The sequence below is a fragment of the Diorhabda carinulata genome, chromosome X, assembly GCF_026250575.1.
Source record: "Diorhabda carinulata isolate Delta chromosome X, icDioCari1.1, whole genome shotgun sequence".
Lineage (NCBI taxonomy): Eukaryota > Metazoa > Arthropoda > Insecta > Coleoptera > Chrysomelidae > Diorhabda > Diorhabda carinulata.
The window spans coordinates 609,382-731,413 of NC_079472.1; the positions used below are offsets into that span (position 1 = coordinate 609,382).

Here is a 122,032-nt window from a genome sequence, read left to right on the forward strand (position 1 = left end):
TCCACTTAAAAATCGAAGTCACGTGGGGGACTTTTCAGCTTAAATCCGAATTTGTATGAAAATCGATGTTTTTTTGCTTAAAATTCGACGGTTTTTTAGTTTTTTTATTGTTTGGTGAATGGACTATAAAATATATTTTCCGTCAATGGTTTTTCCACTCAAAAATCGAAGACACGTGGGGGATTTTTCAACTTAAATCCAAATTTGTATGAAGATCGATGTTTTTTGCTTAAAATTTGACAGTTTTACAGTTTTTTATTGTTTGGTGAATGGACTATAAAAAATATTTTCGTGAAGGGTTTTTCCAGTAGAAAATCGAAGTCACGTGGGGGACTTTCCAGCTTAAATCCTAATTTCTATGAAAATCGATGTTTTTTGCTTAAAATTCGACGGTTTTATAGTTTTTTTATTGTTTGATGAATGGACTATAAAAGATATTTTCCGTGAAGGGTTTTTCCACTAAAAAATCGAAGACACGTTGGAGATTTTTCAGTTTAAATCCAAATTTGTATGAAAATCGATGTTTTTTGCTTAAAATTCGACGGTTTTATAGTTTTTTTATTGTTTGGTGAATGGACTATAAAAAATATTTTCGTGAAGGGTTTTTCCAGTAGAAAATCGAAGTCACGTGGGGGACTTTCCAGCTTAAATCCTAATTTCTATGAAAATCGATGTTTTTTGCTTAAAATTCGACGGTTTTATAGTTTTTTTATTGTTTGATGAATGGACTATAAAAGATATTTTCCGTGAAGGGTTTTTCCACTAAAAAATCGAAGACACGTTGGAGATTTTTCAGTTTAAATCCAAATTTGTATGAAAATCGATGTTTTTTGCTTAAAATTCGACGGTTTTATAGTTTTTTTATTGTTTGGTGAATGGACTATAAAAAATATTTTCGTGAAGGGTTTTTCCAGTAGAAAATCGAAGTCACGTGGGGGACTTTCCAGCTTAAATCCTAATTTCTATGAAAATCGATGTTTTTTGCTTAAAATTCGACGGTTTTATAGTTTTTTTATTGTTTGATGAATGGACTATAAAAGATATTTTCCGTGAAGGGTTTTTCCACTAAAAAATCGAAGACACGTTGGAGATTTTTCAGTTTAAATCCAAATTTGTATGAAAATCGATGTTTTTTGCTTAAAATTCGACGGTTTTATAGTTTTTTTATTGTTTGGTGAATGGACTATAAAAAATATTTTCGTGAAGGGTTTTTCCAGTAGAAAATCGAAGTCACGTGGGGGACTTTCCAGCTTAAATCCTAATTTCTATGAAAATCGATGTTTTTTGCTTAAAATTCGACGGTTTTATAGTTTTTTTATTGTTTGATGAATGGACTATAAAAGATATTTTCCGTGAAGGGTTTTTCCACTAAAAAATCGAAGACACGTTGGAGATTTTTCAGTTTAAATCCAAATTTGTATGAAAATCGATGTTTTTTGCTTAAAATTCGACGGTTTTATAGTTTTTTTATTGTTTGGTGAATGGACTATAAAAAATATTTTCGTGAAGGGTTTTTCCAGTAGAAAATCGAAGTCACGTGGGGGACTTTCCAGCTTAAATCCTAATTTCTATGAAAATCGATGTTTTTTGCTTAAAATTCGACGGTTTTTTAGTTTTTTATTGTTGAATTTCATTACAAATATTCTTTATATATAAACGAACACCCTGTATATAGTTTTGCTTATCGTTTAAAACGCGATTCTATTGTTCGTAAAAAATCAAATTAGTTTCGTTAAAGTGAAAGTGTTCAGGTATTTGGGTACGAAAATGAAATTAATATGAAAAAATTAACGACCGATAAACAATGTTTTGGAAAAGCGTAAAAAAATTTTATTTAAACAATACAATAATTTATAAACACGCTACGACGCACGCGGTAATACCCTGTATATAAAAAATGACACAAGACGATGATTTTAGTAGCAGTCGTTTTATCGTTATCGAAATGTCTAGTCGTCGCACGATTTTGATTTTTTCCAGTGTTTTTTTTCAATTTTGTTTTTTTGTATCTGGTTATACCGTAAATAACGATAATACGAATAAGTGAGTAAAATTACGTTACAACACCCTGTATATTTAAATTCTTACATCAATACTGGTTCTTGCAATATATAATTTCGATATATTATACAGGGTATTTACAAAAATATAATTTTAAAATCGAAGTTATTATAAAATTAACAAACACCCTGTATATTAACTATTAGGAAATAAAATTATACGTTTAATTTAATAAGAATCGTTCGATTTTCGATTTTTTTTACAACAAAAATCGTAATTTGTATACAGGGGAAGTTGAAACTTACTTAAATCAAATAATTTTTTGACATACTGTATTTAATTATTTTTTTTTAGTAATCAAATTAACGCTAGAGGTATTTTGACGTCGTTGGCGTCTAATTTTATGAGCAGGGGATTTATTTCCACGGGCGGCGGTACTTCTCAAATCGTTTCTTTAAATTTAACGAATTTGTTTGTGTTGGTACTACTGAAAGCGGTAATTTTTGCTGCCGGTACTCTGGGAGCTGGTCATTGGAAAGGGGAATACGCCAGGAGTGCCGTAGACGACGAAAAATTTCTAACTGACGACGAAATATTGATGTACCTGAGTTATTTGACAGGTGATTTGATTTGATTCCATTTTCGACAAGAAAGTATGAAAATTGTTCTTGTTTAGGTTCTACTGGGTGTTTGCAAAACGTAGCATGTCAACAGCCTCTCAAAGCCAAAAAGTATTCGGCTGCGGGGGATCTATTGTTGAAATTTTCGAAATTGTTTTCGTTGACAACTGACCTTGAGTACGATATGGTCCTGCAGGAGCTCGAACAGGCCTCGAATGTGGGACTAGCCGGAGGATCTTGTGATAAATTCGAATGCGCGACGGGAACATGAATAAAATACATTTAAATCTGTAGTATGAATAAAATTTTTTACGAATTTAATTTTTTTTTGGTAATTTCGTAACACCTGGTATAATATTTATGACCTATAATAAGCTATAATTAAATTATATATACTAATAACGTGGTTATATTTGATATTTAATATTTTAAAATAAAATATAAGAAAGTTTATGTTAACGCCGGTCCTGTATACCACAAACCATAGTCGTCTCTAGAGGATTTTATTTAGTCCGAGAAAAATTTTTTTCTAACAGAAATTTTTTGGTAAAATATTTTATAATTAAGTGTGTGGGATAGATCTGATAATACTTTTACAGAATCATCCCCTAATAGGGGTGAAAAATTTTTTTTTCTGAATTTTGTAAAATATGTGAAACTTGGGAAAAAAATCAAATCCAAAATTATAGATTTTTCAATTTTATATAAAAAGGGATATTTGAAGTTTTTCGCTATTACTGATAAGGGTGGCTGTATCTTAGGGGATGAAAACTTTTTAAAAAACTCGTCGAAAAATTGGAATTTCGAAGCTCCTCACTTTTCAAAATTGTTTTCGTTGACGACGGACCTTGAGTACGATAAGGTCCTGCAGGAGCTCGAACAGGCCTCGAATGTGGGACTTGCCGGAGGATCCTGTGATAAATTCGAATGCACGACAGGAACATGAATAAAATAAATGTCAATCTGTAGTATCAATAAAATTTTTTACGAAATTAATTTTTTTTTTTATAATTTCGTACCACCTGGTATAATATTTATGACTTATAATAAGCTATAATTAAATTATATATACTAATAACGTGGTTATATTTGATATTTAATATTTTAAAATAAAATATAAGAAAGTTTATGTTAACGCCGGTCCTGTATACCACAAACCATAGTCGTCTCTAGAGGATTTTATTTAGTCCGAGAAAAAATTTTTTCTGACAGAAATTTTTTGGTAAAATATTTTATAATTAAGTGTGTGGAATAGATTTGGTAATACTTTTACAGAATCATCCCCTAATAGGGGTGGAAAAAAATTTTTTTCTGAATTTTGTAAAAACGGTGAAACTTAGGGAAAAAATCGCATCCAAAATTATAGATTTTTCAATTTTATTTAAAAATTGATATTTGAAGTTTTTCGCTATTACTGATAAGGGTGGCTGTATCTTAGGGGATGAAAACTTTTTAAAAAACTCGTCGAAAAATTGGAATTTCGAAGCTCCTCACTTTTCAAAATTGTTTTCGTTGACGACGGACCTTGAGTACGATAAGGTCCTGCAGGAGCTCGAACAAGCCTCGAATGTGGGACTAGCCGGAGGAACTTGTGATAAATTCGAATGCACGACAGGAACATGAATAAAATAAATGTCAATCTGTAGTATCAATAAAATTTTTTACGAAATTAATTTTTTTTTTTGATAATTTCGTAGCACCTGGTATAATATTTATGACCTATAATATGCTATAATTAAATTATATATACTAATAACGTGGTTATATTTGATATTTAATATTTTAAAATAAAATGTAACAAAGTTTATGTTAACGCCGGTCCTTTATACCACATACCATAGTCGTCTCTAGAGGGTTTTATTTAGTCCGAGAAAAATTTTTTTCTAACAGAAATTTTTTGGTCAAATATTTTATAATTAAGTGTGTGGAATAGATTTGGTAATACTTTTACAGAATCATCCCTTAATAAGGGTGAAAAAAATTTTTTCTCTGAATTTTGTAAAAAAGGTGAAACTTGGGAAAAATATCACATCCAAAATTATAGTTTTTTCAATTTTATTTAAAAATTGATATTTGAAGTTTTTCGCTATTACTGATAAGGGTGGCTGTATCTTAGGGGATGAAAACTTTTTAAAAAACTCGTCGAAAAATTGGAATTTCGAAGCTCCTCACTTTTCAAAATTGTTTTCGTTGACGACGGACCTTGAGTACGATAAGGTCCTGCAGGAGCTCGAACAGGCCTCGAATGTGGGACTTGCCGGAGGATCTTGTGATAAATTCGAATGCACGACAGGAACATGAATAAAATAAATGTCAATCTGTAGTATCAATAAAATTTTTTACGAAATTAATTTTTTTTTTTTGATAATTTCGTAGCACCTGGTATAATATTTATGACCTATAATATGCTATAATTAAATTATATATATATATTAATAACGTGGTTATATTTGATATTTAATATTTTAAAATAAAATATAAGAAAGTTTATGTTAACGCCGGTCCTGTATACCACATACCATAGTCGTCTCTAGAGGGTTTTATTTAGTCCGAGAAAAATTTTTTTCTAACAGAAATTTTTTGGTAAAATATTTTATAATTAAGTGTGTGGAATAGATTTGGTAATACTTTTACAGAATCATCCCTTAATAAGGGTGAAAAAAATTTTTTCTCTGAATTTTGTAAAAAAGGTGAAACTTGGGAAAAATATCACATCCAAAATTATAGTTTTTTCAATTTTATTTAAAAATTGATATTTGAAGTTTTTCGCTATTACTGATAAGGGTGGCTGTATCTTAGGGGATGAAAACTTTTTTAAAAACTCGTCGAAAAATTGGAATTTCGAAGCTCCTCACTTTTCAAAATTGTTTTCGTTGACGACGGACCTTGAGTACGATATGGTCCTGCAGGAGCTCGAACAGGCCTCGAATGTGGGACTAGCCGGAGGATCTTGTGATAAATTCGAATGCGCGACGGGAACATGAATAAAATACATTTAAATCTGTAGTATGAATAAAATTTTTTACGAATTTAATTTTTTTTTGGTAATTTCGTAACACCTGGTATAATATTTATGACCTATAATAAGCTATAATTAAATTATATATACTAATAACGTGGTTATATTTGATATTTAATATTTTAAAATAAAATATAACAAAGTTTATGTTAACGCCGGTCCTGTATACCACAAACCATAGTCGTCTCTAGAGGGTTTTATTTAGTCCGAGAAAAATTTTTTTCTAACAGAAATTTTTTGGTAAAATATTTTATAATTAAGTGTTTGGAATAGATCTGATAATACTTTTACAGAATCATCACCTAATAGGGGTGGAAAAAAATTTTTTTCTGAATTTTGTAAAAACGGTGAAACTTAGGGAAAAAATCGCATCCAAAATTATAGATTTTTCAATTTTATTTAAAAATTGATATTTGAAGTTTTTCGCTATTACTGATAAGGGTGGCTGTATCTTAGGGGATGAAAACTTTTTAAAAAACTCGAAAAATTGGAATTTGGAAGTTCTTCACTTTTTTAAATCATAAATAAATGAAATAAAATACTAGAAATATTTTTTACATTGCGTAGAAGGGGTGAAAAACGATATTTTTAATTTTTCAAACTGTGTTGTATTGAAAAAAATTTCTTTGAGACTAAAATTGATAATCTCATAAACATATATTTACATTTTTTTTTGATATTCCAATTTCAACGCGTTGTTTTACCAACCCCTAAGCTCCACCCACCCTAACTCACTAAATATCAACGAAAAATATCAAAGGGCAATTTTTGTGTAGAATTAAAAAATCTATAGGTTGATTTAGCATTTTTTTTCATTGTTCCAAAATTTTAAAATTGAAAATACACTATTTATTATCGCTATTTCCACCCCTCTCTAGGGGATGATTAAAAAAACTCCTCGATAAATCTATTCCGACCATCTGAAAGTTATTTGTATAAAAAATCCAGGTACGTATTTGAAAATCCCCTTTTTTCAACCATTTCATACTGTAACTCATGAAAAATGTATGGAAATAAAACACTAAATTTTTTTTTATAAATTTATTAACAAAATAATATAAATATTTCATTTTTAACAAACGTTTACTTTATAATTAATAATAAATAAAATATTTGATTAAATAAAAAATTGTACGCCACTGTATGGATATTAACATATTAAGACAGTATCGGACTAGGTAATTAAATATAATTAGAATAAGTGAAAATTTATTACGAAATTGTTTTAAATAAATTTGGATATAAATTATAGTAGGTACTGTAAGTAGCTAAAAAAAATACAAAAAGGCATAACTAGAAATCATTTTTATTAAAAAAAAAGAACGTTTTTGAAACTTTTTAATGGCAACTACGTTATAATTTAATTTTATTATCGAAATACGTTAAAACTGATTCGAAATAATTATAGAAGTTGCCAGATTTACAAATTTCTCATATAAAACTATATATAAATCGTGTTTCACAAGAAACTACTTCGTAATCATCGATATTTTCTTCGTCAGAGAAATACCAAGATCGGAATTTATCGAATTAATACTAAAAATTATCAAATCGATCAGAGATATTCTGTAGATAATACCACGGGTAGTCTACAAGTATATTGCGAACATTTTCGGAATTTTACGGCCTCCATCACTTCCCGAAGATGTTCCGAAGCTTGCGCGGAAATATCCGGATGCAATCTATAAAAACATCATCAAATATAAGTAAATACAAAACGATATTCTATTAATTTTTAATGAATCGCCTTGTATATAAAAAAATTTTTATTATTTTACGAGAAACCATCCTGTAAATTTATTTTGTTTTATATTTTCACGGCCCCGAGCGATTTGTACAACATTCCGCCGTACTAATGACGAAGGTGAATGGCCGCGATGTCTACTCGGAGAAAGTGACGTCTCGTTTTAACAATTTCTATTTCGGAGAAAGTATTTTAAACGAACCAACGTTACGTACAACTATAAATAATTTATACTTACGTGGAAATTAGACGTTCCATCTTTTTTTCCATGAAAATCGCCTCGTCGGGATGTTGTTGTAACAAAACTTCGCAGAAAACTTTTTTAGAACAAGGAGTATCGGCCCAAATGTTCGGTGTTGATAATTCGGCGCGTTTTTTCAAATTATTCGTTAATTCTTGTAAATAATAATCGTTTTCTATGGCTCTTTTGATTATTTTATGATCTTCCGGTTCCTCGTCCATCGACCAAACGGAATTTCCTCTTTGTAAGTTGATTGGAGTGAAAAAACGACCCACAGCCGCCGCTCCTAAACCTAAAAATATTTATCACGTTGGTCAGCAGAGTTTACGTCATTCTGTTTAATTGCGTTCCGTGTCAATAAACGTAGTGGCGCCATCGTTCGTGAATGTACATCAACACAAATGTCAATTGAAAACGAATAAACAACGAAATAAAATTCAGATTTTTTTCATTTATTACAAAGATTATAAAAATTAATAAAAATCAATACGGAAAGATTAAAACGAGTGACATTTAGGAAATAATAACAAACAAATATTCAAACAAATTAATCATCATTAGTCTATGATGAATTTCGTCGAAGTTTACAGGTACGGCTTAAGGAACTCGAAATAAGTTTTTAGTATTGATAACTATTTTATTTTTGGTCGTACAAAAAAATTGTTACTATCAAAATTGTAGGAAATTTCATGTTCTAAAACATGGTGAAACTATATTTCGAAAAAAAAAATTTCGAGCGTTCATTTTTGTAGAAATGAAAAATATTTGAAAATTTATTGATTAAATTTAGAAATAATAATAAAAACGATTTGAGATTATATAAAACAATATATAGAATATTTTTTCTGGAAATAATGGTGTTTTCAAATTTTGGAAATTCAAAATGGCGGAAACGTAAACTGTATTTTTTTGAATCACTATGTATACTAATAATTTCGAGACGGGATTTTCTGTAATATACTGAGAAAAAGTTGTGATTTAATGAATAATATCAAAAAAAAATTATTCACATATTTTTTTAACGATTAAATAAAAATAAAAAATTATTTCAAAATTTATTGTTTAAAAGTCAATTTCAGTTTTCGTTTTTGGTCACAAAAGGATAGTCGTTCAAAAACGCGTGTTTTGAAAATATTTTAAGAAAAAAAATAACGCGCAGGGTTGGATTCAATAAGATTTATTCTTTTATAATTTGAAAAATAAGTTTTTTAATGAAAAATATCGATAAAACTATATTTTTTAATTCGATTTAATCGTTAAAAAATAACTTTTTGATCAAATTTCAATACCTAAACTGACAATCGCCGAAATATTCATAAAATAAACAGCATTTGAGATATATATAAATAAAAAATTAATTTACGCGGCCGCCATTTTGAATTTTCAAAACTTGTAAACGCCAAATCTTTCAAAAACATTTCCTCTATATGTCCTTAATAATATAAATTCAATATTATTATTTTTAATTCATTTTCCGCACCCATAAACTAATTTCCAATTTATTTTTTCGATTTTTTCAAAAAAAAAGGATTCAAATTTTTTTTTTGAAATCTAGTTTCACCATATTACAGAGCATAAAATTCCCTACAATTTCGATATTTACAAATTTTCTGTACGGGCAAAAATACATATAGTAAACAGCATTTAAGAAATATCTATATAAAAAATTAATTTACGCGGCCGCCATTTTGAATTTTCAAAACTTGTAAACGCCAAATCTTTCAAAAACATTTCCTCTATATGTCCTTAATAATATAAATTCAATATTATTATTTTTAATTCATTTTCCGCACCCATAAACTAATTTCCAATTTATTTTTTCGATTTTTTCAAAAAAAAAGGGATTCAAATTTTTTTTTTTTGAAATCTAGTTTCACCATATTACAGAGCATAAAATTCCCTACAATTTCGATATTAACAAATTTTCTGTACGGGCAAAAATTCATAAAATAAACAGCATTTGAGATATATATAAATAAAAAATTAATTTACGCGGCCGCCATTTTGAATTTTCAAAACTTGTAAACGCCAAATCTTTCAAAAACATTTCCTCTATAGTTCCTTAATAATATAAATTCAATATTATTATTTTTGATTCATTTTCCGCACCCATAAACTAATTTCTAATTTATTTTTTCGATTTTTTAAAAAAAAAAGGGATTCAAATTTTTTTTTTTTGAAATCTAGTTTCACCATATTACAAAGCATAAAATTCCCTACAATTTCGATATTTACAAATTTTCTGTACGGGCAAAAATACATATAGTAAACAGCATTTAAGAAATATCTATATAAAAAATTAATTTACGTGGCCGCCATTTTGAATTTTCAAAACTTGTAAACGCCAAATCTTTCAAAAACATTTCCTCTATATGTCCTTAATAATATAAATTCAATATTATTATTTTTGATTCATTTTCCGCACCCATAAACTAATTTCTAATTTATTTTTTCGATTTTTTAAAAAAAAAAGGGATTCAAATTTTTTTTTTTTGAAATCTAGTTTCACCATATTACAAAGCATAAAATTCCCTACAATTTCGATATTTACAAATTTTCTGTACGGGCAAAAATACATATAGTAAACAGCATTTAAGAAATATCTATATAAAAAATTAATTTACGTGGCCGCCATTTTGAATTTTCAAAACTTGTAAACGCCAAATCTTTCAAAAACATTTCCTCTATATGTCCTTAATAATATAAATTCAATATTATTATTTTTGATTCATTTTCCGCACCCATAAACTAATTTCTAATTTATTTTTTCGATTTTTTAAAAAAAAAAGGGATTCAAATTTTTTTTTTTTGAAATCTAGTTTCACCATATTACAAAGCATAAAATTCCCTACAATTTCGATATTTACAAATTTTCTGTACGGGCAAAAATACATATAGTAAACAGCATTTAAGAAATATCTATATAAAAAATTAATTTACGTGGCCGCCATTTTGAATTTTCAAAACTTGTAAACGCCAAATCTTTCAAAAACATTTCCTCTATATGTCCTTAATAATATAAATTCAATATTATTATTTTTGATTCATTTTCCGCACCCATAAACTAATTTCTAATTTATTTTTTCGATTTTTTAAAAAAAAAAGGGATTCAAATTTTTTTTTTTTGAAATCTAGTTTCACCATATTACAAAGCATAAAATTCCCTACAATTTCGATATTTACAAATTTTCTGTACGGGCAAAAATACATATAGTAAACAGCATTTAAGAAATATCTATATAAAAAATTAATTTACGTGGCCGCCATTTTGAATTTTCAAAACTTGTAAACGCCAAATCTTTCAAAAACATTTCCTCTATATGTCCTTAATAATATAAATTCAATATTATTATTTTTGATTCATTTTCCGCACCCATAAACTAATTTCTAATTTATTTTTTCGATTTTTTAAAAAAAAAAGGGATTCAAATTTTTTTTTTTTGAAATCTAGTTTCACCATATTACAAAGCATAAAATTCCCTACAATTTCGATATTTACAAATTTTCTGTACGGGCAAAAATACATATAGTAAACAGCATTTAAGAAATATCTATATAAAAAATTAATTTACGTGGCCGCCATTTTGAATTTTCAAAACTTGTAAACGCCAAATCTTTCAAAAACATTTCCTCTATATGTCCTTAATAATATAAATTCAATATTATTATTTTTGATTCATTTTCCGCACCCATAAACTAATTTCTAATTTATTTTTTCGATTTTTTAAAAAAAAAAGGGATTCAAATTTTTTTTTTTTGAAATCTAGTTTCACCATATTACAAAGCATAAAATTCCCTACAATTTCGATATTAACAAATTTTCTGTACGGGCAAAAATTCATAAAATAAACAGCATTTGAGATATATATAAATAAAAAATTAATTTACGCGGCCGCCATTTTGAATTTTCAAAACTTGTAAACGCCAAATCTTTCAAAAACATTTCCTCTATAGTTCCTTAATAATATAAATTCAATATTATTATTTTTGATTCATTTTCCGCACCCATAAACTAATTTCTAATTTATTTTTTCGATTTTTTAAAAAAAAAAGGGATTCAAATTTTTTTTTTTTGAAATCTAGTTTCACCATATTACAAAGCATAAAATTCCCTACAATTTCGATATTTACAAATTTTCTGTACGGGCAAAAATACATATAGTAAACAGCATTTAAGAAATATCTATATAAAAAATTAATTTACGTGGCCGCCATTTTGAATTTTCAAAACTTGTAAACGCCAAATCTTTCAAAAACATTTCCTCTATATGTCCTTAATAATATAAATTCAATATTATTATTTTTGATTCATTTTCCGCACCCATAAACTAATTTCTAATTTATTTTTTCGATTTTTTAAAAAAAAAAGGGATTCAAATTTTTTTTTTTTGAAATCTAGTTTCACCATATTACAAAGCATAAAATTCCCTACAATTTCGATATTTACAAATTTTCTGTACGGGCAAAAATACATATAGTAAACAGCATTTAAGAAATATCTATATAAAAAATTAATTTACGTGGCCGCCATTTTGAATTTTCAAAACTTGTAAACGCCAAATCTTTCAAAAACATTTCCTCTATATGTCCTTAATAATATAAATTCAATATTATTATTTTTGATTCATTTTCCGCACCCATAAACTAATTTCTAATTTATTTTTTCGATTTTTTAAAAAAAAAAGGGATTCAAATTTTTTTTTTTTGAAATCTAGTTTCACCATATTACAAAGCATAAAATTCCCTACAATTTCGATATTTACAAATTTTCTGTACGGGCAAAAATACATATAGTAAACAGCATTTAAGAAATATCTATATAAAAAATTAATTTACGTGGCCGCCATTTTGAATTTTCAAAACTTGTAAACGCCAAATCTTTCAAAAACATTTCCTCTATATGTCCTTAATAATATAAATTCAATATTATTATTTTTGATTCATTTTCCGCACCCATAAACTAATTTCTAATTTATTTTTTCGATTTTTTAAAAAAAAAAGGGATTCAAATTTTTTTTTTTTGAAATCTAGTTTCACCATATTACAAAGCATAAAATTCCCTACAATTTCGATATTAACAAATTTTCTGTACGGGCAAAAATTCATAAAATAAACAGCATTTGAGATATATATAAATAAAAAATTAATTTACGCGGCCGCCATTTTGAATTTTCAAAACTTGTAAACGCCAAATCTTTCAAAAACATTTCCTCTATAGTTCCTTAATAATATAAATTCAATATTATTATTTTTGATTCATTTTCCGCACCCATAAACTAATTTCTAATTTATTTTTTCGATTTTTTAAAAAAAAAAGGGATTCAAATTTTTTTTTTTTGAAATCTAGTTTCACCATATTACAAAGCATAAAATTCCCTACAATTTCGATATTTACAAATTTTCTGTACGGGCAAAAATACATATAGTAAACAGCATTTAAGAAATATCTATATAAAAAATTAATTTACGTGGCCGCCATTTTGAATTTTCAAAACTTGTAAACGCCAAATCTTTCAAAAACATTTCCTCTATATGTCCTTAATAATATAAATTCAATATTATTATTTTTGATTCATTTTCCGCACCCATAAACTAATTTCTAATTTATTTTTTCGATTTTTTAAAAAAAAAAGGGATTCAAATTTTTTTTTTTTGAAATCTAGTTTCACCATATTACAAAGCATAAAATTCCCTACAATTTCGATATTTACAAATTTTCTGTACGGGCAAAAATACATATAGTAAACAGCATTTAAGAAATATCTATATAAAAAATTAATTTACGTGGCCGCCATTTTGAATTTTCAAAACTTGTAAACGCCAAATCTTTCAAAAACATTTCCTCTATATGTCCTTAATAATATAAATTCAATATTATTATTTTTAATTCATTTTCCGCACCCATAAACTAATTTCCAATTTATTTTTTCGATTTTTTCAAAAAAAAGGGATTCAAATTTTTTTTTTTGAAATCTAGTTTCACCATATTACAGAGCATAAAATTCCCTACAATTTCGATATTTACAATTTTTCTGTACGAGCAAAAATTAAAAAGATACCAGACTATAAAATAAAATTATTTATAAATTAAAAAAAAATGACGTACGTCTCTGTATTATAAAATTTTAACAATTAATATAGAAACTTTATATCGAAAACAAATTATTTATTTAATTTTTGTTTATTTTTCCGTTTAAATGAACTCAAAAAAAATATATATCCGTGAGAAAATACTGAATAAATTAATACATCACCTAGAGCCGCTCCTCCAGCTACTAACCCCAACGCAGGTAGAATAACCGACGATCCTACAGGTGCCAAAACCCCAATTTTATCCTGCGCGTACCTATGCTGATTAGAAAATCCGAGATTATGAGATATTTTGTGCGTGGCTTCTACGAGGGGATCGAAAACCGGTTTCGTCAATTGTTGCATCTGATTAAACCCGTTTTGTACTTTATTTCTAATACTTTCGGTTATTTTAACCCAAAACGGTTGTTCGGTTTTCGTTTCGATATAATACGTGTTGTACGGATAATTCAAAACATCTTTCCTGTAAAAAAAATAACAAATTTCGTTACTAATTACTAAACCTAAAAATATTTATCACATTGATCAGCAGTGATTTCTTTGAAAAAGTTTTCGATTATATTTATGAATGATTATGCAATTAACTAACAGATTTTGATGTTTTATGGCAACGTTTTTTAGAAATATGTCATTCTGTTTAGTTGCGTCCTGTGTCAATAAATGTAGTGGCGCCATCGTTCGTGAATATACATCAACACAAATGTCAATTGAAGACGAATAAAAAACGAAAAAAAAATTCAGATATTTTTCATTCGTTACAAAGATTATATCAATGAAAAAAATCAATATGGAAAGATTAAAATAAGGACATTTAAGAAATAATAATAAACAAATATTCAAACAAATTTATCATCATTAGTCTATGATGAATTTCGTCGAAATTTACAGGAACGGATTAAGGAACTCGAATTGAGTTTCTTGTATTTTATTTTAGGTCGTAGAAAAAAATTGTTATTGTCGAAATTGTAGAGAATTTTATGCTTTAAAACATGGTGAAACTATATTTCGAAAAAAAAATTTGAAGCGTTCATTTTTGAAGAAATGAAAAATATTTGAAAATTTATTGATTAAATTTAGAAATAATAATAAAAACGATTTGAAATTATATAAAACAATATATAGAATTTTTTTCTGAAAAAAATGATGTTTTTAAATTTTGGAAATTCAAAATGGTGGCAACGTAAACTGTTTTTTTGAATCACTATGTATACTAATAATTTCGAGACGGGATTTTCTGCAATATACTGAGAAAAAGTTGTGATTTAATGAATAATGTCAACAAAATTTATGGACGTCATCTTCAGCGTTAGTTGGACGTCGTCTCCAGCGTTAATGGACGTCATATTCAGCGTAAATGGACTTATTCTCCAGAGTAAATGGACGTCATCTTCAGCGTTTGTTAGACGTCGTCTTCAGTATTAATGGACGTCATCTTCAGCGTTAATGGACGTCATCTTCAGTGTAAATGGACGTCATATTTAACGTTGGTTGGACATCATCTTCAGCGTAAATGGACTTATTATTCAGCGTTAATGGACGTCATTTTCAGCGTTGGTTGGACGTCGTCTTCAGTATTAATGGACGTCATCTTCAGCGTAAATGGACGTCATATTTAACGTTGGTTGGACGTCATCTTCAGCGTAAATGGACTTATTCTCCAGCGTAAATGGACGTCATCTTCAGCGTTTGTTAGACGTCGTCTTCAATATTAATTGACGTCATCTTCAGCGTTAATGGACGTCATCTTCAGCGTAAATGGACTTATTATCAAGCGTTAATGGACGTCATCTTCAGCGTTGGTTGGACGTCGTCTTCAGCGATAATGAACGTCATCTTCAGCGATAATGGACGTCATCTTCAACGTTTGTTGGACGTCTTCTTCAGCGTTAATGGACGTCATCTTCAGCGTTAGTTGGACGTCGTCTTCAGTATTAATGGACGTCATCTTCAGCGTAAATGGACGACATATTTAACATTGGTTGGATGTCATCTTCAGAGTAAATAGACTTATTCTTCAGCGTTAATGGACGTCATCTTCAGCGATAATGGACGTCATCTTCAACGTTTGTTGGGCGTCTTCTTCAACGTTAATGGACGTCATCTTCAGCGTTGGTTGGACGTCGTCTTCAGCGATAATGAACGTCATCTTCAGCGATAATGGACGTCATCTTCAACGTTTGTTGGACGTCTTCTTCAGCGTTAATGGACGTCATCTTCAGCGTTAGTTGGACGTCGTCTTCAGTATTAATGGACGTCATCTTCAGCGTAAATGGACGACATATTTAACATTGGTTGGATGTCATCTTCAGAGTAAATAGACTTATTCTTCAGCGTTAATGGACGTCATCTTCAGCGATAATGGACGTCATCTTCAACGTTTGTTGGGCGTCTTCTTCAACGTTAATGGACGTCATCTTCAGCGTTGGTTGGACGTCGTCTTCAGCGATAATGAACGTCATCTTCAGCGATAATGGACGTCATCTTCAACGTTTGTTGGACGTCTTCTTCAGCGTTAATGGACGTCATCTTCAGCGTTAGTTGGACGTCGTCTTCAGTATTAATGGACGTCATCTTCAGCGTAAATGGACGACATATTTAACATTGGTTGGATGTCATCTTCAGAGTAAATAGACTTATTCTTCAGCGTTAATGGACGTCATCTTCAGCGATAATGGACGTCATCTTCAACGTTTGTTGGGCGTCTTCTTCAACGTTAATGGACGTCATCTTCAGCGTTGGTTGGACGTCGTCTTCAGCGATAATGAACGTCATCTTCAGCGATAATGGACGTCATCTTCAACGTTTGTTGGACGTCTTCTTCAACGTTAATGGACGTCATCTTCAGCGTTGGTTGGACGTCGTCTTCAGTATTAATGGACGTCATCTTCAGCGTAAATGGACGACATATTTAACATTGGTTGGATGTCATCTTCAGAGTAAATAGACTTATTCTCCAGCGTTAATGGACGTCATCTTCAGCGATAATGGACGTCATCTTCAACGTTTGTTGGGCGTCTTCTTCAACGTTAATGGACGTCATCTTCAGCGTTGGTTGGACGTCGTCTTCAGCGATAATGAACGTCATCTTCAGCGATAATGGACGTCATCTTCAACGTTTGTTGGACGTCTTCTTCAACGTTAATGGACGTCATCTTCAGCGTTGGTTGGACGTCGTCTTCAGCGATAATGAACGTCATCTTCAGCGATAATGGACGTCATCTTCAACGTTTGTTGGACGTCTTCTTCAACGTTAATGGACGTCATCTTCAGCGTTAGTTGGACGTCTTCTTCAGTATTAATGGACGTCATCTTCAGCGTAAATGGACTTATTATCCAGCGTTAATGGACGTCATCTTCAGCGTTGGTTGGACGTCGTCTTCAGCGATAATGGACGTCATCTTCAGCGATAATGGATGTCATCTTCAGCGTTTGTTGGACGTCTTCTTCAACGTTAATGGACGTTCAGCGTTAATGGACGTCATCTTCAGCAATAATCTAAGTATACGATCAACCGAGTTGGTCCGAACAACGTTTTAATAAAAAAAAAACACCCAAAATCGATGTTATTTATACAAATTAATATTCAAAATCGATAAGATATTAAAGAAAAAAAAAAAATAAACAAAATTCCTAACCTATGATTGTGATATCCCAAACTACTCGGATTTTTATAATATTGCGAAAGTCTCGACTGCGTATTTCTTTCTTTGGAATGATCGTCGTATTCCTCGTCGGTGGTCGGTTTAGCGGGTTGCACGCCTAATTCGGGATGCGCGTATTGGAGTACCGGAGCCCTAACGCCATCATTGAAATTGACGGGACTCAATTTCGTCGGTCGAGGACCGTACAAACGAGAATTCGGATACGAAATATCCACCGCTGCAAATATCAAATCATAAAACTAAACATAAACATTAAAAAAAAAAAAAACGTTATTACCGGGATATTGCAACATCCTCCTCTGGAATTGTTTCGATCTGTACTGTCTAGAAGTATAATAATTCTTAAACGATTCCCTCGAATTAATTTCTCTAATATAATCGACCAAATCGTTATTCGGCGTCGTTAAACGTTCGCCGGAACTGAATTTAATGAAAGATTTATTTTTTTCTTTATCCAATTCGTCGACATCGTCGTTATCTTTAACAGTAAAAGGTCCGAACGAACCCCCCTCGTTATCGGTTCGTTTGAAATTGTCTTCTCTACTAAACGGACCGATCGATTTATCGATCGATTTATCGATTATGTTTCGATTTTTATTCGGGTAAATCAATTCGCCGATCGCGATCGCTTTCGGCGGTTTGTAACCCTCTTCGTACGGTATTAATTTGTTGTTTATAACTCGGGCGTTCCTCCAGGTTGTTTTATCGTTCGGATCGTCCGGAATTCGCACTCCTCGTATCACCGGAATACCGTCGTCGTCGTCGTCGTCGTCGTCGTCGTCGTCGTCGTCGATCGATCTGGATCGCTTCCGATTTTTATCCGGTTCGATGAAAACTTCTTCGGACCGAATCACGACCGGATTCGGCACGTTGGGAATTCTGTCGCTGACGAATACGTTCTTCGTATTCGATGCGTCTGGATTGTAATAATACGACGATATCGGTATCCAATTGGTTACTATCTGTTTCGGATCCCTGGTTTCGTCGGGAAACAATTTTTCTTGTTGATTTATTTTAGAATCTCTCCGTTTTATGATCAGTTGGGCTATACCCCCTTCTCTAGTGACTACGTTTAATGTTTCCGTTGATTTCGGATCTAAACTTCGAGATACTTTCAGTTCTGTACGCGTCATCGTCGATTTGGGCGTTTGTAAACCGTCTACGTTTATTATTATCAATGATACGAGGCATATCTGTAATAGAAAATACTCAATACGGTACTGATTCGAAATAAAACTAGTATTCAATAATAATATTATCGATATAAAAATATTTTCTCGAAAAAAGTTTGTCGTAACAAATTTTGTAGTACGGTCCTGACTATAGAACAACTTTTTCTTCTTTTACAGTCGAAGACTGATTCATTCGTCAATAACGTTCGAAGAATTTCAAATAAGAAATGTTTCACGCACACTTTCTCCTATAAATTATAAAAATGGTATCAATTTTTAATTAATTATACAAGTTACGCAACGTATTTCAAATTCCATAATTAAATATAAATAGATGAATTTATAACCTATAATTTAAACATTTCCAATCGCTATACATGATTTAATGGTTGCCTACATTCTAATATATATTTATACAAATTGTGCTATTTAAAATGTTTACACAATTTTCAATAGAAATTACAAAAATAGTATTAAAATTATGCGATAATTCATAAGACGTATAGCAAATTAAACAAAATGGATTCCTCAAAAGAAAAAACGTATAACTTAAAAGTATAGTATAAGTGGTATATGCAACACAACATACATTCTAATTCAAACGTAGTTAATAAATACGAGTACGTTCCCACGTTTTTAATAAAGACAATGGGTTTTAACTTTCATTAATTTTCATACAATACAACCTTTCTAATACTTATTATACGGGGGAATTTTCGTAATTATATTTGTATATCTAATATAGATCGTCCGCCGCTGTTTACTCAAGGTTCATACACACACACACACACACACATATACGCGTGCGCGGGTTCGTTCACACTATAAATCAGATACCGAATTATGTGTGTTAATGTCATAACCGCCTACGTAAAAATAAATTTATTCAAATATTTTTAAAAGAAAACAATTTTAATCTTTGGATTTATTTTTTATTTACTAAGTATCGATAGTTTTATTTGTTTGTTAATACACATACAAAATATTTTATTCATTCAATATATTTACGAGGGAAACTCGAAAAGTATTTTTTTTAGTTTGTTTATAATTTTTAATGTTTATTTGCATGGGAAATCTAGTGAGGAAAATGGTTATTGGTGAGTCCGATTTAGTTATAAAACTCAATATACAAGGTGTGTACGAAATATTGTAAAAGTAAATAAAAAAGAAATTGAATTAAATGAGAAATCGAATGGGAACAATGATTAATCATTAGAGAAAAGACACCTGATTAAAAAATATTTTTTAATCAAATTTTCTCCTAGCAAAATGATGATTTTTTCATAATAAATTTGAAATATTTCCGCAATAAACACTTACCCTCGTTAATATCATGATAAATAGAAGAAAAATTTCACGATTTTGTAGCCGAAACAAACAAAAAACTTTCGAAAATAAATTAGTTAAAACGAAACCGAGTCCGGCGCAATCAGAAGATGTTCGTATACAATCCGTCAAGTCAATCGCGCTCAGTCCACTGAATGAAAACCAAAACAGCTGTGATAACCGTGAATTTCACCTCCGGTTACAGGGACGGCTTTCATATATCTTCACAACTCCAAATATTTCTTGCAAAACTACTTTCACGTTGTTTTGTAAATTATACAACATAAAATAGAAACGGAATTTCAATTTTAACGTTTTTGCGTGTCAAAAACATCCGTTTTCTTAAATGTCAATTCTAATATACATATCGAAATAAGTTGACAGATTTAATTTTCGAAAAAACTTCAAATATGAAAACGATAAAATGTTTTATGTATAGATAAATTCAAAAGATTTAATTGACAGTCTCTAAAACCCGTTTGTCTATGAAACAGACAATTTCAATAGATAAATGACAGTTTTTTGTGAAAAAAACAGTCGCCAAAGCCAAATGAAAGTTTATTTCGTACAATACGATCTCGAAAGCCAAATGGAGGCGATTTTTTTGAGTAAAACAGTCTCTAAAACCCGTTTGTCTATGACACAGACAATTTCAATAGATAAATGACAGTTTTTTGTGAAAAAAACAGTCGCCAAAGCCAAATGAAAGTTTATTTCGTACAATACGATCTCGAAAGCCAAATGGAGGCGATTTTTTTGAGTAAAACAGTCTCTAAAACCCGTTTGTCTATGAAACAGACAATTTCAATAGATAAATGACAGTTTTTTGTGAAAAAAACAGTCGCCAAAGCCAAATGAAAGTTTATTTCGTACAATACGATCTCGAAAGCCAAATGGAGGCGATTTTTTTGAGTAAAACAGTCTCTAAAACCCGTTTGTCTATGAAAGAGACAGTTTCCATAGATAAATGAAAGTTTTTTTTAAAAAAAAACAGTCGCCAAAGCCAAATGAAAGTTTATTTCGTACAATACGATCTCGAAAGCCAAATGGAGGCGATTTTTTTGAGTAAAACAGTCTCTAAAACCCGTTTGTCTATGAAAGAGACAGTTTCCATAGATAAATGAAAGTTTTTTTTAAAAAAAAACAGTCGCCAAAGCCAAATGAAAGTTTATTTCGTACAATACGAACTCTAAAGCCAAATAGAGGCGATTTTTTTGAGTAAAACAGTCTCTAAAACCCGTTTGTCTATGAAAGAGACAGTTTCCATAGATAAATGAAAGTTTTTTGTGAAAAAAAACAGTCGCCAAAGCCAAATGAAAGTTTATTTCGTACAATACGAACTCTAAAGCCAAATAGAGGCGATTTTTTTGAGTAAAACAGTCTCTAAAACCCGTTTGTCTATGACACAGACAATTTCAATAGATAAATGACAGTTTTTAGTGAAAAAACAGTCGCCAAAGCCAAATGAGAGTTTATTTCGTACAATACGATCTCTAAAGCCAAATGGAGGCGATTTTTTTGAGTAAAACAGTCTCTAAAACCCGTTTGTCTATGAAAGAGACAGTTTCCATAGATAAATGAAAGTTTTTTGTGAAAAAAAACAGTCGCCAAAGCCAAATGAAAGTTTATTTCGTACAATACGAACTCTAAAGCCAAATAGAGGCGATTTTTTTGAGTAAAACAGTCTCTAAAACCCGTTTGTCTATGAAACAGACAATTTCAATAGATAAATGACAGTTTTTTGTGAAAAAAACAGTCGCCAAAGCCAAATGAAAGTTTATTTCGTACAATACGAACTCTAAAGCCAAATAGAGGCGATTTTTTTGAGTAAAACAGTCTCTAAAACCCGTTTGTCTATGAAAGAGACAGTTTCCATAGATAAATGAAAGTTTTTTGTGAAAAAAAACAGTCGCCAAAGCCAAATGAAAGTTTATTTCGTACAATACGAACTCTAAAGCCAAATAGAGGCGATTTTTTTGAGTAAAACAGTCTCTAAAACCCGTTTGTCTATGAAAGAGACAGTTTCCATAGATAAATGAAAGTTTTTTGTGAAAAAAAACAGTCGCCAAAGCCAAATGAAAGTTTATTTCGTACAATACGAACTCTAAAGCCAAATAGAGGCGATTTTTTTGAGTAAAACAGTCTCTAAAACCCGTTTGTCTATGAAACAGACAATTTCAATAGATAAATGACAGTTTTTTGTGAAAAAAACAGTCGCCAAAGCCAAATGAAAGTTTATTTCGTACAATACGAACTCTAAAGCCAAATAGAGGCGATTTTTTTGAGTAAAACAGTCTCTAAAACCCGTTTGTCTATGAAAGAGACAGTTTCCATAGATAAATGAAAGTTTTTTGTGAAAAAAAACAGTCGCCAAAGCCAAATGAAAGTTTATTTCGTACAATACGAACTCTAAAGCCAAATAGAGGCGATTTTTTTGAGTAAAACACTCTCTAAAACCCGTTTGTCTATGAAACAGACAATTTCAATAGATAAATGACAGTTTTTTGTGAAAAAAACAGTCGCCAAAGCCAAATGAAAGTTTATTTCGTACAATACGAACTCTAAAGCCAAATAGAGGCGATTTTTTTGAGTAAAACAGTCTCTAAAACCCGTTTGTCTATGAAAGAGACAGTTTCCATAGATAAATGAAAGTTTTTTGTGAAAAAAAACAGTCGCCAAAGCCAAATGAAAGTTTATTTCGTACAATACGAACTCTAAAGCCAAATAGAGGCGATTTTTTTGAGTAAAACAGTCTCTAAAACCCGTTTGTCTATGAAACAGACAATTTCAATAGATAAATGACAGTTTTTTGTGAAAAAAACAGTCGCCAAAGCCAAATGAAAGTTTATTTCGTACAATACGAACTCTAAAGCCAAATAGAGGCGATTTTTTTGAGTAAAACAGTCTCTAAAACCCGTTTGTCTATGAAAGAGACAGTTTCCATAGATAAATGAAAGTTTTTTGTGAAAAAAAACAGTCGCCAAAGCCAAATGAAAGTTTATTTCGTACAATACGAACTCTAAAGCCAAATAGAGGCGATTTTTTTGAGTAAAACAGTCTCTAAAACCCGTTTGTCTATGAAACAGACAATTTCAATAGATAAATGACAGTTTTTTGTGAAAAAAACAGTCGCCAAAGCCAAATGAAAGTTTATTTCGTACAATACGAACTCTAAAGCCAAATAGAGGCGATTTTTTTGAGTAAAACAGTCTCTAAAACCCGTTTGTCTATGAAAGAGACAGTTTCCATAGATAAATGAAAGTTTTTTGTGAAAAAAAACAGTCGCCAAAGCCAAATGAAAGTTTATTTCGTACAATACGAACTCTAAAGCCAAATAGAGGCGATTTTTTTGAGTAAAACAGTCTCTAAAACCCGTTTGTCTATGAAAGAGACAGTTTCCATAGATAAATGAAAGTTTTTTTTAAAAAAAAACAGTCGCCAAAGCCAAATGAAAGTTTATTTCGTACAATACGATCTCGAAAGCCAAATGGAGGCGATTTTTTTGAGTAAAACAGTCTCTAAAACCCGTTTGTCTATGAAAGAGACAGTTTCCATAGATAAATGAAAGTTTTTTGTGAAAAAAAACAGTCGCCAAAGCCAAATGAAAGTTTATTTCGTACAATACGAACTCTAAAGCCAAATGGAGGCGATTTTTTTGAGTAAAACACTCTCTAAAACCCGTTTGTCTATGAAAGAGACAGTTTCCATAGATAAATGACAGTTTTTTTGTAAAAAAATGCAGTTAAGGACATACAATGTTTTTTTTTTCTTGAACGAGATCATCTCTAAAGATAAATCAGAACCTTTACATAAACCAAACTACAAAATGCTTCGCCCTCTTCGAAAAAACTACAACGAATAACATGTAAACATACCACGATCAACTTACGAACCAAATCTATTCAAAATCTAAAATAAATCATAAATTCGCACGAACAATTCGATGATTTCGTATGAATTCCGATTTACGAAATTCCTCGCTAGAATCTGACGATGCGGTGAAATTTCGCGGAGCCGTCCCTGTCGGCTTCTTTCACTTTCCACCTGTTCGGTCCACACTTGGTCAACCCAACCTACATTCGCAATAATTTTAGAGATTCCGCGCCGGTATTACAGAAATCACTTTTCATTACACATTCCATTTTATCGTGAGAAAATAATTTACGAACATTCATTATCATCAAGACGTTTAGACTGCGTAGCGCCCGAAAAAAATTCCCTAAAGCGGATTCGTCTGCCGGTATATAACGAAATAAAGGAAATTTCGCAATTTCTAACAAGCAATCATCAATTTATTCGAAGCGTGCATTTTTTAGAGCATATAGAATTTTTCAACAACGGAAAAATTAAACTTTCTTTTACACGCTATCATAAACACAATACAATTAAACCTTTCTTATATATTAAAACGAAAATCTATTGTTCTTCATATTTATAAATACAACGAAATACGAAAAAAACTGTAATAAACATGTAATACATCATGTACTCACTTTATAGTTTGTTGTTTTTGAAATATCTACTTTTTATAATACAAACAGTGAATAGTGAACAAAACGAAACGACGTCAACCACAAACAACAATACGAATCAAAAAGTTACTGAAAGAAAAATCACGGTTACCAACCAAACATCGAACGAAGTTAGAAAGTTTGACGTTTTCAAACCGAGCGTTCAAATCAGCGGAAATTTGTACACAAATCAACAATCGAAAACAATCGATTTACCTCCAATCGATGACTGGTCGTCTTGGAACAAGAAATACGACGAAACGTCAATACAAACGCCATGGAGATACTCGAAAATCAAATTCCCCAACGAGGAAACTAATTACCAAACTTATCCTTCAATTAACCCGACGGTAAAACCGCAAAGTATGTGGAATAAATTTATGAGTTTTACCGGTTTGAATAATCCATCGTCGAAATCTTTCTACAACGATCATTTAGAACCTAACACGTATATTTACCATGGTAATAATTTGGAACACCATCCCCATTATATTCCGAAAGAACATTATCATCCAGTCGAACCTTATGGGGGTTCAATCAGCCCTTGGAAGAAAATTCTCAAAGTATTAGCTACGATCGTCCCTTTAGGGCTGCTTTTGGGCGCCTTAACACCTACTATTATAACAGTAACACCAACAAACGAAACGTAAGTTTCAATTACTTGTATTTCGTTATATTTATAAATGTTTTTTTTTATTGTTTAGAGAGAGTAGATTCAATAGAAAAAACGACGCGGTTGACACCATTATGGATAAAGTCGCGAACTCGTTGAATACCCTTCAAAAATTACAACAAGATGGCTGCGAACAAAAAGTTTTTTGCGAATTATTGGTCAACGCTATGCTTTCCAAAAACGCCGAAGAACACATCAAAAATTTATTAGATAACTTCGTAAAGAGGTTAGTACAACCATAGACAAATTTTATCCCACTCCCATTTTTTAGAATTCTTCTATTAGAACTAAAACTCCTTCAAACATCGTTGACCTGTTAGATTTCAATTTTTCTTTCACTTAATAAATAATTGTTGTTTTATCATTTTTTTTTTTTAGATCTGGTATTAACGAAACAAGTTTTATGAAAGTCCTAGAAGCGGTCAAAAATCAAAATTGTTCATCTATTATTTGCAGAATAGTTAAAGATCCAACGTAATATGATAAATACATCGATTTATTAAAATAACGTTTATAAAATATACTATTTTCATAATAAACAAGTATTTTTGAAAAACCTATATTTTTGTTTCACCCTGTACGTATTATTTAATAATTAAAAAAAAAGTTACAATACAAACCTATTAGGTAGGCAATCATTCATACATCCATCAATTGAAACTCGTTATTCATAAATATCCTAATACTACAGAAGTTTCCACGCCCCCTCTTTCAATTTTCAATTAAAAGTAATAAACTATCGATATTTATCGATAGTTGGGTTTTCGATAACAGTGCATTAGAGATCGTTGATTGGGTCACGACGTAGCGGCGTGCCACGTAAATTTCCACGAACGTTATTACATCAACACATTCTTAACATTAAAGATTTCTAATCACAATTAATAGCTTTAGAAGTCAATAATACCAACTGAATCTATGAATAAATTAACCTATCAGTATATTTGTATACACAAACGGGATAGCTGAAGATCCAACGTAATATAATTCAGAATAACGTTTAAAGAATATCCCATTTCTATAATAAAGAAGTATTTTTGAAAAAACTGTTCATATTATTTAATAATTAAAAAAATGTTGCAATAGAAACCTATTAGGTAGGCAATCTTTCATACATCCATCATTTGAAACTTATTATTCGTAAACATCGTAATACTACAGAAGCTTCCACGCCCTCTTTCAACTTTCTATTAAAACTAATAAACTAATTACAATTAATAGCGTCACAAATCAATAATACCAACTGAATCTATAAATAAATTAACCTATCAGTATATTTGTATACGCAAACGGGATAGTTGAAGATCCAACGTAATATAATTCAGAATAACGTTTATAAAATATCCCTTTTCTATAATAAAGAAGTATCTTTGAAAAAACTCTACATATTATTTAATAATTAAAAAAAAAGTTGCAATAGAAACCTATTAGGTAGGCAATCATTCATACATCCATCATTTGAAACTCGTTATTTATAAACATCGTAATACTACAGAAGCTTCCACGCCCTCTTTCAACTTTCTATTAAAACTAATAAACTAATTACAATTAATAGCGTCACAAATCAATAATACCAACTGAATCTATAAATAAATTAACCTATCAGTATATTTGTATACGCAAACGGGATAGTTGAAGATCCAACGTAATATAATTCAGAATAACGTTTATAAAATATCCCTTTTCTATAATAAAGAAGTATCTTTGAAAAAACTCTACATATTATTTAATAATTAAAAAAAAAGTTGCAATAGAAACCTATTAGGTAGGCAATCATTCATACATCCATCATTTGAAACTCGTTATTTATAAACATCGTAATACTACAGAAGCTTCCACGCCCTCTTTCAACTTTCAATTAAAACTAATAAACTATCGATATTTATCGATAGTTGGGTTTTCGATAACAGTGCATTGGAGATCGTTGATTGGGTCACGACGTAGCGGCGTGCCACGTAAATTTGTGCAACGCCCATATCCACGAACGTTAATACATCAACACATTCTTAACGTTAAAGATTACTAATAACAATTGATAGCGTTAGAAATCAATAATACCAGCTGAATTGTTATCTATAAATAAATTAACTTATCAGTATATTTGTATACACAAACTTTTATCGTAAATTTAATTGGAAACTGTTGTGTTTTCACTTGATATTAGAAAAGTTGTATACCATTATGAGACATTTGTTTTTAAATCTTGTTTTTTAAACTGATTATTCACTTTTATAAACTATTCGTTAATTTTGCTACTTACTGTATAATATATAACACAATTATTTTAGCGATATAAAAAATGTCTGCCATGTTTGATCCATTGAAAAATAAACATTTATATAAAATAGTACTGTTCAAAATAACAACAGTTTATTATTATTTAAATATGAAATGTTTATTAATAACCATATTTATTAATATTATTTCGCTTTTCGCGCATGTCCGATAGCTTCCGAAAATAATTCAGTCTTGACAACCATAGGCTATACAGTTATGACCGAGTTATAGTCAGTTACAAAATATTTGAAAAGATTAACTTCAAAACGACCTTGTACAACTAGATAAGATTCTATAAAACCCTGGTTGATTTATTGACCTCAAAGTATCAAAATGTGTTTTTATTTTGAAAATAATTTCCATAGTTTTATAAAAATCTTCTTTTTTATTTAGAAATCGATATCGATTAATTTCGATTGTTTTACAATATTTAAAACAATTTCAACTGTTACAGCAATCAGAAATAATTTATGTTGTTATAATCGATTATTTTCGATTGTTTTACAAGAATTAAAAACTATTTTTAACTGTTTCAGAGAAATCATAAATATTTTCTATTCTTGTCAAAGAATCGATATCGATGAATTTCGATTTTTTACAATTATTAATTCATAATAAATAATAAACGCTCGAGTAAGAATCGTTCGGACATCGACAATAATCGATAGTTTGTATATCGGTAACAATCGATAGTTTGTTACATGTATTTTCAATCTCTACGCTTTTTTTGAACACGCGTACTGATTTAAGATGAGGTTTTCGTATTTTTTTTTTTTAACTTTGAATTTGTACTTGGTACATTTGTAGATATAGAAATAAAACAACGATATTTTAATCTAATATTTATGTATTTGTTTTGGAAATCACTAACCATGATATAATAAAGTAAAATAGACCAATCGGATACACGGCCAACAATTTTCTGTTCGGTTTTTGACTGTCGCCCAAAAATATCATGGAAGCTTGAAAAACGAATAAAAAATGCCTAAAATGTGAAAAGTTTCGCATTAACAAACTTACCGTAAGTCGCCCAAAGGAAACCCATCATGGATACAACAAATCTAATAAAAAAAAGTACAACCGACTGATTAGCCAATAATATCACCCGGCAAATAATCAAAGCAATCGCAGTTGGTAGTAAACAATATCCTAGGACGCATACACTTTGAAAAAACGATCTAAAAAAAACAATAATAAACGAAATATACGAAAAATTTAATGTACTTACATATTCCCTCCGAGTAATTTAGAATTTAAAGTAACAACCATTGAACCGATCCATACAATAACAAATACTTGCGCAAATTCGGGCCCCCCGTCGTTTTTAATATGATCATCGGTAGACGAACCCTGTAAAAACCTGAAAAATCGAAAATTTAATTTAATTAAATAAACATATAATTATACTTACATTGCTAGAAAAGTACAAAGAAGTAACGGTCCCCACAAGTCCCCTAAAAACCTATAATAACAAATCAAATCGATTTTATGAGATATTTAACTTACATTCTTTCAATAAAGTCTTTTTCTCTTTGGGAAACAACACGTGTGCAAATTTCACACCGACGGCTCTTAAATCTCGTAACTGAAACAAAAAAAATTTTAATTGAATTACGTAATTAGTTAAATTACTTACTATAGTTTCACTGATGGGTTCGTTTAAAGTATTGAAATCTGGTTGTCCGATTTGTGTGGTATTCGGGGCTTTTGGTATGGACATCTCTCCTTCCACGTAACCACCTTCATCTTCAAACATCTAAAATATATGGAATTAATAATAAATTTTAACGTATCGTAATTATTTTGTACTTCTAATTTCGTTGAATCCATAATTATAACTATTTAATACTTAAATATTTACTAGTTTTTTTAGTTAAATCAATATTATTTGTTTATGTCATGTAATGTCAATTTCATATGTCAACTGTCATTGGTGCAAATATTATATAAGCAACTTTTATCACAGCTTAGTATTTTGTATTGCGTATTAATGAAACATCGAATATAAAATTAACAATGATTTGTTTTTCACTTTATTCTAAATATAAGTTATTCTAATATTTTCCATAGCCTGATATATATGAAATAAATGGAAGTATATATTCTCTATAAGCAATAATAAGGTTATACTAGAATTATTAAAACCAGCTAGACAACCAATCATACAACAAAGTAAATAATATTATCTATCCATTAGATATTCAATATTATTCAATTTCCAATTACTATTTTCCATTCAAATGTTGAATTATGTAATAAAATGAATAAATCACTTTCCTATTCCACTCATTTATTGATATTTAATATAAATTAACGAAAGTAACTGAACATGCTTGTTGGTTCAATCATCATAGTCTTCTTTCTTATGAGACAAAATGGAGGAACTAATTTACCTCAGTGCCGTGCGTTTTGTGAAGGTTAAAAAAAAATATTTTATTTGATGCAATAATATTAATAAAAAAACTGTAAAGGTATAAAGGGAATAAAAAAAGTAGAAATTTTTATATTTATTATACTTCCATAAAAATATACCAGTCTTAATCAGTATTTCTATTGAAATTGAAAGAACTAATATTACTAAGATCGCTTTTTACATAACTACCCCTAGAATATCTCGTGCCCGTTCTGTATCCGCAGATAATTTGTTTAGAAGCTAATCTCATTTTTTCCGACATTAAATTATATAAAATGGGATTTAAAGTTGGCGAGAAATAATAAAAAACACCGGAAGTGATGTATAACCAATAATTGACTTCTTCGAAACGTGGCGAGCCGATCATGTACGTCGACAGGATCCTTTGAGTGTGAAACGGACACCAACAAATGAAAAAACCGAATACTACAAAAGCTGAAACAAGAAATTATATGTACCACAATTGTTTAATAAAAATATTTTTCAGAAGAAACACAAATTTTATCAATATTCAATTACCGTTTGGAAGCTTGTCAACACTGTATACCGAAAACGGAAGACCCCGATTATAAAAAATGGACTCGCCCGAACCAATTATTTTCGTACACCGTACCAGGGTCGTTCAAAAAATACGATCTACTTACATAACATCTTGACGACGTTGTACCGTTGTCTCATTTGTCTGTTATTTCTTATCAGTACGGCACCGGTCATACCTTCTTCGGCGAAATAACCTCTTTTCGTCGTCTTCCTTATCACTATACCCATTTTAATATATTGTAAAATAATTATAACAAGCGGTAGAAAAAAGAATACGATCGTGCTTATTTCGGCCAAAGGAATAAAATCAGGTTGGTAGATCATCGCGCACAGACCGGATTGCTGGAAAACACAAATACGAGGGATAGTCAAAAAGATGGATGAAACAGTGAAATTCTATTCTTTTAGATAATGACCGAACAAATTGGCACACATATCATTACTGTCGATTAACTTTGATCGTCTAACGTTTTCAACGAGTGAAAATATACGAGGAATAGTCAAAAAGATGGATGAAACAGTGAAATTCTGTTTTTTTACATAATGACCGAACAAATTTGCACACATATCATTACTGTCGATTAACTTTGATCGTCTAACGTTTTCAGCGAGTGAAAATATACGAGGGATAGTCAGAAGAATGGATGAAAGCGTGAAATTCTATTCTTTTACATAATGACCGAACAAATTGGCACACATATCATTACTGTCGATTAACTTTGATCGTCTAACGTTTTCAGCGAGTGAAAATATACGAGGGATAGTCAAAAAGATGGATGAAACAGTGATATTCTATTTTTTTACATATTGACCGAACAAATTGGCACACATATCATTACTGTCGATTAACTTTGATCGTCTAACGTTTTCAGCGAGTAAAAATATACGAGGAATAGTCAAAAAGATGGATGAAAGAGTGAAATTCTATTCTTTTACATAATGACCGAACAAATTGGCACACATATCATTACTGTCGATTAACTTTGATCGTCTAACGTTTTCAGCGAGTGAAAATATACGAGGGATAGTCAAAAAGATGGATGAAACAGTGAAATTCTATTTTTTTACATATTGACCGAACAAATTGGCACACATATCATTACTGTCGATTAACTTTGATCGTCTAACGTTTTCAGCGAGTGAAAATATACGAGGGATAGTCAGAAGAATGGATGAAAGCGTGAAATTCTATTCTTTTACATAATGACCGAACAAATTGGCACACATATCATTACTGTCGATTAACTTTGATCGTCTAACGTTTTCAGCGAGTGAAAATATACGAGGGATAGTCAAAAAGATGGATGAAACAGTGAAATTCTATTTTTTTACATATTGACCGAACAAATTGGCACACATATCATTACTGTCGATTAACTTTGATCGTCTAACGTTTTCAGCGAGTAAAAATATACGAGGAATAGTCAAAAAGATGGATGAAAGAGTGAAATTCTATTCTTTTACATAATGACCGAACAAATTGGCACACATATCATTACTGTCGATTAACTTTGATCGTCTAACGTTTTCAGCGAGTGAAAATATACGAGGGATAGTCAAAAAGATGGATGAAACAGTGAAATTCTATTTTTTTACATATTGACCGAACAAATTGGCACACATATCATTACTGTCGATTAACTTTGATCGTCTAACGTTTTCAGCGAGTGAAAATATACGAGGGATAGTCAGAAGAATGGATGAAAGCGTGAAATTCTATTCTTTTACATAATGACCGAACAAATTGGCACACATATCATTACTGTCGATTAACTTTGATCGTCTAACGTTTTCAGCGAGTGAAAATATACGAGGGATAGTCAAAAAGATGGATGAAACAGTGAAATTCTATTTTTTTACATATTGACCGAACAAATTGGCACACATATCATTACTGTCGATTAACTTTGATCGTCTAACGTTTTCAGCGAGTAAAAATATACGAGGAATAGTCAAAAAGATGGATGAAAGAGTGAAATTCTATTCTTTTACATAATGACCGAACAAATTGGCACACATATCATTACTGTCGATTAACTTTGATCGTCTAACGTTTTCAGCGATTGAAAATATACGAGGGATAGTCAGAAATTGGAAAAAAAATATTTTATACAAGGAGAGCGAGTTAAATTGTATTTTTATACATACTTACTTAACAAATTAGGGTAATGGTCATTGATTTCGTATGTTTCCAGCGATTAAAAATATACAGGGGGTGTTCGGAGAATAGAAAAGAGCGAATTTCTACTTACCGGTATTATTGTATCCGATTCGAAGGGATATTTTATGAAATCGACTCCGCTGTAACAAGCGAAAGGTATGGCGCATAACAAGGATACGATCCATATGCAAAATATGATCCTCATGGATCTCTGAAGATTTGTTATCGCTATGGTATATAAAGGATGACAGATCGCCAGGTATCTTTCGGTCGAAAATGCCACTACCGTTAATAAGGAAACGTAAGTAGCACTGAAAATAATTTTTTTTACGATTCAGAAAATTTACAACGCTGCATGCGCACGCGCACGCGCACGCGCACGCGCATATACTTTTCTCAACGTATTTTATTAATTTTTTTGATTGAATTTCGTTGTATTAAACGATATTTTTCATTAAAACAAATTATTTTCGTATTTAAATTGAATAACTATCATGGTTGTCGGTATTTTTTGGAAATTTGTTCGAAATTCGGTGTGTTGGCGAACGTAAATTTTTTCCTAATCAAAAAATAAATACTTATACTGATACTTATACTTATAAGGACCGCCGTTTTCGAATTATAAGCCCCCAAAGTTGAAATTTATTTATTTGGTTAATAATTACCTTTAGCCACGGGACATTCTGTATATATCGATTACTTTTCGGTATTAATTATTTAAAAAAAAAGTGTCTGATCAAAATTGACAAGAAAAATACGGCAGATTATAAAGTTTTCGAAAAGTTTTTCGAGATTTAACCACGTCAGTAGAGTCATTTCGGTTTTTTTGTCAAATTTATACAGTGTGATTTAGAAAATTTCGTTTTTTTGTTATTTAACAGTTCGCATCAATTGGTTATACAAGTTTACGTGAAAAAAAAATGAAATTAAAGTGAAAATACATCGATAATAATAAAAAAGAAAATTGATTATTACGTTTCCGAAATAAGAGCTCTCGTTTTGCACAACAAATCGCCCAAAGTCCAAGGATATTGGTGCCAATAAAGTGACACGTCATAAGGTAAACCTATAAAATCAATTTCATCATTAATATATCAAAAGAACCGGATAATAATGTATTATTTCGTTTCTATTGTGCTATTGTGCTAAAAAACGCTTTACCGACACATAGATGGCGCTGCTATTGTCAATTTCATATGACGTTTACGAAGTACCAACTTTCTAAAAACTATGTGTCAAGTTTCATGACATTTCGATTAATCAGAAAAAAGTGACAGCCGTTTAAGTGAGGTTACTTTTCAAAAAAACGACTTTATGTAGATTTAACGAAAAAAAAAATACTTTCCAAGCTCAGCAATTGGTTGGAAACGTAGTCGTACAGAAGGTGAACGTTGAGAAATATTTTTTCGAAATGGGTGCGGCGTTTACTCATCATCGATCACAAACAACGACGTTTTGATGATTCGGAGCAACGTTGGGTTGTGTTTTTACGTAATACATCGAATTTTTGCGTCGATTTGTGACAACGGACCCGTCACTTCACTCAGGAATCAAAACGATCATGATCTGAGTGAACCGCAGTCGGTGGACTAGGTCCAAAGGCGCAGCAGTCAGCTGGGAAGGTTTTTTGGAATGTTGTTAATCGAATTATTCTCCGAAAGGGGGAGATGATCAATAGAGTGACATTACTTTCCGGTTCCCTTTTGTGTTTCAAACAATAATTCGATAATCACTTACCGAATATTAATAGAATCAAATCCGATACGGCTAAATTTAATAAATAATATTCTGTGGGGTTGTGTAGGGATTTGTGTTTGATTATGACAACGCATACTATTAAATTTCCTAAAAGTCCAGTTAAAAAAATGACGCAACTTATGATGGTTACAAATAAAGTTGTTTTGAGATCTTGCGTTTGGGGTCCTCGAAAACAGTGTATCAAAGGCCAAGGATTCGTGCTAATATTTGTTGTTAATTCGGCTTGTCGAATACATAGAAACAACGATTCTTCATCATTAATATACGAGGAATCATTCATAATTGAATTAAATCTAAAATTAAGTATATCGATATACGAACGTAGCAGAATTCGGAGAAAAAAGTATTCTACAAAATTTTAAATGTTTCACTCTATATTTCAGCAAAAATATCCTTCAAATTCAGTATATAAATTTTAATTATTAATTTTTATAGACGATATCAACAATTTTGCAAGTACAACCCTGTCCTATCACGTGAACATCGCCTGATACTGTTCATTCCCGCTTTATTGAAAATAGAATCTACTAAAATTATTTTAGGTAAAATCGACTTAAAACATAGTAAATATTAAAAATATTTAATAATTATTAATATAAATTATGCTTTTTTTTCGGTATTCTGAAATAATCGTACATTATTATTATATATAAAAAGTTATCGTTTACATTATTTACTGACGAAACTAAGCAAACTCAATTCTTTTATTTACTTATCATAAATTAAAAAGTAAATTTTATAAGTTTATAATGGAAAGAATATAATAAAAATACATTTTTAAAACTGAAAATGACCTAAAACTAACCTCTAATTCAACTAATACGTATAACTTACCTTTCAATTTTTTAAAATTCTTCTTTTCCTGTCAACTTTAATATACCAATTTCGTTTGATATAAATAAATAACTTCACATTTAAGGGTATTTAAGTACATTTGAACTACTCAATTTTATTTATTTAGATGTATATTCACTTTCTTTTTCAAAATAAATAGTATACCAACGATTATATACAATTTATATAACGAACTAGGTTATCCCAATTATGTTTATATTGAGATTCATAATGTTTTTCGTTATATCACACTCAACATCTCTTTTCATTTTATTACTTTACGATCTTATCTTTGTTTTTATCTCGACTGATTTCCTAAAATACACTTTTTACAAGAGGAATTTTACGTTGTCGAACATAACCTCATTTTCAATCAGCGAGCTTGTATCTGCCTCAACTTTTCACATTTTTTTCGAGTTATCTGTAATAGAAAGTAATTGGGGGAAGGTACGTAGCGATAAATCGTAATATGGTGCGGAGATACACATTTTATTAATCATTTTTCGACTAGTTACGAACTTCAACGTTAAAATGACATTTTTCAAAAGTATAACTCTAATTTCATAATTTTGAGTATACGATGTGGATTTACTACATTTCTTTAATAGTACTAAACAGTACATCGTAAATCCGGACTTCTAAAACGCAAAATATCAAAAATAATATTTAGCTTCTGTATTTTTACACTAGATGGCGACACCATACGTAACGATAGCATAAAGAATATGTTTGAAAAGTATTTAATCTTTTTATTATTATTATTATTTTATAAATGTGTTTTTGTGCCATATTAAACGCGATTTTATTTTATTTTATGCATATCTCTTCCTTTGTTTACATTATGTAATGCAATATGATTTGTCGTTAGTGCGGTAGATGGCGCCACAATAAACGCATTCAAATTAATGTTCGTATGATGTAAAATACGGAAAATCTAGAATCAGGAAACAATTCTATCCCAGCGATTACGGATTTACCATGTCGTACTGTATTTAAAATCAAGTATTGTATAAAAACTAACAAAAATATTTTATTTGAATCAATCAGTCATCTGATCGTTTTCAGGAACACGGATTATCGAATGACATTTTGATATTTTACCGGGGATGTTGAAATATAACGTCTAGTAAAATTTACTATTTGTTGTTAGGGATAACGATCTTTTTTTGATTATGAATCCTGTACAAATTATAGGCAGGAAGAATAATTTTAAAACTATTAAGAGCAATTGAACTAAATTATTATTATAACGATGTTATTTTACAACATATTATGATAAGAATCTACTAAATATCAGATCGTTATATACAAGCATAGATATTAGTATCCGTTGTGCTATTCAAAAATGTTTTCTAAAATAATAACCATTATCATTATAGTCAGTACGAGAATCGATCAAATGGTACGTAAAAATCTACTTAAATAATTTTTAATAGAATATTCAAAATACGAGGGTTGAGAAACCTGTTGTTGAATCCTAGATCCACCAATATGATCCTATAGCGAAAAAACAGTTGAGACAGCGGAATATACAGGGTGAAAAACCCGCTCGAATTGTCAGATAGGAAACTTTTCGGACGTACCTCGTAGGATCTAAAATATGATGAAAATTCGTGATCTATAATATTAAAATTTGTATTTTTCAGCTTTCGCGAAAAGTCACAATAGAAACTCAATATCTGATCCGTTGTTCTAACCCCGATTTGAAGCCCGTTCACGATATTTTAACTAGGATGGATTTAACTAGGGTGAACCGGACGACGATGGTTTTAAGTTACGACATCGACGTAAGAGACACTGATAAACTCGAAGTATACATTTCGCTTAAATATTCGTTTTCGGAGTATTTTTATTTTTTTGTATATTTTTAGACGACTATTTTGCTGCAAAAATTTTCTAACGGGGTTTGGTTGAAACAGCCGTTCATACCGTATATACCGGAACCGTGCAAATTGTGGTTGAGGTTATTTTCGGGTACGATGAACGATGTTATCGGAAAAAATGGAACGTGTCCATTACCACCTGTGAGTTTATCGTATATGTCGTTTTTAGTTTCATTAAAATGTTGTTATAACCCAATGCCAGCTGTCTAGAAATTTTATTTCCACTCGCGGCCAACTTCACGACGTATTACCATGTTGCCGATTACTCTAGTACAATAAGTCTGTTGATTATTTGGGAAAGAAACGTATGATTACTATTTTCAAATTGAGATGATAAATAAAAATTCACTCGAGATTAATTGGAGTTTATGTATAAAAGAAAAATAGTAAATCAAAATATATTCGCGCATAGTGCACGTAATCATGGTTGAAAACGTCAAAGTCGAGCATGTAACAGGACCGCACTAGGCTATTAAGTAATAATTTGATGTTTCATACAGCAGATTAATAATATACGTTATAAATAATTGTACACGATTATTATTACAAAAATATACAATGTAAACGTGAACTTTGAACTAGATATAAATTATTACTGCTTTTTCTGATAATAAAATAGACCTTCCTAGTTTTTAGTATTGAAATCCAATACTTTTGAGTATAGTTAATGGCAATAACTTCACCATCAACAGCAAAATATAAAAAATGTCACTTCAGTACGATAATACGATGTAATACGATGCCGTACCTGATCTAACGGCTTCTACAGTTTGGGCCAATGGCGTTGCCGCGCCGCGTTTCGCTCGAAATGTTCACGTACTGATCACGCGCTGATCATTGTTTTGGTTTACTATTTTTCTTCGATAAATAGACTTTAGAAGAGGATTTGAACTAGAAAAAGTGATTTTTGACGAGATTAAAGTGAATTTATAAACAGGCTTATCACAAACCTACCTATAACTTAATTGAAATTGGTTAGAAAATTGATTTTTGTTATAATACAACTCGTAATAGCCAATTTTTGATAATCAATATTAGAAAATTCCAATTTTGACTGAATTAAATGAATTTTAGAACAGAAGAAACTGAAAAAACCAAAATTTGGGTCGGAAAATCCAATTTTCTATTTATTTTGAATGTTCTTAATAAATTTAGTCCGAATTAATCAATTTTTCACCAAATCGAACTGAGAAAAGCTAATTTCCCAACAATTTCCATTAAAAAAGACATTTTTTCCAGAAAAACGGATTCCGAATTGGTAAAAATCAATTTTTGAAGACTGCAATATACAGTGTGATTGTTTTAGCCATAGTAATATAAACAGTTTTATTTAAGGGACACTATTCCACTGAAAGAATCCTACACAAACGAGAAGAATTCGAAACCGGTATACCGATATCAGGAAGGTTGAAATTCGAATTAGTTGTACGAAAAATAGTAACAAAAGAAATAATATTTTGTGTCGAAGGTGTCGTCATATTAACGTAATTAAAAAAAAAACAGGTGAATAATAACTTATTCCATAACAACCAGAATTGTTTTTAACAATTCACAATCTCGAATGTTTCAACTAACTCCGACCCTGTACTCACAACAAACTAAATATTATTCTCGATTATTACATAGTTGCCATATTTATTTAATACTTAGGAAACTAAATACTTTTTACTATTTTAGGTTAATCTAACAGGAAACGGCAATCGATTATTATTATTCCAATCAATATTCAATTATCAACTATGAATAAATGAAAAATTATATTATTTAAACAAGTTTTTTATTAATAACCTTTTGTTTGGCTGGTGAAACAAATCGTAAAACGTATACTTTTATATTATTTTTATTTTTCCACCCTGTATCTTTTCATTTATCTCTAACAACAATTTAGAAATCCTAGTTGAGCTTTTGAAGTTGTAAATCATCATTTTATTACGTAAATTTCTTATCCAACAAGGTGTATGGTAAATAAAACACAACTAATAATTAAAATTATATTAAAGTTATAAATAATACAATTCAAAATCATCTACCGGTAAAATATCTCATTAATTTTATGTTTAGTTTGTTATACTACCGTTTAAAAATAAATTAGAGTTTTAATAAATTTTCCAACTGTAAAATTTCTTCGTCCAATTTCGTTAAACGTTTCCTATGGACTTTATTCTGAATCTCCAAACGATTCAATATCTCCCGGCTATCGTTAAATACGAATCTCCTCGTATTTGAAACATTCGTTAAGCCCATACTTAGCATTATGGGATCTGCACTATCTCTTTTACCATACACCGATTTTATAATAGGTAAAAACATGAAATACATTATAATGGTAGTCACTATTAATATAATAACGGACTGAATGATGTGCGTCAGTATAATATTATTATTTGATATCATATTCAAAATAACGATGATACAGATACTGAAAACTGTCGTGTACATACAGATTCCTATATATTGGGAATCGTTTAGTACGGCTACTTTAATATGTCTCGTTTTCCACGCCATATAAATTCCCATAAGTATAAACATCGTTTTGTAACCTAGCATCGCGACGTACCAACCTATTGTATTATGACAATCGCATATTTCTACCTAAAAAAATATTACTAGTATATATTTTGCAGTTGGCAACTCTGCAATTAGGAACTGACGCGGAGGCGTGGCTTAAAGTCTCAGACATGATGTCTGTAAGTAGCTTGTGTTTTTAAACGCATACAATGTATGATTATATTATATTAAATGAGAAATATATTATTTTGAATCGATAAAAAACTACGCCAAAAAATAATATACGCGACGTTAAAAGTATTTTATGTCTCGGTTGTTAACTTAAATGTGAAATAAACGTGAAAAAAGTGTTTAAATAGTAGTTACCGCGCTTTTGTGTCATCAGTATGGCGGGTAAAGGTGAAAAGGATCATCTGTGTATGTGAAAAAGTGCCGTAATAAATATTGTAGTGAATGCAAAAAAATTAAGTGTTTTTGGAAGTGTTTGATGTGTCGGTTATTTAATTTAATGTGAAAAAAGTAGTGAAACAGTGAATGTAGCTCCCGCGGTTTGTGTCTTCAAGAAAATTAATGTAGAAGTATCAAAAAGTGGAAAAGTGATTTCAATGATTTGTGCTTGTAGGATACGATTAGGAGGAAAGTATAAATATGCAGTGGTTAAACCATTCTACTATTTTCGGTGAGTTTTTCATTTATAAGATTTTGGTATATAAAACATTCATACAAGTAAATAATATTCACGTTTTACTCGAAAAAGCAAACATATTTTCTGTTTTCAATGATTAGGTTAAGCTCTAACTTAATTAACTTATTTTGAAAATTTTATTATACGTTTCAATTTATAAACGTATTTATATTTAATATATTTTCTAACCCTATTTATTACTATTGATCAAGGTTGATCTACGCGTGATGACAGATGACAGTCGATGTCTGTTTCCAATATCCAAAGATATTAATGCGTCTCAATGTTCTTGATTTTAGGTCTCTTCTGTTTTAAAATTAGTTTTTTTAATAATTTTTGGAAGAAACATAATATTTGACGTGTCGATTTTTCTTTAAACTTTAAATCTTTATCAAAATATCAGTGTTTACCGAAAACCGTCAGACAGCTCAACTGATTCAACAGTTGCCGATACTGCTTCCAATACAAATACAATAATTTCCTGTAATTTCAATCATATTGAAAATATCAACTTACTTGTGGTTGATAGTCAACTCCTTTTTCCAAAAACGATATAACCAAAGTCAAATTATAAATTTTCTTTCTTAACGGATCAACAGTAAGCCATGATCCTAATATAAACCCATCTAATAGTAGTGGAATGAATAGTAAAGCGATTAGTTGTTGGTCTTTTAATAATTTATCTCGGACAGTACCGTTTTTTAAAAATGTAAATAATCTATGTACTCGATATGTTTTCGCCATTATTGATCCGAAAGTTAAAGAAAAACCACTCGATAATAAATACACTCTTATCTAAAAAAGATCGTTAAAAATTACTAGAGGTGGAAGTGGCTACTGTTACTTTGTCGTATACTTAATCTTATATAATTCTATTAGAATAATTTATGTATACGGGGGTTGTTTTAATCTACTTACGGAGCAAAAAGCGTCGAAATATGAATTCAAATTTACGGAAGAATTATTCAATCCTAACACGATGACTGACGAGTAAACGAGAACGCATCCGAGCACCGTGACGTTAGTTAGATTCGGACTGGACAATTTGACGTATCTCCTAGATTTGAATTTCAAATTGAAATACAAAATGGTCATCGAGGCCGATATTCCCAATGTGGAAAATAAAACTATACCGGCGAATATTATGTCGGGTATTTTCTTTTTCGATATTTTTAAAATTCGTCTTGCTATTGGGATCTCGTTGTTTTTCCAAATGATATTTGTGCATGAAGTACAATTGAAGTTTAGTTTTTCTTTTATAGAATCGAAAATGGCCACGGTGCGTAGTTTGCCATCTGAAAATTTTATTTAATGAAAACGTAGTTCATTTATTAAGTATGTTCAGATACTAAAAAAACTTTTTGTTGGATTTCATTGTTTTGAGCTGAAATTTTAAATTTTGTTATTTTTAAACCGATATTTTTTGAATGGGGGGGAAATATTATTTATAAGCTGGTATTTTTTGGTTTTTTTTATAAAAAATTTGTCATTATTCAGTTCGAATTTTTAGTTTATATATGAATATTGTTAATTTTTGATTGAAATCTCTAGTTTTTTCATGAAATTTGCATTTCTGTGTATTAAAATTTCATATTTTTCTTGAAATTTGTCATTTTTAAGCTTTAATTTCGACATTTTTATAAATTTTATCGGTTTTAAATTGGAATTTCAAACTTTTTCAAGAAATTTGATATTTTTGATCTTAAATTTCATTATTTTTCTTGGAATTTTGTGTTTTTTAAGCTGTCATTTCATTCTTTTTTTTCTAGTTGTTTTTGTTTTGTTATTTCTAAGCTGAAACTTTGTTTTTTAGAAATTTGTCGTTTTTAAGTTGAAATTTTTAACCGAATGTTTTTCTTTGAGTTAAAATTTTGTTTTTTTTTTTAGAATTTGACATTCTTAAATTCTGTACTGCTTATTGAACTGATCATTTTTAAGCTGATTTTCAATAGACACTTTTCTTAGACATTTTCATTTTTAAGCTGAAATTGCGTCATTTTTTCTTGGAATTTGTGTTTGGACTGAATTTTTAAAAGTCACTTTTAGGTTATAATTTCAAACTAAGACATTTTGATCTTTTTCTTGAAATTTGTCGTCTTTAACTTGTCAATTTTGTCATTTTTAAGCTGAAATTGCGTCATTTTTTCTTGGAATTTTCCATTAAGCTGAAATTTCGTTATTTTTTCATGGAATTTGTGTTTGAACTGAATTTTTAAAAGTCACTTTTAGGTTATAATTTCAAACTAAGACATTTTGAACTTTTTCTTGAAATTTGTCGTCTTTAACTTGTCAATTTTGTCATTTTTAAGCTGAAATTGCGTCATTTTTTCTTGGAATTTTCCATTAAGCTGAAATTTCGTTATTTTTTCATGGAATTTGTGTTTGAACTGAATTTTTAAAAGTCACTTTTAGGTTATAATTTCAAACTAAGACATTTTGAACTTTTTCTTGAAATTTGTCGTCTTTAACTTGTCAATTTTGTCATTTTTAAGCTGAAATTGCGTCATTTTTTCTTAGAATTTTCCATTAAGCTGAAATTTCGTTATTTTTTCATGGAATTTGTGTTTGAACTGAATTTTTAAAAGTCACTTTTAGGTTATAATTTCAAACTAAGACATTTTGAACTTTTTCTTGAAATTTGTCGTCTTTAACTTGTCAATTTTGTCATTTTTAAGCTGAAATTGCGTCATTTTTTCTTGGAATTTTCCATTAAACTTAAATTTCGTTATTTTTTCATGGAATTTGTGTTTGGACTGAATTTTTAAAAGTCACTTTTAGGTTATAATTTCAAACTAAGACATTTTGAACTTTTTCTTGAAATTTGTCGTCTTTAACTTGTCAATTTTGTCATTTTTAAGCTGAAATTGCGTCATTTTTTCTTGGAATTTTCCATTAAACTTAAATTTCGTTATTTTTTCATGGAATTTGTGTTTGGACTGAATTTTTAAAAGTCACTTTTAGGTTATAATTTCAAACTAAGACATTTTGATCTTTTTCTTGAAATTTGTCGTCTTTAACTTGTCAATTTTGTCATTTTTAAGCTGAAATTGCGTCATTTTTTCTTGGAATTTTCCATTAAACTTAAATTTCGTTATTTTTTCATGGAATTTGTGTTTGAACTGAATTTTCAAAAGTCACTTTTAGGTTATAATTTCAAACTAAGACATTTTGATCTTTTTCTTGAAATTTGTCGTCTTTAACTTGTCAATTTTGTCATTTTTAAGCTGAAATTGCGTCATTTTTTCTTGGAATTTTCCATTAAACTTAAATTTCGTAATTTTTTCATGGAATTTGTGTTTGGACTGAATTTTCAAAAGTCACTTTTAGGTTATAATTTCAAACTAAGACATTTTGATCTTTTTCTTGAAATTTGTCGTCTTTAACTTGTCAATTTTGTCATTTTTAAGCTGAAATTGCGTCATTTTTTCTTGGAATTTTCCATTAAACTTAAATTTCGTAATTTTTTCATGGAATTTGTGTTTGGACTGAATTTTTAAAAGTCACTTTTAGGTTATAATTTCAAACTAAGACATTTTGATCTTTTTCTTGAAATTTGTCGTCTTTAACTTGTCAATTTTGTCATTTTTAAGCTGAAATTGCGTCATTTTTTCTTGGAATTTTCCATTAAACTTAAATTTCGTAATTTTTTCATGGAATTTGTGTTTGGACTGAATTTTCAAAAGTCACTTTTAGGTTATAATTTCAAACTAAGACATTTTGATCTTTTTCTTGAAATTTGTCGTCTTTAACTTGTCAATTTTGTCATTTTTAAGCTGAAATTGCGTCATTTTTTCTTGGAATTTTCCATTAAACTTAAATTTCGTAATTTTTTCATGGAATTTGTGTTTGGACTGAATTTTTAAAAGTCACTTTTAGGTTATAATTTCAAACTAAGACATTTTGATCTTTTTCTTGAAATTTGTCGTCTTTAACTTGTCAATTTTGTCATTTTTAAGCTGAAATTGCGTCATTTTTTCTTGGAATTTTCCATTAAACTTAAATTTCGTAATTTTTTCATGGAATTTGTGTTTGGACTGAATTTTTAAAAGTCACTTTTAGGTTATAATTTCAAACTAAGACATTTTGATCTTTTTCTTGAAATTTGTCGTCTTTAACTTGTCAATTTTGTCATTTTTAAGCTGAAATTGCGTCATTTTTTCTTGGAATTTTCCATTAAACTTAAATTTCGTTATTTTTTCATGGAATTTGTGTTTGGACTGAATTTTTAAAAGTCACTTTTAGGTTATAATTTCAAACTAAGACATTTTGATCTTTTTCTTGAAATTTGTCGTCTTTAACTTGTCAATTTTGTCATTTTTAAGCTGAAATTGCGTCATTTTTTCTTGGAATTTTCCATTAAACTTAAATTTCGTTATTTTTTCATGGAATTTGTGTTTGAACTGAATTTTCAAAAGTCACTTTTAGGTTATAATTTCAAACTAAGACATTTTGATCTTTTTCTTGAAATTTGTCGTCTTTAACTTGTCAATTTTGTCATTTTTAAGCTGAAATTGCGTCATTTTTTCTTGGAATTTTCCATTAAACTTAAATTTCGTAATTTTTTCATGGAATTTGTGTTTGGACTGAATTTTCAAAAGTCACTTTTAGGTTATAATTTCAAACTAAGACATTTTGATCTTTTTCTTGAAATTTGTCGTCTTTAACTTGTCAATTTTGTCATTTTTAAGCTGAAATTGCGTCATTTTTTCTTGGAATTTTCCATTAAACTTAAATTTCGTAATTTTTTCATGGAATTTGTGTTTGGACTGAATTTTTAAAAGTCACTTTTAGGTTATAATTTCAAACTAAGACATTTTGATCTTTTTCTTGAAATTTGTCGTCTTTAACTTGTCAATTTTGTCATTTTTAAGCTGAAATTGCGTCATTTTTTCTTGGAATTTTCCATTAAACTTAAATTTCGTAATTTTTTCATGGAATTTGTGTTTGGACTGAATTTTCAAAAGTCACTTTTAGGTTATAATTTCAAACTAAGACATTTTGATCTTTTTCTTGAAATTTGTCGTCTTTAACTTGTCAATTTTGTCATTTTTAAGCTGAAATTGCGTCATTTTTTCTTGGAATTTTCCATTAAACTTAAATTTCGTAATTTTTTCATGGAATTTGTGTTTGGACTGAATTTTTAAAAGTCACTTTTAGGTTATAATTTCAAACTAAGACATTTTGATCTTTTTCTTGAAATTTGTCGTCTTTAACTTGTCAATTTTGTCATTTTTAAGCTGAAATTGCGTCATTTTTTCTTGGAATTTTCCATTAAACTTAAATTTCGTAATTTTTTCATGGAATTTGTGTTTGGACTGAATTTTTAAAAGTCACTTTTAGGTTATAATTTCAAACTAAGACATTTTGATCTTTTTCTTGAAATTTGTCGTCTTTAACTTGTCAATTTTGTCATTTTTAAGCTGAAATTGCGTCATTTTTTCTTGGAATTTTCCATTAAACTTAAATTTCGTTATTTTTTCATGGAATTTGTGTTTGGACTGAATTTTTAAAAGTCACTTTTAGGTTATAATTTCAAACTAAGACATTTTGATCTTTTTCTTGAAATTTGTCGTCTTTAACTTGTCAATTTTGTCATTTTTAAGCTGAAATTGCGTCATTTTTTCTTGGAATTTTCCATTAAACTTAAATTTCGTTATTTTTTCATGGAATTTGTGTTTGAACTGAATTTTCAAAAGTCACTTTTAGGTTATAATTTCAAACTAAGACATTTTGATCTTTTTCTTGAAATTTGTCGTCTTTAACTTGTCAATTTTGTCATTTTTAAGCTGAAATTGCGTCATTTTTTCTTGGAATTTTCCATTAAACTTAAATTTCGTAATTTTTTCATGGAATTTGTGTTTGGACTGAATTTTCAAAAGTCACTTTTAGGTTATAATTTCAAACTAAGACATTTTGATCTTTTTCTTGAAATTTGTCGTCTTTAACTTGTCAATTTTGTCATTTTTAAGCTGAAATTGCGTCATTTTTTCTTGGAATTTTCCATTAAACTTAAATTTCGTAATTTTTTCATGGAATTTGTGTTTGGACTGAATTTTCAAAAGTCACTTTTAGGTTATAATTTCAAACTAAGACATTTTGATCTTTTTCTTGAAATTTGTCGTCTTTAACTTGTCAATTTTGTCATTTTTAAGCTGAAATTGCGTCATTTTTTCTTGGAATTTTCCATTAAACTTAAATTTCGTAATTTTTTCATGGAATTTGTGTTTGGACTGAATTTTCAAAAGTCACTTTTAGGTTATAATTTCAAACTAAGACATTTTGATCTTTTTCTTGAAATTTGTCGTCTTTAACTTGTCAATTTTGTCATTTTTAAGCTGAAATTGCGTCATTTTTTCTTGGAATTTTCCATTAAACTTAAATTTCGTAATTTTTTCATGGAATTTGTGTTTGGACTGAATTTTTAAAAGTCACTTTTAGGTTATAATTTCAAACTAAGACATTTTGATCTTTTTCTTGAAATTTGTCGTCTTTAACTTGTCAATTTTGTCATTTTTAAGCTGAAATTGCGTCATTTTTTCTTGGAATTTTCCATTAAACTTAAATTTCGTAATTTTTTCATGGAATTTGTGTTTGGACTGAATTTTTAAAAGTCACTTTTAGGTTATAATTTCAAACTAAGACATTTTGATCTTTTTCTTGAAATTTGTCGTCTTTAACTTGTCAATTTTGTCATTTTTAAGCTGAAATTGCGTCATTTTTTCTTGGAATTTTCCATTAAACTTAAATTTCGTTATTTTTTCATGGAATTTGTGTTTGGACTGAATTTTTAAAAGTCACTTTTAGGTTATAATTTCAAACTAAGACATTTTGATCTTTTTCTTGAAATTTGTCGTCTTTAACTTGTCAATTTTGTCATTTTTAAGCTGAAATTGCGTCATTTTTTCTTGGAATTTTCCATTAAACTTAAATTTCGTTATTTTTTCATGGAATTTGTGTTTGAACTGAATTTTCAAAAGTCACTTTTAGGTTATAATTTCAAACTAAGACATTTTGATCTTTTTCTTGAAATTTGTCGTCTTTAACTTGTCAATTTTGTCATTTTTAAGCTGAAATTGCGTCATTTTTTCTTGGAATTTTCCATTAAACTTAAATTTCGTAATTTTTTCATGGAATTTGTGTTTGGACTGAATTTTCAAAAGTCACTTTTAGGTTATAATTTCAAACTAAGACATTTTGATCTTTTTCTTGAAATTTGTCGTCTTTAACTTGTCAATTTTGTCATTTTTAAGCTGAAATTGCGTCATTTTTTCTTGGAATTTTCCATTAAACTTAAATTTCGTAATTTTTTCATGGAATTTGTGTTTGGACTGAATTTTCAAAAGTCACTTTTAGGTTATAATTTCAAACTAAGACATTTTGATCTTTTTCTTGAAATTTGTCGTCTTTAACTTGTCAATTTTGTCATTTTTAAGCTGAAATTGCGTCATTTTTTCTTGGAATTTTCCATTAAACTTAAATTTCGTAATTTTTTCATGGAATTTGTGTTTGGACTGAATTTTTAAAAGTCACTTTTAGGTTATAATTTCAAACTAAGACATTTTGATCTTTTTCTTGAAATTTGTCGTCTTTAACTTGTCAATTTTGTCATTTTTAAGCTGAAATTGCGTCATTTTTTCTTGGAATTTTCCATTAAACTTAAATTTCGTAATTTTTTCATGGAATTTGTGTTTGGACTGAATTTTCAAAAGTCACTTTTAGGTTATAATTTCAAACTAAGACATTTTGATCTTTTTCTTGAAATTTGTCGTCTTTAACTTGTCAATTTTGTCATTTTTAAGCTGAAATTGCGTCATTTTTTCTTGGAATTTTCCATTAAACTTAAATTTCGTAATTTTTTCATGGAATTTGTGTTTGGACTGAATTTTTAAAAGTCACTTTTAGGTTATAATTTCAAACTAAGACATTTTGATCTTTTTCTTGAAATTTGTCGTCTTTAACTTGTCAATTTTGTCATTTTTAAGCTGAAATTGCGTCATTTTTTCTTGGAATTTTCCATTAAACTTAAATTTCGTAATTTTTTCATGGAATTTGTGTTTGGACTGAATTTTTAAAAGTCACTTTTAGGTTATAATTTCAAACTAAGACATTTTGATCTTTTTCTTGAAATTTGTCGTCTTTAACTTGTCAATTTTGTCATTTTTAAGCTGAAATTGCGTCATTTTTTCTTGGAATTTTCCATTAAACTTAAATTTCGTTATTTTTTCATGGAATTTGTGTTTGGACTGAATTTTTAAAAGTCACTTTTAGGTTATAATTTCAAACTAAGACATTTTGATCTTTTTCTTGAAATTTGTCGTCTTTAACTTGTCAATTTTGTCATTTTTAAGCTGAAATTGCGTCATTTTTTCTTGGAATTTTCCATTAAACTTAAATTTCGTTATTTTTTCATGGAATTTGTGTTTGAACTGAATTTTCAAAAGTCACTTTTAGGTTATAATTTCAAACTAAGACATTTTGATCTTTTTCTTGAAATTTGTCGTCTTTAACTTGTCAATTTTGTCATTTTTAAGCTGAAATTGCGTCATTTTTTCTTGGAATTTTCCATTAAACTTAAATTTCGTAATTTTTTCATGGAATTTGTGTTTGGACTGAATTTTCAAAAGTCACTTTTAGGTTATAATTTCAAACTAAGACATTTTGATCTTTTTCTTGAAATTTGTCGTCTTTAACTTGTCAATTTTGTCATTTTTAAGCTGAAATTGCGTCATTTTTTCTTGGAATTTTCCATTAAACTTAAATTTCGTAATTTTTTCATGGAATTTGTGTTTGGACTGAATTTTTAAAAGTCACTTTTAGGTTATAATTTCAAACTAAGACATTTTGATCTTTTTCTTGAAATTTGTCGTCTTTAACTTGTCAATTTTGTCATTTTTAAGCTGAAATTGCGTCATTTTTTCTTGGAATTTTCCATTAAACTTAAATTTCGTTATTTTTTCATGGAATTTGTGTTTGGACTGAATTTTTAAAAGTCACTTTTAGGTTATAATTTCAAACTAAGACATTTTGATCTTTTTCTTGAAATTTGTCGTCTTTAACTTGTCAATTTTGTCATTTTTAAGCTGAAATTGCGTCATTTTTTCTTGGAATTTTCCATTAAACTTAAATTTCGTTATTTTTTCATGGAATTTGTGTTTGAACTGAATTTTCAAAAGTCACTTTTAGGTTATAATTTCAAACTAAGACATTTTGATCTTTTTCTTGAAATTTGTCGTCTTTAACTTGTCAATTTTGTCATTTTTAAGCTGAAATTGCGTCATTTTTTCTTGGAATTTTCCATTAAACTTAAATTTCGTAATTTTTTCATGGAATTTGTGTTTGGACTGAATTTTCAAAAGTCACTTTTAGGTTATAATTTCAAACTAAGACATTTTGATCTTTTTCTTGAAATTTGTCGTCTTTAACTTGTCAATTTTGTCATTTTTAAGCTGAAATTGCGTCATTTTTTCTTGGAATTTTCCATTAAACTTAAATTTCGTAATTTTTTCATGGAATTTGTGTTTGGACTGAATTTTTAAAAGTCACTTTTAGGTTATAATTTCAAACTAAGACATTTTGATCTTTTTCTTGAAATTTGTCGTCTTTAACTTGTCAATTTTGTCATTTTTAAGCTGAAATTGCGTCATTTTTTCTTGGAATTTTCCATTAAACTTAAATTTCGTTATTTTTTCATGGAATTTGTGTTTGGACTGAATTTTTAAAAGTCACTTTTAGGTTATAATTTCAAACTAAGACATTTTGATCTTTTTCTTGAAATTTGTCGTCTTTAACTTGTCAATTTTGTCATTTTTAAGCTGAAATTGCGTCATTTTTTCTTGGAATTTTCCATTAAACTTAAATTTCGTTATTTTTTCATGGAATTTGTGTTTGAACTGAATTTTCAAAAGTCACTTTTAGGTTATAATTTCAAACTAAGACATTTTGATCTTTTTCTTGAAATTTGTCGTCTTTAACTTGTCAATTTTGTCATTTTTAAGCTGAAATTGCGTCATTTTTTCTTGGAATTTTCCATTAAACTTAAATTTCGTAATTTTTTCATGGAATTTGTGTTTGGACTGAATTTTCAAAAGTCACTTTTAGGTTATAATTTCAAACTAAGACATTTTGATCTTTTTCTTGAAATTTGTCGTCTTTAACTTGTCAATTTTGTCATTTTTAAGCTGAAATTGCGTCATTTTTTCTTGGAATTTTCCATTAAACTTAAATTTCGTAATTTTTTCATGGAATTTGTGTTTGGACTGAATTTTTAAAAGTCACTTTTAGGTTATAATTTCAAACTAAGACATTTTGATCTTTTTCTTGAAATTTGTCGTCTTTAACTTGTCAATTTTGTCATTTTTAAGCTGAAATTGCGTCATTTTTTCTTGGAATTTTCCATTAAACTTAAATTTCGTAATTTTTTCATGGAATTTGTGTTTGGACTGAATTTTTAAAAGTCACTTTTAGGTTATAATTTCAAACTAAGACATTTTGAACTTTTTCTTGAAATTTGTCGTCTTTAACTTGTCAATTTTGTCATTTTTAAGCTGAAATTCCATATTTTTCAATGAAATTTGTAACTTTTAGGTTAAAATTTAATTTTTTTCTTTCGAATTTGTTTTTTCAATATCATTTTATTATTCCACTTGGAAATTTTTATTGTTATTCACAATTTAAGTGCTTATCCATGAAATTTTTCGGTTTTTAGTTGGAATTCCAAACTTAGTGTCATTTTCAAGCTGAAATTCTATTCTTATCCCTTCAATTGCATCCTTTTTTTCACAATTTAACAGCCTCCAACTGGAATTTCATATTTTTTCATCAAATTCGTCATTTTAAAGCAAGAATTTCATTATTTTACTTGGAATTGGTCATTTTTGAGCTGGATTTTCATGCTTTCTTTCAGAACTTGTTATTTTTAAGCTAAAATTTCGAACTTTTCCCTGGAATTCATCATATCAAACCGCAATTTCATCGTTTTCGGTAAATTATATGATTATTTACTAACCTTGGATTTGTCTGATTAAAGAATTCGCAATCCTATCTCCTTTATTAAATCTCACGGATCCCTAAAAAGTAACAACGCGAATTATTCAAATCATCCCCTTCGTTATTTCGTTTATCTGACCGATATTCCGAAAAAAGTTAAAGAATTCATCTTTTTGATCAAATTTTCCAACACCGTCGACTTGAAACGATACGAATCGCCCTCGTAATCGAACCATTCGTCGACTGGAAATCCTCTTAGAGCGTGAAAAATTGCCCAAACGGCATCGTAAGAATATTTCGGATAAGGGGAACTATATTTTCGCAACGTTTCCAATTTTTCATAATAATTCACGTCATCCTGAAAATCAAATATACAAAATCAACGAAATTACAACATAAATCGAGGTGTCTAGCGGCTTGAAAACCCGGAAATATACCCGGGAGCCGGGAAAAACATATTGAACCTCCCTCGTAACTGCGCTTTTACGGCAAAAACCGGAATTTGGTTCTCAATTTTTACTAGACACCCTGTATATTCTTGTTTTTTTTTTATTTAATTACAATTTGCAGTGGTAGACAATTATTGATATTGTCGTTGAAATCTGATACGGTTATAATTCCCGTTACGTCTCGTTCTAATTGACATTCCGATAATTTCCATTTGGAATTTTCCCTTTCGTGTATAATCCAAACGTATTTGTCCAACATTCCCATATTTTGAGCCTTGAAATAACAACTTTTAATCCATCCGATAAGACATTTACTTACAATCACTTACAGCGCATAGAATTTTCGATGTTACTTCCATCGAGAAGCTTCCGAATATGATGCGAACGTTCAAATTCTGAAACAAATAATCAGATTCCACCAGAAAATCGATGAAAACAAAATCGAAATAAAAAAAAATCGAAACGAAAAAAATTCAAGTTACGGTCCTGTGTAAGTTACGGCTCTGTCTAACGACAATCACTTATATTCGATTCCTCCTCATTTTACCTTCAAAATTCCCAATTGCTCTTTGTAATTTTCCATAGAAAAAGTTATTGAAGCTCCGCATAGTATATCAGCTTTTTCTAAATCGGCTATTAAACCATTAACCGGTAATAAAAAATCGTGTTCGTTTTCCGTAAACATCGCCACCATTTTCCAATCGAACTTTTTCACGAACTGGATTTTCGCCTTATTATGAGACGAATCCGACGTTGCCGTTCGAAAAAATAAAGGAAATTTATTTCGGTCGCTGAGATACGGCGACGACGATCCGTAAGATATCTACAAACGAAAGAAAAAAAAAATTTTCAACTCGCGAATTACTTCATTTTAAACTACCTGTATAATATTCCAGTGCGGTACTATTTGCGCTAATCTTTCGGTTACGTTCGAACATCCGGCTCCTATTAATACGAAAATTGAATATTTCGAATATAAAGCGTGAAATAATCTATCCATTCCGATACCAGGGTCGCACTAGAAAACAATATAACGATTAAACATTGTTCTTTAACACTAAAATACTTTTCCCTCAATCTATGGAAATAAACTACAAATTGGCATCAATGTGAAAAATTCTCTTTTCTTCACGATCTGTTTTTTTTTTGGTTAGATATTACACTCGACTCACTATATAGATGTTTTTATTATACGACTTGATGTTTTTGCTTGAAATTTCGTATACTTATTTAATCCTGACGACAATACACAAATTTAAAAATCATTTAATCAACTAATCTATTAGCAATAATTTATTAAATTCTATAAGTTCAGTTTTCCGTCCGTCTTATTATTGTCTACAAACACGTCATACTTATCAATATTGCCCGCCATTACCTTTACTTATCATTTAAAATAATGGTAAAATTGTATATTATTATTATTAATATTATCGTGATAAACAATTTTTTTATCGTAAATATCATACCATAGTGTCGTTAATCAGTAATTCTAAACGATAATCCTCCGTTGTTTTTATATTATTTATTTGTTCAACTGCTAGTTGCGCAGCCATCTTTTCTAAATCTCCTTCCTTCCGCCTTCCCCATTTGGTAGACATATCGAAAAGACCCAGTATAAACAACGTTCGTGTATTATTACGGATATATAAATCAGTCGAAATACTAAAAACGAAATAATCAAAACTATATTAGATAATAATAATTTAAAATTAAGTATACGTAAACTATTAACATACGCGGTTGTATTTTGTATTGCCTAACTAGTAGGTTTAGCGATATCGTTTACGTAGAACTACATAGATGGGGTTAATTTCATCAAAACAAATGATATTAGAACGAACTATTTAAATTAATAATTGATTTTTGATTTACTTTGATTTATAACCGATTGAATTATAGATTTATAAGAATTTTATTTTGTAAAATTAGGTACTCACTTTTCGAAATTCAAATTTTCGTTAAAATCCTCCACATATTCCGTAACAGTAACATTTTCGCAAACGTTATATTCGCGTGAAATAAATTTTTTTCTGATTGAATTCATACTGAGGAAGGCCAGAGAAATGACAACGACAAAAAATGATTTGTAAATAGGGTGAATACGATTCATCGTGATTAAAATACATCGAAGACTGAATGCAGGTCGAAGCTATTAGAAGTTGCGAATATTTTCAAGAGGTCCTTCAACAGAATCGAGAGCTTGAGGGATGGTGTCCTTTGTGTGGTTAAAACTGATGAATCGGTATTTTTTTTTTCGACGTAACTGTAGTGCATGTGATACACTGGAAAAAATGATAACAGTCGGTTATTAATTGAGAAAAAAAAATTCTTTTGATGTATACAGAGTGTCCCATTTAGATTGGAAACACATATATATAACATCTGAAAATTAGCTTAGAAGGTTTTCGAACTGTCGTGTAATTTTGAAGACAGTTATTTGTAAATATCGAAATATGACGTGAAAATTGGGATATTTAAGTATTCTTATGGTTTTTAGTGATATTTACAAGTTTTAACGAATTTATATTTTATTAATAAAATGTATTTTCACATACTGATACGTAATTTTATGGAATTTTTAGTTTTTTCTACGTTTTTGGCAATTTTTTTCACGTATCTGGGTTTGTTTTCGATATATTTCGATGATTTTTCATGCAGTTTTACAAATTTTCACGTATTTTAATGATTTTCACTAATTTTTAATGTTTTTTCACACTTTCCTACATATTTATATGAGATCTCTTAGGTATTAAACGTTTTTCTATGGCTTTTCATGTATTCCAATAGTTTTTCCATATATATTGATAGTTCCTCATATATTACAGAATTGCCATTCACCTTTGTGGTCTTGAATGACATTTGATGTTGTTTTATAAATATTTCTATGATTCTTTATGCAAATTAATAATTTTTCATGTATTTTCACTCATTTCTAATGTTTTTTCACACTTTCCTACATATTTATATGAGATCTCTTAGGTATTAAACGTTTTTCTATGGCTTTTCATGTATTCCAATAGTTTTTCCATATATATTGATAGTTCCTCATATATTCCAGAATTGCCATTCACCTTTGTGGTCTTGAATGACATTTGATGTTGTTTTATAAATATTTCTATGATTCTTTATGCAAATTCATAAATTTTCACGTATTTTCACTCATTTCTAATGTTTTTTCACACTTTCCTACATATTTATATGAGATCTCTTAGGTATTAAACGTTTTTCTATGGCTTTTCATGTATTCCAATAGTTTTTTCATATATACATTGATAGTTCCTCATATATTCCAGAATTGTCATTCACCTTTGTGGTCTTGAATGACATTTGATGTTGTTTTATAAATATTTCTATGATTCTTTATGCAAATTCATAAATTTTTACGTATTTTCACTCATTTCTAATGTTTTTTCACACTTTCCTACATATTTATATGAGATCTCTTAGGTATTAAACGTTTTTCTATGGCTTTTCATGTATTCCAATAGTTTTTTCATATATACATTGATAGTTCCTCATATATTCCAGAATTGTCATTCACCTTTGTGGTCTTGAATGACATTTGATGTTGTTTTATAAATATTTCTATGATTCTTTATGCAAATTCATAAATTTTCACGTATTTTCACTCATTTCTAATGTTTTTTCACACTTTCCTACATATTTATATGAGATCTCTTAGGTATTAAACGTTTTTCTATGGCTTTTCATGTATTCCAATAGTTTTTTCATATATACATTGATAGTTCCTCATATATTACAGAATTGCCATTCACCTTTGTGGTCTTGAATGACATTTGATGTTGTTTTATAAATATTTCTATGATTCTTTATGCAAATTAATAATTTTTCATGTATTTTCACTCATTTCTAATGTTTTTTCACACTTTCCTACATATTTATATGAGATCTCTTAGGTATTAAACGTTTTTCTATGGCTTTTCATGTATTCCAATAGTTTTTCCATATATATTGATAGTTCCTCATATATTCCAGAATTGTCATTCACCTTTGTGGTCTTGAATGACATTTGATGTTGTTTTATAAATATTTCTATGATTCTTTATGCAAATTAATAAATTTTTACGTATTTTCACTCATTTCTAATGTTTTTTCACACTTTCCTACATATTTATATGAGATCTCTTAGGTATTAAACGTTTTTCTATGGCTTTTCATGTATTCCAATAGTTTTTTCATATATACATTGATAGTTCCTCATATATTCCAGAATTGTCATTCACCTTTGTGGTCTTGAATGACATTTGATGTTGTTTTATAAATATTTCTATGATTCTTTATGCAAATTAATAATTTTTCATGTATTTTCACTCATTTCTAATGTTTTTTCACACTTTCCTACATATTTATATGAGATCTCTTAGGTATTAAACGTTTTTCTATGGCTTTTCATGTATTCCAATAGTTTTTCCATATATATTGATAGTTCCTCATATATTCCAGAATTGTCATTCACCTTTGTGGTCTTGAATGACATTTGATGTTGTTTTATAAATATTTCTATGATTCTTTATGCAAATTCATAAATTTTTACGTATTTTCACTCATTTCTAATGTTTTTTCACACTTTCCTACATATTTATATGAGATCTCTTAGGTATTAAACGTTTTTCTATGGCTTTTAATGTATTCCAATAGTTTTTTCATATATACATTGATAGTTCCTTATATATTCCAGAATTGTCATTCACCTTTGTGGTCTTGAATGACATTTGATGTTGTTTTATAAATATTTCTATGATTCTTTATGCAAATTAATAATTTTTCATGTATTTTCACTCATTTCTAATGTTTTTTCACACTTTCCTACATATTTATATGAGATCTCTTAGGTATTAAACGTTTTTCTATGGCTTTTCATGTATTCCAATAGTTTTTCCATATATATTGATAGTTCCTCATATATTCCAGAATTGTCATTCACCTTTGTGGTCTTGAATGACATTTGATGTTGTTTTATAAATATTTCTATGATTCTTTATGCAAATTCATAAATTTTTACGTATTTTCACTCATTTCTAATGTTTTTTCACACTTTCCTACATATTTATATGAGATCTCTTAGGTATTAAACGTTTTTCTATGGCTTTTCATGTATTCCAATAGTTTTTCCATATATATTGATAGTTCCTTATATATTCCAGAATTGCCATTCACCTTTGTGGTCTTGAATGACATTTGATGTTGTTTTATAAATATTTCTATGATTCTTTATGCAAATTCATAAATTTTCACGTATTTTCACTCATTTCTAATGTTTTTTCACACTTTCCTACATATTTATATGAGATCTCTTAGGTATTAAACGTTTTTCTATGGCTTTTCATGTATTCCAATAGTTTTTTCATATATACATTGATAGTTCCTCATATATTCCAGAATTGTCATTCACCTTTGTGGTCTTGAATGACATTTGATGTTGTTTTATAAATATTTCTATGATTCTTTATGCAAATTCATAAATTTTCACGTATTTTCACTCATTTCTAATGTTTTTTCACACTTTCCTACATATTTATATGAGATCTCTTAGGTATTAAACGTTTTTCTATGGCTTTTCATGTATTCCAATAGTTTTTCCATATATATTGATAGTTCCTTATATATTCCAGAATTGCCATTCACCTTTGTGGTCTTGAATGACATTTGATGTTGTTTTATAAATATTTCTATGATTCTTTATGCAAATTCATAAATTTTCACGTATTTTCACTCATTTCTAATGTTTTTTCACACTTTCCTACATATTTATATGAGATCTCTTAGGTATTAAACGTTTTTCTATGGCTTTTCATGTATTCCAATAGTTTTTTCATATATACATTGATAGTTCCTCATATATTCCAGAATTGTCATTCACCTTTGTGGTCTTGAATGACATTTGATGTTGTTTTATAAATATTTCTATGATTCTTTATGCAAATTAATAATTTTTCATGTATTTTCACTCATTTCTAATGTTTTTTCACACTTTCCTACATATTTATATGAGATCTCTTAGGTATTAAACGTTTTTCTATGGCTTTTCATGTATTCCAATAGTTTTTCCATATATATTGATAGTTCCTCATATATTCCAGAATTGTCATTCACCTTTGTGGTCTTGAATGACATTTGATGTTGTTTTATAAATATTTCTATGATTCTTTATGCAAATTAATAATTTTTCATGTATTTTCACTCATTTCTAATGTTTTTTCACACTTTCCTACATATTTATATGAGATCTCTTAGGTATTAAACGTTTTTCTATGGCTTTTCATGTATTCCAATAGTTTTTTCATATATACATTGATAGTTCCTCATATATTCCAGAATTGTCATTCACCTTTGTGGTCTTGAATGACATTTGATGTTGTTTTATAAATATTTCTATGATTCTTTATGCAAATTAATAATTTTTCATGTATTTTCACTCATTTCTAATGTTTTTTCACACTTTCCTACATATTTATATGAGATCTCTTAGGTATTAAACGTTTTTCTATGGCTTTTCATGTATTCCAATAGTTTTTCCATATATATTGATAGTTCCTCATATATTACAGAATTGTCATTCACCTTTGTGGTCTTGAATGACATTTGATGTTGTTTTATAAATATTTCTATGATTCTTTATGCAAATTAATAATTTTTCATGTATTTTCACTCATTTCTAATGTTTTTTCACACTTTCCTACATATTTATATGAGATCTCTTAGGTATTAAACGTTTTTCTATGGCTTTTCATGTATTCCAATAGTTTTTCCATATATATTGATAGTTCCTTATATATTCCAGAATTGCCATTCACCTTTGTGGTCTTGAATGACATTTGATGTTGTTTTATAAATATTTCTATGATTCTTTATGCAAATTCATAAATTTTCACGTATTTTCACTCATTTCTAATGTTTTTTCACACTTTCCTACATATTTATATGAGATCTCTTAGGTATTAAACGTTTTTCTATGGCTTTTCATGTATTCCAATAGTTTTTCCATATATATTGATAGTTCCTTATATATTCCAGAATTGCCATTCACCTTTGTGGTCTTGAATGACATTTGATGTTGTTTTATAAATATTTCTATGATTCTTTATGCAAATTCATAAATTTTCACGTATTTTCACTCATTTCTAATGTTTTTTCACACTTTCCTACATATTTATATGAGATCTCTTAGGTATTAAACGTTTTTCTATGGCTTTTCATGTATTCCAATAGTTTTTTCATATATACATTGATAGTTCCTCATATATTCCAGAATTGTCATTCACCTTTGTGGTCTTGAATGACATTTGATGTTGTTTTATAAATATTTCTATGATTCTTTATGCAAATTAATAATTTTTCATGTATTTTCACTCATTTCTAATGTTTTTTCACACTTTCCTACATATTTATATGAGATCTCTTAGGTATTAAACGTTTTTCTATGGCTTTTCATGTATTCCAATAGTTTTTCCATATATATTGATAGTTCCTCATATATTCCAGAATTGTCATTCACCTTTGTGGTCTTGAATGACATTTGATGTTGTTTTATAAATATTTCTATGATTCTTTATGCAAATTCATAAATTTTTACGTATTTTCACTCATTTCTAATGTTTTTTCACACTTTCCTACATATTTATATGAGATCTCTTAGGTATTAAACGTTTTTCTATGGCTTTTAATGTATTCCAATAGTTTTTTCATATATACATTGATAGTTCCTTATATATTCCAGAATTGTCATTCACCTTTGTGGTCTTGAATGACATTTGATGTTGTTTTATAAATATTTCTATGATTCTTTATGCAAATTAATAATTTTTCATGTATTTTCACTCATTTCTAATGTTTTTTCACACTTTCCTACATATTTATATGAGATCTCTTAGGTATTAAACGTTTTTCTATGGCTTTTCATGTATTCCAATAGTTTTTCCATATATATTGATAGTTCCTCATATATTCCAGAATTGTCATTCACCTTTGTGGTCTTGAATGACATTTGATGTTGTTTTATAAATATTTCTATGATTCTTTATGCAAATTCATAAATTTTTACGTATTTTCACTCATTTCTAATGTTTTTTCACACTTTCCTACATATTTATATGAGATCTCTTAGGTATTAAACGTTTTTCTATGGCTTTTCATGTATTCCAATAGTTTTTCCATATATATTGATAGTTCCTTATATATTCCAGAATTGCCATTCACCTTTGTGGTCTTGAATGACATTTGATGTTGTTTTATAAATATTTCTATGATTCTTTATGCAAATTCATAAATTTTCACGTATTTTCACTCATTTCTAATGTTTTTTCACACTTTCCTACATATTTATATGAGATCTCTTAGGTATTAAACGTTTTTCTATGGCTTTTCATGTATTCCAATAGTTTTTTCATATATACATTGATAGTTCCTCATATATTCCAGAATTGTCATTCACCTTTGTGGTCTTGAATGACATTTGATGTTGTTTTATAAATATTTCTATGATTCTTTATGCAAATTCATAAATTTTTACGTATTTTCACTCATTTCTAATGTTTTTTCACACTTTCCTACATATTTATATGAGATCTCTTAGGTATTAAACGTTTTTCTATGGCTTTTCATGTATTCCAATAGTTTTTTCATATATACATTGATAGTTCCTCATATATTCCAGAATTGTCATTCACCTTTGTGGTCTTGAATGACATTTGATGTTGTTTTATAAATATTTCTATGATTCTTTATGCAAATTCATAAATTTTCACGTATTTTCACTCATTTCTAATGTTTTTTCACACTTTCCTACATATTTATATGAGATCTCTTAGGTATTAAACGTTTTTCTATGGCTTTTCATGTATTCCAATAGTTTTTCCATATATATTGATAGTTCCTTATATATTCCAGAATTGCCATTCACCTTTGTGGTCTTGAATGACATTTGATGTTGTTTTATAAATATTTCTATGATTCTTTATGCAAATTCATAAATTTTCACGTATTTTCACTCATTTCTAATGTTTTTTCACACTTTCCTACATATTTATATGAGATCTCTTAGGTATTAAACGTTTTTCTATGGCTTTTAATGTATTCCAATAGTTTTTTCATATATACATTGATAGTTCCTTATATATTCCAGAATTGTCATTCACCTTTGTGGTCTTGAATGACATTTGATGTTGTTTTATAAATATTTCTATGATTCTTTATGCAAATTAATAATTTTTCATGTATTTTCACTCATTTCTAATGTTTTTTCACACTTTCCTACATATTTATATGAGATCTCTTAGGTATTAAACGTTTTTCTATGGCTTTTCATGTATTCCAATAGTTTTTCCATATATATTGATAGTTCCTCATATATTCCAGAATTGTCATTCACCTTTGTGGTCTTGAATGACATTTGATGTTGTTTTATAAATATTTCTATGATTCTTTATGCAAATTCATAAATTTTTACGTATTTTCACTCATTTCTAATGTTTTTTCACACTTTCCTACATATTTATATGAGATCTCTTAGGTATTAAACGTTTTTCTATGGCTTTTCATGTATTCCAATAGTTTTTCCATATATATTGATAGTTCCTCATATATTCCAGAATTGTCATTCACCTTTGTGGTCTTGAATGACATTTGATGTTGTTTTATAAATATTTCTATGATTCTTTATGCAAATTCATAAATTTTTACGTATTTTCACTCATTTCTAATGTTTTTTCACACTTTCCTACATATTTATATGAGATCTCTTAGGTATTAAACGTTTTTCTATGGCTTTTAATGTATTCCAATAGTTTTTTCATATATACATTGATAGTTCCTTATATATTCCAGAATTGTCATTCACCTTTGTGGTCTTGAATGACATTTGATGTTGTTTTATAAATATTTCTATGATTCTTTATGCAAATTCATAAATTTTCATGTATTTTCACTCATTTCTAATGTTTTTTCACACTTTCCTACATATTTATATGAGATCTCTTAGGTATTAAACGTTTTTCTATGGCTTTTCATGTATTCCAATAGTTTTTTCATATATACATTGATAGTTCCTCATATATTCCAGAATTGTCATTCACCTTTGTGGTCTTGAATGACATTTGATGTTGTTTTATAAATATTTCTATGATTCTTTATGCAAATTAATAATTTTTCATGTATTTTCACTCATTTCTAATGTTTTTTCACACTTTCCTACATATTTATATGAGATCTCTTAGGTATTAAACGTTTTTCTATGGCTTTTCATGTATTCCAATAGTTTTTTCATATATACATTGATAGTTCCTCATATATTCCAGAATTGTCATTCACCTTTGTGGTCTTGAATGACATTTGATGTTGTTTTATAAATATTTCTATGATTCTTTATGCAAATTAATAATTTTTCATGTATTTTCACTCATTTCTAATGTTTTTTCACACTTTCCTACATATTTATATGAGATCTCTTAGGTATTAAACGTTTTTCTATGGCTTTTCATGTATTCCAATAGTTTTTTCATATATACATTGATAGTTCCTCATATATTCCAGAATTGTCATTCACCTTTGTGGTCTTGAATGACATTTGATGTTGTTTTATAAATATTTCTATGATTCTTTATGCAAATTAATAATTTTTCACGTATTTTCACTCATTTCTAATGTTTTTTCACACTTTCCTACATATTTATATGAGATCTCTTAGGTATTAAACGTTTTTCTATGGCTTTTCATGTATTCCAATAGTTTTTTCATATATACATTGATAGTTCCTCATATATTCCAGAATTGTCATTCACCTTTGTGGTCTTGAATGACATTTGATGTTGTTTTATAAATATTTCTATGATTCTTTATGCAAATTAATAATTTTTCATGTATTTTCACTCATTTCTAATGTTTTTTCACACTTTCCTACATATTTATATGAGATCTCTTAGGTATTAAACGTTTTTCTATGGCTTTTCATGTATTCCAATAGTTTTTCCATATATATTGATAGTTCCTCATATATTCCAGAATTGTCATTCACCTTTGTGGTCTTGAATGACATTTGATGTTGTTTTATAAATATTTCTATGATTCTTTATGCAAATTAATAATTTTTCATGTATTTTCACTCATTTCTAATGTTTTTTCACACTTTCCTACATATTTATATGAGATCTCTTAGGTATTAAACGTTTTTCTATGGCTTTTCATGTATTCCAATAGTTTTTTCATATATACATTGATAGTTCCTCATATATTCCAGAATTGTCATTCACCTTTGTGGTCTTGAATGACATTTGATGTTGTTTTATAAATATTTCTATGATTCTTTATGCAAATAATAATTTTTCATGTATTTTCACTCATTTCTAATGTTTTTTCACACTTTCCTACATATTTATATGAGATCTCTTAGGTATTAAACGTTTTTCTATGGCTTTTCATGTATTCCAATAGTTTTTTCATATATACATTGATAGTTCCTCATATATTCCAGAATTGTCATTCACCTTTGTGGTCTTGAATGACATTTGATGTTGTTTTATAAATATTTCTATGATTCTTTATGCAAATTAATAATTTTTCACGTATTTTCACTCATTTCTAATGTTTTTTCACACTTTCCTACATATTTATATGAGATCTCTTAGGTATTAAACGTTTTTCTATGGCTTTTCATGTATTCCAATAGTTTTTTCATATATACATTGATAGTTCCTCATATATTCCAGAATTGTCATTCACCTTTGTGGTCTTGAATGACATTTGATGTTGTTTTATAAATATTTCTATGATTCTTTATGCAAATTAATAATTTTTCATGTATTTTCACTCATTTCTAATGTTTTTTCACACTTTCCTACATATTTATATGAGATCTCTTAGGTATTAAACGTTTTTCTATGGCTTTTCATGTATTCCAATAGTTTTTCCATATATATTGATAGTTCCTCATATATTCCAGAATTGTCATTCACCTTTGTGGTCTTGAATGACATTTGATGTTGTTTTATAAATATTTCTATGATTCTTTATGCAAATTAATAATTTTTCATGTATTTTCACTCATTTCTAATGTTTTTTCACACTTTCCTACATATTTATATGAGATCTCTTAGGTATTAAACGTTTTTCTATGGCTTTTCATGTATTCCAATAGTTTTTTCATATATACATTGATAGTTCCTCATATATTCCAGAATTGTCATTCACCTTTGTGGTCTTGAATGACATTTGATGTTGTTTTATAAATATTTCTATGATTCTTTATGCAAATTAATAATTTTTCATGTATTTTCACTCATTTCTAATGTTTTTTCACACTTTCCTACATATTTATATGAGATCTCTTAGGTATTAAACGTTTTTCTATGGCTTTTCATGTATTCCAATAGTTTTTTCATATATACATTGATAGTTCCTCATATATTCCAGAATTGTCATTCACCTTGTGGTCTTGAATGACATTTGATGTTGGTTTTATAAATATTTCTATGATTCTTTATGCAAATTAATAATTTTTCACGTATTTTCACTCATTTCTAATGTTTTTTCACACTTTCCTACATATTTATATGAGATCTCTTAGGTATTAAACGTTTTTCTATGGCTTTTCATGTATTCCAATAGTTTTTTCATATATACATTGATAGTTCCTCATATATTCCAGAATTGTCATTCACCTTTGTGGTCTTGAATGACATTTGATGTTGTTTTATAAATATTTCTATGATTCTTTATGCAAATTCATAAATTTTCACGTATTTTCACTCATTTCTAATGTTTTTTCACACTTTCCTACATATTTATATGAGATCTCTTAGGTATTAAACGTTTTTCTATGGCTTTTCATGTATTCCAATAGTTTTTTCATATATACATTGATAGTTCCTCATATATTCCAGAATTGTCATTCACCTTTGTGGTCTTGAATGACATTTGATGTTGTTTTATAAATATTTCTATGATTCTTTATGCAAATTAATAATTTTTCATGTATTTTCACTCATTTCTAATGTTTTTTCACACTTTCCTACATATTTATATGAGATCTCTTAGGTATTAAACGTTTTTCTATGGCTTTTCATGTATTCCAATAGTTTTTCCATATATATTGATAGTTCCTCATATATTCCAGAATTGTCATTCACCTTTGTGGTCTTGAATGACATTTGATGTTGTTTTATAAATATTTCTATGATTCTTTATGCAAATTAATAATTTTTCATGTATTTTCACTCATTTCTAATGTTTTTTCACACTTTCCTACATATTTATATGAGATCTCTTAGGTATTAAACGTTTTTCTATGGCTTTTCATGTATTCCAATAGTTTTTTCCATTATTATTGATAGTTCCTCATATATTCCAGAATTGTCATTCACCTTTGTGGTCTTGAATGACATTTGATGTTGTTTTATAAATATTTCTATGATTCTTTATGCAAATTCATAAATTTTCACGTATTTTCACTCATTTCTAATGTTTTTTCACACTTTCCCTACATATTTATATGAGATCTCTTAGGTATTAAACGTTTTTCTATGGCTTTTCATGTATTCCAATAGTTTTTTCATATATACATTGATAGTTCCTCATATATTCCAGAATTGTCATTCATTTGTGGTCTTGAATGACATTTGATGTTGTTTTATAAATATTTCTATGATTCTTTATGCAAATTAATAATTTTTCATGTATTTTCACTCATTTCTAATGTTTTTTCACACTTTCCTACATATTTATATGAGATCTCTTAGGTATTAAACGTTTTTCTATGGCTTTTCATGTATTCCAATAGTTTTTCCATATATATTGATAGTTCCTCATATATTCCAGAATTGTCATTCACCTTTGTGGTCTTGAATGACATTTGATGTTGTTTTATAAATATTTCTATGATTCTTTATGCAAATTAATAATTTTTCATGTATTTTCACTCATTTCTAATGTTTTTTCACACTTTCCTACATATTTATATGAGATCTCTTAGGTATTAAACGTTTTTCTATGGCTTTTCATGTATTCCAATAGTTTTTTCATATATACATTGATAGTTCCTCATATATTCCAGAATTGTCATTCACCTTTGTGGTCTTGAATGACATTTGATGTTGTTTTATAAATATTTCTATGATTCTTTATGCAAATTCATAAATTTTCACGTATTTTCACTCATTTCTAATGTTTTTTTCACACTTTCCTACATATTTATATGAGATCTCTTAGGTATTAAACGTTTTTCTATGGCTTTTCATGTATTCCAATAGTTTTTTCATATATACATTGATAGTTCCTCATATATTCCAGAATTGTCATTCACCTTTGTGGTCTTGAATGACATTTGATGTTGTTTTATAAATATTTCTATGATTCTTTATGCAAATTCATAAATTTTCACGTATTTTCACTCATTTCTAATGTTTTTTCACACTTTCCTACATATTTATATGAGATCTCTTAGGTATTAAACGTTTTTCTATGGCTTTTCATGTATTCCAATAGTTTTTCCATATATATTGATAGTTCCTCATATATTCCAGAATTGTCATTCACCTTTGTGGTCTTGAATGACATTTGATGTTGTTTTATAAATATTTCTATGATTCTTTATGCAAATTAATAATTTTTCATGTATTTTCACTCATTTCTAATGTTTTTTCACACTTTCCTACATATTTATATGAGATCTCTTAGGTATTAAACGTTTTTCTATGGCTTTTCATGTATTCCAATAGTTTTTCCATATATATTGATAGTTCCTCATATATTCCAGAATTGTCATTCACCTTTGTGGTCTTGAATGACATTTGATGTTGTTTTATAAATATTTCTATGATTCTTTATGCAAATTAATAATTTTTCATGTATTTTCACTCATTTCTAATGTTTTTTCACACTTTCCTACATATTTATATGAGATCTCTTAGGTATTAAACGTTTTTCTATGGCTTTTCATGTATTCCAATAGTTTTTCCATATATATTGATAGTTCCTCATATATTCCAGAATTGTCATTCACCTTTGTGGTCTTGAATGACATTTGATGTTGTTTTATAAATATTTCTATGATTCTTTATGCAAATTAATAATTTTTCATGTATTTTCACTCATTTCTAATGTTTTTTCACACTTTCCTACATATTTATATGAGATCTCTTAGGTATTAAACGTTTTTCTATGGCTTTTCATGTATTCCAATAGTTTTTCCATATATATTGATAGTTCCTCATATATTCCAGAATTGTCATTCACCTTTGTGGTCTTGAATGACATTTGATGTTGTTTTATAAATATTTCTATGATTCTTTATGCAAATTAATAATTTTTCATGTATTTTCACTCATTTCTAATGTTTTTTCACACTTTCCTACATATTTATATGAGATCTCTTAGGTATTAAACGTTTTTCTATGGCTTTTCATGTATTCCAATAGTTTTTCCATATATATTGATAGTTCCTCATATATTCCAGAATTGTCATTCACCTTTGTGGTCTTGAATGACATTTGATGTTGTTTTATAAATATTTCTATGATTCTTTATGCAAATTAATAATTTTTCATGTATTTTCACTCATTTCTAATGTTTTTTCACACTTTCCTACATATTTATATGAGATCTCTTAGGTATTAAACGTTTTTCTATGGCTTTTCATGTATTCCAATAGTTTTTTCATATATACATTGATAGTTCCTCATATATTCCAGAATTGTCATTCACCTTTGTGGTCTTGAATGACATTTGATGTTGTTTTATAAATATTTCTATGATTCTTTATGCAAATTAATAATTTTTCATGTATTTTCACTCATTTCTAATGTTTTTTCACACTTTCCTACATATTTATATGAGATCTCTTAGGTATTAAACGTTTTTCTATGGCTTTTCATGTATTCCAATAGTTTTTCCATATATATTGATAGTTCCTCATATATTCCAGAATTGTCATTCACCTTTGTGGTCTTGAATGACATTTGATGTTGTTTTATAAATATTTCTATGATTCTTTATGCAAATTAATAATTTTTCATGTATTTTCACTCATTTCTAATGTTTTTTCACACTTTCCTACATATTTATATGAGATCTCTTAGGTATTAAACGTTTTTCTATGGCTTTTCATGTATTCCAATAGTTTTTCCATATATATTGATAGTTCCTTATATATTCCAGAATTGCCATTCACCTTTGTGGTCTTGAATGACATTTGATGTTGTTTTATAAATATTTCTATGATTCTTTATGCAAATTCATAAATTTTCACGTATTTTCACTCATTTCTAATGTTTTTTCACACTTTCCTACATATTTATATGAGATCTCTTAGGTATTAAACGTTTTTCTATGGCTTTTCATGTATTCCAATAGTTTTTCCATATATATTGATAGTTCCTTATATATTCCAGAATTGCCATTCACCTTTGTGGTCTTGAATGACATTTGATGTTGTTTTATAAATATTTCTATGATTCTTTATGCAAATTCATAAATTTTCACGTATTTTCACTCATTTCTAATGTTTTTTCACACTTTCCTACATATTTATATGAGATCTCTTAGGTATTAAACGTTTTTCTATGGCTTTTCATGTATTCCAATAGTTTTTCCATATATATTGATAGTTCCTCATATATTCCAGAATTGTCATTCACCTTTGTGGTCTTGAATGACATTTGATGTTGTTTTATAAATATTTCTATGATTCTTTATGCAAATTCATAAATTTTCACGTATTTTCACTCATTTCTAATGTTTTTTCACACTTTCCTACATATTTATATGAGATCTCTTAGGTATTAAACGTTTTTCTATGGCTTTTAATGTATTCCAATAGTTTTTTCATATATACATTGATAGTTCCTTATATATTCCAGAATTGTCATTCACCTTTGTGGTCTTGAATGACATTTGATGTTGTTTTATAAATATTTCTATGATTCTTTATGCAAATTAATAATTTTTCATGTATTTTCACTCATTTCTAATGTTTTTTCACACTTTCCTACATATTTATATGAGATCTCTTAGGTATTAAACGTTTTTCTATGGCTTTTCATGTATTCCAATAGTTTTTCCATATATATTGATAGTTCCTCATATATTCCAGAATTGTCATTCACCTTTGTGGTCTTGAATGACATTTGATGTTGTTTTATAAATATTTCTATGATTCTTTATGCAAATTCATAAATTTTTACGTATTTTCACTCATTTCTAATGTTTTTTCACACTTTCCTACATATTTATATGAGATCTCTTAGGTATTAAACGTTTTTCTATGGCTTTTCATGTATTCCAATAGTTTTTCCATATATATTGATAGTTCCTCATATATTCCAGAATTGTCATTCACCTTTGTGGTCTTGAATGACATTTGATGTTGTTTTATAAATATTTCTATGATTCTTTATGCAAATTCATAAATTTTCACGTATTTTCACTCATTTCTAATGTTTTTTCACACTTTCCTACATATTTATATGAGATCTCTTAGGTATTAAACGTTTTTCTATGGCTTTTCATGTATTCCAATAGTTTTTCCATATATATTGATAGTTCCTTATATATTCCAGAATTGCCATTCACCTTTGTGGTCTTGAATGACATTTGATGTTGTTTTATAAATATTTCTATGATTCTTTATGCAAATTCATAAATTTTCACGTATTTTCACTCATTTCTAATGTTTTTTCACACTTTCCTACATATTTATATGAGATCTCTTAGGTATTAAACGTTTTTCTATGGCTTTTCATGTATTCCAATAGTTTTTTCATATATATTGATAGTTCCTTATATATTCCAGAATTGCCATTCACCTTTGTGGTCTTGAATGACATTTGATGTTGTTTTATAAATATTTCTATGATTCTTTATGCAAATTCATAAATTTTCACGTATTTTCACTCATTTCTAATGTTTTTTCACACTTTCCTACATATTTATATGAGATCTCTTAGGTATTAAACGTTTTTCTATGGCTTTTCATGTATTCCAATAGTTTTTCCATATATATTGATAGTTCCTCATATATTCCAGAATTGTCATTCACCTTTGTGGTCTTGAATGACATTTGATGTTGTTTTATAAATATTTCTATGATTCTTTATGCAAATTCATAAATTTTCACGTATTTTCACTCATTTCTAATGTTTTTTCACACTTTCCTACATATTTATATGAGATCTCTTAGGTATTAAACGTTTTTCTATGGCTTTTCATGTATTCCAATAGTTTTTTCATATATACATTGATAGTTCCTCATATATTCCAGAATTGTCATTCACCTTTGTGGTCTTGAATGACATTTGATGTTGTTTTATAAATATTTCTATGATTCTTTATGCAAATTCATAAATTTTCACGTATTTTCACTCATTTCTAATGTTTTTTCACACTTTCCTACATATTTATATGAGATCTCTTAGGTATTAAACGTTTTTCTATGGCTTTTCATGTATTCCAATAGTTTTTCCATATATATTGATAGTTCCTCATATATTCCAGAATTGTCATTCACCTTTGTGGTCTTGAATGACATTTGATGTTGTTTTATAAATATTTCTATGATTCTTTATGCAAATTAATAATTTTTCATGTATTTTCACTCATTTCTAATGTTTTTTCACACTTTCCTACATATTTATATGAGATCTCTTAGGTATTAAACGTTTTTCTATGGCTTTTCATGTATTCCAATAGTTTTTTCATATATATTGATAGTTCCTTATATATTCCAGAATTGCCATTCACCTTTGTGGTCTTGAATGACATTTGATGTTGTTTTATAAATATTTCTATGATTCTTTATGCAAATTCATAAATTTTCACGTATTTTCACTCATTTCTAATGTTTTTTCACACTTTCCTACATATTTATATGAGATCTCTTAGGTATTAAACGTTTTTCTATGGCTTTTCATGTATTCCAATAGTTTTTCCATATATATTGATAGTTCCTCATATATTCCAGAATTGTCATTCACCTTTGTGGTCTTGAATGACATTTGATGTTGTTTTATAAATATTTCTATGATTCTTTATGCAAATTAATAATTTTTCATGTATTTTCACTCATTTCTAATGTTTTTTCACACTTTCCTACATATTTATATGAGATCTCTTAGGTATTAAACGTTTTTCTATGGCTTTTCATGTATTCCAATAGTTTTTCCATATATATTGATAGTTCCTCATATATTCCAGAATTGTCATTCACCTTTGTGGTCTTGAATGACATTTGATGTTGTTTTATAAATATTTCTATGATTCTTTATGCAAATTAATAATTTTTCATGTATTTTCACTCATTTCTAATGTTTTTTCACACTTTCCTACATATTTATATGAGATCTCTTAGGTATTAAACGTTTTTCTATGGCTTTTCATGTATTCCAATAGTTTTTCCATATATATTGATAGTTCCTCATATATTCCAGAATTGTCATTCACCTTTGTGGTCTTGAATGACATTTGATGTTGTTTTATAAATATTTCTATGATTCTTTATGCAAATTCATAAATTTTCACGTATTTTCACTCATTTCTAATGTTTTTTCACACTTTCCTACATATTTATATGAGATCTCTTAGGTATTAAACGTTTTTCTATGGCTTTTCATGTATTCCAATAGTTTTTTCATATATACATTGATAGTTCCTCATATATTCCAGAATTGTCATTCACCTTTGTGGTCTTGAATGACATTTGATGTTGTTTTATAAATATTTCTATGATTCTTTATGCAAATTAATAATTTTTCATGTATTTTCACTCATTTCTAATGTTTTTTCACACTTTCCTACATATTTATATGAGATCTCTTAGGTATTAAACGTTTTTCTATGGCTTTTCATGTATTCCAATAGTTTTTTCATATATACATTGATAGTTCCTCATATATTCCAGAATTGTCATTCACCTTTGTGGTCTTGAATGACATTTGATGTTGTTTTATAAATATTTCTATGATTCTTTATGCAAATTAATAATTTTTCATGTATTTTCACTCATTTCTAATGTTTTTTCACACTTTCCTACATATTTATATGAGATCTCTTAGGTATTAAACGTTTTTCTATGGCTTTTCATGTATTCCAATAGTTTTTCCATATATATTGATAGTTCCTTATATATTCCAGAATTGCCATTCACCTTTGTGGTCTTGAATGACATTTGATGTTGTTTTATAAATATTTCTATGATTCTTTATGCAAATTCATAAATTTTCACGTATTTTCACTCATTTCTAATGTTTTTTCACACTTTCCTACATATTTATATGAGATCTCTTAGGTATTAAACGTTTTTCTATGGCTTTTCATGTATTCCAATAGTTTTTCCATATATATTGATAGTTCCTTATATATTCCAGAATTGCCATTCACCTTTGTGGTCTTGAATGACATTTGATGTTGTTTTATAAATATTTCTATGATTCTTTATGCAAATTCATAAATTTTCACGTATTTTCACTCATTTCTAATGTTTTTTCACACTTTCCTACATATTTATATGAGATCTCTTAGGTATTAAACGTTTTTCTATGGCTTTTCATGTATTCCAATAGTTTTTTCATATATACATTGATAGTTCCTCATATATTCCAGAATTGTCATTCACCTTTGTGGTCTTGAATGACATTTGATGTTGTTTTATAAATATTTCTATGATTCTTTATGCAAATTAATAATTTTTCATGTATTTTCACTCATTTCTAATGTTTTTTCACACTTTCCTACATATTTATATGAGATCTCTTAGGTATTAAACGTTTTTCTATGGCTTTTCATGTATTCCAATAGTTTTTCCATATATATTGATAGTTCCTCATATATTCCAGAATTGTCATTCACCTTTGTGGTCTTGAATGACATTTGATGTTGTTTTATAAATATTTCTATGATTCTTTATGCAAATTAATAATTTTTCATGTATTTTCACTCATTTCTAATGTTTTTTCACACTTTCCTACATATTTATATGAGATCTCTTAGGTATTAAACGTTTTTCTATGGCTTTTCATGTATTCCAATAGTTTTTTCATATATACATTGATAGTTCCTCATATATTCCAGAATTGTCATTCACCTTTGTGGTCTTGAATGACATTTGATGTTGTTTTATAAATATTTCTATGATTCTTTATGCAAATTAATAATTTTTCATGTATTTTCACTCATTTCTAATGTTTTTTCACACTTTCCTACATATTTATATGAGATCTCTTAGGTATTAAACGTTTTTCTATGGCTTTTCATGTATTCCAATAGTTTTTCCATATATATTGATAGTTCCTCATATATTCCAGAATTGTCATTCACCTTTGTGGTCTTGAATGACATTTGATGTTGTTTTATAAATATTTCTATGATTCTTTATGCAAATTCATAAATTTTTACGTATTTTCACTCATTTCTAATGTTTTTTCACACTTTCCTACATATTTATATGAGATCTCTTAGGTATTAAACGTTTTTCTATGGCTTTTCATGTATTCCAATAGTTTTTCCATATATATTGATAGTTCCTTATATATTCCAGAATTGCCATTCACCTTTGTGGTCTTGAATGACATTTGATGTTGTTTTATAAATATTTCTATGATTCTTTATGCAAATTCATAAATTTTCACGTATTTTCACTCATTTCTAATGTTTTTTCACACTTTCCTACATATTTATATGAGATCTCTTAGGTATTAAACGTTTTTCTATGGCTTTTCATGTATTCCAATAGTTTTTCCATATATATTGATAGTTCCTTATATATTCCAGAATTGCCATTCACCTTTGTGGTCTTGAATGACATTTGATGTTGTTTTATAAATATTTCTATGATTCTTTATGCAAATTCATAAATTTTTACGTATTTTCACTCATTTCTAATGTTTTTTCACACTTTCCTACATATTTATATGAGATCTCTTAGGTATTAAACGTTTTTCTATGGCTTTTCATGTATTCCAATAGTTTTTCCATATATATTGATAGTTCCTTATATATTCCAGAATTGCCATTCACCTTTGTGGTCTTGAATGACATTTGATGTTGTTTTATAAATATTTCTATGATTCTTTATGCAAATTCATAAATTTTCACGTATTTTCACTCATTTCTAATGTTTTTTCACACTTTCCTACATATTTATATGAGATCTCTTAGGTATTAAACGTTTTTCTATGGCTTTTCATGTATTCCAATAGTTTTTCCATATATATTGATAGTTCCTTATATATTCCAGAATTGTCATTCACCTTTGTGGTCTTGAATGACATTTGATGTTGTTTTATAAATATTTCTATGATTCTTTATGCAAATTAATAATTTTTCATGTATTTTCACTCATTTCTAATGTTTTTTCACACTTTCCTACATATTTATATGAGATCTCTTAGGTATTAAACGTTTTTCTATGGCTTTTCATGTATTCCAATAGTTTTTCCATATATATTGATAGTTCCTTATATATTCCAGAATTGCCATTCACCTTTGTGGTCTTGAATGACATTTGATGTTGTTTTATAAATATTTCTATGATTCTTTATGCAAATTCATAAATTTTTACGTATTTTCACTCATTTCTAATGTTTTTTCACACTTTCCTACATATTTATATGAGATCTCTTAGGTATTAAACGTTTTTCTATGGCTTTTAATGTATTCCAATAGTTTTTTCATATATACATTGATAGTTCCTCATATATTCCAGAATTGTCATTCACCTTTGTGGTCTTGAATGACATTTGATGTTGTTTTATAAATATTTCTATGATTCTTTATGCAAATTCATAAATTTTTACGTATTTTCACTCATTTCTAATGTTTTTTCACACTTTCCTACATATTTATATGAGATCTCTTAGGTATTAAACGTTTTTCTATGGCTTTTAATGTATTCCAATAGTTTTTTCATATATACATTGATAGTTCCTTATATATTCCAGAATTGTCATTCACCTTTGTGGTCTTGAATGACATTTGATGTTGTTTTATAAATATTTCTATGATTCTTTATGCAAATTAATAATTTTTCATGTATTTTCACTCATTTCTAATGTTTTTTCACACTTTCCTACATATTTATATGAGATCTCTTAGGTATTAAACGTTTTTCTATGGCTTTTCATGTATTCCAATAGTTTTTCCATATATATTGATAGTTCCTTATATATTCCAGAATTGTCATTCACCTTTGTGGTCTTGAATGACATTTGATGTTGTTTTATAAATATTTCTATGATTCTTTATGCAAATTCATAAATTTTTACGTATTTTCACTCATTTCTAATGTTTTTTCACACTTTCCTACATATTTATATGAGATCTCTTAGGTATTAAACGTTTTTCTATGGCTTTTCATGTATTCCAATAGTTTTTCCATATATATTGATAGTTCCTCATATATTCCAGAATTGTCATTCACCTTTGTGGTCTTGAATGACATTTGATGTTGTTTTATAAATATTTCTATGATTCTTTATGCAAATTCATAAATTTTTACGTATTTTCACTCATTTCTAATGTTTTTTCACACTTTCCTACATATTTATATGAGATCTCTTAGGTATTAAACGTTTTTCTATGGCTTTTAATGTATTCCAATAGTTTTTTCATATATACATTGATAGTTCCTTATATATTCCAGAATTGTCATTCACCTTTGTGGTCTTGAATGACATTTGATGTTGTTTTATAAATATTTCTATGATTCTTTATGCAAATTAATAATTTTTCATGTATTTTCACTCATTTCTAATGTTTTTTCACACTTTCCTACATATTTATATGAGATCTCTTAGGTATTAAACGTTTTTCTATGGCTTTTAATGTATTCCAATAGTTTTTTCATATATACATTGATAGTTCCTTATATATTCCAGAATTGTCATTCACCTTTGTGGTCTTGAATGACATTTGATGTTGTTTTATAAATATTTCTATGATTCTTTATGCAAATTCATAAATTTTCACGTATTTTCACTCATTTCTAATGTTTTTTCACACTTTCCTACATATTTATATGAGATCTCTTAGGTATTAAACGTTTTTCTATGGCTTTTAATGTATTCCAATAGTTTTTCCATATATATTGATAGTTCCTCATATATTCCAGAATTGTCATTCACCTTTGTGGTCTTGAATGACATTTGATGTTGTTTTATAAATATTTCTATGATTCTTTATGCAAATTCATAAATTTTCACGTATTTTCACTCATTTCTAATGTTTTTTCACACTTTCCTACATATTTATATGAGATCTCTTAGGTATTAAACGTTTTTCTATGGCTTTTCATGTATTCCAATAGTTTTTCCATATATATTGATAGTTCCTCATATATTCCAGAATTGTCATTCACCTTTGTGGTCTTGAATGACATTTGATGTTGTTTTATAAATATTTCTATGATTCTTTATGCAAATTCATAAATTTTTACGTATTTTCACTCATTTCTAATGTTTTTTCACACTTTCCTACATATTTATATGAGATCTCTTAGGTATTAAACGTTTTTCTATGGCTTTTCATGTATTCCAATAGTTTTTCCATATATATTGATAGTTCCTCATATATTCCAGAATTGTCATTCACCTTTGTGGTCTTGAATGACATTTGATGTTGTTTTATAAATATTTCTATGATTCTTTATGCAAATTCATAAATTTTTACGTATTTTCACTCATTTCTAATGTTTTTTCACACTTTCCTACATATTTATATGAGATCTCTTAGGTATTAAACGTTTTTCTATGGCTTTTCATGTATTCCAATAGTTTTTCCATATATATTGATAGTTCCTTATATATTCCAGAATTGCCATTCACCTTTGTGGTCTTGAATGACATTTGATGTTGTTTTATAAATATTTCTATGATTCTTTATGCAAATTCATAAATTTTCACGTATTTTCACTCATTTCTAATGTTTTTTCACACTTTCCTACATATTTATATGAGATCTCTTAGGTATTAAACGTTTTTCTATGGCTTTTCATGTATTCCAATAGTTTTTCCATATATATTGATAGTTCCTCATATATTCCAGAATTGTCATTCACCTTTGTGGTCTTGAATGACATTTGATGTTGTTTTATAAATATTTCTATGATTCTTTATGCAAATTCATAAATTTTTACGTATTTTCACTCATTTCTAATGTTTTTTCACACTTTCCTACATATTTATATGAGATCTCTTAGGTATTAAACGTTTTTCTATGGCTTTTCATGTATTCCAATAGTTTTTCCATATATATTGATAGTTCCTTATATATTCCAGAATTGCCATTCACCTTTGTGGTCTTGAATGACATTTGATGTTGTTTTATAAATATTTCTATGATTCTTTATGCAAATTCATAAATTTTCACGTATTTTCACTCATTTCTAATGTTTTTTCACACTTTCCTACATATTTATATGAGATCTCTTAGGTATTAAACGTTTTTCTATGGCTTTTCATGTATTCCAATAGTTTTTCCATATATATTGATAGTTCCTTATATATTCCAGAATTGCCATTCACCTTTGTGGTCTTGAATGACATTTGATGTTGTTTTATAAATATTTCTATGATTCTTTATGCAAATTCATAAATTTTTACGTATTTTCACTCATTTCTAATGTTTTTTCACACTTTCCTACATATTTATATGAGATCTCTTAGGTATTAAACGTTTTTCTATGGCTTTTAATGTATTCCAATAGTTTTTTCATATATACATTGATAGTTCCTTATATATTCCAGAATTGTCATTCACCTTTGTGGTCTTGAATGACATTTGATGTTGTTTTATAAATATTTCTATGATTCTTTATGCAAATTAATAATTTTTCATGTATTTTCACTCATTTCTAATGTTTTTTCACACTTTCCTACATATTTATATGAGATCTCTTAGGTATTAAACGTTTTTCTATGGCTTTTCATGTATTCCAATAGTTTTTCCATATATATTGATAGTTCCTTATATATTCCAGAATTGCCATTCACCTTTGTGGTCTTGAATGACATTTGATGTTGTTTTATAAATATTTCTATGATTCTTTATGCAAATTCATAAATTTTCACGTATTTTCACTCATTTCTAATGTTTTTTCACACTTTCCTACATATTTATATGAGATCTCTTAGGTATTAAACGTTTTTCTATGGCTTTTCATGTATTCCAATAGTTTTTCCATATATATTGATAGTTCCTCATATATTCCAGAATTGTCATTCACCTTTGTGGTCTTGAATGACATTTGATGTTGTTTTATAAATATTTCTATGATTCTTTATGCAAATTCATAAATTTTTACGTATTTTCACTCATTTCTAATGTTTTTTCACACTTTCCTACATATTTATATGAGATCTCTTAGGTATTAAACGTTTTTCTATGGCTTTTCATGTATTCCAATAGTTTTTCCATATATATTGATAGTTCCTTATATATTCCAGAATTGCCATTCACCTTTGTGGTCTTGAATGACATTTGATGTTGTTTTATAAATATTTCTATGATTCTTTATGCAAATTCATAAATTTTCACGTATTTTCACTCATTTCTAATGTTTTTTCACACTTTCCTACATATTTATATGAGATCTCTTAGGTATTAAACGTTTTTCTATGGCTTTTCATGTATTCCAATAGTTTTTCCATATATATTGATAGTTCCTTATATATTCCAGAATTGCCATTCACCTTTGTGGTCTTGAATGACATTTGATATCGTTTCTTAAATTTTTCTATGATTTTTTATATGCAGTTCTATGAATTTCCCACCTCGATGGATTAAGATATTTTTTCAAAAATTTTATATGTTTTTTTCTAAAATTTTTCACGTTTTTCGACGATTCCTACTTATGTAAATAATTATTTAAGTAGTTTGAAATATTTCACTCATTTATATGGTTTATATTATTATATTGTTCACATATCTTGATATTTCACGTGTTCCAACGGATTCCCACAGATTTCGATGGTTTTTTTCTATATATATATCGATAAATATTTTGACGTATGTCTTTGGATTCCACGTCACTTTTTTCACCAATACAATATGGCGTTGATTATGACATCATCACCCCTACTCAGACTACTATTTTAGAATCCATCTTCGTATGTGAGATGTTTTGTATGAGAAAATGGCAAAATTCATCAAAGAAAATACGAAAAAAATAACAAATCACCAAACATATATACGATCGTCTCGTCAACGTAATTAAAACTTTGTTTGGAAAGTGATCCCTGACCTGCGCTAACAATGGCGGCGGGTGACGTCAACATTCCTATTATTGGTTGAGAAACACTGTTGCCGGTTATCGTGAGGTAAAATCCTTATAAACGTTCAATTTTTTTAAGGTTTGGGAAGTAAATAAAAACAAAAATTGTGGTATATATGTACATTTATTGAAATTTAGCACCTACATACGTATCTATATGGATAATTCAAAGACAATAAAACTTGTCTTATTGGTAATTGAATATGTATTTAAGTATTATATGATTTATTATAGAATATAATTAACGTCTTTGAAATATGATTGAAGGTAATGTAATAAATATAAATGGAGTCACAGAAATATCACTGGTATTTTAATTGCTTAAGTTAAATGCCTGTTTAATGATAAATTCGAATATATTTATTAAAATATCGTATAATTTTGATAAGAGAATTAATAATGAGGTAAAACATTGTCTTTTCGATAAAATATAAATAATAAATTGCTAAAATTATATTTACTTAAAACTGTTATGAAAATTTTCAGTTTACGTCCAGTCTATCGACGACAATTTATTGACGATCTTATTTGTGAATCCGGATTTTTCTAAATTCTTCTAGTTTGTCTTGTTTTGTTGGGCATTTGCCTTCGCTGATCATGTAAGCTCCGTATTCGCAGCTCGGCATCCCGCACAGGTTGTCTTGAATGCATCTATACGGCAAAAAAAGTCAAAAATAATAATTGATATTATATATTTCAAATTATATTGAAAACTATCATTTAATTCTTAATTCGTATCTATTATTTTATCGATTTTCTATGGCATCTTGAATTTCCTACGTTAATTTCGATAATTTTTTAAACATTTCTATTATTTTCTACGTCATTTTCTGGGTATCTTATGTTTTTCTATGGTTATTTACGTATTTCAATGACTTTTTGGGTATTCCTTTAGTTTTGCACTGTATTTTATGGGTTTGATTCGTTTTTTTCTAATTTTTTGTGTATTTCGATGGTTTTCCACTATTTTTATGGGTTTTAATAAATGGTTTTACGTATTTCTATGATTTTTTTCACTCTATTATGATTTTTTATCTATTAGGATGTTTTTTTTTCAATATATCTACGGATTTGAACGAATTTCGATAATTTTTTAAACATTTCTATTATTTTCTACGTCATTTTCTGGGTATCTTATGTTTTTCTATGGTTATTTACGTATTTCAATGACTTTTTGGGTATTCCTTTAGTTTTGCACTGTATTTTATGGGTTTGATTCGTTTTTTTCTAATTTTTTGTGTATTTCGATGGTTTTCCACTATTTTTATGGGTTTTAATAAATGGTTTTACGTATTTCTATGATTTTTTTCACTCTATTATGATTTTTTATCTATTAGGATGTTTTTTTTCAATATATCTACGGATTTGAACGAATTTCGATAATTTTTTAAACATTTCTATTATTTTCTACGTCATTTTCTGGGTATCTTATGTTTTTCTATGGTTATTTACGTATTTCAATGACTTTTTGGGTATTCCTTTAGTTTTGCACTGTATTTTATGGGTTTGATTCGTTTTTTTCTAATTTTTTGTGTATTTCGATGGTTTTCCACTATTTTTATGGGTTTTAATGAATTTCGAAAATGGTTTTACATATTTCTATGGTTTTTCTCATATTTTATTCATTTTGAACACAGTTTTATTACTTTTTATGTTTTGCTATTTGTTAACTAAGTTTTTCTTTGGTATTCCGATCACTATTTTGTTATATATTTCTATGATTTTTTTTACTCTATTATGATTTTTTTACCTATTCATTTTTTTCAGTATTTCTATGTATTTAAACGAATTTCGATGGTTTTCAAAATATTTCTATGATTTTTTTTTACGAATTCGACATTTTTATACGGTTTTCCAAGTATTTACAGATTTCTATCATTTCATAAGAAGTATACTCACATTCTATTGGTCATACTGAAATGTTCGTTTCCCCTTTTAAGTGTAATACAGTCTTCGTCATTTTCGTCACAATCGCATGCGCATTTGTGTGACTTAATAACAGGTTTATAAGGTTTCGGACAACTACAACTAAAAAAGAAGAATATAATTTAACAACACAACAAATTCCACAGTCATAGATCTATGAAACGCACCTGGTACTATTATCGATATCTTGTTGCGTTTCCAAATCGAAACTTTTCCCAGAATCGATTTTATAAGGAATGTCTTCTGTTTCCTTACACTCACATTCGGTGTGATTGTAAAAATCAAGTCTTTCTACTGTGCTATGGTCATTTCCGATCACTTTAGCCTAAAAATTCAAATAAAAAAACTAAACAAACAAAACTTAAAATAAATAAATTGCATTTATTATTTTGAAATTAATTTTTTAACGAGTCAAGACGCGAGTCCGTCCCTGTTGTTTCACTTATTAATAGTTCTAGGAAGTGTTTATAGAGATTGCAGTTGGCAAAAGTAAGATCATTATTCTGAAATCTTGTTTTGCATTTTGCAACAGTCGTACATCGTTTTTTAATTTTAATTAATGTGGTACAGAGGAATATACAATTTCATACATTCAGCGACTTATTATATAAATATTTCTGTTCCTTTTCTAGGTTACGACGCAATCGTTTCATATTCCGATACGTACACAATACATTACGCATATAGATTTAAAAATAAAAAACCTAAGCAGTTAGGCAACACGCTATACTTACATAAAAATAAAGGGAGACCAAATTTCTAGTTTTGTACTGACATCTAGTGTGTCTTTTACAACAACCGGAATCGTCTGCGCATCGGTGTAGAACGGTGCAAGCCGGTATGTAACTTTTCGATGGATTCGGATGCTCCTGTTGAACAGAGATCACTCTAGGTAACGGCGTCGAACATTTCGATTGTTGATTGACGCGTTTATAATGTTCGATTACGGCGTTCACGTTCAATTCTGAAACGATATTAAAAAAAATTTATTATACCTTGTACGCCCCTGTAATATTATTCGACAAATATCGACTATCATTCGTGAATGGCGCGATTGAAGTAAAATGGAGACTGAAACGACCCCGCATACATTTTCGTTTTGTTTTCAACGCGATGAATAGAATATTTGTGTTGGGTTATATATTGAGATCGATCATTTAAATTGACTAAATAAATTTCAATTGCATCTTTGGTTTATGGGAGCTTTGCGAGGGGAAACAACAACAAATACACACGGTTATTAAAGTTTATTAAAGAAATCACATACACACAGCTGTACTGTAATCTTAATATACAGGGGCTACCACGATAATTGACCCCGTGTAATTAGTCATTTATCTTGATCATTATATTTTTTTTATTAATCAAATTGGAATTTTGGTTAATTCTCATAAATTTTATATAGAGTGAAAGTATTTTCTTCTTCTAATTCGATATATAAAATATTTTAGTTGAGGTTATGTATAACAATGTGAAGTTTTTAGCACAAATATCAATGACCGTTAGAAATAGACAGTGTTGCCATATATAAAAATATTTATTGAAAAAATAACTTTAATGGATAATTTTTTTTTTTTTTACTGTAATTACTCACGTTCCCTTGACGGATTCAAATTCAACTGTTTCCGCATTGATTCTTCTACTTTTTCTTTTGTACCGAAATGGTTCCATTTGTATTCGGTTAATTTCGAGAATGTCTTCGGAGGCGACGTACTCGGCTCTTCCGCTTGGATATCTTCATCGAGCGAATAAAAGAATTCGCGTTCTTCTTTAGAATCATCATCGTCATCATCGTAATCTAGTTCGTCATCGTCATCATCCTATAAAAATATATAATAATTGTCCATATAAAAAGTCGGAATCATTTTGAAGTAAATAGTAAGTAGAATACAGTATATGAAATAAGCTTGGCAACTGCGCGGCATATCGTTTCAAGAGAGGATGGTTTTTATAAAAAAGAAGAATTGATTATGTTTAAAAATGTCGGACTCAATTCGAACACCGAGTATTTAGAAGATTAACGTGAATTTACTTTTGAACTTGAAATTTTTGTGGCTCTGAAATCTTAATAATATTTGAATTGAATCGGTTAAATTAATTATTATAAAAGAAATTCCTATTAAGTGACGTGTGGTCTGGAAATGACGTAATCAAACATATAGATATAGAAAAGAAGATTTTGCATTACAGCGGTATTATATTTGAAAGTTGAAGGTTCAATTTTATGTTGTGCGACGATAAAATCTAAATTTATCTTAATATACGTATCGAAGTACAAAAGATCATTTCACAAAACCAAACGATCCGACTCGGAATGTGAACGATCTCGGTCGTTATGGTTTTTTTTCACATATATTCGTAGAAAGAATGGTCAGTAGCTAAATTTTTTATCGAGTCTCACACCGAAACCTTCAAATATAAGCATAAAAACACAAATACGAAATCGTACACAAAAAAAAACTTAAATCCCTCGTAAATTTATTTTATTCATATTCAAAAGAAAATATATTAAGATTGTGGGATTAAGTCAGTAAGATACGTGCCAATGAAAAAATTATACTACAAAAAAAATCGTTATTCACACGTTTTTTTTTCTTATTTAATCCGAAAGATATACAAAATGGTTTCCATAGTTAACCACAACATGTGGTTGTTACGTCCCATTCTCAGAAATCGTTTATCCTATTGAATAAATATCAATTTTAGCAGCTTAACTTGATGTAAAAAGGCCAAAAAACTTTTTCCTTAGAAGAATAGATATATCCGGAATACATTGATGAAATTTATTGAAGTACGTGAAGTATGGAAACCATAGAAATATGTAGGAAATTTATCAAATGTCATTCGAAACCATAGAATTGTATTGAAATTTTTAAGTACTTAAAAAAAACCATCGATATATATAAAAGTTTATTGATACACATAAAAACCCATAGAAAAACGTAGGTAACCTACGAGGTTGATTACAAAATATGAAAAAACCATAGAAATAAATATAAAAGCATCGAAATATGTATAGAAATATTAAGTGAAAATAAGTACCGTTATTTAATAAATTACTTATTGATTTTAAAAACTTTTACTTAGTACCTACTTCAAATGAAAAGTGATAGTTAAATCAAATATTAACGTCAAGTGACGACTTTCACATTTATATTGTTAATATTTAGTATCCGTTCATTTTTACCTATCTCAAAGTGATTTATAAAAAAAAAAAGGTGGTAAAATGATATTACGTTTATCGTCGAGATATTTAACACAAGCCGGCAACACAGCAATTCCATCACGTTGACCGCACCGTGTAAAAAAGAAGAGATAAAAAAGTTTGTTCGGGTTTGTCAACATAAATATACACATTTTACATTTTATTGTTGTAATCAGTATACGAAATGTTTTTTATACAACGAAATATGGATAACTGTTTTTTTTTTATATTTATAATAAAAACAGTTAATAATGATAGTTTTAACTTTGCAATTAAAAGTGGTTGTATAACCGTATGAATGTAGATTTTCTGTCAAGTAATTAAAGAAGAACGTAAAAGTAAATAAAATGTCGAAAGTTCGATTGCCACATTAACAATTAAATAAATAGCCATTCAAAGACATAACAAAACATCTCGGTCAATATAGCAATAAAATAGTTACTTTTCTATGTAAATACAAAATTGAGTTGATTATTTCTTTTTACCAATCGAAAGTGATTGTGAGTTCCCATTTCAAGTTTATTAACACAAAAAGTGATTACGATTCCACATATTGTTTTTGTAGACATTTCTTTGGGTTACGGAGAATCGGCTACAATTTTTTTTTTGAAATATGCAGCTGCGCGCTACTATTTAATAGATTGTAAATTATACGAGGTGCGGCAATAAGTTACTTATACTCTGAAGTGAACTCTTTTAAAATTACGGTTACGATTAGAACTATAGGGTGGGTGTGAAATCTTAGGAATGCTTTTTTTTTCATAAATTGTTATATAATATTTAATATCTTTGAGATCGTCTTCTTCATAAAATAAACCGTCATTTGTCTATGAAAAATAGTTGTTTTGAAAAGAAACTGTCATTTATTATTGACAACTGTCTTCTCCAAGAATCAATCTGTCATTTATCTATGAGAAACGACTTTTCTGAAAAAAAGTGGTATTTATCTTTGAGAACTGTCATTTTCTAAAAAACAAACTGTCATTTGTCTATGAAAACTGGCTTTTTTTAAGACAAACTGTAATTTTTGTTGGAGGATTGTCTTTCCTAAGCAATAACTGTCATTTGTCTATGAAAACATGCTCTTTTTTCAAAAGAAACTGTTATTTTTCTACGAAGAATGGGTTTTCTCCAATACAAGCCGTTATTTGTCTATGAAATTTGGCTCTAATCAAAAGAAACTGTCATTTTTCTACGAAGAATGTGTTTTCTCCAAAACAAGCCGTTATTTGTCTATGAAATTTGGCTCTAATCAAAAGAAACTGTCATTTTTCTACGAAGAATGTGTTTTCTCCAAAACAAGCCGTTATTTGTCTATGAAATTTGGCTCTAATCAAAAGAAACTGTCATTTTTCTACGAAGAATGTGTTTTCTCCAAAACAAGCCGTTATTTGTCTATGAAATTTGGCTCTAATCAAAAGAAACTGTCATTTTTCTACGAAGAATGTGTTTTCTCCAAAACAAGCCGTTATTTGTCTATGAAATTTGGCTCTAATCAAAAGAAACTGTCATTTTTCTACGAAGAATGTGTTTTCTCCAAAACAAGCCGTTATTTGTCTATGAAATTTGGCTCAAATCAAAAGAAACTGTCATTTTTCTACGAAGAATGTGTTTTCTCCAAAACAAGCTGTTATTTGTCTATGAAATTTGGCTCTAATCAAAAGAAACTGTCATTTTTCTACGAAGAATGTGTTTTCTCCAAAACAAGCCGTTATTTGTCTATGAAATTTGGCTCTATTCAAAAGAAACTGTCATTTTTCTACGAAGAATGTGTTTTCTCCAAAACAAGCCGTTATTTGTCTATGAAATTTGGCTCTAATCAAAAGAAACTGTCATTTTTTTTTCGAGAGATGTCTTTTCCAAAAAACAACATGTCATTTGTCTATGAAAACTGGCTTTTTTTAAAGACAAACTGTAATTTTTGTTGGAGGAATGTCTTTCCTAAGCAATAACTGTCGTTTGTCTATGAAAACATGCTCTTTTTTTAAGACAAACTGTCATTTTTTTCGAGTAATGTCTTTTCTAAAAAACAAACTCTCATTTGTCTATGAAAACTGGCTTTTTTTAAGACAAACTGTAATTTTTCTTCGAGGAATGTCTTTTCCCAAGAAAAAACTGACGTTTGTCTATGAAAACACTGTTTTGTAGTTGAGTTTTCTGAAATTAGGTTATAAAGAACCACATAGATGTCTTCCTAAAAACATTTTTGTGTGTGGTTGCAGTTGTGGGTGCACCACCTCCATTTAAAATCAAGACACCACCTTTTTATCACGTGATACTACTATACACGAAAGGTTATAATGCAACTTTATGAATAAATGCAATGGAGTCATAAATTTTCTAATTAAAAATTAACTACTGTTTCATTTAACGTTGAATAATAACATTTTCAAGTTTTCAAATATGAAATTTTAATTAGGACAAAAAATCGAACGTCAATTAACTTTTTCTTCTAAGTATAACCAAGATTAAATCATTTCAATATCGAACCGAACGTTAATTAGAGATTGACAAAAAATTTAAAACGGTTACTTTTTATTAAATATAACGGACGAAAAAAAATTTTTTTCAAACCACCGTTTTTTCTTGTATATAATTTTTAATTTCAATGAAATTACCGTACATCGTTATATAATACGTAAAATCAAGTTATACGGGTTCTTCTTCTTCTTCTTCTTTTTTTATCTTTCTTCTTTTCGTCGTACTTAAAGTGCCATCGTCTAGTGTGATATGTCGACTACGATAACCGGAAGAAAAATATGGAACAAGACTTCGGAATAGTAGAAATATTATAAAACCAGTTTGCATTGTGCGAAACTGCGATGGTGTTGTACGTACAAGCGTTCATACATTTTCAAGGTCACTTTGAAGACGACGACGTCGTGTTGGTAGAAAGGATTTATGTTGCAACAATACAATTTTTATTCACGTAGGTGGAAATATCTTTCGTTATTTCAAATTATTTTTAACGTTTTTTATACGAGGTGCATACGGTGTTTATATATTTCTATGTTTTCCTAGAGAAAACGTAAAACGCGGCGGTTCGAACCTGTCGCGGAAATTGCGTAATATATTAAATAAATTGTAATAAATTATTACAGTCGACACACATACGTTAAAATTTTTAATTGTTATTGGTTGCGTTCCGCGTTTGTTTGGACGCGCGTATTCTCGTGTGACAAAATAAATTTACATTTCCTTTGGGAAATTTTCGTTGAATAATTAAATGTTCTCGTTTGTTTTTGGATTTACGAAGATAAAACTCGTCTATACACGGGAGAGACGACTTGGTGTTTACTTTTTGTTGACGCAACTCGAACCGTCGACTGTGTTATTAAGTACCACGTAATCCGTATTGTTTCCGAAAAGAAGCACGAAATAAAAATATGAAACGCGTATGTCTACGCCATATTATTTATTTTAAAAAATCTTTTATAGTCCAGTCAATAAAACTACGAAATCGGGTTCGTTTTGGCAGAAATTATAGTAGGGAAAATTCGTACAAAACTGTGGATAGGGAAGGGGGTGAAAAAAATTAAAAACTACCCTTAAAACACGATTTTTTGGTTAAATTTCGAAAGATATCGAAAAAAGTTGTGGAACATAAAATTTTAAGCCCCTAAAACGTACCCTTTTACCTCTAGGACGTTCAGAATACTAAAAAAATATGAAAATTAAACTTTTCATCCCTTGTATTAAACATTTAGGAAGGGAAACGATTTTTTTAATTGTGATATTGGATTTCTACTTGTTTTAATTGAAATATCGAGTTGTTACCCCTTCAATTTTGATAGAAAATATGAAAACTTATTTTTTTTTCTACAATTTACAATTTTTTTTTAAAATTTTCTTTGTTTTAGTACTCTGAACCGCCCTGGGGGTGGAGGCATTTTATACTTTACAACTTTTATTTGAAACTTTTTTCGATATTTTTGATATTTCACCGAAAAAATCGTATTTTGGGGTAGTTTACGCCATATTATTTATTATTTTTGAAAAATCTTATATAGTCCAGTCAATGAGACTACGAAATCGGGTTCGTTTTGGCAGAAATTATAGTAGGGAAAATTCGTACAAAACTGTGGATAGGGAAGGGGGTGAAAAAAATTAAAAACTACCCTTAAAACACGATTTTTTGGTTAAATTTCGAAAGATATCGAAAAAAGTTCCTCTAGGACGTTCAGAATACTAAAAAAATATGAAAATTAAACTTTTCATCCCTTGTATTAAACATTTAGGAAGGGAAACGATTTTTTTAATTGTGATATTGGATTTCTACTTGTTTTAATTGAAATATCGAGTTGTTACCCCTTCAATTTTGATAGAAAATATGAAAACTTATTTTTTTTTCTACAATTTACAATTTTTTTTTAAAATTTTCTTTGTTTTAGTACTTTGAACCGCCCTGGGGGTGGAGGCATTTTATACTTTACAACTTTTATTTGAAACTTTTTTCGATATTTTTGATATTTCACCGAAAAAATCGTATTTTGGGGTAGTTTACGCCATATTATTTATTATTTTTAAAAAATCTTTTATAGTCCAGTCAATAAAACTACGAAATCGGGTTCGTTTTGGCAGAAATTATAGTAGGGAAAATTCGTACAAAACTGTGGATAGGGAAGGGGGTGAAAAAAATTAAAAACTACCCCTAAAACACGATTTTTTGGTTAAATTTCGAAAGATATCGAAAAAAGTTGTGGAACATAAAATTTTAAGCCCCTAAAACGTACCCTTTTACCTCTAGGACGTTCAGAATACTAAAAAAATATGAAAATTAAACTTTTCATCCCTTGTATAAAAAATTTAGGAAGGGAAACGATTTTTTTAATTGTGATATTGGATTTCTACTTGTTTTAATTGAAATATCGAGTTGTTACCCCTTCAATTTTGATAGAAAATATGAAAAAAATTTTTTTTTCTACAATTTACAATTTTTTTTTAAAATTTTCTTTGTTTTAGTACTCTGAACCGCCCTGGGGGTGGAGGCATTTTATACTTTACAACTTTTATTTGAAACTTTTTTCGATATTTTTGATATTTCACCGAAAAAATCGTATTTTGGGGTAGTTTACGCCATATTATTTATTATTTTTAAAAAATCTTTTATAGTCCAGTCAATAAAACTACGAAATCGGGTTCGTTTTGGCAGAAATTATAGTAGGGAAAATTCGTACAAAACTGTGGATAGGGAAGGGGGTGAAAAAAATTAAAAACTACCCCTAAAACACGATTTTTTGGTTAAATTTCGAAAGATATCGAAAAAAGTTGTGGAACATAAAATTTTAAGCCCCTAAAACGTACCCTTTTACCTCTAGGACGTTCAGAATACTAAAAAAATATGAAAATTAAACTTTTCATCCCTTGTATAAAAAATTTAGGAAGGGAAACGATTTTTTTAATTGTGATATTGGATTTCTACTTGTTTTAATTGAAATATCGAGTTGTTACCCCTTCAATTTTGATAGAAAATATGAAAACTTATTTTTTTTTCTACAATTTACAATTTTTTTTTAAAATTTTCTTTGTTTTAGTACTCTGAACCGCCCTGGGGGTGGAGGCATTTTATACTTTACAACTTTTATTTGAAACTTTTTTCGATATTTTTGATATTTCACCGAAAAAATCGTATTTTGGGGTAGTTTACGCCATATTATTTATTATTTTTGAAAAATCTTATATAGTCCAGTCAATGAGACTACGAAATCGGGTTCGTTTTGGCAGAAATTATAGTAGGGAAAATTCGTACAAAACTGTGGATAGGGAAGGGGGTGAAAAAAATTAAAAACTACCCTTAAAACACGATTTTTTGGTTAAATTTCGAAAGATATCGAAAAAAGTTCCTCTAGGACGTTCAGAATACTAAAAAAATATGAAAATTAAACTTTTCATCCCTTGTATTAAACATTTAGGAAGGGAAACGATTTTTTTAATTGTGATATTGGATTTCTACTTGTTTTAATTGAAATATCGAGTTGTTACCCCTTCAATTTTGATAGAAAATATGAAAACTTATTTTTTTTTCTACAATTTACAATTTTTTTTTAAAATTTTCTTTGTTTTAGTACTTTGAACCGCCCTGGGGGTGGAGGCATTTTATACTTTACAACTTTTATTTGAAACTTTTTTCGATATTTTTGATATTTCACCGAAAAAATCGTATTTTGGGGTAGTTTACGCCATATTATTTATTATTTTTAAAAAATCTTTTATAGTCCAGTCAATAAAACTACGAAATCGGGTTCGTTTTGGCAGAAATTATAGTAGGGAAAATTCGTACAAAACTGTGGATAGGGAAGGGGGTGAAAAAAATTAAAAACTACCCCTAAAACACGATTTTTTGGTTAAATTTCGAAAGATATCGAAAAAAGTTGTGGAACATAAAATTTTAAGCCCCTAAAACGTACCCTTTTACCTCTAGGACGTTCAGAATACTAAAAAAATATGAAAATTAAACTTTTCATCCCTTGTATAAAAAATTTAGGAAGGGAAACGATTTTTTTAATTGTGATATTGGATTTCTACTTGTTTTAATTGAAATATCGAGTTGTTACCCCTTCAATTTTGATAGAAAATATGAAAACTTATTTTTTTTTCTACAATTTACAATTTTTTTTTTAAATTTTCTTTGTTTTAGTACTCTAAACCGCCCTGGGGGTGGAGGCATTTTATACTTTACAACTTTTATTTGAAACTTTTTTCGATATTTTTGATATTTCACCGAAAAAATCGTATTTTGGGGTAGTTTACGCCATATTATTTATTATTTTTGAAAAATCTTATATAGTCCAGTCAATGAGACTACGAAATCGGGTTCGTTTTGGCAGAAATTATAGTAGGGAAAATTCGTACAAAACTGTGGATAGGGAAGGGGGTGAAAAAAATTAAAAACTACCCTTAAAACACGATTTTTTGGTTAAATTTCGAAAGATATCGAAAAAAGTTGTGGAACATAAAATTTTAAGCCCCTAAAACGTACCCTTTTACCTCTAGGACGTTCAGAATACTAAAAAAATATGAAAATTAAACTTTTCATCCCTTGTATTAAACATTTAAGAAGGGAAACGATTTTTTTAATTGTGATATTGGATTTCTACTTGTTTTAATTGAAATATCGAGTTGTTACCCCTTCAATTTTGATAGAAAATATGAAAAAATTTTTTTTTTCTACAATTTACAATTTTTTTTTTAAATTTTCTTTGATTTAGTACTCTGAACCGCCCTGGGGATGGAGGCATTTTAGTGCTCTAGATGATGTAGGCCTAAAATTTTATGCTTCACAATTTTTATTTGAAACTTTTTTCGATATTTTCGAAATTTCACCGAAAAAATCGTATTTTGGGGTAGTTTTTATTTTTTTTTCACCCCCTTACCGGTGGTTAAGAACATTTTTATTTTATCCGCAGTTTTGTACACAATTTTCCACATAATTTCAAGCATATCCGACAAAAACTCGATTTTGCAGTTTTTTAGACTGGACTAATAAAGTAGGCCAATCTGTGATGATTTAAAATTACTTAATTTTGACAAATAGACGAAAGCAAAATTTTTTATAAAACTATGTATCAAGAAGTGTTTTTCTCATTATTATTAAATAATTTATTGCAAAAATCGCATTTTTTCTTCTTTTTTATAACTTTGTAATAAAAAAAATATTGTTTCGACCTTTGAACTTTGAATTGCGGTTGCGTATTTTTTTCTATCTATAAACGTCCATTTCGATGATATCATAAAGGCGAGGTCTGCGGTTAAAAGACAGATGGTCTGCAAAACCCGCATTCCCATAGATCTATATAAATAATTCATTTCTTCTACTAAATTATGCACCGTGCAAATCGATTTGTCTTCTTTAAATTTATCTTCCAACACACCCGATTCGTAACACAATCGTCCTGCTAGTATTTCACGAGGTACAGTCGAAAAATACGACAACGACTACATATTTTCAGATAACAGGAAACTAGAGGAGCCAGAGCCGGCAACACTGCCATCTTTAATTAGTATTTCGTCCTATATCAAGGTCACAACAAAATTTGGTTAACAAATATTTTCGTTGTGGGATTGTGGCAAACTTACAACACCGAAGTGTACTAACTCTTATATATTTCAGAGCTGAATATTAATCGTCTGAGAAATAATCGTGAATTGCGTCGATTTAGAATTAGTTATTTCTTTTAAAACATTTATCGATTTCAAAAATTATAGGTCTAGAATATTTAGATGTACATCTTTTCGATTTGGTTGTTTTAAATCAATAATAATAATACTAGTATACATTTTGATATTTTCCAGATCTTTCTAGAAATTTTTACAACATTATAAATCGCTTTTGGTACTTTCTATATCATTCGGGGAGTTTCTAGAACATTGTAGAACATTCTGAATCGTTCATAATGAATTGCGTTCATTTCGGAACCTTCCATATCATTCGGGGAGTTTCTAGAACTTTGTAGAACATTCTAAATCGTTCATAATGAATTGCGTTCATTTCGGAACCTTCCATATCATTCGGGGAGTTTCTAGAACTTTGTAGAACATTCTAAATCGTTCATAATGAATTGCGTTCATTTCGGAACCTTCCATATCATTCGGGGAGTTTCTAGAACTTTCCAGAACATTCTGAATCGTTCATAATGAATTGCGTTCATTTCGGAACCTTCCATATCATTCGGGGAGTTTCTAGAACTTTCTAGAACATTCTGAATCGTTCATAATGAATTGCGTTCATTTCGGAACCTTCCATATCATTCGGGGAGTTTCTAGAACTTTGTAGAACATTCTAAATCGTTCATAATGAATTGCGTTCATTTCGGAACCTTCCATATCATTCGGGGAGTTTCTAGAACTTTGTAGAACATTCTAAATCGTTCATAATGAATTGCGTTCATTTCGGAACCTTCCATATCATTCGGGGAGTTTCTAGAACTTTGTAGAACATTCTAAATCGTTTTAGAACTTTTTAGATAAATCCATAAATTTTCAGATCGTTCCGTTTTATTTTTCTGAGTGTAGTTTCATCTGCCAATTAAAGACGAGTGCATCATAATCGTCTTGATGGGTCGTTGTACATTGAATCCGAACTAAAGAGGAAGGTCTGTTTTGATTAAAGGCGATGCAAATCGCCGAATCGGCCGCTCCGGTCACATCTTGACATTCCTCATAACTTACTCACTGTGTTGATGTTTTAATTTGTTATTTTAGACTACCCACAGACAGCGGACTGTTAAAACCTTAAAAATATCATTAAACGACGAAGACATTTTATTTTAAACGAGACTTTCCAGTAGTTTACATCGTTAAAAATATTTTTCGTGTAAATAAATCAAATCGACACTAATCGCTTTTTGTTTTAGTCCCCTGGGGGGATGATACCCTGCTCCCCTATCGATAAATAAATAAAAATTTGTTTTTCGCTCTGTAGAAATTATTTTTTCGTTGTTTTTAATGACGTGTCCCTACACCAGACTAATTAATTATTTTTTATCAAAACAAGATTATCGGTGACAGGCTAATTAATTTTAAAATCGAACCGTTAGCCAGTTTTGTCAGTATTCGTAATAGATTTTTATGGAAGCATCGTGAAAGCATTATACGGGGTATTTAATAGTTAAATCCACATCAATTTTTTTTTATTCAACATTTCTTTATCGAATAATCATCAAATACATACAAAATAAGGTAAAAATCACTTAAAAGTTTGTGGAAATTAATTTTTGAAATAAATTTATATACGAAATCGAATTATCATCCACCCCCTGTATACTCCGAAACATTTATAACAAAAGAAATCTAATGAAACTTTGATATTTTTTCAAGTATTATTATCTCAAGTTGATTTGACATTTTTCTGTTTCCTAACCTCAAAGTTTCACTTACATACGAGAAATTTTCATCAGAGAAGTATTTAAAATAAATAAAGACGAATAAAATGTCTGGTATCTTTGTTTGATCGGGAATTTTTCATACAACCCTCGTAGCTCTGATTTCCGTAGCTAACTTCAGTTTAGTGAGGACAATCTGTCAACGTGGTTGAATTATTTTAATATTAATATCACAAAAGAAAAACCTACCGCGTTCCGCCACTGTCTTTTAATTTACAATTTTAACGATTTTTCCGTAAATTTCATGTTATTTATTTAAAAGAAACGGCCGTGATCTTACCCTTTGTGATCGTACCGTTAACGATACATTGTCTAAATATTTAAAAACTATAAAAACTTTTTTCCGTTTTAATTACAAGCCGAGAATCCGACGAAATTTTCTAACCGTTTATTTGAACTGAAGAAATTGCCATCAAACTGGTAAAAGTTATTTATAAACAAAACATTATTTAATGTTTCGAAAATATGTTGTTTTGATTTATTTGAACATCGTTTTCCGTCCTAATCTTCTCGGATTCGGCTATAAATAACAATTACCCACGACTATTTGTTTTTCTATATGATTTGTTTGGGATACTTCACCAGACGTCTTTTTCTTCTTCTTTTTTATTTCCGAACAAACACGAAGTAAAAATATCGTTAACGAAATCGATATAAATCAATTCTTCTCGCTTATTATAAATGTAACAATACAATGTTGTCGCGTTTACAACGAAATCAAACGATGCAAAGTAATTCTTAGAAAGCGAGTTTATTTAATATATAAACAGCTGTTATCTTTTATTAAAGAAGGGAAATATATTAACTAGAACAATTATTCATTAATAATCTAAAAATAAGTATGATTTTATTGTAATTGAGAAGGAATTATAATACAGGGTGTCTACAAAATACGGACACGATATTTTGGAATATTGATTTAATATTTTTGGGGTGGATTTAAATCTATTTGACATTTAGACTTATAATTTATACATTTTGAAAGACCTCCAATCGTTAGGAGCGCAGTAAACAGATTTTAATGAAACGGGGAATACGAGGGATGCTCTAAAATTTGGAAAAAACAAGTGGGCAATCAAAAAGTCGAGTCTACGTAAGATCCTACCTTTCTATATTTTTGGTACAAAGAATAATAATTATTTTCCACCCCGTTTTTATTTAACTTTAGTTATATGTTTATTAAAATGAGAATTGTTTAAGTTTCGATTAAGAAATATCGATTTGAAAATTTCTAATTGATCTTTGAACTGTTTTATAACGTGGCAGTGGGTTTTTCGAGATAAATATGCTGCATAAAACATTTCGAGTGATTATATAAATAAATATTAATGAATCGTTAATAATTATTAATAGTATGTCGCCAAATCGATAACCCCTAATCTTATTGTTAATAAATTTCTATAACATCCCGATGTAAACATGCCCCAAATGAATATTTCTATTAAATTTTCAACGTCACTGAACTAGAACTACATTTCGTAAATTTATTTAGAACAACTTTTTTTTTCCGCCTCATATAAATGGCCATCTCTCAAATTTGAAATAAGTCAGACAAATTCCGAAGTGTATAAATATAAATTTACTTATAGAACGGTCAATAAAGTGAATATTACGTGAAACAATTCCACATTCGATTTAAAACATTTAGTTACGAATTTGGAACAAAAATCACTTTATTTTAATGCCACAATTTAAAAAAAATTATTAATAATTTTAATACACATCATATTAATATTGAAATTTTCATGTTTCAACAAAATAATTGACTACATTCACTGGACTATATTCGTTTAAAAATACCGAGAACACAACATTTGTTCAATAAAGTAAAATTTCACGTAATATTACGTAATATGTTAAAATAGCTGGAATCTCATTCGAACAAAAAACGGTTAGTTTCTAGGAGAATTTTTTGTTTAGAGTAAATAATGATAAAAAATATTATGTATCGACAATTGGCAACACTGATGAAAGTTTATGGTTTTGTTTGTGGGTGGGAATAAGAATCGATTACGAATAGATACGTAACAAATTTTTAATCAAAAAACGGTTTGTGATTTAAAGTAAAAATATACTTATCGATTTAATAATTTCAAGAAATTTATTTATATCTGTAGTCAATTTTCCAAACACAAAATTTAGATACATAGAAATATAAATAAACCGAATCGAATTGTCATAATAAAATCGATTCCGAATAAGAACAAAATGGTGACTGGTCTCTTTCACAATTGAGGCCATCAGCTCCCGTTGATAGCGAACAGTGACGTATGACAGATGCTAATTATTTTATTAATGTTCCAACATTCACTTTTATTTAATTTTAATATATAAGAATGTCGATTGAATATTTAATAAACGAATTATATAATTCATTATTAGACATATAATTTAGGAATATATGAGAATCGAATTAAATATGTTAACTAAGAACGATACAAATAAATCAGTAGATCGCTATTCTAGGTTATGTTACTTCGTCTCCTAATTGCTTTGTTTACATTTTATTTTTAATTTTAGAAAGAAACATATTTGTAATAAGGAATTATTCATTGGAAGGTTTCCATAAAGATAAAATCTAATAGACACCATGCCAAATTTATAAATATATTTAATATATACAATAATGTATTCGAAGAAATTTTCTAAATCTATTTTCGTTCGATTGCATTCAAGTGATCCGCGAAAGTATAGTTACGAATTTATAATTTAACGTCCAAAAATAATTATATCTGAAGCAGCAGCTGTTACTATTCAAGTAAAGTATGCCGCGCATCCAAAAAAAATTTACGAGGGGAACGGAAAAATTACAAACGTTTCTTGGTTATCATAGTTACGACGTTGCCAAATATAGGGGTCAACAACAAGTAATTTTGAGATGGTAAACAAAAAACAAAGCTATTAAATTGTCGATAATGATCATTGGTATGGGTATAGAAGGAAAGGTAGTGAGTAGTTACTTTTTAGAAACAAATAATTATGCGTCGCAGGTGTTGATTGTTTTCTAATTTTCTTCATATTTATTTACAGTCAAATTAGACATGCGAATACAGTTACGTTCATAGTTTACAGTTTCTTTTTGTCGTCACGTAAAATAATGAAATTCGAAGAAGTTATTTCATAATTATACGAGGGTTAATTAGTATTTAGAGTGTTTTTTAAAGTATAATTAGTTATAATTTAGCGTTAAATGAATAAATTTAAAATGTTGAGGGAAAATAAACAATTTCTACATGATTATATTGCATATGGACGTATCCAAAGATATACAGGATTAGTAAAAAACATCTAATTTAATTTTCGTGGATTTTTCGAATAATTGATATATTTTTCGAACTCATTGTATCAAAAAAACTCTTTTCAAAGGTATTTAGCAGAATTTAGAAACCAATTTCTTTTTTAATTTCAAAAGAAAGGGGTCTCAATGGAAATTTGAATATTTGTTTCAAAAATTTTAACTTTATGTTTTTAACTCGCTTTGTATATGACGAAAAGGGCTGTTGTATTATTTTATATGTTGGTTTCGACTTTCCTCTTCTCATTTTTTTTGTATTACAACGTTGCCTTTTCACTATTATACATACTATATAGTTTTATTTAAAAAAAAAGTTACTTCAACTTTCACCCTGTATATTTCTCACGAATATGGAACTTAATTGATCCAATATGAATAATTAATTAGAGAGATGTTTTCTCAATTGATTTATATGAAAAATAAATCGATATCTCGAGCGGTTTTTGAAATATAGAATTTTTTATACAAGTACGTCTATTTTTTTTTCAAATTTCCGAATTTTTCGATATAATAGTTGAAAATACACATTTATAATTAAAGTATATGCATTTTTGTACGAAAAATCCATGTATCAAATGTATAGTTGTCCTGGAAATCCGATTTTCGTGGATTTTTTTCTCAAACAACTACGACTTGGTATTTTTTTCGAAACCCTCGTATAAATCACGGTTTTTATTCGAGCCTTGTCTTTCTATATAAAGCCAAAAACCCACGGAACCCAATTACGTGAGGAAATATAATTTTTTTTTTTAAGTATCCATAAGTATTCAAAGAAACCGTTGAAAAGTTACGTGAATATCATCCTGAAAAAGCACCGCGTCATAAATTACCACGTCAACTAAACCAGAAACGAAATTTGACGTAAAATTTTATATATATGAAAAAATCGTGTGCAAGGTAGGTGCCCAATTGCTTAATGCTGATCAAAAGCTCGCCAAAAAAACCGTTTGGTTCGTTTCAAACGAAACGCGGGTGATTTTTTACGTTGATTTCGTTTCGAGGAACCATTTTTTCGACCAATAATATCACGTACGAGGTTAATCCGAAAAGTATCTTGTATCTTAAATCTTTTTAGTGTAAAAAAAATTGTCTACTCACCAAATTGGTATCGTAATCGTCGAATTCGTCTTCGTTTTCCATTTCTCCGTAAGTTTCGAACAGATCCATTTCGGTGGTAGTACCGGGGGTGGTCGAAAAGATCTTTTTGCCGGTCCAACCTTTATGTCTGATTCTGTATACGCCGTCGTCGGGTTGGTCTTCGTCGTAATTTAATTTGTTGATACGCGACATGACCTTATCGAATTTAGTATATCTGGATTGTTTGTTGTAATTGTCGCGGTTATTCGACGGGGGCGGTTTTTTTAAAAAAGTCCGGTCGCTAGTTTTGTAATACGCGTCTGACGTCGTTATCGATAAGCACAAATAGAAACACGCCACTGTTTTCACTAGATTGATTAACATTTTCGATTTCTTTGTGAATGTTTTTTTTTTTCTTATTTTTTTCTATAAAAATGGTATGGCATGGTTTTGTCGGGGTCTAACGGGGAACCTGGGGAGAATAAAAGAAATTTTTAAACAAAAAATGATTAATTCGTTGAAATTTTAGCGAAAATTATTTTTTTTTTTGAATAAATTTACGTTTTAGTTGATTATTTATTAGTAAAGCTGACCACACACTAACTTAACTGTATAAAATAACACACACTAAAACAAATACTGATTTTTTATTTAATTACTGTACGTTATATAATTTTGAACAACTGCGAACTACGGTAAGCAACATTAGAAAGAATATAGAATTAATTTGAGGCATACAGCGATGTAAGATAAAACAAAAATTGAATTTGTTGAATTTTTCATCTCGGACGAGGTGTATTTCAAATTTGGCCCTGACAGAGGCATTTCTGTCTTCTGCAGAGCTAGTTTTGTGATGGAAACTTGTGAAACTTGAATATAAGACCGATTTGGCAACATAGTAAAAGAGAATAGAACGTTATATGAAAGAGAAATGGGGGTTTGTTGAATTTTTCATCTCCGACGAGATGTATTTCAAATTTGGCCCTGACAGAGGCATTTCTGTCTTCTGCAGAGCTAGTTTTGTGATGGAAACTTGTGAAACTTGAATATAAGACCGATTTGGCAACATAGTAAAAGGAAATTGAACGTTATTTAAAAGAGAAATGAGGGTTTGTTGAATTTTTCATCTCAGACGAGGTGTATTTCAAATTTGGCCCTGATTGAGGCATTTCTTTCCTCTGCAGAGCTGGTTTTGTGATGGAAACTTGTGAAACTTGAATATGAGACCGATTTGGCAACATAGTAAAAGGAAATTGAACGTTATATGAAAGAGAAATGAGGGTTTGTTGAATTTTTCATCTCAGACGAGGTGTATTTCAAATTTGGCCCTGATTGAGGCATTTCTTTCCTCTGCAGAGCTGGTTTTGTGATGGAAACTTGTGAAACTTGAATATGAGACCGATTTGGCAACATAGTAAAAGGAAATTGAACGTTATATCAAAGAGAAATGAGAGTTTGTTGAATTTTTCATCTCGGACGAGGTGTATTTCAAATTTGGCCCTGATAGAGGCATTTCTGTCTTCTGCGGAGCTAGTTTTGTGATGGAAACTTGTGAAACTTGAATAAGAGACCGATTTGGCAACATAGTAAAAGAGAATAGAACGTTATATGAAAGAGAAATGGGAGTTTGTTGAATTTTTCATCTCAGACGAGATGTATTTCAAATTTGGCCCTGATAGAGGCATTTTTTTCCTCTGCAGAGCTAGTTTTGTGATGGAAACTTGTGAAACTTGAATACGAGACCGATTTGGCAACATAGTAAAAGAGAATAGAACGTTATATGAAAGAGAAATGGGGGTTTGTTGAATTTTTCATCTCCGACGAGATGTATTTCAAATTTGGCCCTGATAGAGGCATTTCTGTCTTCTGCGGAGCTAGTTTTGTGATGGAAACTTGTGAAACTTGAATATGAGACCGATTTGGCAACATAGTAAAAGAGAATAGAACGTTATATGAAAGAGAAATGAGGGTTTGTTGAATTTTTCATCTCAGATGAAGTGTGTTTCAAATTTGGCCCTGATAGAGGCATTTCTTTCCTCTGCAGAGCTAGTTTTGTGATGGAAACTTGTGAAACTTGAATATGAGACCGATTTGGCAACATAGTAAAAGAGAATAGAACGTTATATGAAAGAGAAATGGGGGTTTGTTGAATTTTTCATCTCAGATGAAGTGTGTTTCAAATTTGGCCCTGATAGAGGCATTTCTTTCCTCTGCAGAGCTAGTTTTGTGATGGAAACTTGTGAAACTTGAATATGAGACCGATTTGGCAACATAGTAAAAGAGAATAGAACGTTATATGAAAGAGAAATGAGGGTTTGTTGAATTTTTCATCTCAGATGAAGTGTGTTTCAAATTTGGCCCTGATAGAGGCATTTCTTTCCTCTGCAGAGCTAGTTTTGTGATGGAAACTTGTGAAACTTGAATATGAGACCGATTTGGCAACATAGTAAAAGAGAATAGAACGTTATATGAAAGAGAAATGGGGGTTTGTTGAATTTTTCATCTCAGACGAGATGTATTTCAAATTTGGCCCTGATAGAGGCATTTCTTTCCTCTGCAGAGCTAGTTTTGTGATGGAAACTTGTGAAACTTGAATATGAGACCGATTTGGCAACATAGTAAAAGAGAATGGAACGTTATATGAAAGAGAAATGGGGGTTTGTTGAATTTTTCATCTCAGACGAGGTGTATTTCAAATTTGGCCCTGATAGAGGCATTTCTGTCTTCTGCGGAGCTAGTTTTGTGATGGAAACTTGTGAAACTTGAATATGAGACCGATTTGGCAACATAGTAAAAGAGAATGGAACGTTATATGAAAGAGAAATGGGGGTTTGTTGAATTTTTCATCTCAGACGAGGTGTATTTCAAATTTGGCCCTGATAGAGGCATTTCTGTCTTCTGCGGAGCTAGTTTTGTGATGGAAACTTGTGAAACTTGAATATGAGACCGATTTGGCAACATAGTAAAAGAGAATGGAACGTTATATGAAAGAGAAATGGGGGTTTGTTGAATTTTTCATCTCAGACGAGGTGTATTTCAAATTTGGCCCTGATAGAGGCATTTCTGTCTTCTGCGGAGCTAGTTTTGTGATGGAAACTTATGAAACTTGAATATGAGACCGATTTGGCAACATAGTAAAAGAGAATGGAACGTTATATGAAAGAGAAATGGGGGTTTGTTGAATTTTTCATCTCAGACGAGGTGTATTTCAAATTTGGCCCTGATAGAGGCATTTCTGTCTTCTGCGGAGCTAGTTTTGTGATGGAAACTTGTGAAACTTGAATATGAGACCGATTTGGCAACATAGTAAAAGAGAATGGAACGTTATATGAAAGAGAAATGGGGGTTTGTTGAATTTTTCATCTCAGACGAGGTGTATTTCAAATTTGGCCCTGATAGAGGCATTTCTGTCTTCTGCGGAGCTAGTTTTGTGATGGAAACTTGTGAAACTTGAATATGAGACCGATTTGGCAACATAGTAAAAGAGAATGGAACGTTATATGAAAGAGAAATGGGGGTTTGTTGAATTTTTCATCTCAGACGAGGTGTATTTCAAATTTGGCCCTGATAGAGGCATTTCTGTCTTCTGCGGAGCTAGTTTTGTGATGGAAACTTGTGAAACTTGAATAAGAGACCGATTTGGCAACATAGTAAAAGAGAATGGAACGTTATATGAAAGAGAAATGGGGGTTTGTTGAATTTTTCATCTCAGACGAGGTGTATTTCAAATTTGGCCCTGATAGAGGCATTTCTGTCTTCTGCGGAGCTAGTTTTGTGATGGAAACTTGTGAAACTTGAATAAGAGACCGATTTGGCAACATAGTAAAAGAGAATGGAACGTTATATGAAAGAGAAATGGGGGTTTGTTGAATTTTTCATCTCAGACGAGGTGTATTTCAAATTTGGCCCTGATAGAGGCATTTCTGTCTTCTGCGGAGCTAGTTTTGTGATGGAAACTTGTGAAACTTGAATATGAGACCGATTTGGCAACATAGTAAAAGAGAATGGAACGTTATATGAAAGAGAAATGGGAGTTTGTTGAATTTTTCATCTCAGACGAGATGTATTTCAAATTTGGCCCTGATTGAGACATTTCTTTCCTCTGCAGAGCTAGTTTTGTAATGGAAACTTGTGAAACTTGAATAAGAGACCGATTTGGCAACATAGTAAAAGAGAATGGAACGTTATATGAAAGAGAAATGGGGGTTTGTTGAATTTTTCATCTCAGACGAGGTGTATTTCAAATTTGGCCCTGATAGAGGCATTTCTGTCTTCTGCGGAGCTAGTTTTGTGATGGAAACTTGTGAAACTTGAATATGAGACCGATTTGGCAACATAGTAAAAGAGAATGGAACGTTATATGAAAGAGAAATGGGGGTTTGTTGAATTTTTCATCTCAGACGAGGTGTATTTCAAATTTGGCCCTGATAGAGGCATTTCTGTCTTCTGCGGAGCTAGTTTTGTGATGGAAACTTGTGAAACTTGAATAAGAGACCGATTTGGCAACATAGTAAAAGAGAATGGAACGTTATATGAAAGAGAAATGGGGGTTTGTTGAATTTTTCATCTCAGACGAGATGTATTTCAAATTTGGCCCTGATTGAGACATTTCTTTCCTCTGCAGAGCTAGTTTTGTAATGGAAACTTGTGAAACTTGAATAAGAGACCGATTTGGCAACATAGTAAAAGAGAATGGAACGTTATATGAAAGAGAAATGGGGGTTTGTTGAATTTTTCATCTCAGACGAGGTGTATTTCAAATTTGGCCCTGATAGAGGCATTTCTGTCTTCTGCGGAGCTAGTTTTGTGATGGAAACTTGTGAAACTTGAATAAGAGACCGATTTGGCAACATAGTAAAAGAGAATGGAACGTTATATGAAAGAGAAATGGGGGTTTGTTGAATTTTTCATCTCAGACGAGGTGTATTTCAAATTTGGCCCTGATAGAGGCATTTCTGTCTTCTGCGGAGCTAGTTTTGTGATGGAAACTTGTGAAACTTGAATATGAGACCGATTTGGCAACATAGTAAAAGAGAATGGAACGTTATATGAAAGAGAAATGGGAGTTTGTTGAATTTTTCATCACAGACGAGATGTATTTCAAATTTGGCCCTGATTGAGACATTTCTTTCCTCTGCAGAGCTAGTTTTGTAATGGAAACTTGTGAAACTTGAATAAGAGACCGATTTGGCAACATAGTAAAAGAGAATGGAACGTTATATGAAAGAGAAATGGGGGTTTGTTGAATTTTTCATCTCAGACGAGATGTATTTCAAATTTGGCCCTGATTGAGACATTTCTTTCCTCTGCAGAGCTAGTTTTGTAATGGAAACTTGTGAAACTTGAATAAGAGACCGATTTGGCAACATAGTAAAAGAGAATGGAACGTTATATGAAAGAGAAATGGGGGTTTGTTGAATTTTTCATCTCAGACGAGGTGTATTTCAAATTTGGCCCTGATAGAGGCATTTCTGTCTTCTGCGGAGCTAGTTTTGTGATGGAAACTTGTGAAACTTGAATAAGAGACCGATTTGGCAACATAGTAAAAGAGAATGGAACGTTATATGAAAGAGAAATGGGGGTTTGTTGAATTTTTCATCTCAGACGAGGTGTATTTCAAATTTGGCCCTGATAGAGGCATTTCTGTCTTCTGCGGAGCTAGTTTTGTGATGGAAACTTGTGAAACTTGAATATGAGACCGATTTGGCAACATAGTAAAAGAGAATGGAACGTTATATGAAAGAGAAATGGGAGTTTGTTGAATTTTTCATCTCAGACGAGATGTATTTCAAATTTGGCCCTGATTGAGACATTTCTTTCCTCTGCAGAGCTAGTTTTGTAATGGAAACTTGTGAAACTTGAATAAGAGACCGATTTGGCAACATAGTAAAAGAGAATGGAACGTTATATGAAAGAGAAATGGGGGTTTGTTGAATTTTTCATCTCAGACGAGGTGTATTTCAAATTTGGCCCTGATAGAGGCATTTCTGTCTTCTGCGGAGCTAGTTTTGTGATGGAAACTTGTGAAACTTGAATAAGAGACCGATTTGGCAACATAGTAAAAGAGAATGGAACGTTATATGAAAGAGAAATGGGGGTTTGTTGAATTTTTCATCTCAGACGAGGTGTATTTCAAATTTGGCCCTGATAGAGGCATTTCTGTCTTCTGCGGAGCTAGTTTTGTGATGGAAACTTGTGAAACTTGAATATGAGACCGATTTGGCAACATAGTAAAAGAGAATGGAACGTTATATGAAAGAGAAATGGGGGTTTGTTGAATTTTTCATCTCAGACGAGGTGTATTTCAAATTTGGCCCTGATAGAGGCATTTCTGTCTTCTGCGGAGCTAGTTTTGTGATGGAAACTTGTGAAACTTGAATAAGAGACCGATTTGGCAACATAGTAAAAGAGAATGGAACGTTATATGAAAGAGAAATGGGGGTTTGTTGAATTTTTCATCTCAGACGAGATGTATTTCAAATTTGGCCCTGATTGAGACATTTCTGTCTTCTGCGGAGCTAGTTTTGTGATGGAAACTTGTGAAACTTGAATATGAGACCGATTTGGCAACATAGTAAAAGAGAATGGAACGTTATATGAAAGAGAAATGGGGGTTTGTTGAATTTTTCATCTCAGACGAGGTGTATTTCAAATTTGGCCCTGATAGAGGCATTTCTGTCTTCTGCGGAGCTAGTTTTGTGATGGAAACTTGTGAAACTTGAATAAGAGACCGATTTGGCAACATAGTAAAAGAGAATGGAACGTTATATGAAAGAGAAATGGGGGTTTGTTGAATTTTTCATCTCAGACGAGATGTATTTCAAATTTGGCCCTGATTGAGACATTTCTGTCTTCTGCGGAGCTAGTTTTGTGATGGAAACTTGTGAAACTTGAATATGAGACCGATTTGGCAACATAGTAAAAGAGAATGGAACGTTATATGAAAGAGAAATGGGGGTTTGTTGAATTTTTCATCTCAGACGAGGTGTATTTCAAATTTGGCCCTGATAGAGGCATTTCTGTCTTCTGCGGAGCTAGTTTTGTGATGGAAACTTGTGAAACTTGAATAAGAGACCGATTTGGCAACATAGTAAAAGAGAATGGAACGTTATATGAAAGAGAAATGGGGGTTTGTTGAATTTTTCATCTCAGACGAGGTGTATTTCAAATTTGGCCCTGATAGAGGCATTTCTGTCTTCTGCGGAGCTAGTTTTGTGATGGAAACTTGTGAAACTTGAATATGAGACCGATTTGGCAACATAGTAAAAGAGAATGGAACGTTATATGAAAGAGAAATGGGAGTTTGTTGAATTTTTCATCTCAGACGAGATGTATTTCAAATTTGGCCCTGATTGAGACATTTCTTTCCTCTGCAGAGCTAGTTTTGTAATGGAAGATTGTGAAACTTGAATAAGAGACCGATTTGGCAACATAGTAAAAGAGAATGGAACGTTATATGAAAGAGAAATGGGGGTTTGTTGAATTTTTCATCTCAGACGAGGTGTATTTCAAATTTGGCCCTGATAGAGGCATTTCTGTCTTCTGCGGAGCTAGTTTTGTGATGGAAACTTGTGAAACTTGAATATGAGACCGATTTGGCAACATAGTAAAAGAGAATGGAACGTTATATGAAAGAGAAATGGGGGTTTGTTGAATTTTTCATCTCAGACGAGGTGTATTTCAAATTTGGCCCTGATAGAGGCATTTCTGTCTTCTGCGGAGCTAGTTTTGTGATGGAAACTTGTGAAACTTGAATAAGAGACCGATTTGGCAACATAGTAAAAGAGAATGGAACGTTATATGAAAGAGAAATGGGGGTTTGTTGAATTTTTCATCTCAGACGAGATGTATTTCAAATTTGGCCCTGATTGAGACATTTCTGTCTTCTGCGGAGCTAGTTTTGTGATGGAAACTTGTGAAACTTGAATATGAGACCGATTTGGCAACATAGTAAAAGAGAATGGAACGTTATATGAAAGAGAAATGGGGGTTTGTTGAATTTTTCATCTCAGACGAGGTGTATTTCAAATTTGGCCCTGATAGAGGCATTTCTGTCTTCTGCGGAGCTAGTTTTGTGATGGAAACTTGTGAAACTTGAATATGAGACCGATTTGGCAACATAGTAAAAGAGAATGGAACGTTATATGAAAGAGAAATGGGAGTTTGTTGAATTTTTCATCTCAGACGAGATGTATTTCAAATTTGGCCCTGATTGAGACATTTCTTTCCTCTGCAGAGCTAGTTTTGTAATGGAAGATTGTGAAACTTGAATAAGAGACCGATTTGGCAACATAGTAAAAGAGAATGGAACGTTATATGAAAGAGAAATGGGGGTTTGTTGAATTTTTCATCTCAGACGAGATGTATTTCAAATTTGGCCCTGATTGAGACATTTCTTTCCTCTGCAGAGCTAGTTTTGTGATGGAAACTTGTGAAACTTGAATATGAGACCGATTTGGCAACATAGTAAAAGTTATTTTCTTATTTCTTCGAAAAAATGATTAAAAAACAATTTTATTAACAGAAATGTTAAAGTTTATAGCATATCGTCGACATTTATAAATATTTCATATTAAGAACGTATTTGAAAGTGAAATGAATTTTTTATTCAAAAATATTTTACCCATTTATGGTTTATATAAAATAATTTATTATTTCTGTCGGTGTAAATATGAAAGAAAAATTTTATTAAATTATCTTACGGAAAAGGTATTTCCATAAAACAAAACCAGTTCTATTCGATGAAAAAAATAGTTATTAATACGCTAATCCAAATGTGACGACTAAATAGTCATAAATACTAATCAATAATATAAAAAAAAATGTTTTTACGAGGGACGTTCAACAAATAAAAACCGATTTCTAGACTTTTTAAAAGGAATAGTATTTAAGGATTAACTGTAAACACTGGGTGTAGTTCTAAATCAATATAAACGTCACGTAAATCAGTATTTATCCAAAAAAAAACTTCCCAGTCGACGTGTATACAAAATTACAGACTAATACGGTGGTTAGATTCCGAGTAAATACTTTACTTGTGTTAACCCCTGTAGATTGATCCCAGTAAATATTTTTACCCTTTTTTTTGTATCTGAAGTTACGAAAATGTTCGGATCTATTCCGGTATATCCCGGAAAGTATTATTTTTGTTGCACAATTAAAAAACGCGACGTATCTTCTGTCGATTAATATTTTTTTGATCGCCCCTCGTATTTTGAATATAGTTGAAATGAATTATGATACTTTGAGGACGTTGCGGACATTTTCGAATAAAAATAACTCGAAATGTGATTATTAAAAAACTATATGTGCAGAAGCAGGTTTTTATCGAAAGTTTTTGCTTCGATAAATAATAAAATAAAAGCGGTACGTCAATAATGGGATGGAATTCTTTCGAAATATAATAAATTTTGTTTATTTTCGAATTTTAAAAAATTTTTGAAAAAAGAGTACAAGAAAAAGTTGATTTTCCAAAAAGAAAATCCAATTTCCACTAAATTGAAAATCAAAAAACCCTTTTTGGAACGTGTATTAAGTTCGAAAAATGAATTTTTGATCATTTTTGGTTTTCGAATACTTGGAAAAACAATTTTCCAACAAATTGAACACAGAAAAACCGTTTTTGCACCGAATTTAACGTGGAAAAACCATTTTTGAAAGAAGGGTATAAGAAAAAGTTGATTTTCTCGCGAAATTAATATTCAAAAGTGATTTTTTGAAAAGAAAATCCATTTTCTACTAAATTGAAAATCAAAAAACCCTTTTTGGAACGTGTACTAAGTTCGAAAAAAGAATTTTTGATCATTTTTGGTTTTCGAATACTTGGAAAAACCATTTTCCAACAAATTGAACACAGAAAAACCGTTTTTGCACCGAATTTAACGTGGAAAAACCATTTTTGAAAGAAGGGTATAAGAAAAAGTTGATTTTCTCGCGAAATTAATATTCAAAAGTGATTTTTTGAAAAGAAAATCCATTTTCTACTAAATTGAAAATCAAAAAACCCTTTTTGGAACGTGTACTAAGTTCGAAAAAAGAATTTTTGATCATTTTTGGTTTTCGAATACTTGGAAAAACCATTTTCCAACAAATTGAACACAGAAAAACCGTTTTTGCACCGAATTTAACGTGGAAAAACCATTTTTGAAAGAAGGGTATAAGAAAAAGTTGATTTTCTCGCGAAATTAATATTCAAAAGTGATTTTTTGAAAAGAAAATCCATTTTCTACTAAATTGAAAATCAAAAAACCCTTTTTGGAACGTGTACTAAGTTCGAAAAAAGAATTTTTGATCATTTTTGGTTTTCGAATACTTGGAAAAACCATTTTCCAACAAATTGTACATAGAAAAACCATTTTTGCACCGAATTTAACGTGGAAAAACCATTTTTGAAAGAAGGGTATAAGAAAAAGTTGATTTTCTCGCGAAATTAATATTCAAAAGTGATTTTTTGAAAAGAAAATCCATTTTCTACTAAATTGAAAATCACAAAACCCTTTTTGGAACATGTACTAAATTCGAAAAATGAATTTTTGATCATTTTTGGTTTTCGAATACTTGGAAAAACCATTTTCCAACAAATTGTACATAGAAAAACCATTTTTGCACCGAATTTAACGTGGAAAAACCATTTTTGAAAGAAGGGTATAAGAAAAAGTTGATTTTCTCGCGAAATTAATATTCAAAAGTGATTTTTTGAAAAGAAAATCCATTTTCTACTAAATTGAAAATCAAAAAACCCTTTTTGGAACGTGTACTAAGTTCGAAAAAAGAATTTTTGATCATTTTTGGTTTTCGAATACTTGGAAAAACCATTTTCCAACAAATTGTACATAGAAAAACCATTTTTGCACCGAATTTAACGTGGAAAAACCATTTTTGAAAGAAGGGTATAAGAAAAAGTTGATTTTCTCGCGAAATTAATATTCAAAAGTGATTTTTTGAAAAGAAAATCCATTTTCTACTAAATTGAAAATCACAAAACCCTTTTTGGAACATGTACTAAATTCGAAAAATGAATTTTTGATCATTTTTGGTTTTCGAATACTTGGAAAAACCATTTTCCAACAAATTGTACATAGAAAAACCATTTTTGCACCGAATTTAACGTGGAAAAACCATTTTTGAAAGAAGGGTATAAGAAAAAGTTGATTTTCTCGCGAAATTAATATTCAAAAGTGATTTTTTGAAAAGAAAATCCATTTTCTACTAAATTGAAAATCAAAAAACCCTTTTTGGAACGTGTACTAAGTTCGAAAAAAGAATTTTTGATCATTTTTGGTTTTCGAATACTTGGAAAAACCATTTTCCAACAAATTGTACATAGAAAAACCATTTTTGCACCGAATTTAACGTGGAAAAACCATTTTTGAAAGAAGGGTATAAGAAAAAGTTGATTTTCTCGCGAAATTAATATTCAAAAGTGATTTTTTGAAAAGAAAATCCATTTTCTACTAAATTGAAAATCAAAAAACCCTTTTTGGAACGTGTACTAAGTTCGAAAAAAGAATTTTTGATCATTTTTGGTTTTCGAATACTTGGAAAAACCATTTTCCAACAAATTGTACATAGAAAAACCATTTTTGCACCGAATTTAACGTGGAAAAACCATTTTTGAAAGAAGGGTATAAGAAAAAGTTGATTTTCTCGCGAAATTAATATTCAAAAGTGATTTTTTGAAAAGAAAATCCATTTTCTACTAAATTGAAAATCACAAAACCCTTTTTGGAACATGTACTAAATTCGAAAAATGAATTTTTGATCATTTTTGGTTTTCGAATACTTGGAAAAACCATTTTCCAACAAATTGTACATAGAAAAACCATTTTTGCACCGAATTTAACGTGGAAAAACCATTTTTGAAAGAAGGGTATAAGAAAAAGTTGATTTTCTCGCGAAATTAATATTCAAAAGTGATTTTTTGAAAAGAAAATCCATTTTCTACTAAATTGAAAATCAAAAAACCCTTTTTGGAACGTGTACTAAGTTCGAAAAAAGAATTTTTGATCATTTTTGGTTTTCGAATACTTGGAAAAACCATTTTCCAACAAATTGTACATAGAAAAACCATTTTTGCACCGAATTTAACGTGGAAAAACCATTTTTGAAAGAAGGGTATAAGAAAAAGTTGATTTTCTCGCGAAATTAATATTCAAAAGTGATTTTTTGAAAAGAAAATCCATTTTCTACTAAATTGAAAATCAAAAAACCCTTTTTGGAACGTGTACTAAGTTCGAAAAAAGAATTTTTGATCATTTTTGGTTTTCGAATACTTGGAAAAACCATTTTCCAACAAATTGTACATAGAAAAACCATTTTTGCACCGAATTTAACGTGGAAAAACCATTTTTGAAAGAAGGGTATAAGAAAAAGTTGATTTTCTCGCGAAATTAATATTCAAAAGTGATTTTTTGAAAAGAAAATCCATTTTCTACTAAATTGAAAATCACAAAACCCTTTTTGGAACATGTACTAAATTCGAAAAATGAATTTTTGATCATTTTTGGTTTTCGAATACTTGGAAAAACCATTTTCCAACAAATTGTACATAGAAAAACCATTTTTGCACCGAATTTAACGTGGAAAAACCATTTTTGAAAGAAGGGTATAAGAAAAAGTTGATTTTCTCGCGAAATTAATATTCAAAAGTGATTTTTTGAAAAGAAAATCCATTTTCTACTAAATTGAAAATCAAAAAACCCTTTTTGGAACGTGTACTAAGTTCGAAAAAAGAATTTTTGATCATTTTTGGTTTTCGAATACTTGGAAAAACAATTTTCCAACAAATTGAACACAGAAAAACCGTTTTTGCACCGAATTTAACGTGGAAAAACCATTTTTGAAAGAAGGGTATAAGAAAAAGTTGATTTTCTCGCGAAATTAATATTCAAAAGTGATTTTTTGAAAAGAAAATCCATTTTCTACTAAATTGAAAATCAAAAAACCCTTTTTGGAACGTGTACTAAGTTCGAAAAAAGAATTTTTGATCATTTTTGGTTTTCGAATACTTGGAAAAACCATTTTCCAACAAATTGTACATAGAAAAACCATTTTTGCACCGAATTTAACGTGGAAAAACCATTTTTGAAAGAAGGGTATAAGAAAAAGTTGATTTTCTCGCGAAATTAATATTCAAAAGTGATTTTTTGAAAAGAAAATCCATTTTCTACTAAATTGAAAATCAAAAAACCCTTTTTGGAACATGTACTAAATTCGAAAAATGAATTTTTGATCATTTTTGGTTTTCGAATACTTGGAAAAACCATTTTCCAACAAATTGTACATAGAAAAACCATTTTTGCACCGAATTTAACGTGGAAAAACCATTTTTGAAAAAAGGGTACAAGAAAAAGTTGATTTTCTCGCGAAATAAATATTCAAAAGTGATTTTTTGAAAAGAAAATCCATTTTCTACTAAATTGAAAATCACAAAACCCTTTTTGGAACATGTACTAAATTCGAAAAATGAATTTTTGATCATTTTTGGTTTTCGAATACTTGGAAAAACCATTTTCCAACAAATTGTACATAGAAAAACCATTTTTGCACCGAATTTAACGTGGAAAAACCATTTTTGAAAAAAGGGTACAAGAAAAAGTTGATTTTCTCGCGAAATAAATATTCAAAAGTGATTTTTTGAAAAGAAAATCCATTTTCTACTAAATTGAAAATCAAAAAACCCTTTTTGGAACGTGTACTAAGTTCGAAAAAAGAATTTTTGATCATTTTTGGTTTTCGAATACTTGGAAAAACCATTTTCCAACAAATTGTACATAGAAAAACCATTTTTGCACCGAATTTAACGTGGAAAAACCATTTTTGAAAAAAGGGTACAAGAAAAAGTTGATTTTCTCGCGAAATAAATATTCAAAAGTGATTTTTTGAAAAGAAAATCCATTTTCTACTAAATTGAAAATCACAAAACCCTTTTTGGAACATGTACTAAATTCGAAAAATGAATTTTTGATCATTTTTGGTTTTCGAATACTTGGAAAAACCATTTTCCAACAAATTGTACATAGAAAAACCATTTTTGCACCGAATTTAACGTGGAAAAACCATTTTTGAAAGAAGGGTATAAGAAAAAGTTGATTTTCTCGCGAAATTAATATTCAAAAGTGATTTTTTGAAAAGAAAATCCATTTTCTACTAAATTGAAAATCACAAAACCCTTTTTGGAACATGTACTAAATTCGAAAAATGAATTTTTGATCATTTTTGGTTTTCGAATACTTGGAAAAACCATTTTCCAACAAATTGTACATAGAAAAACCATTTTTGCACCGAATTTAACGTGGAAAAACCATTTTTGAAAAAAGGGTACAAGAAAAAGTTGATTTTCTCGCGAAATAAATATTCAAAAGTGATTTTTTGAAAAGAAAATCCATTTTCTACTAAATTGAAAATCAAAAAACCCTTTTTGGAACGTGTACTAAGTTCGAAAAAAGAATTTTTGATCATTTTTGGTTTTCGAATACTTGGAAAAACCGTTTTCCAACAAATTGAACACAGAAAAACCGTTTTTGCACCGAATTTAACGTGGAAAAACCATTTTTGAAAAAAGTATTCAAGAAAAAGTTGATTTTCTCGCGAAATTAATATTCAAAAGTGATTTTTTGAAAAGAAAATCCATTTTCCACTAAATTGAAAATCAAAAAACCCTTTTTGGAACGTGTATTAAGTTCGAAAAAAGAATTTTTGATCATTTTTGGTTTTCGAATACTTGGAAAAACCGTTTTCCAACAAATTGAACACAGAAAAACCGTTTTTGCACCGAATTTAACGTGGAAAAACCATTTTTGAAAGAAGGGTATAAGAAAAAGTTGATTTTCTCGCGAAATTAATATTCAAAAGTGATTTTCCAACAAGAAAATCCGTTTTCTACTAAAATAACACTAATAATAAAATAAATAAATGCGGTACGTCAATAATAGGATGGAATTCTTCGGAAATATAACAAATTTTGTTTATTTTCGAATATTTCATCGGTATTTTTTCGAATTTCAAAAAATACTTTACCTTTTCCTAAGCTACGTTCATCACGATTTTTATTTGTTAATAATAAACAAAACAAGCGAGTTAATTCGTCCATACAGTTAAACCACCCTCGAGAAATTCTCGGAATACATAATAATAATAATAATAATAATAATCGAAAGTTAAAAATACGCCGCGCACACTTCGCGTAACTATTTATCGTATTCACCAGGAGTTCGTTCACGGCGTGTTTCGACGAACGCGTCTCCGACAGAACTGAAACTTTTATTTTGTAAGCCGTGTAAATCCGGTGCGGCTCCATTCATTCATTCATTCAAATAATGGACCGCCGTTTTCGGTTCCCGACGTCTCGAATTACATACGCACATCATCATGGTTATTATTGATGATGGACTATTACGAAAAGGGGGTGTACGAAACCGGGTACGTTATACAACACCGCAGATGTGACTACGAAACGACGTGCGGTCGCTGATATCGATAAATATTAATATTTATATATACGGAGTGTCCATTTTATCGTTTGAATGGCGAAAATATTTTTGATCGTTTGGATTTATATGTTGGGACGCCCTGTACGTGGGTATATAAATGAAAAAACTCTGATTAGATTTCAAGATGCGGAATGTTTTATTTGGAATTGAAAAAATGGTTGTTTGGAAGAAATTCCGATGAAATGGAAAATTTTTTAGCGTAAATAACCTTAAAAATCGATTTTTTACGAAATTAACTCGATTAAAATTATTTTATACCGAATAGGATGTGAAAAATTCATTGTTGGAGAGAATTACTATGGGAAATGTAATTTTTAGATAATTTTGACTTGGAAAATGAATTTTTTAATAAAACTAAATGAGGATTGACCATTTTGGGCGATAAGAAACGAATAAAAATTATTTTTTAATAAAATTGAACATGGAAAAACCGTTTTTCTACCGAATTTAATGTGGAAAAACCATTTTTGAAAAAAGGGTACAAGAAAAAGTTGATTTTCTCGCGAAATTATTATTCAAAAGTGATTTTCCAAAAAGAAAATCCATTTTCTACTAAATTGAATATCAAAAAACCCTTTTTGGAACGTGTACTAACTTCGAAAAATGAATTTTTGATTATTTTTGGTAATTCAAATACTTGGAAAAACCATTTTTCAATAAATTGTACGTAGAAAAACCGTTTTTGCACCGAATTTAACGTGGAAAAACCATTTTTGAAAAAAGTATACAAGAAAAAGTTGATTTTCTCGCGAAATTATTATTCAAAAGTGATTTTCCAAAAAGAAAATCCATTTTCTACTAAATTGAATATCAAAAAACCCTTTTTGGAACGTGTACTAACTTCGAAAAATGAATTTTTGATTATTTTTGGTAATTCAAATACTTGGAAAAACCATTTTTCAATAAATTGTACGTAGAAAAACCGTTTTTGCACCGAATTTAACGTGGAAAAACCATTTTTGAAAAAAGTATACAAGAAAAAGTTGATTTTCTCGCGAAATTATTATTCAAAAGTGATTTTCCAAAAAGAAAATCCATTTTCTACTAAATTGAAAATCAAAAAACCCTTTTTGGAACGTGTACTAACTTCGAAAAATGAATTTTTGATTATTTTTGGTAATTCAAATACTTGGAAAAACCATTTTTCAATAAATTGAACACAGAAAAACCGTTTTTCTACTGAATTTAGAGTGGAAAAACCATTTTTGAAAAAAGGGTACAAGAAAAAGTTGATTTTCTCGCGAAATTAATATTCAAAAGTGATTTTTTGAAAAGAAAATCCATTTTCTACTAAATTGAATATCAAAAAACCCTTTTTGGAACGTGTACTAAGTTCGAAAAAAGAATTTTTGATCATTTTTGGTTTTCGAATACTTGGAAAAACCATTTTTCAACAAATTGAACACAGAAAAACCGTTTTTTCTACTGAATTTAGAGTGGAAAAACCATTTTTGAAAAAAGTATACAAGAAAAAGTTGATTTTCTCGCGAAATTATTATTCAAAAGTGATTTTTTGAAAAGAAAATCCATTTTCTACTAAATTGAAAATCAAAAAACCCTTTTTGGAACGTGTACTAACTTCGAAAAATGAATTTTTGATTATTTTTGGTAATTCAAATACTTGGAAAAACCATTTTTCAATAAATTGAACACAGAAAAACCGTTTTTCTACTGAATTTAGAGTGGAAAAACCATTTTTGAAAAAAGGGTACAAGAAAAAGTTGATTTTCTCGCGAAATTATTATTCAAAAGTGATTTTCCAAAAAGAAAATCCATTTTCTACTAAATTGAATATCAAAAAACCCTTTTTGGAACGTGTACTAACTTCGAAAAATGAATTTTTGATTATTTTTGGTAATTCAAATACTTGGAAAAACCATTTTTCAATAAATTGTACGTAGAAAAACCGTTTTTGCACCGAATTTAACGTGGAAAAACCATTTTTGAAAAAAGTATACAAGAAAAAGTTGATTTTCTCGCGAAATTATTATTCAAAAGTGATTTTTTGAAAAGAAAATCCATTTTCTACTAAATTGAAAATCAAAAAACCCTTTTTGGAACGTGTACTAAGTTCGAAAAAAGAATTTTTGATCATTTTTGGTTTTCGAATACTTGGAAAAACCATTTTTCAACAAATTGAACACAGAAAAACCGTTTTTCTACTGAATTTAGAGTGGAAAAACCATTTTTGAAAAAAGGGTACAAGAAAAAGTTGATTTTCTCGCGAAATTAATATTCAAAAGTGATTTTTCAAAAAGAAAATCCATTTTCTACTAAATTGAAAATCAAAAAACCCTTTTTGGTACATGTACTAAGTTCGAAAAATGAATTTTTGATCATTTTTGGTTTTCGAATACTTGGAAAAACCATTTTCCAACAAATTGAACACAGAAAAACCGTTTTTCTACCGAATTTAACGTGGAAAAACCATTTTTGAAAGAAGGGTATAAGAAAAAGTTGATTTTCTCGCGAAATTAATATTCAAAAGTGATTTTTTGAAAAGAAAATCCATTTTCTACTAAATTGAAAATCAAAAAACCCTTTTTGGAACGTGTACTAAGTTCGAAAAAAGAATTTTTGATCATTTTTGGTTTTCGAATACTTGGAAAAACCATTTTCCAACAAATTGTACATAGAAAAACCATTTTTGCACCGAATTTAATGTGGAAAAACCATTTTTGAAAAAAGGGTATAAGAAAAAGTTGATTTTCTCGCGAAATTAATATTCAAAAGTGATTTTTTGAAAAGAAAATCCATTTTCTACTAAATTGAAAATCAAAAAACCCTTTTTGGAACGTGTACTAAGTTCGAAAAAAGAATTTTTGATCATTTTTGGTTTTCGAATACTTGGAAAAACCATTTTTCAACAAATTGAACACAGAAAAACCGTTTTTCTACTGAATTTAGAGTGGAAAAACCATTTTTGAAAAAAGGGTACAAGAAAAAGTTGATTTTCTCGCGAAATTAATATTCAAAAGTGATTTTTCAAAAAGAAAATCCATTTTCTACTAAATTGAAAATCAAAAAACCCTTTTTGGAACGTGTACTAAGTTCGAAAAAAGAATTTTTGATCATTTTTGGTTTTCGAATACTTGGAAAAACCATTTTCCAACAAATTGAACACAGAAAAACCGTTTTTCTACCGAATTTAACGTGGAAAAACCATTTTTGAAAGAAGGGTATAAGAAAAAGTTGATTTTCTCGCGAAATTAATATTCAAAAGTGATTTTTCAAAAAGAAAATCCATTTTCTACTAAATTGAAAATCAAAAAACCCTTTTTGGTACATGTACTAAGTTCGAAAAATGAATTTTTGATCATTTTTGGTTTTCGAATACTTGGAAAAACCATTTTCCAACAAATTGTACATAGAAAAACCATTTTTGCACCGAATTTAATGTGGAAAAACCATTTTTGAAAAAAGGGTATAAGAAAAAGTTGATTTTCTCGCGAAATTAATATTCAAAAGTGATTTTTTGAAAAGAAAATCCATTTTCTACTAAATTGAAAATCAAAAAACCCTTTTTGGAACGTGTACTAAGTTCGAAAAAAGAATTTTTGATCATTTTTGGTTTTCGAATACTTGGAAAAACCATTTTTCAACAAATTGAACACAGAAAAACCGTTTTTCTACTGAATTTAGAGTGGAAAAACCATTTTTGAAAAAAGGGTACAAGAAAAAGTTGATTTTCTCGCGAAATTAATATTCAAAAGTGATTTTTCAAAAAGAAAATCCATTTTCTACTAAATTGAAAATCAAAAAACCCTTTTTGGAACGTGTACTAAGTTCGAAAAAAGAATTTTTGATCATTTTTGGTTTTCGAATACTTGGAAAAACCATTTTCCAACAAATTGAACACAGAAAAACCGTTTTTCTACCGAATTTAACGTGGAAAAACCATTTTTGAAAGAAGGGTATAAGAAAAAGTTGATTTTCTCGCGAAATTAATATTCAAAAGTGATTTTTCAAAAAGAAAATCCATTTTCTACTAAATTGAAAATCAAAAAACCCTTTTTGGTACATGTACTAAGTTCGAAAAATGAATTTTTGATCATTTTTGGTTTTCGAATACTTGGAAAAACCATTTTCCAACAAATTGTACATAGAAAAACCATTTTTGCACCGAATTTAATGTGGAAAAACCATTTTTGAAAAAAGGGTATAAGAAAAAGTTGATTTTCTCGCGAAATTAATATTCAAAAGTGATTTTTTGAAAAGAAAATCCATTTTCTACTAAATTGAAAATCAAAAAACCCTTTTTGGAACGTGTACTAAGTTCGAAAAAAGAATTTTTGATCATTTTTGGTTTTCGAATACTTGGAAAAACCATTTTTCAACAAATTGAACACAGAAAAACCGTTTTTCTACTGAATTTAGAGTGAAAAAACCATTTTTGAAAAAAGGGTACAAGAAAAAGTTGATTTTCTCGCGAAATTAATATTCAAAAGTGATTTTTCAAAAAGAAAATCCATTTTCTACTAAATTGAAAATCAAAAAACCCTTTTTGGTACATGTACTAAGTTCGAAAAATGAATTTTTGATCATTTTTGGTTTTCGAATACTTGGAAAAACCATTTTTCAACAAATTGAACACAGAAAAACCGTTTTTCTACTGAATTTAGAGTGAAAAAACCATTTTTGAAAAAAGGGTACAAGAAAAAGTTGATTTTCTCGCGAAATTAATATTCAAAAGTGATTTTTCAAAAAGAAAATCCATTTTCTACTAAATTGAAAATCAAAAAACCCTTTTTGGTACATGTACTAAGTTCGAAAAATGAATTTTTGATCATTTTTGGTTTTCGAATACTTGGAAAAACCATTTTTCAACAAATTGAACACAGAAAAACCGTTTTTCTACTGAATTTAGAGTGAAAAAACCATTTTTGAAAAAAGGGTACAAGAAAAAGTTGATTTTCTCGCGAAATTAATATTCAAAAGTGATTTTTCAAAAAGAAAATCCATTTTCTACTAAATTGAAAATCAAAAAACCCTTTTTGGTACATGTACTAAGTTCGAAAAATGAATTTTTGATCATTTTTGGTTTTCGAATACTTGGAAAAACCATTTTTCAACAAATTGAACACAGAAAAACCGTTTTTCTACTGAATTTAGAGTGAAAAAACCATTTTTGAAAAAAGGGTACAAGAAAAAGTTGATTTTCTCGCGAAATTAATATTCAAAAGTGATTTTTCAAAAAGAAAATCCATTTTCTACTAAATTGAAAATCAAAAAACCCTTTTTGGTACATGTACTAACTTCGAAAAATGAATTTTTGATTATTTTTGGTAATTCAAATACTTGGAAAAACCATTTTCCAACAAATTGAACACAGAAAAACCGTTTTTTGCACCGAATTTAACGTGGGAAAACCATTTTTGAAAAAAGTATACAAGAAAAAGTTGATTTTCTCGCGAAATTAATATTCAAAAGTGATTTTTCAAAAAGAAAATCCATTTTCTACTAAATTGAAAATCAAAAAACCCTTTTTGGTACATGTACTAACTTCGAAAAATGAATTTTTGATTATTTTTGGTAATTCAAATACTTGGAAAAACCATTTTCCAACAAATTGAACACAGAAAAACCGTTTTTGCACCGAATTTAACGTGGGAAAACCATTTTTGAAAAAAGTATACAAGAAAAAGTTGATTTTCTGGCGAAATTATTATTCAAAAATGATTTTCCATAAAGAAAATCCATTTTCCACTAAATTTAATATCAAAAAACCCTTTTTGGAACATGTACTAACTTCGAAAAATGAATTTTTGATTATTTTTGGTAATTCAAATACTTGGAAAAACCATTTTCCAACAAATTGAACACAGAAAAACCGTTTTTGCACCGAATTTAACGTGGAAAAACCATTTTTGAAAAAAGTATACAAGAAAAAGTTGATTTTCTCGCGAAATTAATATTCAAAAGTGATTTTTCAAAAAGAAAATCCATTTTCTACTAAATTGAAAATCAAAAAACCCTTTTTGGTACATGTACTAAGTTCGAAAAATGAATTTTTGATCATTTTTGGTTTTCGAATACTTGGAAAAACCATTTTTCAACAAATTGAACACAGAAAAACCGTTTTTCTACTGAATTTAGAGTGAAAAAACCATTTTTGAAAAAAGGGTACAAGAAAAAGTTGATTTTCTCGCGAAATTAATATTCAAAAGTGATTTTTCAAAAAGAAAATCCATTTTCTACTAAATTGAAAATCAAAAAACCCTTTTTGGTACATGTACTAAGTTCGAAAAATGAATTTTTGATCATTTTTGGTTTTCGAATACTTGGAAAAACCATTTTTCAACAAATTGAACACAGAAAAACCGTTTTTCTACTGAATTTAGAGTGAAAAAACCATTTTTGAAAAAAGGGTACAAGAAAAAGTTGATTTTCTCGCGAAATTAATATTCAAAAGTGATTTTTCAAAAAGAAAATCCATTTTCTACTAAATTGAAAATCAAAAAACCCTTTTTGGTACATGTACTAAGTTCGAAAAATGAATTTTTGATCATTTTTGGTTTTCGAATACTTGGAAAAACCATTTTTCAACAAATTGAACACAGAAAAACCGTTTTTCTACTGAATTTAGAGTGAAAAAACCATTTTTGAAAAAAGGGTACAAGAAAAAGTTGATTTTCTCGCGAAATTAATATTCAAAAGTGATTTTTCAAAAAGAAAATCCATTTTCTACTAAATTGAAAATCAAAAAACCCTTTTTGGTACATGTACTAAGTTCGAAAAATGAATTTTTGATCATTTTTGGTTTTCGAATACTTGGAAAAACCATTTTTCAACAAATTGAACACAGAAAAACCGTTTTTCTACTGAATTTAGAGTGAAAAAACCATTTTTGAAAAAAGGGTACAAGAAAAAGTTGATTTTCTCGCGAAATTAATATTCAAAAGTGATTTTTCAAAAAGAAAATCCATTTTCTACTAAATTGAAAATCAAAAAACCCTTTTTGGTACATGTACTAAGTTCGAAAAATGAATTTTTGATCATTTTTGGTTTTCGAATACTTGGAAAAACCATTTTTCAACAAATTGAACACAGAAAAACCGTTTTTCTACTGAATTTAGAGTGAAAAAACCATTTTTGAAAAAAGGGTACAAGAAAAAGTTGATTTTCTCGCGAAATTAATATTCAAAAGTGATTTTTCAAAAAGAAAATCCATTTTCTACTAAATTGAAAATCAAAAAACCCTTTTTGGTACATGTACTAAGTTCGAAAAATGAATTTTTGATCATTTTTGGTTTTCGAATACTTGGAAAAACCATTTTTCAACAAATTGAACACAGAAAAACCGTTTTTCTACTGAATTTAGAGTGAAAAAACCATTTTTGAAAAAAGGGTACAAGAAAAAGTTGATTTTCTCGCGAAATTAATATTCAAAAGTGATTTTTCAAAAAGAAAATCCATTTTCTACTAAATTGAAAATCAAAAAACCCTTTTTGGTACATGTACTAAGTTCGAAAAATGAATTTTTGATCATTTTTGGTTTTCGAATACTTGGAAAAACCATTTTTCAACAAATTGAACACAGAAAAACCGTTTTTCTACTGAATTTAGAGTGAAAAAACCATTTTTGAAAAAAGGGTACGAGAAAAAGTTGATTTTCTCGCGAAATTAATATTCAAAAGTGATTTTTCAAAAAGAAAATCCATTTTCTACTAAATTGAAAATCAAAAAACCCTTTTTGGTACATGTACTAACTTCGAAAAATGAATTTTTGATTATTTTTGGTAATTCAAATACTTGGAAAAACCATTTTCCAACAAATTGAACACAGAAAAACCGTTTTTGCACCGAATTTAACGTGGGAAAACCATTTTTGAAAAAAGTATACAAGAAAAAGTTGATTTTCTCGCGAAATTAATATTCAAAAGTGATTTTTCAAAAAGAAAATCCATTTTCTACTAAATTGAAAATCAAAAAACCCTTTTTGGTACATGTACTAACTTCGAAAAATGAATTTTTGATTATTTTTGGTAATTCAAATACTTGGAAAAACCATTTTCCAACAAATTGAACACAGAAAAACCGTTTTTGCACCGAATTTAACGTGGGAAAACCATTTTTGAAAAAAGTATACAAGAAAAAGTTGATTTTCTGGCGAAATTATTATTCAAAAATGATTTTCCATAAAGAAAATCCATTTTCCACTAAATTTAATATCAAAAAACCCTTTTTGGAACATGTACTAACTTCGAAAAATGAATTTTTGATTATTTTTGGTAATTCAAATACTTGGAAAAACCATTTTCCAACAAATTGAACACAGAAAAACCGTTTTTGCACCGAATTTAACGTGGAAAAACCATTTTTGAAAAAAGTATACA

The 122,032-nt window shown here is 29.0% G+C and overlaps 8 protein-coding genes across 10 annotated transcripts; 3 read left to right on the forward strand and 5 right to left on the reverse strand.

Annotated features, from left to right (window-relative positions):
• Positions 1-1,939: 1,939 nt before the first annotated feature.
• LOC130902662 (uncharacterized) lies at positions 1,940-2,936 on the forward strand. Its single transcript, XM_057814914.1, has 3 exons — positions 1,940-2,043; positions 2,356-2,621; positions 2,678-2,936. The coding sequence occupies exons 1-3, from the start codon at positions 1,946-1,948 to the stop codon at positions 2,890-2,892; spliced, it is 579 nt and encodes a 192-aa protein (XP_057670897.1). The 5' UTR covers positions 1,940-1,945; the 3' UTR covers positions 2,893-2,936.
• Positions 2,937-6,900: 3,964 nt separating this feature from the next.
• Positions 6,901-20,073, reverse strand: LOC130902664 (uncharacterized). The gene is given in 5 exon segments (XM_057814916.1): positions 6,901-7,322; positions 7,623-7,917; positions 13,880-14,178; positions 17,351-18,570; positions 19,870-20,073. Coding segments are annotated over 5 exon segments (1,956 nt in total). The 5' UTR covers positions 19,885-20,073; the 3' UTR covers positions 6,901-7,195.
• A 4,285-nt stretch (positions 20,074-24,358) lies between these two features.
• Positions 24,359-25,619, forward strand: LOC130902039 (uncharacterized). The gene is made up of 3 exons (XM_057813838.1): positions 24,359-25,032; positions 25,091-25,285; positions 25,438-25,619. The coding sequence occupies exons 1-3, from the start codon at positions 24,359-24,361 to the stop codon at positions 25,535-25,537; spliced, it is 969 nt and encodes a 322-aa protein (XP_057669821.1). The 3' UTR covers positions 25,538-25,619.
• A 2,546-nt stretch (positions 25,620-28,165) lies between these two features.
• On the reverse strand, positions 28,166-29,258 carry LOC130902666 (protein YIPF6). Its single transcript, XM_057814917.1, has 7 exons — positions 29,146-29,258; positions 28,973-29,092; positions 28,843-28,921; positions 28,748-28,790; positions 28,565-28,696; positions 28,357-28,514; positions 28,166-28,298 (listed from the first exon to the last, which is right to left on the reverse strand). Exons 1-7 carry the CDS (start codon positions 29,164-29,166, stop codon positions 28,180-28,182), a joined length of 672 nt encoding a protein of 223 aa, XP_057670900.1. The 5' UTR covers positions 29,167-29,258; the 3' UTR covers positions 28,166-28,179.
• A 573-nt stretch (positions 29,259-29,831) lies between these two features.
• On the reverse strand, positions 29,832-35,273 carry LOC130902667 (neuropeptides capa receptor-like). The gene is made up of 6 exons (XM_057814918.1): positions 35,043-35,273; positions 34,188-34,501; positions 33,426-33,516; positions 32,542-32,761; positions 30,394-30,631; positions 29,832-30,184 (listed from the first exon to the last, which is right to left on the reverse strand). Exons 2-6 carry the CDS (start codon positions 34,486-34,488, stop codon positions 29,874-29,876), a joined length of 1,161 nt encoding a protein of 386 aa, XP_057670901.1. The 5' UTR covers positions 34,489-34,501; positions 35,043-35,273; the 3' UTR covers positions 29,832-29,873.
• Positions 35,274-36,322: 1,049 nt separating this feature from the next.
• Positions 36,323-38,674, forward strand: LOC130902668 (uncharacterized). 2 transcript variants are annotated; one of them, XM_057814919.1, is made up of 5 exons: positions 36,323-36,444; positions 36,689-36,853; positions 36,914-37,066; positions 38,261-38,428; positions 38,603-38,674. In XM_057814919.1, exons 1-4 carry the CDS (start codon positions 36,388-36,390, stop codon positions 38,411-38,413), a joined length of 528 nt encoding a protein of 175 aa, XP_057670902.1. In that variant the 5' UTR covers positions 36,323-36,387; the 3' UTR covers positions 38,414-38,428; positions 38,603-38,674. The 2 variants fall into 2 exon arrangements, with proteins under 2 accessions (XP_057670902.1, XP_057670903.1); XM_057814920.1 differs by lacking the exon at positions 36,323-36,444 and adding an exon at positions 36,450-36,628.
• Positions 38,675-38,902: 228 nt separating this feature from the next.
• LOC130902669 (gamma-aminobutyric acid type B receptor subunit 2) lies at positions 38,903-53,685 on the reverse strand. Of its 2 annotated transcripts, XM_057814921.1 has the most exons (11): positions 53,494-53,685; positions 53,023-53,218; positions 52,434-52,571; positions 52,101-52,376; positions 51,883-51,948; positions 51,666-51,827; positions 51,244-51,462; positions 51,124-51,184; positions 41,037-41,413; positions 40,635-40,913; positions 38,903-39,517 (listed from the first exon to the last, which is right to left on the reverse strand). In XM_057814921.1, exons 1-11 carry the CDS (start codon positions 53,664-53,666, stop codon positions 39,014-39,016), a joined length of 2,451 nt encoding a protein of 816 aa, XP_057670904.1. In that variant the 5' UTR covers positions 53,667-53,685; the 3' UTR covers positions 38,903-39,013. The 2 variants fall into 2 exon arrangements, with proteins under 2 accessions (XP_057670904.1, XP_057670905.1); XM_057814922.1 differs by lacking the exon at positions 40,635-40,913 and having other exon boundaries at positions 38,957-39,517; positions 53,494-53,656.
• A 25,241-nt stretch (positions 53,686-78,926) lies between these two features.
• On the reverse strand, positions 78,927-113,668 carry LOC130902670 (uncharacterized). The gene is made up of 7 exons (XM_057814923.1): positions 113,224-113,668; positions 98,227-98,677; positions 82,342-82,567; positions 81,482-81,711; positions 80,915-81,072; positions 80,721-80,849; positions 78,927-79,472 (listed from the first exon to the last, which is right to left on the reverse strand). Exons 2-7 carry the CDS (start codon positions 98,587-98,589, stop codon positions 79,346-79,348), a joined length of 1,233 nt encoding a protein of 410 aa, XP_057670906.1. The 5' UTR covers positions 98,590-98,677; positions 113,224-113,668; the 3' UTR covers positions 78,927-79,345.
• Between the last annotated feature and the right edge of the window lie 8,364 nt (positions 113,669-122,032).

What these genes read in the sequence shown, in the direction of transcription:
- LOC130902662 (XM_057814914.1), top strand. Translation starts at nt 1,946, where the DNA reads ATGTCTAGTCGTCGCACGATTTTGATTTTTTCCAGTGTTTTTTTTCAA. An exon ending in AATAACGATAATACGAATAA is followed by an intron (nt 2,044 to 2,355) that starts GTGAGTAAAATT and finishes ATTTTTTTTTAG; the next exon opens with TAATCAAATTAACGCTAGAG. An exon ending in GTACCTGAGTTATTTGACAG is followed by an intron (nt 2,622 to 2,677) that starts GTGATTTGATTT and finishes GTTCTTGTTTAG; the next exon opens with GTTCTACTGGGTGTTTGCAA.
- LOC130902039 (XM_057813838.1), top strand. Translation starts at nt 24,359, where the DNA reads ATGTACTCACTTTATAGTTTGTTGTTTTTGAAATATCTACTTTTTATA. An exon ending in GTAACACCAACAAACGAAAC is followed by an intron (nt 25,033 to 25,090) that starts GTAAGTTTCAAT and finishes TTTATTGTTTAG; the next exon opens with AGAGAGTAGATTCAATAGAA. An exon ending in TTAGATAACTTCGTAAAGAG is followed by an intron (nt 25,286 to 25,437) that starts GTTAGTACAACC and finishes TTTTTTTTTTAG; the next exon opens with ATCTGGTATTAACGAAACAA.
- LOC130902666 (XM_057814917.1), bottom strand. Translation starts at nt 29,166, where the DNA reads ATGGATTCAACGAAATTAGAA. An exon ending in AACCCATCAGTGAAACTATA is followed by an intron (nt 28,922 to 28,972) that starts GTAAGTAATTTA and finishes TTTTTGTTTCAG; the next exon opens with TTACGAGATTTAAGAGCCGT. An exon ending in AAATTACTCGGAGGGAATAT is followed by an intron (nt 28,515 to 28,564) that starts GTAAGTACATTA and finishes TGTTTTTTTTAG; the next exon opens with ATCGTTTTTTCAAAGTGTAT.
- LOC130902667 (XM_057814918.1), bottom strand. Translation starts at nt 34,488, where the DNA reads ATGAATGATTCCTCGTATATTAATGATGAAGAATCGTTGTTTCTATGT. An exon ending in AGAGCTCTTATTTCGGAAAC is followed by an intron (nt 32,762 to 33,425) that starts GTAATAATCAAT and finishes AATTATTTTCAG; the next exon opens with TGCTACTTACGTTTCCTTAT. An exon ending in CAACGTCGTCAAGATGTTAT is followed by an intron (nt 30,185 to 30,393) that starts GTAAGTAGATCG and finishes TTCTTGTTTCAG; the next exon opens with CTTTTGTAGTATTCGGTTTT.
- LOC130902668 (XM_057814919.1), top strand. Translation starts at nt 36,388, where the DNA reads ATGTTTTCTAAAATAATAACCATTATCATTATAGTCAGTACGAGAATC. An exon ending in GTACGAGAATCGATCAAATG is followed by an intron (nt 36,445 to 36,688) that starts GTACGTAAAAAT and finishes TGTATTTTTCAG; the next exon opens with CTTTCGCGAAAAGTCACAAT. An exon ending in GAGACACTGATAAACTCGAA is followed by an intron (nt 36,854 to 36,913) that starts GTATACATTTCG and finishes GTATATTTTTAG; the next exon opens with ACGACTATTTTGCTGCAAAA.
- LOC130902669 (XM_057814921.1), bottom strand. Translation starts at nt 53,666, where the DNA reads ATGAATCGTATTCACCCTATTTACAAATCATTTTTTGTCGTTGTCATT. An exon ending in GAAAATTTGAATTTCGAAAA is followed by an intron (nt 53,219 to 53,493) that starts GTGAGTACCTAA and finishes TTTCGTTTTTAG; the next exon opens with TATTTCGACTGATTTATATA. An exon ending in ATTGTCTACCACTGCAAATT is followed by an intron (nt 51,463 to 51,665) that starts GTAATTAAATAA and finishes TTTGATTTTCAG; the next exon opens with GATGACGTGAATTATTATGA.
- LOC130902670 (XM_057814923.1), bottom strand. Translation starts at nt 98,589, where the DNA reads ATGTTAATCAATCTAGTGAAAACAGTGGCGTGTTTCTATTTGTGCTTA. An exon ending in ACGATTACGATACCAATTTG is followed by an intron (nt 82,568 to 98,226) that starts GTGAGTAGACAA and finishes ATATTTTTATAG; the next exon opens with GATGATGACGATGACGAACT. An exon ending in GATATCGATAATAGTACCAG is followed by an intron (nt 80,850 to 80,914) that starts GTGCGTTTCATA and finishes CTTCTTTTTTAG; the next exon opens with TTGTAGTTGTCCGAAACCTT.